This window comes from Athene cunicularia, assembly GCF_003259725.1.
Source record: "Athene cunicularia isolate RWA chromosome Z unlocalized genomic scaffold, athCun1 chrZ_part2, whole genome shotgun sequence".
In the NCBI taxonomy this organism is placed as follows: domain Eukaryota; kingdom Metazoa; phylum Chordata; class Aves; order Strigiformes; family Strigidae; genus Athene; species Athene cunicularia.
In genome coordinates this window covers 4,677,732-4,803,755 of record NW_020799143.1, presented here as the reverse complement: position 1 = coordinate 4,803,755, position 126,024 = coordinate 4,677,732, and the positions used below count along the sequence as shown (strand labels likewise).

At 42.4% G+C, this 126,024-nt stretch overlaps 3 protein-coding genes across 7 annotated transcripts; all 3 read right to left on the bottom strand.

Annotated features, from left to right (window-relative positions):
* Nucleotides 1-13,796: 13,796 nt before the first annotated feature.
* On the bottom strand, nucleotides 13,797-45,611 carry TAL2 (TAL bHLH transcription factor 2). 2 transcript variants are annotated; one of them, XM_026866320.1, is made up of 2 exons: nucleotides 45,570-45,611; nucleotides 13,797-17,187 (listed from the first exon to the last, which is right to left on the bottom strand). In XM_026866320.1, the coding sequence occupies exon 2, from the start codon at nucleotides 17,175-17,177 to the stop codon at nucleotides 16,824-16,826; it is 354 nt and encodes a 117-aa protein (XP_026722121.1). In that variant the 5' UTR covers nucleotides 17,178-17,187; nucleotides 45,570-45,611; the 3' UTR covers nucleotides 13,797-16,823. The 2 variants fall into 2 exon arrangements, with proteins under 2 accessions (XP_026722121.1, XP_026722119.1); XM_026866318.1 differs by lacking the exon at nucleotides 45,570-45,611 and adding an exon at nucleotides 25,647-25,766.
* Nucleotides 45,612-59,218: 13,607 nt separating this feature from the next.
* Nucleotides 59,219-78,163, bottom strand: FKTN (fukutin). 4 transcript variants are annotated; one of them, XM_026866295.1, is made up of 10 exons: nucleotides 78,036-78,163; nucleotides 76,789-76,848; nucleotides 75,497-75,700; nucleotides 72,696-72,973; nucleotides 70,385-70,517; nucleotides 68,597-68,726; nucleotides 67,354-67,487; nucleotides 66,338-66,465; nucleotides 61,213-61,468; nucleotides 59,219-61,116 (listed from the first exon to the last, which is right to left on the bottom strand). In XM_026866295.1, the coding sequence occupies exons 1-9, from the start codon at nucleotides 78,138-78,140 to the stop codon at nucleotides 61,255-61,257; spliced, it is 1,386 nt and encodes a 461-aa protein (XP_026722096.1). In that variant the 5' UTR covers nucleotides 78,141-78,163; the 3' UTR covers nucleotides 59,219-61,116; nucleotides 61,213-61,254. The 4 variants fall into 4 exon arrangements, with proteins under 4 accessions (XP_026722096.1, XP_026722095.1, XP_026722098.1 ...); XM_026866294.1 differs by having other exon boundaries at nucleotides 59,219-61,468; XM_026866297.1 differs by lacking the exon at nucleotides 61,213-61,468.
* An 8,255-nt stretch (nucleotides 78,164-86,418) lies between these two features.
* FSD1L (fibronectin type III and SPRY domain containing 1 like) lies at nucleotides 86,419-120,111 on the bottom strand. Its single transcript, XM_026866019.1, is given in 16 exon segments — nucleotides 86,419-86,456; nucleotides 86,459-86,512; nucleotides 86,515-86,533; nucleotides 88,254-88,341; nucleotides 88,642-88,924; nucleotides 91,307-91,359; nucleotides 94,748-94,780; nucleotides 97,655-97,775; nucleotides 100,612-100,733; nucleotides 101,701-101,794; nucleotides 101,797-101,853; nucleotides 101,856-101,895; nucleotides 116,800-116,901; nucleotides 117,595-117,726; nucleotides 118,649-118,739; nucleotides 120,020-120,111. Coding segments are annotated over 16 exon segments (1,419 nt in total).
* Nucleotides 120,112-126,024: the final 5,913 nt, after the last annotated feature.

Genomic DNA, 126,024 nt, shown 5'->3' with positions numbered 1-126,024 from the left:
CCGAATATTTCTTCAATTCATCAAGAGTAGTTAGGATTACTGACATGGATGCTCCAACATGTGGGTTTTTTTCCAGATTGATGTAATGTCTTTATCACCTGCTTAATAATTACTGAGGGTATTAATACATACCATACCAGATCCTGGTCAGACCTCAGCAGAAATCCTTTTAATACATCTTTACATCCATTTTGATAGTGAAGACCATTATTGACTGTTTTAACTTCGAAAGGTGGATCTCTAACCAGTTTTGCATCAGTCCTACAGTATTTTCAACAAAACTAGTTTGCTCATGAGCTTCCCAAGTCAAAGATCTACAATTCCAAGATAGACAACATCTGCATTTTCTTTGTCCAGCAGACTGACTAACTTGTGATAGAAGGAAATTACTGTGATGTTGACACTGTTCTTGAAGGACCCATGTTAGGGGTTGTTGGTCTCGGGTTTTATGCATGTTAACTTCTGGGTCTTTTCCCCCAAAGAAGTTAAGTTTACTTCTTTGTGAGTCTTTAGCTGTTTTTCCTACTAAAGAAGGGCACCATTTCTGCCTTTTCCATTAAATTTCCACAAGCTGATGAAAAGAACTGTTAATGGCTCCAAGACTTGCATGCTCTGTGCTGAAGTTAATCAAGCTAAGCAGTCTAAAACCATAAAATTTCGACAGTTGGTCTTAAATTTGTTCTTTGCCTACCAAGAACCAGTTTCAGGAAATAATTGGAATAACTGTAAGATAATTTCTGGATCCTACAGGTTTGTACAAGGATAACTGGGTTATATAAACTGGATCCAGGTTTATACAAGGAAAGATAGCAAACACCTGAACTTTTCCCAGAATAATTTTACCTTGCCATGAATAGTAAGTCATTCTTTTCATTGATTTTCATCTTATTGATACCATCTTCATGAAGTTCTTATTCTTGTAACAAACTATTGTAACTAATTTGCTAGGTTGAGCAGGGCAGGTACTATACACTTGAATGATATGTAAATGTTAAATAATAAAATGTAAAGTGTGCCATTCGGATTGGAACAATGTAACCATGTCTCAGAAACCCCACCTAGAGCTGACATTAACTGCTGTTTGAAGAAAAGCCCGCCAAAAGGATGAGATCATGAGGCTTTTAAAAGATCCAATAGGAGAAAAGTGCACCAAGAGACCAAAGCTTCGAGATTTTCAAAAGACCCCATAGGAGGAGGACACGCACCCCAGCAACCCAAATGACCCAATGGAAAATAGCAGGACACCTATCTGACAGGAGGAGATTGGTTAGAAATGATGGCACAAGGGTATAAAAAACAATGGATTTGGAACTCGGTGTGCATGTGGCAGAGTTACAGCTCTCCATGCACCCAGCGCTGCTTTGCCTATTGCTTCCCACCCTAAATCGATTGAACCCAAATAAAACTATATATATTTTTATAAAAATCGGCTTTGTCTGATTATAACATTCTAAACATATCTTCCTTTCATTTGTCCAGTGACATGTTTTCTCCTAATGTTTGTGCCTTATGCTTGTACCTGGTTTCTATTTTCTGGACATTTCCATCCTGTGTTTCATCTACATGAAGAGCTCAAGACTTAGGCAAAGACACTCTTACTAGTGTCATTATTAACATTTCTAATTCTTATTTTCTGTTGTGCTTATGTGCAGACATAGAAGCCACAGTTTGTTTTCTGGAGAATGTTGCTTTGCCACAGTTGATACATAATAAATTAGTAAGCTGTATTCTCAATACATGAAATACATTTCAATACAGAAATCAGTTCAGCATCATTTTGTTTCCCACTGAATAGTGATGTGTGTTTATGCAGCTGCAGCAATAGAGGAGTTGCTGACGAGTTTTATGCACTGTAGTGATCCTTTAGCCATAGGCTGTAGAAATAGTAGTTTCTACTCCTTGCAGTACTGTTTTATCCCACTGAGTGGCATCAGGTTCATTGCTAGAAAGTGAAAATTAATCAGACTGTCTTGTGTATGATCATAGAAGGAGAAGTAGAGAAATTAAAATGGCAATGGCCACAATAAATCTATAGTGACATGAAAGAAAACTGTAATTTGGGCCAGCAGTGTGTTGTACCTGATGGCAGTGTCTGCACTGCAGCTACCGCTATGTCTACAACTCTGGTAGATACACCCGAGTTCTCTAAAATGCCAGCAATTGTACTTCTACTGGTGCTGTCATGTAGCAGATTGGCAATACCTACCTGAATCTTTAGTCAGGTCCTCAGATACATACTCTTTTGGGGGTCTTCACTGCACCTGAAGCATTAGTTTTCAAAGCAGAGATAGTTATTGTGAAGGTAGATCTCAGCAAGCCATCTTTGCAGCAGTTAGGTGGGAAATGTGTGTTAACTGACACAGCTAAACTGCAAAGAAGTTCTGGTGGATCTTCTGCCTCCAGCACCAGCAGGAAATAAGAACAGCTGTTTCTCCAAGTTTGCTGATAACCAAGGAGAGATTCCTGAGAATTGTATGCATTCAGGGTAGTGTCTTCACAGAGTATAGGACAGAAGAACCCACCAAAGAGAAATAAGATCAAGGAACAGAGTCTGTGTAATAAAAGTAGAGTAACAAATAAGAAGATATAAAATTGGTCATTGATTTTCCAGCCGTTCCAGATATTTCAGGAATAATTTAAAGATAACAGAGGATAAGCACCTCTTAAATAACCCTTTTCATCCTTAGACCAAATATACTGATGCTGAGAAAACTGTGGCAGTAAGAGAGGATGGTATTAGTGTATAAGCTAGATACACATGTGTGTGTGTGTGTTGCACATTTTTTGTGCTTTGCTGATTTCAGACTGGAAGAACAAATGTACCTTTCTTCATTTCTTGAGGGTAGGCTAATAAAAAGAGCTGAGCATGCTATGCATCTAAGAAATTTAAAGGTGGACTGATTAGTATTCTGCTCTGTTGCATGAGTGTAACGCTCAATATGAAAACAAAGCACAAGCCTGAACTGACTCTCTTGCCCAAGGAATGTTAGCATGATTTTAAAAAGACCACTGTAGACACCTCCTGGTTAGCTACCCAACTCCCACATATGCCACAGTACTTTTTGTCAGGATTAGCTGTCCTTTCCAAGAGGACACTGATAAATTAATGCAGATATTTTCTGAATTTGCTTCAGAAAACATTCTAGCTGCTCATGAAGTCAACACATTTTTACTTCTGAAACAGCTATGAAAGTCTAGGATGTTACATTCCTGACAACTGCTTTGTTGCATATCATAACTGATCCTGGATAAATAGTTGCTCTTGGTCCATTCTAGGCAAAGCTGAAACCACCATATAACACCTGACAGTAACAAAGAGAGAAGTAATGAAGAGAGTTAGTTTTCAAAGTGAGTGCTTGTCTGCATCTTTAGTCTCCATGGAGCATGACATCAGCAACCCATTACTCCCTGGATCTTATAGGCGCTGTGGATAATGTGAACTAGAGCTGTCATATCTGATTCATTTGTCGTGTCCATTTCATATGGCAGTTATGCTAATTTAGTGTTTGAAAAGAAGGTCGGTGTACCTATCATGGAAGCATGGCTGGTGAAGTTGCTGCTAAATGTGGGATATGTTTATTTCGTGTTTTATTTCATAATGTCTGGGATCCTATAGACATCGACCTGGAATTCAAAAATGATGCCTTAGGAAGAAAAAGAAGGACTTTAGTCACCATTATGCCTCAAACTCATACATCTGTACTCTGCTTCCCCAAATTAAGAAATATTCCTATTGTGTGGATTATTAGATTAGATTTATTTCCCTTTCTTAGAAGATCTCTCAAACTTAAGTCTATGCATTAGAATCAAGTCAGATGAAAATAGTAATCTTTGCCAGATAGGAAAACCAACATTACTATTGTCTGTTCTCTTCCTGCCATGGTTGTGAATTATAGTCATCTGACACACTGTCTTCTTCCAGTCCAGTTCCCACTCTGTTCTGTAGTTTTTTGCCTCGTTCATGTTTCCCCATTTTCCAACAATCTGTCATCCTCAGGCTGCTTACTTTGATCTTCTAGTACATTTTCTTCTGTTTCTTCTCTCTATAGCACCATATATTTATTAACCTTGCCTATTTCTTTCAGTGTCACTCCTCACAGTTATTAACACATTCCCAGTTTCCCTGATATTTTTTTGCTTTTTCCATGCCATCCTCACCATCTTGTCACGGCATAGTACACCTCTCAGTCTCCTGTCTCTCACTCTGCCTATTCACCCCATCTTTATCACCTTACTCATGCATGCTTTCAACGAACACTCAGATATTCAGGCCTCACCTTTAACTCTGCATACCTTCCAGCTTTGTGTTTCACTACTGTTACCTTCCTTCTTTTCTGCAATATTCCTCCAGTAGGTCACCTTCTGTCTCCTTTCATTTTTTTCTCTGACCTTGTTTGCTAAGATGCTTTGAAAAAATTAGCTGAGAAAATAAATCATAGGAAGTTCACTTGACCATTTATCTCCTAACAACATTATTTTGGTTAATTTTCCTTCGGTGCTGGTTGACACCGATCTAGCTTGCAAAGTGGAGAAATAGACGTGTTTCTTGATCTGAGCAGTAGTATGGCTTAGACTTACATCTGCCTCAGATCCCTCCTCCCTCACATCAGTTTAGATTCTCATAAATATTTAAATTTTCTCTTCTCCTACAACCTTTAAAGCAGCAGTATTGTGCTGATTCGTAGGTAAAGCCTGGGACTGAGGACTGGAGCAGTTTGCAGCCAGTGCTGCTGGATCTATCCAGGAGCTCCTTACCGTACACGCTTAGGTTTTGTCCACACAATTAGGCAAAGCATGTGCTTCAGGCTCTTGAGTTACATACTTCATGTATTTTGTATTTTTATTGCAGCAGTAAACTCAGTCATGACTAGAGGTGCTAGAGTACAAAAGTTCTTTCTTGTACAAAAGATGATCTTGGCTGCAGGGATGTAGCTCTTCTAGAAATGGTCACTAGACTCCTGAGTGCTCAGTTCTTTTCTTCTCTGCTTAGGTTTCAGTGTTGGGTTAAGCCTCTTCTTAGCACATCTTCTTCCTTAAACAGTAAACTTTCTGAACAGAGCTGATTCACAGAGTGGGCTTGAACTCCTACCTTATCTCCCTATTGCATTTTTAGATGTATCACTAGATGCTTAGTTGACATGATTGAAATGGTTTTCAGCACTTTGTTGATTCAGTCAAGTTTCAAAGATGTCTTTCCTTACAGTTGTAGCTCACCGTCAGCAGACCCATTGGCTGAGGCAATGGCATGCGGGAGTGTTACAGTGTCACTCTCCTATAATGTTCCCTGGTTGAAATTTTAGCCATTGTATTGAGTTGTGGTTAAACAAGCACTGAGCAGCCCCTCTCTCCTCTCATTACATACATGATTCCTGAGCATGTGCTTAATACACCTTCTGTACCTTTCATCTCTACAGGACTGTCATCGTAGTTAATTGACCGGTCTCACTCTATCCAAATGAGAGTCTGTTCTGGGTTTGAAAGTTGTGGGCCTACTTCAACCAACTTCTCAGTATTTTTTCTGGAAAAATGTTATTAATAATCATTGCTAGCTAGTTTCAAAGGTATTGCCAATAATGGTTGGCAATACATTCCTTATATATTCCTGTTAGTATAACAGTTATTGTATTAGTACTATATTTAACAGTATTACTTAGGAGTTTCATATGAGGAGAAAGCCCGTTGTATTAAAATCCCTATATATACACAGCAAGAGAAACACCCTTGCTTAGTTTAACTCAATATCTCTATAAACAAAACATTAAGAAAAGTAGTGGTCTGGGCACAGTCAGGAGAAGGACAAAGTGACAGAGGCAAGACCTTCTCTAGATTATGCTGTTTACTCTGTTTACCTCCTTTGCCAAATCCTCGCCAGTCTGATCTCTCCTGAGACCTACTGTAAGAGGAAAGAAAAGGATGCAATAAGACCTGACACAGTACAAATCACCATGCCTCAAACTATGCCTGTGCACTAAGTCCTGCTGCATGCACTGACTTTTCTCTGATAGATGCATCAGTAGGGAAAAGGTCTTTAATGTTCATTAGATATCAGTGGCTTTTAGGTATTCCAGTACCTTCAAGAATCTGGCCTTCAGGGAGCATAGGATCTGGAATTACTGATCGTCTCCGATTTCAAGCTGTTTGTTTAATTAAATGTAATTTATGTATAATATAACACAGTTCATAAAAATACTGTTTGGTTTGGCTCACATCTGATAAGTTTCCCTGCTTCCCAGGAAAAAAAAGAAAATCAAGGGGCATTTCCATGCATATCATGAACATAGAGGCTCCAATCAGCATGTGGTAATTCCAAAGAGCATACTCTTTATATGTGAATTTAGCCTGTTAATCTTACATTTCTGATATTGCTTCTCTCCTTTGCTTAGTTACTTCACTCATGAAGTTATTTAGAGCTAGTTTTTTTTTAAATACTGACATACATTGTAATGCACTACACATTCAGCAAATGGGATTTCAGATATAGAAGATCAGTGCTGGCAAGATACTGCATATTTTCTACCATCTCAAATCAACTACATGTAATCCCCTCCCTGAAACACAATGCAAATGCAGCTGAACCGGAGACTGGACCTGAGATGACAGCTTCAAGACAGTCATTTTTCCTCCTCCATTTGCTTTCATAAAATGGTGTCCTAAATATTCTGCTTAGGGCTGCAGGACTGAACAGATAGTCGACTCTGCATGAGAAAGGGGAGCTCTTCTATAATAAGCTAGAGGGCAGAGCAAATGTTTTCCTTCCCTCTCCCCTTTTACCTCTCAATAGCAAATGATTTATCTTCACCAGAGGCAGGAATCGTCTCTCATAAACTAACCTGAATTTCTGCCTGAGAGGAGCACAAAACAAAAAAGACATTAAGAAAATAGCTAATATTCCCCATATGCCTTTGGGAAGAGTTCACCAGAGTTTTAGAGACAGCAGTTCAGTCCCATCTCTTTCTGGAAGTGTTGTAATGGCCCCTTCTCTCTATTGACATCTCTGCAGGTGTGCACATATAAATAGTGCTTTATTATGTGTGGAAACAAGGTGCCTCCCTCCCACGATTTCCAGTTTGAAAGACAAAATATACTTCTGGTTTGTGAGGCAGCAGAGGCAGCGGTAGAGTTGCTCACACCATCCTTGGAACCAACTAAAACCAACACTCAGTCTTGATCCTGCACCAATACCAGTACTGTGAGGAGCAATCAGGATCCTCCAAGTAGGTTAAGGGAGATATCTGTCCCTTGTCTTCAGCACTGGTGAGGCCTTATCTGGAGTGCTGTGTCCTGTCATGGACTTCCCAGTACAAGAGAGACATGGACTTAGTGGAGCAAGTCCACTGGAGGGTGTGAGGATGGTTGACAGACGGGAATATCTTTCATAGAAGGAGAGGCTGAGAGAGATGGAACTCTTCAGCCTGGAGAAGAGATGGTTGAAAGGAATCTTCTCAATCTGTGCCAGTATGTGTTGGGAGGGAATGACATATAGGGAGCCAGACTCTTCTCAATGGTGCCCACTGACTGGCCAAGATGCAGTAGACACAAAGCCCATGAAAATCCATCTCAACACAAGAAAAACCTTTTTTAATATGAGGGTGGTGAAACATGGGAATGAGTTCCCCAGTGAGGCTGTAGACTGTCAGTCGAGATATTCAAAATTTAACTGGGCAGCCAGCTCTAGGTGACGTGGCTTGAGCAGGGGTGTTGGAGCAGATGATCCCAGGAGGTCCCTGCCAATACAAACAATTCTGTGTTTGCCAAAACTCTACCACAGGATTGCTTTAATCTTGAAAACAATTTTTTCCATACCTTTTATATGTTTCCTCTCAGGACTGTTTCCTGATCAATTCCAGCTGTGGCAAAGGTAGTGTTGGTAAAACCAGACTGGGGACACTGACAACTCCTGTAGAAGGGGGGTTCCATATTTACAGTTGTGAGTGTGTGTCTGCAAAGTCACTGCCCATTATTCAATAAATTTCAAGTGCAGCGTCAGTCTAGTTGGATAGATGAGGTTGTAAGTGCTCAGAATCCACCTAGTGCCATAGCTTCCATCTAACGAACAATTTGTGGAACAAACTTCAACTAGATTTTGAAAAAGATTAGTCAAGGAGAAAGAAAAGCAACATTTAACAGGAAACAGACTTCTCATTGTGCCCCTTCATTGTATATTCTCCATGCTCCCTTTTCTGCTCAGTAGCACAGGCCAGTTTGGGACACTTTAAATTCAAGAGCAGCAAGGGGTTACCCGGAGTGTGCTTTGTTTGGCAATACAATTTTTTTGTTAACTGACTTGAACCCATTGTCTGTGCCTCCCACTCCCATACCCTCTCTCCTGTCCCAACCACCATCATCCCCAGCCCAGCTCACCCTCCACAGATCCCCTTGCAGTCTTTGGGTTCATGAAGTACAAATTAGCATAATCAGATTAGCTGCATGGGGTTGTTCAGCAGAGAGCTGAAAAGAAAGAAAAATAAAAAGTGTTTCACAAAGAGAACCCCTGAGGATGGCAGAAGGGGGTGGTATTGCTGTTGTGCTGTGGTGCTGAAAATTTGCACCTGCATAGCAAGCAGGTCCTCTTCTCACTATGGATTCTTAGATGGTATTCAAGCATAGGAATTAATTGGGGGGAGGTAAGAAGGCAGAGAGGGATGACAGGAGAGCTGGGATGGAGAGGAAAGGAGAGATTCTATTAATTGAATTATCTAGAGGGAGAATGTATGGTTTGCCAACAGTGGAAAACATTGTTTCCTATTCAACATGGAGAGGAGATCATTTTGGTAATCTGGCCTATCAAGATAAGAGTTTTAGAGTGTCTGCAGGAGACTGATAAGAAACATGGTAGGAGAAAAGCAAACTGCCTAGGGGCAGGGGGGGTGGGTTGTTTGGGTTTTTTCCTGGGCATTTTCTGTGGTGGGCTTGCACCATTGAAAGTAGTAAACAATCTGATTGCTTTAGTGCCTACCCTAATTTCTCCTTTCTGCCCTTGCAGAGCCCTTCCAGAACACTCAAGACTCAAATCCATCGCCATAGGTTTTAAAAGCATCTGGGGGCTTTATATGCTTATGTATTCAGGAACACAAGGTGAAATTACTTGAAGGTGCCTGTTTTTAACAAAATTTTCAGATACCTTCCAAGACAGCTTCCACTCTACCAGCTCTTCCAGCTGAATTCCCTGACCAGTCACCCTCATCCTTCTGAGGTATCTTAAAAGCATACATGGACAGAGATTACAAGAAAAGCACCCCAAAAGGCAGTCATGACAACCTTAAAATGTTTTAAGTTGAACCCTCAAGATCAAGAGTCTTACTGATAGCCTTAGCCCTAGACTTTTTCAGTACTTCACAGAGTCAAGATAAAAGCAACAAAATGTCAGGATAAGTCAAGCTTTGAGGAAGTATATATGACAAGCCCCTGGTTATCTTGAACCTGCAGTTTTCAAGAAGAAATACTGTCTTTGGTTTGATTTACATTAACAGCACATGGCAGAGAACTATTGGGAGTATCTAAATGATGAAGTTGTGCTAACACACAAAGAAACCTTTTTTACTGTAATTTTAACAGCATTTTAATTTATTTGACTTTAGAAATAAGCAATTAAAACTGTATTGTTAAGGGAAATATAAAATGTATATAGATAATAACATATAATCAATGCTTGTCCATATTGGTTCAAGCAGCCTATACTTTAGGGAATTGTCTGAAATAAATAGAAGCCACTATATCAGGGCTTTCAGAATTACGTAACTAGCAGTTTGACTTACCTGTTAGATGTAACAGAAACAAGGTGGTGTTCTGTTTTCTGTAGATGATATATAGAAAAGTAATATAGAACTACAAAAAAAGTAGTGTCCATCCAGGTAAATCAGACGTGGAAGAACCATCCTACACACGTTCTCCCACTTTCAGTGACAATTTGTTTTGTTTTCATTCTTGTCATTTTTATTTTTCCTTAGTCTGAAAGAAAAATAATTTTGATTTTAAAGGCAACATTTATGGGGTTTCCTTTGTGTGTGACCTTAAGTGAACTTCAGTATGGACTTCAAGAAGATGATAAGGGTAAGATAGACAGATAGAGAGAAAGACATACATACATATGCATATATGTTTTCTAATCTGCTCAGCCATTCAGTTCAAAAACAACAGGTAAAAATATTCTGCTGAAGTTACCTGCCATTAATTTCTCCCCTCACTTCCAAATGTGAGAGCTGGGGAACAGCCATTTTCATTCCACATGTCTATGCAGAAATGTGGCCTTTGAGACTGTGCTGTCCTGTGCCAAACACAGTGGGTGAGCATGTTCACCAGACAGCAGCTGGCTACTTCAGTGCCTGAAAATTTAGGGAGCTCAGGAGAAAGAACCAGAGCAGGCAGCCCCCTTCAACACTGAGTTCTTTCAGTTCCCATTCAAGTGGTTTCCCATCCGAGCAGATTGTGCCAGCATTGAATGCTTTTGGCAAGTCAAACCTGCTGGGCTCACTTGCTCTGACAGGAAGTCTCAGCTGATTTTTTTGCCATTCAGTCCCAAAAGATCACTGCAAAGCCTCTTGGCAAGGCCAGATACTTCATTCTGAAACACATTGTAACCTACAGGCAGCAAAACACTTCAGGTCACAGTCAACTGGACTGATCTTCCATGGTTAGCTAGGTCTAATAGCCTCTGCTCAAGGCGCTCTTAGGCATTGTAGTTTTGTCTTGAGAACTTTCCAGTAAGTGTGAATCTTTTTAAAGATTGAATGTAATACTGTGTAGGCTTGAGCTAGAAGGATCTCTAGGTTATGTTTTGGTTGGTTGTACATCCATGTATCAGAGCACAATAATTCTTCTGTGATTAGCTGCTCTTAGTCCTTCTTAGCTTCAGGACTGAGCACTGCTGTCTACCAGCATTTGCCTACACCCAGGGTTGGAGGCAGAACACCACCCTAGAGACTTACTGACTGTGGGTCATCATTCTTTAGTTTTCCATTAAGGTTTTATCTACCTAAGAAAGAATCTGTCTTTAAAGTGGAGAGTAGGGAATTTTATAGAAAGTCAACAATCTTCCCCAGGTCTGATGTATTCAGTGTTGTTTACTGTGCACCCAGTCATCTGTAATGGGATAGAAAGGCATGGGAAACTTCTCCTGCCTGTGCTTGTGAATGCTCTGCGTTGCTTGCCAGCATAAAGTTGGAGACTTTCAGGCCCAGTGAGTCCATCCTGATATTCACAGGAGTGTCACCAAGTTCTTTCTGCCCTTTATCCTGAGTGAGTTCTGTGCTATTTTGTGGCACTGATGGTCAGCAGGGGAGATGTACCCACAGAAAGCTTGGTTGCTCTTTGCCTCTCTTTTTGGCTGTCATTGCCAGAGAGGTCCCTTTTCCAAAGACAGTCCAAAAAGAATCTTATTGCAGGGTGCTCAGTAATGCATGGCAGCAAAACAAACTGTAGAGGGATGGGATGTGCCTTTGTCTGCACACAAGTGAAGGGGGTGGGAGGAAAATACAATAGGATGAGCCAAATTCTTTTTCTTATAGAGAAGAGCTGGACCAACTTGGAGTGCAATGAAAATGCTACCCGTGGCTTACGGCAGAACAACAATAAATAAATTCAACCAGATACATTTATTGGCCAGATACAGGGCAGTCTCTATCTTCTGTAACCCAAATACTTATTTGAGCTTCTTCCTCCACCCACCTTCTCCCCTGTTTCTCTCAGCACCTGCTGTGTTAAAAATACAGTTACACCCCTGAAAAGTGATGGATTTAAACTCTATCACTTTGTCAATAACCTTTAGATTTAAGATTGGCTCCCAAATGACCCCTGCCCCACAGGTCAGTAGTTAAGTCGCCCATTCTCTCCACCTCCTTTCATCACTCAGTCTTCAAAGAACAGAAGTCAGATCTGCCTTGCTTACACTACTTTAGCCATGGTCACTGCATATCATTCCCTAGCAGCAAAGAAATTTGGGGGAGCCAGTTAGATACTGGAAACTAAATTACTAAATGGTTCATGAATTGTATGCTTCTGAAACACATCAGTCCTGCAGCTTCTGCTTCTTGCTCAGAGCACTAGGATAGATCTTAGTATCCTAAAACAACTCTGTTTTAGAATTTGGCTGGGTCAGGAATCATGTGAGTCTCCCTCTCCTGTGCTCATTGTACCTTCCTCCTCTCTCATTTAGACTGAGTACAACTAACAAGGCTGCTGAGTACATGCCCCACCACAAAGTCTTCCTCAGCATGGGCAACACTCCAGAAAAAAACAAGGCACTATGCAGATCTAGTACTACGTTGTGCAGTGTCCAGTGTCAGGCCCAGTGTGTTCACATCAGCCGGCATTTGAATCCACTGCATCTCAGACCAAAACCCTGATTGTGGACCTGCCCTTCCCCTAACCACAGGCTGGACATCATTAGGATTCATGCATAAGACTAGAGAGTCCTTGCAAAATACAGTTGCAACATATTTCTTTCCTTACCCAACCCAAATATCCAACATCAATTATATCTATAGCCACAAAGGAGATGCTGAAAAAGTGGACATGATGAACAGCAGTCTGCACAGCAGGGTTGTTACTGCTGATGTGTGGGTTACTTTTAAGGACAGTGGACATTGCACATCTGGCATCAGTTCTCTCAGATTCTGTGATAGCTGAAGAGTGGCACTTGTGTCCTAGCACCCAGCCTCTGAAGAAAGCAATACTCATTTGACCTGAATTGTGGAGCTATATTCTTCTATAGATCCTGTTGGATATTGCAAGTAGGGGAATGTCTCACTGGGATTTCTGCATCACAAAGGCATGGGAGGACACCTCACACCCTCTGCACAGGTTAGGAGTACCATGGGTTGGAGGAAACTATGACTCTTTTTAACTTTGCATCATGCCTTTTTGTATCAGGAGATACCAAAGATGCTTCTAGAAGATACCACCTTAGCTGGTCTTCCTTGCAATATGGACATCCATATCCTCACCAGAAATTTATAAAAGGTGATCTTCACACAACTCTATTTAGCACTGCTAATTACAACTAGGAGACTCAGTAAGGGCCTTAAGACTAGGGACATTTTTGTCATTTATACTAAGGTTTTGCTGCTGCTGCAACATCTGTGAGACATTTTCAGCCAGCTCTAAATGACTTGGTACATCTACATGCCACAGGTCCCGTTATGTCACAGCACCACATTAACATGATTGTACACTGTTCACTTCTAGAAGAGGCATTGCTACATGATCCTCAGCATACTAATTTGGCATTACCTGCTGTAAGCAGAAGGTCCTCTCTAAGGTAGCATTGCCTTGCTTAGTATAAATACATATTTTGAACCTCACATTTGCTGATTTCATGGCTTTTATATATAATCTCTTGAGATGATACCTTTCTCAGCCACATATTGTGAAGAAATACATTTCTTGGTGTATCATAGAGCAATGTCAGGGTTGTGACACATCCAGTTAAGCATGAAACTGAAACTGGCCCTGTGTCCCAGCTATTTCCCATCCTTTCCTCCCCACTTCTACACCTGTCATCCTGGTTCTTCCTCTGCCTCTCCCAGTCTCATATTCAATTGAGGATAAGGTTGTTCCCACCAGAAAGAGCAGCTTTACATCCTAAGCTCCCGTCGATAAATTTTTAATTTTAAACATAGACTGCAATCAAAATCTGTAGGTTGTGCCTATCTGAACATCTCCAGATAACAAGAGACTCAAATCAGAGTCCAAACTAATACTTTAGGGTGACTTCTGCTTTTTAAAATGGAGTTGGTTAAAATCTTTTGAATTGTGAATATCTGAAAGACAAACACAATAGTGTTGCACAATGAAATTTTATTTATCTGTCCTTTTCAAGAGCTGGTTAAAATCTTCTTAACACATAGACTGAAATACAATTCAACCAAAAAGTAGAAGAAATCATAATAAACAAAGAATTCCCATCATTCTTCATCATCTGACAATGTTGTTTCTAACATCAAGACTCTGGTATAAGTGCTGAACAGTAGGGCGACACTCTACTGGAAATAACATTGTAATGTTTTTGGTACCCTCTACCAAGTGGTATGCAAATGTAAAGTAAAATTTTAGAGAAGTTTTAAAAAGACAAAGATTAGTTTCTTGAATAATTTATTTGGAATATATTAGAAGTTAAATAACATCATATAGCACAGAATGTGATCAGTTACACTGTACTTCATGATCATACAGATAAGAAATCCACAAAATTCAAAAGAAACTTGATCCCCACAAAAAACTCTTTGGTAGATAGATCTAGTAAAATACATGCTGAAAATGAGAGTAGGAAGCTCCTAAATGGAAAGGAGAACAAATAAATCATTGATATGAATCAAAGCAGTAACAGGAAGCGAAGATTTTTAAGATAGAAAACGTAACAAACAGGTTACAAAACTGCCAGTTTTCTTTCCCCTTCCCTGTACAATAACTCTGCTCACAAGATGTTTTGGCTTGCCTTGATGACATGTGTTCTCTAGAATAGCAAGTGACTGATAGACCAGATAGCACCACCATACCTTGCCCACAATTGCCCTGATTTACTTGGACTAATTTATCCTGCTGTAACTCCGCAAGTCAACAGAAAGATGGGAGGAGGACTTGGCTCTTCACCTTTGAGAAGCTGTCCAGAAGAGGCTGTGACTGCATTCAGTAACATTAAAGTGGGCAGAGACAAGGAGAAAGCAATACTGATTTCATGAACCATGCAAAAGATGCTTAGTGCATTTCCACTCAGCTGCTCTCCAGTGCAATCCTCAGCCCTGACAGCTCAGAAATGCAGGGATAAGCAAACTGAAGATTAGCAGTGTTCAGAAACAAAACTAAATCACCATGAATTCTTTCAGTTTTGGGGGTTTTTTTTTAATTTTTGTCAAAATCTATCCACTGGCACACCTGTACCTTACAGCACCAGCCCTGGACAGGGTCTGCTGTGTTCCTTGGTCTTTGTCAATGCACAGGACAGGTCAATACACACTTAGCAGAAGCCAGCCCTGGCTTCCTTGTGCACCTGGTGGTTGATGAGGCTTTAAAAGGCAGCTTAGCTTTGGATGCCAAATCCTCTCATGCCTGTACATGTTACATGCACAAACCCTATCTCTGCTTCCTGAAATAGCTCATTGCTACATGAATAAACAGAAACAGCCCAGGGACATGCCTTGGCACATGGGAGCTCCATTTCTTTAGCAGTGGTGAATAGCTGTCTTTTTTAAGCATTGACATGTACCTTGGTCCACATGGAAATCCAAAGTGGGAGGAGGATCTGACCAGAAAGCAGCTCTGCTTGAGCCTGGTGTAATTTCTGTTGCTCTAGGCAGCTTTAGAACTTGCATGAGCAGTCCAGACCTTTGCTGGCACAGATTATAACTCAGTCAGGAAATCAAACTGACAAGGGTCACCTTCATGAAACCTCTTTTCATCCTGCTTATAATCTAAACACCTACAGCATGGTGGTTGGCATTCCCTACAAAGAACCCAGTGAATCAAGCAGAAGGCATTTACACCCACTGCTTTGTCCTTGCTCTATCAGCCCATTTGGGATAGTGTCCAGATGGACGAACTTCAATGACAGCAAGTGAACGCAGGGACTTTAGAGGCAGTCAGCTGGATACACAGGCAGTGTGCCCCTAGTCTTGTTCATGGTCTTGGTACCCTATCTGGGGCAGACATCAATCCAATTTCAAGCAGCCCAGCATCACAGCACTAGGGTCTCACAGATGACAGCAAGTATGTGTGCAGCTCAGTTCTGCCTCCCACGGTAGCAAAAGCAGGGCTGGTTCAGGAACTCAATGCCTAAGACCAATGGCACACAGCCCTGTGCCAAAGGGGCACTGCAATGCACCAGTGGTGCATGTCCAGCACCTTCTGCCAGGATCAGACATGCTCCAGCTGCTTCTGCACATTGGCATGGGAAGGGGAACTGCTCACTAGTGTTTCCATGAAGGTTTTTACACTGCATCATTAAGGACTTTCTCTTGGGATCTCCCTCCCAAAACAAGACCTCCCCCACTGCTACAGCTACAGGAACAAAGATGTTTAGGGACCAACCTCTTTGATGGGCTTTTAAGGCGGCTGAAACCTGGCTGACCACCTTCATTCACATGCACACTGTCACTACTACAGAGGAGGTTTGTTCTGCATATTGAAACCACTGAAACTCATCTATGACTATGTCTTCTTTTATTTTAAAGTATTTTTGCTTTAGCCTAATGTTTAATTTTGCTTAATAGCATTTCATAATCCCTGGCACTAAGGATCCCTCCAGTCTGATGGAGAAAAGTGTAGCTAGGTTCAAAGGATAGGACCTGTATTTTCAAGAAAAAGAATCATGCTGGATATAAGATTCATAGGCTCAAGAGTGAGTGCAATTAGCTCCTGGAACCACTGGTGGAGGACTGTGGCAAATACCACTTCTCTCAAAATCTTGCACTACTGACATCTGTCTTGGACAAATTTTGTGGTGAGCTCAGTAGTGTTTCCTTTTCTTGAGCTCAGTAGTGTTTTCTTAAAATAACATGTGAGAATAATCTCTTTCCCTGCCAGAAACACTAGATGAATTTCGATGGCCTGATTTATGGAAGAGATGAGGGCAAAAGGCCCTTCTGGCTTTAACTCTACCATGGCAGCAGTGAGTTCTTCCCATTTCACAAGGACTGCAAGCTCTCTGTCTATTCTTCCAGGTTGTTAGCTGACAAAGAATTTCTTTTGTTGTTAATAAAAATGTATACCATATAAAACAATAATAAATATAAATAAATAATCACAATACATAGAGGAGCAACCCATAGATTCTGCAAAAAGAGGGGGATTATCAAACTAACACCAAGACCGCCTGTCTCATTATGACTCTGCTAGGGAGATGATGTCTCAGACCAACACTCTACTATATTGCTGCTCATGCCAGGAGAGGAAACACCACAGTTTTCGATCAGTGTCAGCTCCTCCATGCTTTGCAAGCTTGGGGCTTGCTGGAAGAACCCCAGGATGCTGCCCCGTGCTGCCACTGCTGTATGCTGCAGGCCTGGCTCTCCCAGGACCTTGACAAGGAAGTTGATATATCTCATAGCTAACCGGAGTGTCTCATTCTTGCTCAGTTTCTTGTCTGGTGGGTGCGTGGGAATGAGTTTTCTCAGCCTGGCAAAGGCACTGTTGACATTTTGCTGCCTCCATCGCTCCCTGGTGTTGGTGAAGATCTTCCTTGTCATTCTCAAGGTGCTGCAAAGCAAAGGAGATGGTGAGTGAATGCTAGACAGCCCTGGCTTTCACACAGGCTGCTGCTCTGGGGGCACTGTAACTTCTGGGCCAGCAACAAGCATGCAGTGGTGGTGCCAGGCATTTCTAATTTTTGCCCTTTGTGGCTGATGCCCTTGTCCTGCATGTCCTGTACAGATTCACCATAATCCCTAAAGTCATGTCCCCATTTTCAGCCATGATGATAAACACTGCAGCTGCAACCAGATGCCAGTAAGGACTTCACAAAGAAGTAAATGGAGTTTAATTTCCTCATATAACCATTTGATGCTCCTATGAGCCCAGCTTCTCCAGGCTCCTTAGAGTTCCCCTGCAGCAAAATTCCCAACAGACAAAGCATTAGACATCCCACCAGGCTGTGTGAGGGACACCTGGTCACTTTTAATAGGCAAAGGCAGGCAGGCCTAGGGTGGAACAAATCCATGCTTTCCCAGACCCAGTTCACACCTTCTTTGGGGCTGCTCCCAGCTGGCCCAAGCTTGGTGACCCACAGCTGGAAGCTGTGGTCACCTTCATCATGGGCCTTCAGTGAGCAGACAGGTGACACTAGAGACACATGTGATTATGGTTATTTCAGGAGATTTCTCCAGGGATGAAACAGTCTGGTTCCCTGCCCAGCCCACAGTGACTGCCCACTGCTGGTGGTGGAGACTCTTCAGTCTGATTCATTAAGGCTTCTGCTTTAGCCTCTGAGAGCTGCCAAGACTAGTCACAAAGTACCACGAGTGCAGGCTGCAGAGGGTAAGTGTGATTGTGCGATGCCTACAAAATGTGCAGGTATCCTAGCCACAATGTCTGCCTCACAGAGCTGAGCAGAAAAGGGAACCAAGTGCCCAGAGCAGACCTGACAACAGGAGAGGATTCTGCAAGGGGTGCACGGTAATTTTAAATGCCATTTGCCAGAAAGGTTGTCAGAAGCTCTTGGGATTTCCCTAATGCTTCTCTCACCACCACTGGAAAGTCTTCCCTTCTCTCCCACAGCCCTGCAGGAGACACTCATGTCTCTATTTCTGAAGCTGCTTTTTATGCCAGTGGCACACCAACAGTTGGATCAGGGAAAAACTATCCACAGCCAAGAGACTAAAGGACAAATATTTCCACTTAACCTCTTATGCATGTGAAAACCTCAGCTTTTTATATTCATTGGCAAGCTTATCTTTACAGCATTCCCACAGGGGACTGGGGAGCAAGGGGAACAGCACCCTTCAACTCCAGAAAGAGGAAACTTTAAGGTGACAGCCCAGCTATGATCCCGTGTCCATGTGAAGCAGCTTCATACTGTGCAAGACACTTGGGGTTCACCAAAGTACGTGGTAATAGTCTTGGTCAATAAATAAATGCCTCTGTGACTCAGGCTAATTGGGGTGCCCTGGCAGGGAGACCACACATGCATGGCAGGCAGGGAAGTTCCCTTCTAGCTCCTTCATGACCCAGTCCAGCACTGAGGACAAATCACCAGGGAAACACAGTTACAGCACTGTAAATTGTCAGAGCCGTGTTCAGAGACCTTGGTCAGAGAAACAGCTAATACAGATGTGCCCATGTATGCTATATATGGCTGTGCTCATGCTATCCATACCTTGCAGGCTCCTCTCAGCTGTAGCCCTTACAGAGCTAACACACTTATATTTTGGTAGAACTCTGAAAATACTGTTGTAATTTCTGTATTCTTGTAAAGATCCAGTTGTCTACCCTGCCTTTAGAGGACAAGAAAATTATCTCATCAAAATGTTCTTGCTTCATGAGAGGCTCGTTTAAAAAGCAAACCCTCATATTTCAGGTTACTGAGAATTTGTCATCATTTTTGTAGACTTATTTTGAGACCCATTGCTTGATCTGAATGGGGATTGTATTGCTCTTTTTTTTAAATTATTCTCCTACTCAATGTCTTCGTTTTGTTTTGTGCTATGGGAACAAATCTGCTTGGCACCTACTTGAAACAGCTCCCATGTAAATTTTTGGCAAGAACACTGTCGCATGAGTGATACAGACTTTAAACACTGAGTTCCAGAGCTCCTCTGTACTCCAGCATATTCACTCCCCAAGGCAAAACTTTTGCCTTTACAGTTTGATTCTTCCAAGAAGCTGCTTGGATCCATGTGAAATTCAGCGTGGCACCTGCTTCTCTCTCTCTCTCTCTCTCTCTCTCTCTTCTGTTTTTGGTGTTTGTGGGGGTTAAGACAAATTTAACAGTGTACAATAGGAGGGATTTTTCATAACATAGGGAAAGTTATTTGGGCTTCCTTGTTTCTTCTTGTTTCTTCTTGTTTCTTCTAATAGGTCAGGGGGATAGTATTTTGTCAGGCCTTTCAGTCTCTGCACTCTAATTCTGGTATGTGGGTTTGGGTTTGCTGGATGCCTGTCTACATCTCAACTACAAATAACCAACAGAGGGTCTCCTCCTTCTGTTCCTACTGCTGCAGACAGTCCCCAGTGCAGCACTCCCGGAAAGCAGGTTAGTATCCAGCCCGGGAGCTGTGAACACCTTGTCTTGTCCTGTTAGTGGTATTATTGGTGGAAAAATAACCCCAGCCTACTCCTTCACACCATGCTTTCTTTGTCCCTCTTCTCTCACCTCTGGAAAGGACAATAATACATTTGTGGCCACAAACCTTGTCAGCAAACAGATGCCTTTATGAAACCATCTTCTGCTTTATACTTCAAAAACATGTGTTTGTATTTCTGACATTTATTCAAGATCATCAAGCAACAGATAGTTTCTTCCCTCTCCCAGTGTCTCCTCTTGTGCTGATAGCTCTACTGGGAACATCATTTTAGGTGATTAAATTTCTCTCTCCTTTTCCCCTTTACTGGTCTGGGTTTCCTTTGTTGTGCTCAGTTTCAGCTCAAAACATAAAAATGAGCCTGGTCCAATCCTGCAGTAATGTTTCAGCACAGCTTCTTTTCTTGTATTGTCACCTACAGATCCCTCAAGTTCTCTGTAACCACAGCACCTTCCAGTTAAAATACAGCCAGTTTACTGACAGGAGATCTGATTTCCATTCCTTTTGTATCATTCTTTTCCTCCTCTTCCCTCCTTCTTTCCAACTCTCCCCAGCAAGCTTTGCTTTTGATATATTACTTGCAGCTTCAGGTCTTTGCTAATGTCGCACATCTGAGCAGTGTATTCTTCAGCTTTCTCTGGTGCACTGTATAAAATATGTATTGCCTAGTGCCAGTGTGCAGCTTATATCCTGATGGTCCATTTTAAATCTGTGCAGAAATCACCCGTTTGTACATATCATGAACAGTTAAATTGTATTAACCTGTACGCCTGAATTCTGTGCTGTCTGGTCACCTTCCCTACCCACAGATTTACAGTCTCACATTTAGCTGACAATAAAGAAGCCCAGGAAGACAGCAGCTTCAATTCAAGAGGATCACTTCTGGTCTCAGGAATGTAAATCTGGAGAGTTACACCATTTTCAATGGAAGAATTACTTTGAAGGGCAAAATGTTGCCACTGAAGACAGGATTTAGCTCACATCAACCAGAAGAACTAGGTAAGTGCAGTTTCATGAGCTAAGATCCACATCCACAGTGTGTGTGAGAAGAGTTGAGCAAAGAAATAACCCCAGCCCAGCAGTGAATCTGTTCCAACAGCCAGAAGAAGAAAAAACAAAATACCACCACCCACCAAACAGATAACTGAAGCTATAACTGAACTGCCTATCCCTTTGAAAAATAAAAAAAACAGGAGGTGGAAAATACTGGCTGTGGTTAATGCAGCCACAAGTGTCACCAGAGAAAAGACTAAACAATAGACAATACGAAGATCTGGTAGCAGCAGTTCTCACAGCCTCTCTATATAAGAGCTATTCAGGCAATGCAGGCAGCAGCAGCAGAGCAGTTTAGGCACAAAGCACCATCTGTGCTAGGACATTCCCCAGCAAAAGGCCCCTAAACCAGCGGTTAATGTGTGAGGGCTGGCAGGGGACTCACCAGGAGCCCAGCACTCAGTCATAATTAGCAGGTTGCTATTAAATAAAGATCTTGGATGAGAAAGTTCCTCCCTCAAGTTATACCTTTGACCTGGGTGAAGTTAAATCCATGCTGAAACTGGCCACTGGAGACCTACTTCTGCAAATCTTAATCAGAGAGCAGATGCCTGCTGCCAGCAAGAATTGGAGTGCTTCTAGTAAACCTGCAGTGCTCCACCGTTACTCTGTGGGGGAAACTCAGTGCCTGGTAAAACTGGTTATTTAACACACTGCATTGGATTTTGTGAGGTCCATTCAGCCCTTAAGTAAATGGCAACAGAAAAGCAGATGGTGACTGTTTTCTGTATCAGGCAGGTGCTGGTGAGCCTGATCTATCACAGGGAGCAAAGATTCCACATCTGTCGCTCCTTGCTGCTGTGTTTTGTTCACTTTGCATCAGTGTGATCTGGAAAAGAGGAGAAAGAGGAAGCTCATTGTTTACCTCTCTGGTTTCATGCGAGCCTCAGAGCACGGGACTCAGATCCATGCAAAGGGAAAGACTGAGCATGGAGCATGGATGTCACAAGACATTACGCTGCCTATCTATAACATGAATTCCCCCCGCCCCCCCCGAGGGAATAAACTCAATCTCTTTGCAGCTGAACCATGTGCTGTTTGCTGCATGGTTGCTTGGATTGCAAGGACTTCCTTTAGGTTGGGAGGATAAGGAACAGGAGAGGGGACAATGCATCCCAGCTTGACAGCCTGCAAAGAGAAGCAGCACACCTCTAGGCACAGGCTCTTACTTCCCAGCCTTCCTCAGCCCCCTTGCTCCATCCACACCTTCTTCTATCTTGGTGCTATACCCCTCCCCAAGTGCCTCCCAGCTGAAATCCCACAGGCTCACTGGTGGAAAAGGACACAGAGAGCAAGTGCAGTGCAGTGAGCTGAATGCTGGGCTGGCAATCAGAGAACTGAATTGTCCTCATTTCTGCTGTTTGTCTCAGGCAAATTTCTTTTCTGTTTTTTTTTTTTTGGGGGGGGGTTGTTTTTGGTTTTTTTTTCCCTCCATGTTCCTCCTGCCTGTAATTAGTTTGTCTCAGCTAAAAGGTTTGTGAAATGGAAAGCATTCTTGCGTGTATATGACAGAGCAGCCGCCAACACAGAATGGCCCAGCCTTGCATGACTTTTATAGGTGCCATGTTTGTGTAATGAAAGAGAAGAGCTTCTCCCAACACTTGCAGGGTAATTCCTAACACCAGCAGTGAACTTCATTTTATGTCTGATAAGATGTGGGGAGAGGAGCTGCTTCAGGAGTAAACAAGGGCTCCTTTCACTGCCTCATGCCTCTGCTAGGAGTGTTATCTGACAATCATACCACCGTACAAAGTACAGCAGAGCAGCAAAAGAGCTATAAAAAGCAGCCAGCACTGACAGACTGATTTACTTTTTTTTAGAATCTGTAAATCTGGGACAAAATGCACATAGTAGAATGTCTGCACTGGGAGCCCTCCTGTCTAAGGGCAGAATTTACAGAAACTCTCACAGCTATGCTGTGCTCTCATGGAACCTTTAGAAAAAGGAAATTGCTGGAGCCTTCAAAAGCAACTGTGTATAGGTCTCAAGCTCAAGTCAGCCTTCACGTTTAGCAATACTAGTCTATATGTGATGACAAGTTTTTCACTTGACCCAGTGTTGCCCCTGGGTTGCTTAGCTTTGTAATCTGGTTGCCCTCCTAGAGGGTGCAGATCTTTAGTGGGGAAGAGAGTGAGCTACTTTCTGAGAAATAAGCCAAGCCCACAGACTTCATATCCTGGACACCCTGGCATCATTGTCCCCCGAGGCTGCCTCAGGAAATGTAAGTCTGTAAAGCAATGGGCTGCCACCCAGCAGATATGTGGGAAAGCACAAAATGCATGTTTAAGAACTTAACAATAGTGATGACAAGGTTTACTCAAGGAAAGGTTTACTCTGCACATGGCAGGAGTTTTGTTGTTTTGTTTGTTTTTTTTTTCCCTGTGGCTCCCCTCGTCAATGCTTTTTATGTTCATTTGCAGTAAAGTTGAATAATACCACAACTCTGCACAAAACAAAGAACCCACTCAAGGGCTACAACAGCTTTTGCCAAATGGAGGTCCAGTTTATTGATATGGACGTGACAGCCTGCAAAGCTGGGAAAGGAACACTCTGCCAGGAGGTTTAGCCTTTATTCACTAAACTTGCACTAGTGTTATTTTCTGTTCAGGAAGATCTGAGAGTTTTTCTTGGAAAAGTGTTTCTCTGTCCTGGTCCTTCCTTCAGTAAGGCCTTCTTGTGTCAAAAGTCTGAACTACACTTCAGTGGGTTTCCTTTAAAAACAGTCTCTGACAAATTAACTTCCCAAATACTATATACAGACACTATTCTGGGGTTTCACGGTGGTCTTCCAGGCGTTCTTCAGGGACTCCTTTCTTCCAGACGCAGTGTGCAAAACCCTGTTCCACACAGATTCTTGCTCCCACCTCGTCAAAGCACTCATTCCTACATGCCTCCCTCTGCACCTGCCACTATGAGGCAGTAAGGTAGCTGTTAATAGCAGAAACGCGTCCATTTGCTTCAACTTCCGTGCCGTACCAGCATATGTAGCTGGAAATCTGTAAGGAGGCAGGAACAGACGCTGTCTTGCAACTCGGCAAAGACCGGTCTGCAGCAGCTCACACTGCTACAGGAGTTGTAGGGGGCAGAGAAGGGAAAATCTAGTACTTGCAGCATTTGTATCTGCATCAGAGGGAAGGGTAGATTTTGTATTATGTTTGAATATGACCCTCAGACAATACTTGCCTTTGCATTTTATCCAGGTCTGCTCTGAGGCTGATAGTAAATCTCCCAGTGACTTCAGGAAAAGCAAGACTGAAAGTCTGACAGTATCCTAATAGTGGCATGTAGTGCCCTGTCTTCCTACCAAACACAATTTAAAACTAGTCTACTGACCACAATGGCATCACCCCAGGAATTAATTGGGTCTGGTGTAAGACTAGAGGTCACCATAAGCATTGAGAAACATATCCACCACTCCACCACAGGAAACTGTAACTTCCAAAAGTGTGATACAAACCACTGCAAGACAAGGACCACAATCCTAAATTTCCCCTAAAAATGGCATGCCACTAAACCACCGTGGGGCTACACTTGATAGAAAGATCAGCAAGAAGATCATCCCTGCTTCAACCACAGTTTCTTGGGCACTTGCATGTCATCCCCAAGTCACCTGGCATACTGACTCTGTGAGCAATTCATTTCTTAGCTGCTCTGATCACAACTACTTTAATGATTTACGTAAGCAGGCAGTAATACCAAGCTGCATTTATTTTAGTTATTTTTTTTGTGAAACAATATAGAAATGCATGGTGGAAAAAGGTTCTAAAAATTAAATATTATCCTATACTGTTATATGGAAATCAGGAAGGATAGAGCTACTTCAGACAAATCCTTGTTTTATTGCTTAACTTTCTCAGGCAAATACAGCTTTATGCAGAAGGCATATATTATTGGAAATATAAACATGTTATAGATTGGCAGTTTCAAAAGTCTTTTTAAAAATCTAAGACTATTATTTCTTGACAGAACTGAAATTAATAGAATTGCTAAGCTTTTTCTTCTAAGTGAATTATGGAACTGAACAAAATTCAAATACCTATGTATTTTACATATGCATCAGATGTAAGACAGACCACCAGTAAAGTAGTGGGGATATTTTTATATATGTGAGGTTTGTAATTTAAAACTTTACATCTTTACCTGTTGACACTGTCACAGGATTTCCACACAGTCTAGTGCATAAGCATTCGGTAAAGTCTAACATACGCATAATTTTGCGTATTTTGTAAATAATTTGTTTTAAATATCAAACACCATTGAAGAATTCTGTTAAGTTTTAGTTCTAAACTCAGAAAGTTGATGATGCTCTGTGTAATCATTTTGCACCAGTGCAATAACTGATTTACTGCACTTTGGTGCAGTGGTATAAGTGAGTTTGACTAATGTGTAATTACACAGTTATGATGTAAGAAAATCTAGGAATAGCTGGAACAGTGCTTTTAAAATCACATTAGCTTGCTCCACATATAAGCATCAACATTTCTTTAAAAAGTAGTCGAACCAATGAATAATTTCTCCCAACATGAGGTCTGATTCAGTGAGTCTCTGCAGATGCTAGGGAATAAAGTCCAGGAACAAAAGTAGGGCAACGTGGTTACTTTGCTTGATTACACGCAGCCACCTGTAAGCAACCGTTTCTATAACTATTCTGTTTGTCAGATCAGGTGTCTTACTCTTTTTGATGACAAGATCCAGGAGTGCCATAGCAAGAAATAAAAATCCAGTGGATTGTTAAAGGCTATTGCAGAAATTCCTTCCTTTAAGGATATTCCCTGCTCCAAGAGGAAACTTTGGCATTCCTAAAACAGTTGCAGGATAAGCCCAAAAGAGGCAACGCTGTAAAGAGAAGAGGCCATTGTCACTTACTTTGCTGGTCACAAGTGCTTCTGTTTCTTGAAACCTCGTCAGCGAGCGAAGAGACAGCAAAATCAGATGATTGCTATTTTTCTTTCCTCGCTGTTTTTGCGGTGCCTGGCCACAGAGCTTGCTCTTGCTGGAGTCAGCCTAGCGCTGGTCCTGGCTGCTCATTTATAGAGTAGCAGGTCCTTTGTCTGGCGCGTGTCACCACTAGTCCTGGCAATCCAGGGAGCTTGTTTTGCATCTCCCAGGAGATTCTCTCTATCCTGCCTTTTCTTTTCTCACCACATGCCCTCTGCCCTTTGCTAAGGCTGGTATGGGGTGGTAGCTGAGACCATGCTTACTAGCCTTAGAGCTGCTCCAGCTAGGTGAGGTGCACTTTGCAGGAAAGCATGGAAGCGGCTCATGGCAAGAATCAATTTTTTTCTTTTTTTGGGAGGATTTTTTTTTAAATTTATTTAGTCAGCTCTGAGCTGGTAAATGTTTCCAGAGACAGAGATGCAGTGTTCATTCAAAAGTCAGTTTTAAATATGACTCAGTACTGATAAACAGTCTGTGTATTTATTGTTTCCCTAAGCAGGAGATACCCTCTTTGCTCTGACAGTAAGTGCAGCGTAGGTGTGGGGGTGACCTTGTGCAGGCAAATCGATCCTGCACTGCCTTTTTTAGTGAAAACTCCCTTTCACTTAGACTCACAGCTAGCAGCTTCTGCAGGCTGGAGGATAACTACAACTGCTGCAGTCCCAGCCCTGCCCCAAGCCTTGCACTGGCCCTTTGACTGAGTCCACGTGACAGTAAGAGGCTGCAGGTGTGAACTCACACATCTACCAGCTTGCCCTTCACTTCAGGGACCATGTAGTGCACTAAGGGTAAGTTTAATTCATGCTTCTACAGCAAAGATGAGTCAGCTCCCTACCCCTGTGGCTAGGATGCAGGGTTGGTGAAACAGACTTCTTTCTCTGCTGCTGGGGTGGCCCCAGAATTTCCTCTCAGCTCAGGAACAATGGGCAAGCAAGCTGACATCTGACTGTAAAACCAAAAACCTGCAGATTAACACCATCTCCACCACTGGAGCACACGCTTCTGTGTCCATGACAGAGATCAATCCACCCAGACTCACCCTGTCTCTGGGTAACAACTCCATAGGTGAAACACTGGAACAGGCTGCCCTGGGGTGGATGCCCCATACCTGGAACATTCAAGGTCAGGTTGAATAGGGCCCTGAGCAACCTGATCTAGTTGAATATGTCCCTGCTCATTGCAGGATGGTTGGACTAGATGATCTTTGGAGGTCCCTTCCAACACAAACTATTCTATGATTCTATGTTTTTATGAAAACAGTCACAAAATCACCCCAGGTGTAAGCCAACAGGGGCATAGCCTTGTTACAAACATATATGGCCTTTGGGACCCATACAACCTCATCTGCACCATCATCCACTTGTCCATTAGGTGCTGGGAATTTGCTTCGGGTGGAAGTAAGAGTAAATAAGGGAGAACAAGAGCAAGATACCTATTGATGCACTGAGAGTAACAGGATACTAAAGGGGAACAAGTGATGGAGAAGGAGAAGCCCCAGCTAATCGCTCTGCTACAGTCATGGTGCAGGAAAATGCTGGCATCCAGGATAAGGCAGCTTTCAGCACACTCCACCACTTTCCTCTGCAAACTCCAAGAAAGCCCAGTCCTTATGCAGACCCCCTCACCCAAATCAGCAAGCTGACTAGGTAGGGCTCAGCTACTTTTTTTTTTTTTTTTAAATTTTAAAAGCACTGCAAATGTTTCAGTTAACAGGATTGCCTCCATAAATATTAACAACCCAGCAGTGGAATGATGTAGTTGCTCTCCGGAGACAATGAGCGCCAGGTCCCGCCAGGGCAAATTGTTCCTCACACAGCTCGGTTCAGCCCTTTCACACGGTAAATTAACAGTGGCACTACAGCCTGAAAGATTTGTCAACTGCTTCATTTAGCACAAGTGTTATGTTAACTAAAGGCCCTATTCCAGAGGGGCCTTTGGCCTCACAGAAGCCTAATTTCCATGTAATTTACATTGGAAAGTTGCAAGGTTCCCCTCCTCCCTGTTACTTCCTCCAATCCATTATTTACCCAAAATCTTCTCTGAGATGCTCCAGTCAGTATGAAATGGTAAGGAAGGGGGCTTGCCAGGCCAGAAAGGGGAGGGAGCTGCTGCTCTTTATCTGTAACCGCGTGGATACTTCACTGCTTAGGGCTTTCAAAAGCTAGTTGGACAAAACACTATAAAATATACAGCCATTAAAGTGTCTGTCCTTGCAGGGAGAGGGGCTGTATGGGCTGCTATTCATTGTCCCTCATGTATCCATGCAAGAGAGCTGGATCCTGCTCCTGCTGCTGTTAGGTACAATGGCAAAAAACCTGCCTCACTGGGGAAACATAAGGAGAAAAAGAGACAATGTAGCTCCCTCCCATGTACTTCAGTAAAGCCACCACCACATCTGTTTAGTGTTTCAATCACATCTGTTGAGTGCTTCAGTCACATCCCATGGACTTCTCATCTTCCTCCTGTTGTAGAAACTCTGCGACAGCCTAGCTGAGTGTGCAACCCTAGCACCTGGGAGGTCCTCACCTTCCCCTTGCTGTCCTGCTCCCCACTGTACCCTGGCACCCTGTGGCCCTGACATCTTTCCTTCTCTGAGAGGCCACCACAGCAAAGCTCTGCATCTGCTGCAAGCACAGCAGCACTTTCTCCTGCACATCAGGCCGTGGGTAGGAGGTCCCAGGTGCTTAGCAATCACTGCTGTCAAGTCATTAGGAATGCTGATGAGATGACATAGGGATGCTGACTTTTCTACCAGCTTTAAGGCTCTTTTCCACCCTGTCAAACATGAGGGTCTGCTTCACTGTCTCTCTATTAAGCTTCCTATTGAACTGTGATTACTTGGCACCAATGAACCACACCACTCTCATTCAGCTTCCTCTTCACACTTGGCAGTGAGATGGCAGCAGGGGGAATACATTATCAATACTTCCCTGCAGTCCTGGGATTACTTCTCCCTAGAGCAATCCATAGCTGCCAGTATAGTATAGCTCAGCCAAGGGAACAAGAACAGTAAAAGCAATATTGCACCCTGGGCATGCTTGTCCTCACAAAATTTCTGTCAGGATCCATCCTGATAGTTTCCTTAGAGTCTGAGGCAATTCTTTATCTGCAACAGGTCTGGTTTTTAACAGCCACCTGTCATGAAAAGTCAAGGGGAAACAGAATACATTTTGTAATTTGCACTCTGCCTCCAGACTGCAGTTGATATTATTATCATGTTTGCTGATGTAATGGCGTATTTTCCCTCCTTAGATACTTCTCTCAGAAAATAGAATCTCAATGCCCTTACAGCACTCAGAAGAAGAGGAGGGTGGGAAATACTGCATGTGCAAACGGGGTTACTAGGGACATACAGCTGTTGTGTCTGCAGATGCAGAAACCACTGTTTTATTGCAGCAGTGTTGGCAGGCCCCTGCTGAAATGCAGACCCACTCTGCCAGGTAGATATTCATTCCTTCTAGCTGAAAGACATTCCTCAGCAAGTTTGATCCAACAAAAGCAGGGAGAGAAAAGAAAACATAGTCTCTGCCCTCTCATGTGTAAGAACCGAGGCTGAAGAGGAGAACAGGTACGGACCCCTTCCAGAGGACACTGTCCTTCTCCATTTCTGCTATCAAGCCCAGCATTTCATCCCACCAGAGGCAATGCTGAACTCACATTTAGTGCACCCACTTTCTGAAGAGCTACACTTCAGTCACCTCATCACTTTGTCTTAGTACCACAGGTATCAGTAACAGATCTGGATGAAGCAACAGACTGCCTACGTTATCAGTCATTTATGCAACAGCATTTACACATATGGCTCTGCAAAGCAGAAGATGTGAGAGTTGGCCACTTGGAAGAAGCCAAGAACATGTGGGTGGTTGCAAAGTGTGAACATCCTCAAAACCGGGTTTCTCATGTTCCTTTTGGAAATTCAGCATGCCAGCATTTAAATTCCAACTCCTGAAACATCCTAGGGGAGTAATCCTAGTAATTCCTCTTCCTAAAGGGAAGAAAAGCTGTTCCTGGCATATGTGAATGTGTCGTATGCAGGCTGGAGCAAAAAGCTTTATCCTGCTGCTATGCAGCTTCCAGGACCAAAAGAAGCCTCTCCAAGATAGAGTAATGGTCAGATGGGGAAAAAAAAAAAAAAAAAGTTTCTGTTCCATGCTGGCCAGACCTCAAAACCTGTCTTTCTCCAGCAAAAATCTTACTGCAGATGAGCAGGAAATCAAAGAGAATCCTGCCTAAATATGGGCAGAGATTTCAAAAGATGGATGTGGGTTGAAATTATCTTTCCCCTTTTGTGAGGTGACCCCTTTCAGTTGGATGAAAGCAGCACACAAAAAGTGATGGACAGAAAAAGGACAGCAAGAGGCTGAAAACACACAGCCACATTATCTCTAGGAGTTCAGAGCCACGCTCTATAGATGGCAACAGTAAGAAGCAATTATACACATCTGGGCTCCTGCCCTTTAAAATCAAAATTTAGATCAATACATTTTTAATATAGTGAGCTGGAGGAGGCTGCTTGAGGTTAAGAGCAGCAGCTGCATGCAGACTGCTGAAATATTAAATTTCCATCATCTGAAGCTTTTTGTAACATTCTGAATCTCTTATTAGTGTTAACAAAACACTCACATCAGGGGGTGCTTTAAATTCTGGCCACATTTTTCAGCTTAATTCCAGAAGCCAAAAATCTCCTCTTTTTTAATGCTGAAACTTGCTGATAGACTTCAAGAAAATGTTTAGCCACAGAAGAAAGAGACTGAAAACTTAATGTTTCTCTAAAACTTCCACTGGGAGCAAGAGAGAAAAGACAAACAGCTCATTGTCCCTTTGACACAGATGTACCTAGACTTTAAAAGTTCTGTGAAAATCATGTAAAATAGAGAAAAACAAGGCAGCTATCTCAGAGAATCATCAGCTGCTACTTTAATTAGCACACAATGCTGAGCTCAGCCAGGCTGCATGCAGCAATAAGGTCACCACATAAGCATCACTCAAAGCAGGGATTCAAAAAGATGTGGAGTTGGATATAAGAAAAACCTCCTGGTCAGATTATAAACCCTGAAAGGTCTTTGCCATAGATGTGTTCGTGTCTTCTACAGCAGTCTTTCAACTAATGACAAAAAGTAGAGACCAAGAGATTTAATTTCCAATATGACTTCAAGAAAAACACTCAAGCCATGTCTATTTGATGTGTTCGGAGCTGCCAGGCTTTTGCACTGTCTGGCAAGTTGTTTTTCTTCATGTGCAAGTCTTTGAAATTATGTGGCTTGCTCTTTGAGGTGAGCTCTTGCAAGGAACAAGGGAATTTGCTCTGAATATTCCTAACATCTGTTAGTGCAGGTTGCTGCTTGGGAATGGCTGAGGTTGAAATCCTTGAAAGAGAGATCTCATATTTGGGGCTTGAGGCTGCTCCTCTTGCAGGACCAGCAGTGCATGTGTGTGCAAAGGGAAACTCCAAGAAACCCAGTCTCCCAGGAGTTAATTATGATTATACAATCTGTTTCATATAATAAAACCAGACCTGCTCACTCCGCTGACTCTGAAAGGTAGCTTGCTTTCTTTGCTTTTAAAGTTTTGCTATCCTATTTTGTCTGAGTTATGAATGTATGCCCTTACTGCTGCCATGATGGAGAGATGGTCCATTTTCATATGTAATCTTCAATTGCTTTGTTTCCATTGTTTTTAAATACATCTCTATATTTCAGATGCTCAGCTGGTGTAAACGGATGTACTTTCATCAGTTAAAACAGCACTGACCCACAGCATGCAGGAATCACTCCATTACTCTTTCAATTCACCTGTATTCCATCAAATGACTGTGCTGCACATCTACTTTCCACTGGCTCTACAAAAGCCACCATCAGCCAGTGAAGGAGGACAAATGTTTAACAAAATTCCTCAAGGTGAGAACTGTCTAATCGGCATATCTGACCACCTGCATTTTCAAAATCATTTTGCAAGGCCAGCCAGAAGCTCCTAATAGCTTGGACCAGGGTGTCCATTCCCCACCTGATCATGAGTATCATTCCTGCAGAGCTGGCATCCCAGCCTCTCACATCACAGTGCAGTGAAGCAGTTCCATTAACACCAATAAAATCCTTCATGTACACATTAGCATGTTTTCACCCCAACTGTGACACCTGAGCCCATGAAACCAAGATGTGCCTGTGATTAGTTGGACACATCAAACCATCAGGGTCTAACTCCCTATGTGCAATATTTTTAATAGCCCATGAGTAGCCCTTCAGACAGCTTTGACTGTGAACCCACTGTGAACAACATGTAAGTATCAGGATGGGTGTTCAACAGTGTGGAGAAAGACTGGAGAACAAATTCTCTTGATATCTGTGAGTACCAAAAAGCCCAGTAGAAACCCCTGTCTGGGGTGGAAAACCTTGTCTCCAGTGCGTTGCATCTGCCATGAAAGAGGCAGCCTTATCTTTGTCACAAACAAAGGAATTGCTTTCAGCCAGGAGTATTATACAGCAAATGGAGGTCAGCTGAGCCTTCTGGGTGGCTTTCAGTGGTGGCACAAAGGATAAATAAACTCTCAGCTTCTCTGTTTTACTTGTAACTGACTTCTCTTGCCTGCTTCAAGCTTTCTACTCCAGTTTGTAAAAAGAACACCACCACTACTACCTGGATGAAAATGTGACAGTTTCAGACACAAAGTAAGTGCCATAAACCATGTTTTGAGTACTGATGAAACTTGAGTAAGATGCTGTTCTGATTGCCTGGGCTCCCAACAAGTGTTTCAGGAAGCCATAGTCCTATACGAAGCCCAGAGCCAGAGGATGTGATTGCCTTCCATGAACTAAACTGCAAGTGCAGGTTGTAGGTGATTACAGTGCCTGCATGTGCAGGCTTTGCAGACACAGGTTCAATGACCATTTTGATAATCTGTCCCTTTGTTCATTTTGGTTGCCATGTACCTAAATGACTAATTCCAGACTGTTGACAGTACCTCTCAACCCAAACCTTGTTTGAGGTGCTGGGCTTTACACTGTCAATGAACAAACCCATAAGACATCATGAATGCAAAAAAAAAAAAAAAAAAGGGCACAAGAAGTCATTTTGCTCCAAGGAGGTCAGGAATGCAGTGCACCAAAGTAACATCCCCGGGGCAAAGTGCTGGCCTCCATAAATGCACCGGCACTGCCCTCCTCAAGGCAGTACTGAGACACCCTTAATACACAGGCAGTGCCCACTCATGACCTTTGATTTGCTGGTGTTTGCCGCTGCTTTGCCAAGCAGGAACTCCCGTCTGCATGGAAACAAAGCCCTGCTTCACTGCTCCTTGTCTCAGCACCCTCTGCCCACCCCTTTCAGCAGCACAGCCTTTTTGCAGTTTAAATGTTTCTTTTTAGAGTGCCTTTTATTTCCATCTTGGAGAGCAGGGGGATGAGAGATGGGATAGGGATGCTGAAGTAGTAATTTACATAATCTGATTAACAGAGGATTATCCAATGGCTGCTGAACAGCCTTAGTGTGCTTGAGCTAAAAACCTTACTATTCATTGCTCTCACCACCCCGCAGGACAGCTGCACCTGCAGCACCAGCTAATTCTCTCCTGGGGACTTGAAGGAAGGAAAAAAGAGAGGGCAATATTTTTATTATTATCCAGGGGAGGGTTGAGGAGCTGTAGCTTCTTGTGTGCAATCCCTAATTGATCTGTCTGCATTACTCTTCAGGAAGCTGAAATGAAAGCTGAGCCAGTTGGCATTATCAGGAACAGCCATCACCTTTGAAAAGGGCCAGCTTGTGTGGCTCTTCCTGGTTTCTCCATGGGTAGTTCAGTGTGGCCTATCCAGACACACTGCAAAAAGGAGCTATGTAGAAGGGTCCTTCACACACAAGAACCAAAAGCATGGTTTCTCCTGTGCTCACCAGTACTCCACTCATCTAGGAGCAAACCCTTGCTCTAACATCACCAGAGAGCTTCTCAGGCTGTACCCCACACCTCTCCCCCCAGGAACAATGTATTGACATGGGGATAAGTATCCTCAGGGCTTGTGAAGCCTCACACCTAACATGTTATCTTTTTATCGCCCATGAGCTGCCACATGGTCCAGTTATAGAGGGACTGGCTGACGTGACAACTGTGGGAAGGGCAGCAGGATCCATCACAGCAACCCAGCTGTATGCTCAGGGAAGAAGGAATAAGCCTGCAAAACAGCTAGCCCATAGCACAGTCCAAGACCTCCTGTACAGGAGACCAGCTCACTCTCCTGTAGCAACAAAAAAAAAAAAAAAAAAAAAAAAAGAAGAAAAGAGAAGGTGAATACCACTGCTCCTTTGACATACTATAAAATTCAGCAGCACATAAGGGCATCAACTGGGGCTGAGTCAAGCTCTCCCTGAAGGAGGGGGGAGATGGATGAATTTCAGGTCCTGGCAAGACGAGTTCAGCTACTGGTTTCAACAGAACCAGGTCTGCACCCCAAATGTCCACCCACAATGAAGGGGTGAAGGTGAAACTCCAAGCTGAGAAACACGTTGACTGTAGAATTGAAGGAACTGGGGATACAGATCTCCAGATTAGGAGAAATTGCAGGTAACATGAGCTGGACCTTCCCACCATTCACATCAAAGCCAGAGAAAGAGGAAGAAGTTGGACATTTTTCTGTTGTACAGGGGGACATTTGTAAGGCCAGGCAACTGTAAGACTTTTTGAGCCTTTGAAGGAAGCAAAACCTGGACTTTCTTGAAGAAAAGAGACACAAATTTAATCCTCCAGTAGAAATGCTCCAATATAATCACACAAGACTAATTGTGAGTCTTTGTTTCCAAAAGCACACTCCATCCTCACATCTAGGTCTGGAAATGCTGGTTTTGCTTTACATACTCACTCATGCCTGCTGTATTTCTCTGGGGGTGTCTGAAGACCTGCATGACAGCTGCCATTCACAGATACCACCTAGACAGATTGGCGGTGCAATATGTCTTTCTTACTCCTACCAACAGCAGAATGCTACATAGTGGTCTATAGGTTAAATAGGGTGATTGCAGAGTATCATGATATAACCCTGCCCACTAGTTTCTCCAATTTCTCCTCTTCTGAAGCTAGAAGGGGAAACCACTTCTGACTTTTGGGATAAAAGCACAAGAACAAAAGCTGGGAAGCAGCCACCGGATAAGACTGTGTGCTGACAGCACATACACAGTCATCTCCACTGAGTGTTCTTTTTTGAGGAGTTGCGACAGAGAGAGCGCTGCCCTTTAGCTGCATGTTGCACAGAGACCAGGCATTAAAATTTAGTTCTATGTGGAAACAATATTTCCTCCCAGATGATGACTGATGTAATTTGGCTTGCATAATGTGCAACACTGGACAGCAATTCCACCTGTGCAATTGCAGCCTGTTGTGCCCCGTGTACCATATGATAGCAGTATCTCCATGCTGCACAGTAGAGGTATCGCCAAGCTATTTCCATGATTTTGTGTAATTTCATATTCCTGGATTTAGCAGTTGACTAGGATCAATACAAAGGGGTAAACTGCATCCCGAGGTACAAAAGCTCTCCTGCTTTGAGGAAATTAATCTCTGTTGCTAAACTAATCCTTCACACTGGCATCTACCCAGATACCAAGAGGAATAAGGAACTGACAGCAACTCCACTATAATTTCTCTGTGTCGCATGCTGTGTAAATCTGTTTCCTACAGAGCCTTAATTCTCTGTACAACTATAGCTTTGTGAAGTCCCCTTGCACCAAATGCTGAATCTAGACTCTTGCCTCTTGAGCAGAAAAATATTCAAAAGGAAAAGAGGCAAAATAAAGATGAGCAAACTTGCACATGTTGATGGATAAAAATCAGGCCCCTTCTTCACTAGGTCATGTCACTTTAGTAAAGGCCTTTTCTTGGAATTAAAGGACTAGGACCTAGTGCAGATCATCTCACATCGCCTGGTATCCCAAGAAGGGAAAACATTGCCACTGATCACAGACACACAGAGACAACAGCAGAATCAGTCTGCTCCATCGTGTGTTCCCTGAGATGGACTTTTTTTATATATTTCCCAGAACTCAGCAGCCAGAACAATCACAGCTGCTATTATTTTTTTCCATGCTTCTGTCCCTGGAAAAGGAAGCCAGGTTATTTAGCTGCCATCCATTCCTCAGCTACACAAACGACCCACAGGCGGGACAGGAGATACATAATACAGTATGAACAGAATGAAGAAAAAAACCCTTCTCCTGAGCAGTAGTGTTGTGGTTTAAATCTGGCTGTCAGTCAAGCACCACACAGCCGCTCACTCACCTACCACCCCTGGGGATGAGGGTTTGAATTGGAGGGGTAAAGGGACACTCAAAGGCTGAGATAAAAACAGTTTAGTAAGTGAAATGGAATAAAATTATAAGAATAATAGGAAGTACAAACAGGTAATACACAATACAACTGCTCACCACATGGTGATACCCAGCCCATTCCTGGCTAGTGATCCCAAAATACCAAGATCCTGCAGTCACAATCCCAGAAGTGAGAGAGAACCCACCACCTCCCCTCCTTTCTGGCCAACCCTCATTTGTATACTGAGCATGATGTTATGTGATATGGAATATTTCATTGGCCAGTTTGGGTCTGGTGCTCTGGCTGTGCTCCATCCCAGCTTTTTGTACACCTGCACTTGGGCAGATCATGAGGAGTTAGAAAGTACTTGATCTTTTATCAACAACTTAAAATATCAGTGTATTAACATTCTTCTTATACCAAAGCCCATAGTGGATCCAAAGCACAGCACTATTCTAGATACTGAGAAGAAATTATCCCAGCCAAAACCAGGACAAGCGGGTCTGTTCCTCACCATAAATTTTCAACCTACAAATAACAGCAGCTTCTTCCAAGCCCATAGTAGGCAAAGCTACTGAGAAAAAACATGGTAAGGAAACACATTCAGGTGTCAGGAGACAATGGTTTGAGGAAGGGATGCCTCTGTGTATGTGAGAAGACTGTGCTATCTCTAGCATTAGAAGTCATCTTAAACATAGACTGTTCTTCTCAGAAAGGTGCAACAAGCCAGGGACTTGTTCCTTTTTTCCTTTTCCAGCCCTGCCCCCATGCCCCTCCTAGCCAACTCAGGCTCCCTGCACAGCTGAACAACCGTTTCAAAACACATGACAGCTCAGCTCTCAAGCCCCTGCGTTATTTATGAGTTTGGAAATCAAAGCTGTTCGGTTCACTGCCAGTAAATGGCAATGATTGGAAGGAGGGAGGGGTAGGCTTCTGTGCTGCTCTTCATTCTCTATTCATTGTGAAAAGGGGATCACTCCAGCTAACTGGCCCATGGAGATAAGGATTTCAGACAATTTGCATTAGCCTGATAAGCCAGGTTTGCATTTCATAAAGATTATTTGGTAAGAACCTCAGTAAAGTAAAATACAGTCATAAGGCTTATCAGCACAACTCATTTCCACTCACACCCCTCTACTCACCCACACTAACACTTTTTTCCCGTATAAATAAAGCTCCCTGCTTATGTCCCAGCTCTCTGAGATGGTGTACAGACTGAGCATGAGAAGCAGTGGGGGAGGGCTGAGGAAGACAAGGAAGAATAGCATGAAACCTCCCAGCTGCGACTGGTCACTGTTAGAGCTGTGGTCCTGATCCACATTATGTGGGAGGGCAGCGATGCACACCTGGTGGGTGGTTTGAATCTGTCCCTTCTGGTGTAAACCAGAGCAGCTGGGCTGGCATCAGCAGGCTTCCCTCTTCGTACCAGCTAAGGTTCAGATCAGGAAGAAGGTGTTTATACATGTTTCCCTCTACTTCATGTTTTCCCCTTTCCTCACATACTAAAACAATGTCCCCTAATATGCAAACTTTCAAACCCCTAGCAGTCTTCTCTCTTCCCTCTACAATCTACACTTAGTCAGGAGTTTTGCTGTAAACTAGCCTTGCTGAATAAAGGAAAACTACTAGAACAACCCCCTGCGCTCCCTCTTTTCTCCTTTTCTTCTCATCATCTTCAGCATTAGCAGGGAATATACTAGACCCAAGATTGTTCTGTTCAGACAGTGCTGCCTTTCCAGGAGGTAGGTGACCATTTCTGCACAGACCCTGGGCATTACTCAAGTCTCACACAGCAATTCAGATTAAGTCCCTCTCCAGTCTACCTTGGAGTTCCACAGTAAAGGCAGCTGCACAAACACAAACTATTAACAACACAAGCTCTTCTGCGTTTTGATAGCCAGTTCAATTATGAAGTCTCTTAATGTGTGTAACCTTTTGTTTCCAGCTGCCATTTCTGCATGCTCTTTTATTAGGGCTTCTTGGCAGAAAGACCTTAGTAAGACAGAAAGTACTCTGGTAGCGCTTAGCATTCTACCTTAGTACTTGATAACATCGAAGAGTAAACACACCAATTAATACTATGAGTAGCGACAACTGTCTTAATCACACCTGCTGTTTAAGGACTTCAACCCTCTGTACGAGCACCAGTGACCATGCACAAAAGTTGCATTAGTCCCATTTCAGACACAGGTTCCTCCATTTCAGATGTGTATGTAAATGAAATCTGGGCTTGTGTGACCCCAGTGACAAAGCCTTGTATCTCTTGAGTGCAAGGTCTGCTGAAACCCTTAATTTCAATAAGTGAAATGGAAGATGTGACAGTCTGATCACGACTCTGGAAAACAAAAGCATCCAGCTCTGGGATTCAAACGGCTTCATGTCAGTCTGCCAGATAAGATATTAATAAGGACTGGTTAATACTCTGAGAACCTCAGAAGTGATACTAGAGAGGACTTGGAAGATGGGACAGTCAAAATAACATGTAATGCTATCTTCTGGGCCCTTCCTGGGCTTTCTCACAGGACATATCACAGAATCACAGAATCATCTAGGCTGGAAAAGACATTGGTGATCACCTAGTCCAACCTTTAAAATAACACTGACCATTCCCAACTACACCAGATCCCTCAGCACTATGTCAAACCAACTCTTAAATACCTCCAGGGATGGGGACTCCATCATTGCCCTGGGCAGCACATTCCAACACCTAACAACCCGTTCTGGAAAGAAATACTTCCTGAAATCTAGTCTAAACTTTCCCTGGTGCAACTTGAGGCCATTCCCTCTTGTCCTATTGCTTGTTACTTGGTTAAAGAGGCTCATCCCCAGCTCTCTGCAACCTCCTTTCAGGGAGCTGTAGAGGGCCATGAGGTCTCCCCTCAGCCTCCTCTTCTCCAGACTAAACACCCGCAGTTCCCTCAGTCGCTCCCCGTACAACCTGTGCTCCAGACCCTGCACCAGCTCCGTTGCCCTTCTCTAGACACGCTCGAGTCATTCAATGTCCTTTTTGTAGTGAGGGGCCCAAAACTGAACACAGGAATCGAGGTGCGGCCTCACCAGTGCCGAGTACAGGGGTAAGATCCCTTCCCTGTCCCTGCTGGCCATGCTATTGCTGACACAAGCTAGGATGCCATTGGCCTTCTTGGCCACCTGGGCACCCTGCTGGCTCCTGTTCATCGGGCTGTCAATCAGCACCCCCAGGTCCCTCTCTGACTGGCAGCTCTCCAGCCACTCCTCCCCAAGCCTGTAGCGCTGCTGGGGGTTGTTGTGGCCCAAGAGCAGCCCCCAGCATTTGGCCTTATTGAAACTCCCCCAGTTGGCCTCAGCCCATGGCTCCAGCCTGTCCAGGTCTCTCTGCAGAGCCTCCCTACCCTCGAGTAGATCAACACTCCTGCCCAACTTGGGGTCATCTGCAAACTGACTGAGGGTGCACTCGATCCCCTCGTCTAGATCATCAATAAAGATGTTAAACAGGAGTGGCCCCAAAACCCAGCCCTGGGGGACACCACTCATGACCGTCCGCCAGCTGGATTTAACACCGTTCACCACAACTCTCTGGGCCCAGTCGTCCAGACAGATTTTTACCCAGCAAAGCGTGTGCCCATCCAAGCCTTGAGCAGCCAGTTTCACCAGGAGAATCCTGTGGGAAACGGTGTCAAAGGCCTTACTGAAGTCAAGGTAAACAACATCCACAGCCATTCCCTCATACAATAAGCAGGTCGCCCTGTCGTAGAAGGAGATGAGGTTTGTCAGGCAGGACCTGCCTTTCATAAACCCATGCTGACTGGGCCTGAGTATCTTGTTGTCCCTCATGTTTTGTGTGATGGTACTCAGGATGAGCTGCTCCATCATCTTCCTGAGCACCAAAGTAAAGCTGACAGGCCTGTAATTTCCCAGATCATCCTTCCAACCCTTCTCATATTTGGGCATCACATTGGACACTTTCCAATCAGTTGGGACCTCCCCGGTCAGCCAGGACTGCTGGTAAATGATGGAAAGGGGCTTAGCGAGCACCCCAGCCAGCTCCTTCAGCACCCTCAGGTGTATCCCATCTGGTCCCACAGACTTGTGTGTGTCTGTGTGATGCAGCAGGTCACTGACTATCTCCTCCTGGATTGCAGGGGGGTCGTTGTCCTGGTCTCTGTCTTCTGGCTGAGAAGGCTGGATTCCCTCAGTACAACCAGTCTTGTTATTAAAGACTGAGGCAAAGAAGGCATTAAGCACCTCAGCCTTCTCCTCATCACTTGTTACCATGTTTCCTCCTGCATCTAGCAGGGGATGGAGGCTCTCCCTGGTCTTTCTTTTGCTGCTTACATACTTACAGAAACATTTATTTTGTCCTTGATTGCTGAGGCCAAATTAATTTCCAGTTGGGCTTTAGCCCTCCTGATTTCCACCCTGCATAGCCTCACAGCCTCTCTGTAATCACTGTGTGTGGCTAGCCCCTTCTTCCAAAGGCTGTAAACTCTCCTTTTCTCCCTGAGTTGCAGCCAAAGCTCCCTGTTCAGCCAGGGTGGTCTTCTCTGGCTCTGGCTTCTCTTACAGCACCTGGGGACTGCCTGCTCCTGAGCCATTAACACTTCCTTCTTAAAGAGTGCCCTGCCTTCCTGGACCCCTACACCCTTCAGGACCATCTCCCAAGGGATTCTGTCAAGCAGTTGCCTAAACAAGTCAAAGTCAGCCCTTTGGAAGTCCAGGATATCAGTTCTACTGCCTCCTCTCCTGGCCTCTCTAAGAATTGAGAACTCTTATTATTTCATGATCTCTGTGCCCTAGTCGGCCTCCAATTGCCACATCATCCACCAGCCCTTCTCTGTTCACAAAGAGGAGATCCAGCAGAGCACCTTCTGTGCTCAGTTCACTCACCAGCTGTGTCAGGAAGTTGTCTCCCACACATTCCTGGTTCTGCTCTTGTATTTCCAGCAGATGTCTGGGACATTAAAGTCTCCTACAAGAACAAGGGCAAGCGAGCGTGAGATTTTTCCTAGCTGCCTATAGAATATTTGTTCCACCTCTCTGTCCTGCTTGGGTGGCCTGTAGTAGAATCCCACTACTAGACTCCTATTGTGGACTTTACTCCTAGGTTAGAACAGCTTTACTGTACAACAGGGAAAGGCAGGTCTGAGGAGGACTGAGGGGCAGCAGATTGATTGGGTAACTTCATTAGCTGCTTGTTATGAAGTGGCTGTAAAAGACCAGTAATGAACAGGCTAACAATGGTCTCAGCACATTTTCCTTAGCAAAAGTTTGATCTCAGCAGGAAAAAACAGGTACTTTTTCTGAACAAACAATGGGTGAATTGTAGAGACGTTGTTAACCCAGAGAAGTTGCCACAGCTGCAGGGTGCTAAAAGCATGAGCAGTGCAGGTTAAGTCATCACAGATGACTACAGAAAAGCACATGCCAAGGTCTCTGCTGGAGGTGGGCCCCAGGCTCCTTCACTGGTGGTGTTCCTGTGCTTTCAGGTATGCTATATGTCTTTATTAGTCTCACAGAGCAAAATGCCAACACCACAAAGAACACCGCAAAGTCACCTCCAACTCCCAGTCAAAAGCCCTGATTGACATCCTTCTCCCTGCCTGTGCTAGGACTATGAATCACAGAAATGTGCCTTTTCTTTCCAAGTGTGGAGCAGGAAGCCAGGTCCTTTGGCTGTAGAGAAGTAGAGGCTACAGTACACTGTTGCAAGTCAGCTCCTGGACTGAGAAGGTATGCACCAAGAAAAATGCTTCCTTTTCTTCCAAGTAATGCACCAGAACCCATTGCATCCCTTTAACTGGGGGGATACAGGTGTATAATCTGTACTGGTATAACTCCTCCTTTGTGGGCCAGAATGCAAATTGTGACTGCAGGTATGTGCTCAGCTTACTCCCTCTCCTGATGAAGTGTATCTGCTCTGGAACAAATGCCTGCATGTCAGTATAACTACAGTCATAAAGGGTGCCCTTGGGAATACTCTTGCTTATTTCAAGCAGTGTCTTTTCATGCATAGACAAGCCCTTGAGATTTCTGTGCATTTCCTCTGGGAATATGGCTGGAAAGGAACTTGTAAAAATATGTCTGTGAGGCCTCCATATGTATAAATAAAGAAAAAAAGTTTCCCCAGGGCATAAGGCACCATATATGTGGTCAGCCATGGAGGGCCCCCTCCCCCATGACACAAATGTATCTTGGTTTCCCAAAATAAAATAATTAATCTTAAAAACCAGCTCTGGCCTGGTTCCTGTCTTTACTGGCTGTCACCTATTTAAACTTCTCTTCCTTTCCATGTTTGTTCAGAAAATTGTCGTTCAGTGCAGCTGAAAAGGTTGTTACTAACTGGCGACCAAGCTGACAATGTGAGATGATCATAAGCACCCAAAGAGCAAACATGTAGATTTGTCGACAGAAGATGGTCCTGCTGCCCCAATGGGCTTCTGAGATACCACTCTGGACAGTGGTGGTGATAAACAATGGCTAGTGTCATCTTAGTAGGAGGGCCACAAAGTTTTACAGTAGTTCTATGTGGAAGATGCTATACTCAACAGTTTTAACTTTTCTGACAGGAGGTGACTGGTTAAAAGGTGCCATAATTAGTTGCTTTATATCAAGGAGGGCCACTTAGTTTATCATGGTTCTGAAGTGGTACGAACAGAGATGGCTGAGCCAGTGAAAAGCAAAGAGACTGAAGCACCGCAACTGTTCAAAGGGTGTAATTTCGGCACTCCAGTTTTGAGTCCACTCTGAGGGTCTAAACCAAATTGCAACAAAGTCATCATAAAACTTCCTTGAACTGATTTTGGAACAGGATGAAAACCCATGGGACATGCCCTGCCAAGTGGGAGTGTTGCCATCTGGAGGGACCTGAGCAGGCTGGAGAAATGGGCTGACAGTAACCTCATGAAATTCAACAAGGAGACGTGCAGAGTCTGGCACCTGGGGAGGAACAACCCCAGACACCAGCACATCCTGGGCACTGCCTGGCTGGAAAGCACATTAACAGAAAAGGACCTGGGAATCCTGGTGGACACCAAATACTAGTCCTGTGAGAAAGTCCCCAAGAGCTGCCTGTAATCCCTATGGGAGGAAGCAAGTGAGCCCCGAGGGCTGGCCAGCAGTGCTGGGCTGTGGGGAGCGCCGGTGGGACTTTGTCCTGCGGCCTCCCAGGGAGGCACTGTGGTGTTACCTAGTGAACCCTCTCGCAATATGTGCCTGGTGACGTCTGCCAGGGCCAGAGCGAGCTGGTGGGGTCCTGGGAAGACATGGCTGAGACCTTGGTGATGGGTGTGAAACACTGATGCTAAACACAAGACAAGATGAGGGGATGGAGTGGGCAGTGGCACTGCAGTAACACCAGACACATGTGAGCGCCATGGGCGAGGACAGCCTGTTGTGACGTCTCTGAGTGATGGACAGTGACATCACTGAGCAGTGGGTTCTGGTGTCACTGAGGGATGGGCATCTTAAGGTGATAGACTGTGATGTCCCTGTGTGATGGAATGTGACTACGCATCCCTTGCTGACAGGCACCAAGTCTCACCCAGGCAGCTCATGCCTACACTCCAGCTGAGAAAGTCTGCAAGGTTTGGAGTGTCATGCAAGGCTGTTGTCGGTGCTGGTAGTGTGCTCAGGGAGTTGTTCACTGCAGCTCTTGGTGCCTGACCACAGAGCCATTGGGGGATTTTTCCCAGGCCCTGCCAGGTTCTGGCAGTCAGGTGTCATGGTTTAACCCCACAACTAAGCACCACGCAGCTGCTCCCTCACTCTTCCCCCCTTGCAGTGGGATGGGGAACAAAATTGTAAAGGGGGACAAAAAAGTAAAACTCATGTGTTGAGATAAGAATGATGTAATAGAGAAAATAGAATCATAATTTAAAAACTGTAATTAAAAATACATTTTAAAAAACTGAAATCCAAGAAAAGGCAAGTGATACACAATGCAATTGCTCAACACCCACTGATGCCCATGCAGCAATATGTCCCCCAGCCAACTCCGCCCAGTTTATTATACTGAGCATGATACCCTATGGTATAGAATATCCTTTTGGCTTGATTCAGTTGTCCTGGCCATGCTCCCTCCCAGCTTCTTGTGCACCTCCTTGCTGGTAGAGCATGGGAAACTGAAAACTCTTTAAATTAAGTGCTACTTAGCAACAACAAAAACATCAGTGTGTTATCAACACTGTTTTTACACTAAATCCAAAACACAGCACTGTACCAGCTACTGGGAAGAAAATCATCCCAGACAACACCAGAACACCCAGGAGGCACACTTGCAGCAACAGAGATGAGCTGGAATGGGAAACCTCAAAGTGGCATGGGGAGCTGGAAGGGTTTCCTTCTTGAAAGACCTTGGTATTTTTCTCACCCTGCCCTGTGACAGCCAATGACTGGCCTCCCTTCATTTTCTGGTGTGACACCAGCTGCTGCAGCACTGTTGAGAGGGAAAAACTCAACATCCCCAGCTCCCCCCAGCCCACTGCAGCATGTGACGTGTGGCCATGGAGCTGGACAGCCGCTGCCCCATCTGCCTGGACAACTGCAAGAAGCCCAGCTAGCTGATGCATGCCTCCACTAATACTGTTACAACTGCATCCTGCAGTGGGCTGAGACCAAGCCTGAGTGCTCCTTCTGCAAGAGAAGTGTGACCTCCATCTTGCGGTTGGTGCAGGATAACAACAATGTCGAGGGACATGTTACCACAACACGTGCAGCACTATCAGTTGTCATCCATCCAGCAAGAGGAGACCCTGGCCATGCAGCTGCCTATGATCTCCACCACCCTGCAGCATCCCAGCCATTAGCTGTGGGGCTGGTGCCCAGAGGTCCTGTGAGCGGCCTCTGTAGTGACATCTGGGCATTCCTCTTCTGAGAGAGCCCAGCTCTGCTCCAGCCTGTGGTGCTCTGGCTGCAGCACCAGCTGGAGCTGATCCGCGAGGATACCCCGGAAGCAGCAGAGCTGGTGCTGAGGGTCATCCTACCCAGCCTGCAAGTCTTTGGCCTGCACAAGGAAGCCATATTCCAGGTGATGCTGTACATCCTGGACCAGCACACAAGGAGCTTTCTCTGGCAGCAGACTGACACCATCGCACTCCGGTGCAGCGAGGAGCCCCGACGTCTGACGAGCCTGCAGGATGCCCGTGCTGCCCAGGAGCAGGAGAGCAGCCACGCAGCTGCCTCCGGGCTCGCTGCCTCCCGCAGTGGCTCTCCTGCCCCCAGGTCAGCCCTTCGTGGTGGTCCCTCTGCCCCTGTTCCTGGCCATGGGGAGCAGGAAGAGCCACAGGAGCATCCGGAGGAGGCTGTGCCTGGGCCCTCCATCCCGGCCGGGGCAGCCAGCACTCCTCTGGGGAGCCCCGGCGAGCCCCAAAGAGGAGGGCAGGCAGCCCTGAGGACCCCTCCCAGCGCCCCAGGAAGCCACCCTGCCATCAGTGAGAGTGGGGGTGCCTCGGCAGCCCGCCAAAGCACATCCGGGCCGGGAGCAAGTACTCATGCTGGTCCCCAAGAGATCCCGCCCCCCTAAATTATTATGAAGTAAAAGAAAATAAAGACATGCTAACTGCAGTAAATGTCTCACGATTACTACCAACCTCGGCGGCGCTGCTCTCCCCACCCGTGCTGCTTTCTCCGCCTTCTCCTGGTGCCCGCTGGGTCCTAATACCGCCTCTGCCCAGAAGCCTTGAAAACTTGGTACTACTGAGCCTACGGTCTGGTACTGTTATAAACTGACTTCTTAAATTTGGCTGAGTCAGAGTTTTATTTAGCAAGCGGCAACAAGCAAAACAGCGCTGGGCGGCCGGGGAGTCTCCTGCTCCAACAACGGCCCGCACCTCTCAAGGAATTTTTTCTTAATTTTATACTACAAAGTATTGCATATTCATTAAACGCCTATACATACACATTACCTAATCCCGCCTACTCCCGCTTCGTATGGTAATTAGCTTATCAGTCTTTTACGCTTGCGAAGAAGCTGCCAAAAATACGGGTAAGGGTCTCTAAATTATGGGCGGTGGTCGTCTGGGATGAAGGCCGCAGGTCCTCCTCACAGTGTACATTCACCCTTGGCCTGGAATGTGATGAACCACTAAGTCTGCAGTGTCCTTATCAGCCTAGGCCCAGCAGTCTCCCTGAATAAGGAGATTTATGGTCGTGAATACTCCCTTGTTGGCTTAATTGGGCGTCTGCAACTCTTCACACCTCTTTGTGCAGATGCTTCTTCTCTTGTTGTTCACCCCTCTTTCTTCCTGTCACCATATACACTTATAATGTTTAATTCAATTAAACATTTGCTGTTAGTATTACACAATATACAATAGTTCGTATGACCGTTTGCTTTTCTATTGTCTTCCTACTGGATTTGATGAACAGACGGTTTGCTACCCATTACAGTACCAGTGACGGCCATGCTGTCGGGGCTGTGGGGCTCAAAAGACGGGGTGCACCCACTGTGGGTCCTGTTACACCACGGGGCAGAGGAACAGGGTCACGAGTCTTTCAAAGTGTGTGTGGGGGAGGGGGGTGGCCTTTCCTGGGAAATAATACGCGGTTTGTTCTTGTCTGTTGTTTAGAAAACCAATGCCTGCAGCCATAAAACACGTGCTGGGGTGCTCGTTCTGACCTGGCAGGGAAAAGCTGTACAGTTCACAGCCAGCAAGGAGATCAGTAGGGTCTCAGTAGCAGTCTAGGTCTAATTCTTAGACACTACAAGAAAAAGGATTGAAGACTAGGAGAAAAAAGTCCTCGGCTTTACTAACCGGTGACTTGGTGGTGGTTTCTACTTGCACACTTTAGGATGCATCTTGGTATGGTTTGTTAACATATGTTCAGTTCTTGCCCTTTTCCCTTTGATCTGTTACTCCCCAGTTCCTCTGAACAATACTGCATGTCTCTTCTGCATATGCCAGGTACTATTTCCACATTCCTTTTGTTCTCTCTCAAAAGTATGTTTTGCCCAGCTGCAGGCCATTATCTCTGCTGCTGTTTCTATCTTTGGGATTGAGGACATGGCAAAAATCTGAGGATGCACATGCATTTGCAGAGGTGTGTAGGTGTGACTCAATTCATCTCAATGGGCTTAAACCCAGGGATGTACTCCACTAAGGAATTTGAACAAGCTTCCAATTACTTTCACCTGAGAAATACCTTACCTTGCACTGCTGCTTTGACATTTTCACAGCAGGCTTCATTAAGAAAAAGTTTCTGATTACCATATTTATCATACAACACCACTCAGCTGACATACATGCCACCCACACATTTTCTCTTTCAACGCTTCCAGTTGGACCTAAGGTTTTAGTGCCAATTTATTAATAGGAGAAAAGATTAATTACCTTTTTTCTTCAGGATTGAGAGTAAATTCAATTAGCACTCATGCAACTTAATTTCTGTGATATTTTTGCACATTTTTCAGCATGCTGCATGCCTCAGGAGCCTGGACTGTCTTTGCTGCACAGTAACATCTCTGCTTGTGCAAGATGACAGTGCACAGTGACAAGGCCATACCGCTCACCCAAGTATAGTAGTATGACATTGCTGACATATGCTCCAGGCCCTTTTACTGGAAATTTGCAGTGCATCCTTTCAGTTCTGGCATCCCAGCTGCTGCACATAGAGGGCTGCTGCCTGGAGGGCTATATGGAGATGTCATCTGTCCCTTCCCGGTGTTTACCAATTTGCCCCAAAGCTGGGCAGGATCTGCTCTTCCCAAGGCATGAAAATTCGTTTACAGGCTGTTGCTCTAAACAGTACTCCACCAGCCTTCCCAATTTTCCCTAATGCAACACTGGCTCCTCTTCACTGCATTTTAAACCTATTGCTTATTTACCACAACAAGGCTTCAGCTTTCTTTGAAACCTCTGGAAACCTCTGGCTTTTCTTCTGGCTCCAAACAGACCAATTGTTTATCTTCAGAGGTCTTTCAACAAATATCCATGTCCCTGTCCTAGACACATTACAGGCATGTTCATTTACACATCATTTATTCCTGCAAGTTCAGGAATAACTGATTTTTCCCAGTTGCTCCCTAACAGTTCACACTGACAGTGACAAACAGCAGGTAGCCAGCTTTCATATAAAAGATAGGAGGACTGTAGAAAAGGGTGGCTGAAGGCTAAGCATGGAAATTAGAGGCTGCTGGTGGACTTGGGGCCCTGACTTCGATGTTCAAGGAGTCTACAGCCTAGTCCTCAGGACAGTGCTGTAGTGTCAAATATCCAAGAGCAGAATAAAATGTCCTGGAAGGGGTTATAGCCAAGGCTAAGGGACCTATGCATTAGTTAAAGAGTGTATAGATGTAGAAGAACACTGATTATTTAAGGGGATCCCAGCTGTATCTGCTGCCTCTTCCCTCCAGCTGCTGGAGCAAATGTTTAACACAGAGACAAAGACCATGTAAAGTGATGTGTAAAGCAATGGCCAACACTTGAGTTTGACATCATCTAGTTCAGAGTGCCTTGATACCCACTGCAAGCCTCCATCATGCAAAATGTTTTGTGGTTGTGGGGCTTTTTTATCAATGCCAGCTAAAACTCAAGTCCACTTATAAAGCTTTTCTCAGCTGTGTGCGTCAACACAAAACATGGCGCAAGGAGTATACAGCAAATAGCACTAATCCTATGACAATCAAGTAGTCCTCCAGGAATGAAAAATTTAAAGTTGATTTCATACAGATTATACAGTAAAATCTCATATGCAATATTTCTATCAGCTTTATTTCTTACTGGAAGAAGGAAATGTTTGGGAACAAAAAAAAAGAAAACTCTAAAGAAACCCTAAAACAAAAAGTGAGCTTCAAGAGTATCCCATTAGAATTCATTTCACCTTGCCCTGCTCTAAGATGACAGCTGTCTTACTCAGTAAAGCCATCTTAAGTGGTCTATTTTCTTCATACGTGCCAGCCCAGGAAGCCAAATTTTCCTTCATGCCAAATCCTGTTTCACTCTGGCAGTACTCCAAGGGATCAGTACCAAATACCTCTTAAGTATGTTGTCCTCCTGTAGTACCTTATTGCTAAGGCCAACAAAATCGTTGTATTAACTGTGCTTTCTTCTTTACCTGCAAGGCTCAGCTTACTTTCAGTCTGACCTGCAAGGTCTGGCAGTGACTTCTACAGAGTCTGCCAAAAGTCACTGCTGTCAGCTATATTCCAGTTGTAAAGTTTTTGATGAGATCCATCACCATAGAAAACCTGCTTCAGAACCTTAGCATTTGGCTGCTAGGAAGACACTGGTGCCAGCAAAATCCCTTTCCTTCTATTCTCTTATGTCCAGGATCACTCCAAGAGACTTGGGCAGACTCTGATACAGCATTCATAAAACCACAACATCACAGAATCACAGAATCACAGAACCATAGAACAAGGTTTGGTTGGAAGGGACCTCTAGTTCCAAACCCCTCCCATGGGCAGGGACCTCTTTTACTAGATCAGGTTGCTCAAAGCCTCATCCAACCTGGCCTTGAACACTTCCAGGGATGAGGCATCCACAACTTCTCTGGGTATCTCACCACCCTCAACGTAAAGAATTTCCTTACAGCTAATCTAAATCTGTACTCTCTTACTTTAATTACAGACACCCAGTCTGTATTGATATTGGGGATTGCTCCCACTCAGGTGCATAACCTTGTACTTGGCCTTGTTGAACTTCATAAGGTTCACTTTGGCTCACTTCTCAAACCTGTCAATGTCCCTCTAGATGGCATCCCTTCCCTCAAGCATATCATCTGCACCACTCATTTTAGTGTCATCTGCAGACTTGCTGAGGGCGCACTCAATCCCACTGTCAAAGTCCTTAATTAAGATACTGAAGAGTACCAGTCCCAATACAGACCCCTGAGGGACACTAACTGATCTCTGTTTGGACATTGAGCTGTTGACTGCAGCAATCTGGATGTGGCTATCCAGTCAATTCTTCACCATTCTCACAGTCCACCCATCAAACACATAGCTCTCCAATTCAGTGACAAGCACGTTGTGGATAACCCGTATCAAAGACCTTACAGAAGTCCAGATGCCGTCAGTTACTCTTCTCTCATCCATCAAAGCAGTCACTGCAGCGTAGAAGACCACCAGGTTAGTCAGACACGATTTGCTCTTGATGAAGCCACATTGGCTCTCTCTAATCTCCTCCTTGTCTTCCATATGCCTTAATGTAGCACCTAGGAGGATCTGCTCCATGATCTTACCAGGCACAGAGGTGAGGCTGACTGGTCAGTAGTTTCCGGAATCCTTTTTTTTACCCTTTTTAAAAATGAGCATGATGATTCCCTTTTTCCAGTCACTGGGGACTTTGCCTGACTGCTGTGACTTTTCAGATGTGATGGAGAGCAGCTTAGAGACTACATCTGTGAGTTCTCTCAGGACCCTGGGATCTATCTTTCAGATCCCATGGTCTTGTGTATATTCACATTTCTCAGATAGTCTCAGACCTGGTCTTTTCCTACGATTAAGGAACTTTGTTCCCCCAGCACCTGCTTTGAGGTTCAGGGACTCAAGAGATGTGGAGAGATTACCATTGAAAACTGAGGCCAAAAAGTTCTTGAATACCTCATCCTTCTCCATGTCAGTTATCACCAGGTCCTGTTTTATTTATTATTCTGTGAGAGGCAGCCTCCTGATGAAACAAAATGGTGCCCACCTGCTGCAACTACATAGCTGTACCTGAAACCCTGTAGTGATAAAATCCCCCTATGTGGACATCTATACCCAGACTGCCCTCCCCAAAACTGAGAGCTGCCCAGACCAAAAGTTGCATGGAACTCCAGAACCTGAAAGTCCTCTTAGGTTCCAAAACCAGAGGTGGATGTCATGGGTAAAAGTGTGCCCAGCTGGATGAACTCTTTAAGCAATTAGTCATGTCACAAGAGGAGCTTAACAAGCAGTGCAGTGTCTGGGAGTCTGAGCGAGAAGTTGATGCATGGTATTATGTGCTGTCACAAGATGAGGAACAGCCTTGCCTTAAGTTTTTGCAAAGGGAAGGTAAGATTCCTTCCAACCCTGAGCTGACAGAGTCAACTCACTCACAAGACAGAGACTGGGCTCTTGTCTCTGCTGAAGGCAGGAGGAGGAATCTTTCCCCTCTCCCTGAAGTGGCCTGTGTAACAGATATGATGCCCTGGGGATGGAGAATGAAGAGAGCATGAGTAAGATGCAAGACCCAGGAAAGGCCAACCATGCAAAGTTGGTCCAACCACCCACTTGCGTTAGAACCAGTGCCATCAGAAAAACAGAGTGTTAGTAATTGGATACTCCTTGCTGAGAGGCACATAAGCACATTCATTCCAACAATGCCTCTAGAGAAGTTTGCTCCCTGCAGGGAACTCATATCTGTGATGTCACAGAGAGGCTGCCAAGCCTCTGGTAAAGCCTGTGGACTATCACCTGTTCCTACTGTTCCAAGTAGGGTAGAATGATGCTGCAATGAAGTAACGGGAGACCTTATCTTCCTCAGAACAATGTTAAAGGGATCAGGAGCACGGGTGGTGTTCTCCTCTACCCACCCCACTGGAGGACATTCAAGAAAAAGAAGATGAATTTAACAGATGAATGAGTGGCTGCCTAGCTGGTACCATGCTCAAGGTCTCAGCTTCTACAGTCTTGGGCATACCTTTGAGAAACCAAGCCTGTTGACAGCTGACAGGGCTCAACTGACCAAGTGGGGCAAGAATGTCCTGGGCAACAAGCTGGCTGGAGTTATAAATGGAGCTTTAAAATAGATTTAGTGGGGAAAGGTGATGGAGTTCTAAGTACTAGAGAAGAGCAAGGGGCTACTAAGACATTAGGAAGCAACAGGGAAACACCTGTGAATTGCCTCAAGGGAATTAGGACAAACTCGTCTAGAAAGATGATGTGGCCAATAGCCCAGCTGAGGTGCTGCTATACAAATGCATGCAGCATGGGAAACAAACAGTAGGAGCTGGTAGCCACTGCCTAGATGAAAAACTATGACCTGATTGCTACCATAGAAACTTCGTGAGAAACACATGTACATGAAGTCATGAATCACATGATTGGAGTGCTGTAATTGACAGCTATAAACTATTCAGAAAGAACAGGCAAGGAGGGAGAGGTGGAGGTGTTGCCCTCTATGCCAAAACCAGATTGATTGCACACAACTGTCTTTGAAGGACAGCAATGCTGAGGTTGAGAGCTTATAGGAGAACAATTGAGACCAAGCCAACAAAGGAAACTTTTTGGTTGGTGTCTACTACAGGCCACCTGATCAGGGAGAGAAGGTCAATGAAGAGTTCTTTGTTCAACTGCAGGAAGCAACACGCTTGCAGGCCCTGATCCTGACAGGGGGCCTCAACCATCCAGTCATATGTTGGAAAAGTTGCACAGCGAAAAGCAGTCCAGAAAACTACTGGAGTGTGCTGAGGACAACTTCCTGCTAGAGCTGATGGAGAGCCTGACTTGAGGAGAGGCACTGCTGGTCCTGTTGCTCACTAATGCAGAACTTGGAGAAGTCAAAATTGGAGGTACTCTGGGCTGCGGCTATCATGCCCTGGTAGAATTCTCAATCTTGAGGGGTACAGGATGGGTAAAAAGTAGAGTCAGGACCCTAAACCTCAGAAAGGCAAACTTTCAGCTGTTTAGGCCTCGTATTCCTTGGGAAGATGCTGTCAGATATTAGGGAGTAAATGAGAGCCGGGAGATATTTAAAGACACTTTTCTTAGTGCACAAGCTATTAATCCCAACATGCAAGATGCTGTGAAGGGAGACAGGAGGCTAGTTTGTCTAAGTCAAGACTTCTTAGGCAAGCTAAAATACAAAACCAAGATGCATAGGCAGTAGAGGCAGGGATACACATCATGGGGAGATTGTAGGGATATGGCCTGGGAGTACAGGCAGGGGATCAGAAAAGCCAAGGCACAGCTGGAGCTGAACTTGGCTAGAGACATTTCTTCAGGTACACAGGAAAACAAAGGAAGATTAAAGAAACTATGCCTCCACCTTGATGAGCAAAACAGGAGACCTGGCTACAACCAACAAGGAGAAGGCTGAGGTATTCAATAAATTTTTCGCCTGTCTTCACTGGCAAATGCTCCAGCCACAGCACCCAAGACACAGAAGGCTAAGGCAGGGACTGGGAGAATGAAGAATGACCCACCATAGGAGATGAGGTTCAAGACAATCTAAGGAATCTGAAGGAGCACAAGTCCATGGGACCTGATGAGATACATCCAAGGGTCCTGGGGGAACCGGCAGATGAAGGTGCTAACCAATCATATTTGAGAAATCATGACAGCCCAGTGAAGTTCCCCTTGATTGCAAAAGGGGAAACATAACCACAGTTTTTTAAAAGGTAAAAAGGAAGACCTGGAGAACTACAGGCCAGTCAGTCTCACCCCTATGCCCAGCAAGATCATGGAGCAGATCCTCCTGGAAACTATGCTAGGGCACAAGGAAAATAAGGAGGTGATTGGTGACAGCCAACATGGTTTCACTAAGGGAAAATCATGCCTGAGAAATTTGGTGGCCTTCTACGATGGTGTTACAGCATTACTGGATAAGAGAAGAGTGACTGACATCATGTACCTGAGCAAAACATTTGATATGGTTCCACACATCCTTGTCTCTAAATTGGAGAGACTTGGATCTGACAGATGGACCACTTGGTGGATAAGGAATTGGCTGGATGGTTGCACTCAAAGAGTTGCAGTCAAGGGCTCGAAGTCCAAGAGGAGAGCAGTGACGAGTGGTGTCCTTCAGGGGTCTGTACTGGGACCAATAATATTTAACATCTTTGTTAATATGTTAAACACATTAACATCTTTGTTAATAAACATTGTTAATATGTTAAACATATTAACATCTTTGACGGGGACATGGACAGTGGGATTGAGCACGCCCTCAGCAAGTTTGCCAATGACACCCAGCTGAGTGGTGTGGTTGATACACTGGAGGGAAGAAATGGTGCCATCCAGAGGGACCTGAACAGGCTTGAGAGGTGGGACTGTGCAAACCTCATGAAATTCAACAAGGGCCTGCACATGGGTCAAGGTGATCCCAAGCACAAATACAGGCTGGGTGATGACTGGATTGAGAGCAGCCCTGCAGAGGAGGACTTGGGGGAATTAGTGGATGGAAAACTGACTATGAGCCAGCAATGTGCACTTGCAGTCCAGAAAGCCAGCCGTATCCTGGGCTGCATCGAAAGAAGTGTGGCCAGCAGGTCAAGGAAGGTGATTCTACCCCTCTACTCTACTCTCATGAGACCCCACCTGGACTACTGTGTTCAGCTCTGGTGTCCCCAACATAAGAAGGATGTGCACCTGCTCGAGACAGTCCAGAGGAGGGCCATGAAGATGATGAGGGTGCTGGAGCACCTCTCTTATGAGGACAGGCTGAGAGGGCTGGGGCTTTTCAGCCTGGAAAAGAGAAGGCTCCAGGGAGACCTTATAGCGGTTACAGTACTTAAGGGGGACTACAGGAAAGATGGAGAGGAAGTCTTTATCCAAAAGTGTAGTTATAAGCTTAGGGGTAACAGTTTTACACTGAAAGAATGTAGATTTAAGGAAGAAATTCTTTACGGTGGGGGTGGTGAGACACTGGCACAGGTTGCCCAGAGAAGCTGTGGCTGTCCCCTCCCTGGCAGTGTTCAAGGCCAGGTTGGATGGGCCTTTGAGCAACCTGGGCTAGTGGAAGGTGTCCCTGCCCATAGCAGGGCGATTTTTAAGGTCCATTCCAACACAAACCATTCTGTGGTGCTATGATTATATGTTTTATTGGGTGGGTACATTTTCTTTAACTTTCCTCTTCTGATCAAAGGCTCAGGGGGGATCTCATCAATATATATATACATACTTGAAGGGAGAGTGCAAAGAGGAAGGAGCCAGGCTCTTTCCCGTGGTGCCCACTGAAAGGACAAGAGGCAGTGGGCAAAAGCTGAAACACAGGAAATTCCTCCTGAACATCAGGAAACACTTTTTCATTGTGAGGGTGACAGAGCATTGGGACAGGTATCCCAGAGAAGCTATGGAGTCTCCATCCTAGGAAATATTCAGAAGGCATCTGGACACAGTCTGGCACAACCAGCTACATGTCGGGGGTGGACTAGATGATGTTCATAGATCCCATCCAACCTACACCACTCTGTGACTCTGGGATTTTGTCTCAAGTTAAGACATCCATACCTATATATAACTTTTTACCTCAGTACTACCTGGTAAACCTGGAATTCTTAAAATAAGCACTATTAATCACTCAGGACAGCAAACTAAACTTCTGAGAATAGCACCCCTAGCCTGCTAAGACTACCCATATCTCATGAGATAAAGAAGTTCCACCGAGTCTTTCAGGAAGCTGAATTGTGCAGGTCAAATATTGTTTAGATGCCACAAAAGACCACCAAAAAGTAAGAAAGAAATCAAAAGAAAACAAAAAATAAGAATATCCTAAACCCAGCTGGCCCTCTTACAGGTAATGGCAAGAAGACATGCAATCACATTGTTCCTTCCAGACACTTATCAACCAATCACATTCCTGAAGGCGGCCAGGGGTAGAGATATTACACCCTTCCCCAAACTACTACCCTCTCCTTAAATTCCAAAAACTTTTCCTACAGTCCAGTCCGATCTTCCTTGGTAAAATTTAAGCTTCCTCATTCTTGCATTATCAACAAAGTAAACAGGATGGAGTACCTTCCACATCCTTCTCAGCCTAAACAACTGCAGTTCTTTCAATATTTCCTTGTAGGTGGTTTCCTATAGCCTACTACCTTCTTCTCAACAGTCACCAACTGGTCCACCACCTTAGCAGGTGAGGGCCTGCACTGATCTCTATACACTAGCTGAAGGGCTGAACATAGCAAGTGAAATTTCATTCACTGTTCCTGCAGATGCTAGCACCTCTTCTACATCCCACTCGATTTTCTTTGGTCACATCACCCTATGTTACTATGGATTCATCTTGTTATCAGCCACAGCTCTAAATTGCTTTGTTTCAGAACTAACCTGAGTATCTTTGCACAGTGTAGTACTGTGTCAGACATTACTGCCCTGAGTGATACCAATGTTCTATGCAGTCTGAAATACAGGTACATTGTACCCACTAACATTAGAGCTAACTGATGATACAAGAAGTATTCAGAAGTTTTAGGGCTGGAAGAGGAATGTTATGAGAATGCAGTATGATCTGCAAAGCACCTGGCATGACATTTCACCTGGTAAATTCTGGACAAAATATGTGACTTCTCTTTTTAAGCTGCAGTAAAGATTTATTTCAGAAAAAGAGGCACAACCAAAACTGTGTTAGTTTCCCTTCTTTAAGAACAACTTTCATTGTCCCTTCCTTTTTTCAAGGGTAAAGCTCTCACACATGCCCTTTAATTACAGCAGTGACTTGAATTTGGTAAAGACTTATTCAGCTCACAAACTCATGTGCTTTGCCGCAGTCTCAGTCAGTAGGACATCTATAAAACTAGCCTCAGTAGAGAACTCACCATGAAGCAATCTACTGCTGTTAAGCAAGATTATCAGATGATGTAAATCAGCTGATGATGCCTATTTATAAAAACAGAGAATGCAGATCATGAAATACAAGTGCTAGATAAGTCTTTTATGTGCTTGCATGCAGTTTCCCAACTTCTCACGTTTTGTTCTGCAATACATAAAGAGAATGCATGAAGAAAAAGAGAAGTCTAAACAGAGAGGTAGCTGTCCCTGAATTTCATGAACTACTGTGTGAACTCAGAGAACGTCTCCAATAAATAATAATGGACAGAGTTCCTGAAAGTTACTGCACCATGAGTCCTTGGAAGGAAGTATCTGTATTGCTACACAGATGTTACTTTTTTAACATTCATCTGTGCAAAACAAACAATTCCAACTGACAGCTGAAAGCAGAGATTGTTTTTCTCTTGAGTTTACAGACTTTAAGGCTTATGACGAGGGGAGAGAATTCTAAAGGAGCAAAGGATGCAAACTGTTTAACACCAGAAACCAGCAGCTCCCAGACTCTGTTTCAAGGGAAAGGGCATAACAAAAACAGCTACTTCTTCATCTGGATAGCAGAGAAAGTGTCAACCATATTTTTATGGCTCTCTCCTATCTATATCATTACACTGCTATTTCTGACTAAAAGAAGAGTGGGGTGGAACACAGACAGGCCCTCCTTCTATCAGAAGATTCCTTCCATACAGATCAGAAGCACTGGCGTCTCCCTCAGATGCTCACTGCTCTGTGCAGTCAAGCATCGCCCGTTCTACCCAGGACTTACAAGATTGTTCTACAGTCTGAGTCTGGCTCAGACAGATCCTTCGGAAGAGCTGCATTGCACTTGTGAGAGCCGAGCAACCAGGCCTGTGAAAAACTAAGACAAACAGCCTGGGAAAGCAAAAGTTGAGGCTGACTGAAGATTTGCCTCAAACACTCCCAAGACAAAACCATGATTCACAGGGTGCTTTCTGTGGAGGCCGAAGCTGATAAGGCTGCCCGATGTATCTGAGGGAGAGAGCCCTGTGGAGACAGGACGGTTCTGCCCTGGGGCACCTGGGCAGTTTTCAAGGGCCATGTGTCCGGTGAATGAACTTTGCTTCATTATCCACGAAATGTCTATTAAAGTTGACACCCCTCAATATGCTAACGAGGGCTGTCATGATCATGCTAGTGACATCATCCCATGAAACACCTTACCCCTCCCTGTACATGGGATACGTAGGTCTGTGGGTTGACCTAGGGGACGGACCCAAGGAAAGTGGGCATAAATCAAAGGGGAGAAGAAAGGGTTCTCTCTCTCTCTCTCTGCCCCTCTTCCTGTCCCCCCCCCTGCTGTCCGGAGAGAGCAGTGAAGCAAAGACGACGGATGCCAGCGAAGAAGATAGCTGCCTCCTGGAATCCTCGCCGGCAGGAGCAGCGCAGGAACCCAGACCGGTGATCTGTACTCCCCCATTCCCTCTATCTCCCTCTTTTCCTTTTTTCTGTTAAGAAATGTAAAGCATATTATATTGCTTGCCACAGCTTGCTCTGTACTTAGCCAGTATATCATGTGTTCAATTAGTGCATTGTAGGTAGTTAATAAATGCTTGAACTTGGAGACTTGTTGTCCGCTCCAATTGGGGATTTGCGAATCTGAGTCACTTGTCCCCCTCGCTGGAGCGGGACGTGACAGCACTCTTGTGAACAATCACATTTTTCAAGCACTCAAGATGCTGTGGTTTCTTATCATTTCCACAGTGGAAGCGATTCACCATCACTCCTAGTATGAGCTCTAGTGTCTGATTCTAGAAATAAAACCTTTCTTAAGCTCATATACAAATGATTTTTGTATTTTGTAGAAGCAGAAAGTTATTGAAAACTGCTACAGAATACTGGAAAATAGGAACAGCTTCCAACTGGATGAGAGGATTAACTACAGTCAACGCTTAACTACAGTCTTGGCTGACATTTGTCCAATGTGTTCTCAGAGACCCTCAAAGTCAAAGGCTTCACACATTTCCACATGTAAAATACTCCAGTATTCCACTCAAGACATTCCTCCCATTCACTTCTATTTCCTAACAATCATTGAAAGGTAGCACATACATTCCTTTTTGTAACCATCTTTTACAGCTTTTGAAAATGGAGCTCTGAACATCTTGCTACCTTCTTCTCAGCTCATGGGCATTCCTTGAGTAGGCTCTGCTATCTTTAACGGTTACACACATGTAACATGCTTTGTTTGCTACATGAGAGTCAAGTTACTTTGCATATTGTTGCTTAAGACCTTAAATGTGTGTCATTAAGAGACTGTAGAAATTGTTTTCCTCTCCAGAGCACTTTCAAAGTGAAAGTAGTAAGTTAGGGAGGTAACACAGAATTAAGAATCCATTTCAGATGAAGCAATTCAGGAGAACCTAACAGGAAATAAATGCCTACACCTGTGTGTTTCTAGGGGGAACAGTAAGGCTTCAGTCTCACAGTGTACCTTTGAAGAGCACCAGTTCTACAATGTTTACACTGCTCCTTGGGACACAATCCTACAAGCAGGAAATCTGCAGTCAGGGCACTGCACAAAGCATGACAGGAGACATGTCAAATTGTGATGTGTTTGTTCAGTTGAAGGATCCTTTTTTCTACACATGGGCACCGCTTTATTCCAAGTATCTTTGTTGTGTCCAAGTATCTTTACTAAAAATAAAAGCTCAAGCTAGACAGTCAATAAGCAGTGTAAGAAACAGTTCAAAATTTTTCTGTGTGTTATGGTAACTACAATGAAGTGTGTTAAATACTGCCCAAGAGGACAAAACAAAGGATGAAACAACATCCTGAGTTGCAAATTACTCTTATTCTTTTAATCAGTGTTAAATATACACTTGTATCTTCTGAAGAGAAAATATTTTCACCTGAAGAATAACTTAAAGGTATAATCAACTAAAGACATCCTCCCTTTCATTAGTCTTTGCATCTACAAAGTAAAAAATTTGACAGGTAATTTTCTGAGAGTATCTTTTCTTTCACTCTTAAACACCTATCACATTTGAAAAACAGGCTTATAGAAGGAAAAAATATAAATAATTCTACCTGAGAAACTCTCCCTTATGATGTAGTGTTTATGACGTAATGGCAGTAGCAGGATTTTACATCTCTCCTTAATTAGACAAAGCTAACAAAGGTACCATACCAACTGAAGAGCCAGTGTGACAAGTTGTTGCCAGAAGCTGAGTAATTTACTTCAGTGCTTCAGTGGCAAGAGACCACTGAAACTAAGAGGATTGGCAGGAAAAAGCATACAGCGCCCCCCAGGATGAAAACAGCAGGGAAGCCCCAGAGTGCACCTGAAATGATGCAGTAGTAAAACCACCACAAAGCAGTAGCTACTTCATCTCTCCAGAACTGTACACACTTGAATACACAGCTGAAAACCACCGATCAACAGAATGCAAACCACAGAGTTAATTTACCTCTACCCAGTGAAAGGTGGAAAAGCTGCGACCTGTAGATAGCCTTTCTGCATTAGCAAAGAAAGAATGGATACAGGTTTGTTGCAAGTAAAACATGAGCTTCATTCAGTAACAACACTGGTTCACAAGTACTCCTGTCTGTAGCATGTATTACAGTCATAACTCACTAGCAGCTCTAGTGCCCTTGCCTTCCTTGCACAGCAACACTAGATCAAATTTGGACACACATGCTTATACGAAAGCTATTATCCCTCTCCAAAATACTGAAGAAAGCTTATTTCACTGATCAAAAGCACCAGCAAAAGCAGGAGAGAGTTGCGAGTCTTCCACTGTCTCCCCAGCCAAAGCCTAATGTTACACTACCACTTCACTTACAATCATCATACTGCAAATCTGAACGTTGGTATTTGTACACACTTCTGCTTACGCTTAGAGAAAAGATATATGATTCTGAGATCTCTGTTCTGTGAGCCCACGTTAAAAAGAAACTATCAATACCCCCTTTTCTATTTACTTATAAGAAAGCAGGGATAGTTCTATTTTTCTAAGATCTAGTCAAAACTTTTTGTGTGTGTGTGGAGAACACATTGAGACATCAAAACCATAATATTTATTTTTTCATGGGAAAGACATCCCTGTGGCATACACCTTCATGTTCTTTAAAAGGAAAAGAAAGAAAGACAAAAAAAAAGGTAACATTCCCTGTCGTAACTGCCTGTAGTGGTTGGTTCACAAAAACCCCCAACTGTTATTGGAAGATGTAGGATGTATAGTTTCTCCTTCCATTCATTCCACATTACACCGTTATCCAATACCTCCTACATGTAAAGCATGTGCTGTGTAATAGAAACTACATGTGGGTTGCATGCGTTCTGTGTAATAGAAACATTCCACTCCCAGGAGCAACCTGTTGCATCTTGTAGGGATATAGCAGTCTCAAATCAAGCACGTTTGAGGTACTCATAACTCTGGTGTTTAAAAGTTATTCACAGGATCTCCTGAAAAAAAGAGGAACTTCTCTGGGATTCTTCCATCCTATACCTCTGTTAAGCCTGAGAAGTAAACAGTCCCAAAGTTTTGATGATCCCAGGAAAGCCTAAGCTACCTGGTCCCTGTTTACATTTAAATAGTCAACCACCCATAAGTTTACTGCAATATTTCTTCTCTCTTCCCTTTGTGCAGCTTTTCTTTCAGCTTCCTTTCTCTTCAGCTGCCTTTAATCTTTTCCTTTAACTCCCTGGAAAATGCATGACAAAATACCTGTTAAGCAAAAAAAGATAAACATCTCCTTACTAAACAGAAGTTAACAAAAGGAACAGATCTTGATGCCTTTGGAAAATAGGAAATCACAAACTGACTTTCAAGGACAGCAGGCACACTCTATTAGTAGTCAGGTGGTCAGTAGATTTGAATAACATCATCCCATTCATCAACAGGCCAGACACCATTGTATTGCACATTGGATGGTGAGCTCTTCCAGTCCCAGATCTTCACAGGAACCTTCCAGCCTGGACCATAGTTGGCTTCAACATACTGAAGTGATTCACAGGGCACGTGTACTTTGAGTTCTACAAACTCAGTCCAACAGAGAGTAAACTTTGGAAAGAGATACCTGTGTCACATAACAAAAGAACACAGTCACTGGCAGAAGACTGAAATACACCTCTAAATAATAAATTCTTGGAGAAAGCAAGCAACTGTAGCAAGTGGCCATGTTATATTTACAGTGATTTTTTTTATTTTCTAATAACTTCCTATCTATGAAATATTATTTACATACTTGACAGGAGGGGTATTACTAGCAGTAACTGGTCAATATTTATCACACATTCTTATGAAGGCCTAATTCTAATAATTTTGCTGCTTATTCCTGTATCACTCTGCTACCTATAGAAAATCACTTAGTCCCTGTCTCTACTTTCTTACTTACAAACTGAATTTAACAGCTACCTCATTTAGAATGGTGTCAAGAGGATGATACATGTTATTTGGTAGGGGAGATTTTGATCAAAGTAGCATTAAATACTTTATTATGAGTCAGGCCTTTTTTAAAAACAAGTGTTTACCTTTCTTCAATCTTATCAAACAAAGCATGCAATTCTCCCTCAGTTATCCATTTTAAACATGGTGCCAGACTTGGAGCAGCTGTGAAGAATTAAGATACAGCTGCCACCCTGTACTTTCTGAATCTTCTTGGCCCATTCAAATTTAAAAATTAATTTATTCTACCAAACTGACCTTGTTCTGCACCTGTTGTTTTCTGTAGAAGGACCAACATAAGCTGCACCTATAAATATGTTTATACCAGTGGAAGTTCACAGATGAATTTCAGTTTGATCAGAATGACATCCCATAGGAACACAGTGTCAAGTCGATGTGTTAAACAAGGAAATACCAAAGCCTATGCACTATTCCTGCAGAGGGCCACACCCACTTCAGACACTGCAAAGTCTTCCACAGAAGACAGTAATCTTAAAATTCCTTTTCATACATTAAAATGAAATGATAAGCACTTAGATCTTTTGAGAAAGAATGTTAAAAGATTCATCCATTTGCATGAATTAAAAACCCCAAGGGTTCCTCTAAGCATAAAGTTAATTTCATTTCTAAGTGCTGAGCAAACTATTAGAAAATAAAACAACCTTGCTTTTTTATGCCTTAAATGAAGGGAGAGAAGAAAGTGATCAAGGACTTTTGGATGTATATCCAGAGACTACTCATTAACTCTAAATGAAAAAGCAAAAAGATGCCAGCTACCAAAGGGAAAACAAGGTAAACAAGCTTTATTAGTGGATCTATAATCATCAAACAGCTATTTAGCTGTTAACCCAGGAAATCATTCACCTCAGAATTGCAGTGGGCTTGCATATGCAAAATCTAACAGCAAACCACTGAAATAATATATATTCCAGTGTGAACTCTGAATAATAATTATAAGGAGAACAATTTAAATAAATTTAAATTGTAATTTAAATAGAATAATCTGCAAATTGAAACGCTGATTGGAAATTTTACCAAAATAATTATTTAACTGTTATTAAAATCAAATGTTGACATTCATTGATGAAAAAATGTAGCTTTCAGTGATGCTTCACACTACTGGAATCCTTCCTCATTGTTTGCTCATTTCAAGTGGCTGGGATAAGCCTACATACTCATGTGCATATAGACTGCTCATCATTTTTTTCTTTCAATTTCAGTCCCATCAATCTTCAGACATAAAAGTACTGAGAAGATTTTACGTTTACACAAAGTCCTCTATAAGACCTACAGAATTAACTCATTTTAAGAATTAAAGCATAACAGTACAGATTTGATTCCCAGATTCAGCTTTTGTAAATCCTTATTAGCTGAAGAATGGAACAGTCCAGAATGAACTTTGTAAACAAATAGGACTCAATTGCTTTAACTCCAAGATAAGGAGGATGTACATGCTTGCTTATGTCCGCAATGTTGAGGAAGTGTTTGTGTACATGAAAATGTAAAACATACAACCAGACTTGTAAGGTTTAGAAACCAGCTCTCCAAGTAAACAAGAGACTAAAAATGACTAATCAAAAATATTTTAGAGACGATATGAGAAATACTTCCATTCTTCATACTTTTATTTACCAAGATGTATAGAAAGTATGCCTGTGCAAATATTTAGCTTTCTGAAGAAAATGTCTTTTAACCTTCATTTTCAAAAACAGAGTATCTTGGAATAGAACTCTCCACCTTATTTGTGACAATCTATTAGCAAACAATATCTCTTCTTATACTACATAAACAGCTGGTGAGATTCCTTTAAAAGTGTGAAGTGGATTTAGGATTCAGCATGATCTAACCATCTTTTGACTGACCTCCTCACTTTCCCTTCCCCCAAAATTTGTAAGGGCTGAAGACTAAGCAAAATTGAGGGTCATTCTGGTGTTGCAGGCAATCAGATCAAGCATGCTAAAACATCACATCTCACTGCTGAAAAGATGTGATCTTTTTTCTCTTTCTGAAAACATATTTTGAATAATGTTTATCTGGAATTACTCAGCTAAGCATTCTGAACAGCCATGTTCTATCAAGGGCTCAGGGCCTTTATAATGGTAAACAAGCAGTTTTCTTGCTCCTTTTCTGTATGGATTAAGTACAATAAACTGACTAAGAAACACTAGTTCAGAATGAGAGGTCTCCTTACACTACCATGTCTAAGCAAATTAAGTTCTTATTGAACTAGAAAGCCATGTTTGTAAACTTTGAAAAAAATTACCATCAAACTAAGTACTAGGCTACAAGAAAAGTAAAAATGTTTTATGGAAGCTGGAGTTCCAAAAGAGCTGTAATATTCTAGGATACAGTGGCTGGACCATAGCACAGGTTCACATCTACCTTCTGTTCTCATGCACTGGACCAGTCATATCAAAGGTAGAAAAAACCCAGCTCTCAAGTACCCAAGGTCTGATGCTACAATGGAATTCTGAAAGACCACATCAACTCCACTGGCATGGGAACAGTTATTGCAATTTAGATACAAAAGAAGCACAAAGAAAAGCAAAGGAAACTAATTTACTGGTCAGCTTCCTCCTCATAATGTATCACACGCAATCCTCCAAAATGGAAAAAACAGACATTAAGCCCGCTTTGGGAAACTATGACATTGTTGCTGTGCTGTAAGAAAAATACTCTGCAACACAGCACATTTTCTGTGGGAATATTCCAAGAGCTCTTCCTTTAGCCTATTTGTTGTGTGCCTTTTGACTCTGGTCATCAAAGTATCTTCCCCAATCTTTGCTTATCATTTCAGAACAAAGATAACTAAGACAAGGACTCAGACATTACCACGATTCCAAGACTCCAGTCATAGGAGTCATCCCACCACATCTCCACGATGCCAATAAGATCGAAGACCTGCAGGCATGTGCACGTTTCTAACTTGTCTTGTTTATTCCCCATGCTACAGGCATTTGCATTTAATTTGGGCCCTGGCTGCAGTTCCTTTGTACTGCTCTTCAGGTGCTCTCCTGTTGACCTGTAATCCCCCTCCTGGCTCTGAGCATCAAGCTTGTAGGAGGGGGATGGATTGAGGTTCTTCTCCCCCAGTAACTTCAGTTTAAAGCCCTCTTCCCCAGCTTGGCAGGCCTACGACCTATCACCTTCTCTGATAGAAGGATCTCACCAGCCCTCACTAGACCAGGTTTCTCAAAGGGAGTCCATGGTCTAAGTAGCCAAACCCCTGGCTGTGGCACCAGTCCTGTAATAAATTGTTGATTTGCCAAATGCTACTGGCCCTTTCAAACTGCTTCCCTTTGACCGGGAAGACTGATGAAAAAACTCTCTGCACTCCAGAGTCCCTTACTGTTGCTCCCAGGGCTCTGTAACCCTGCTTGATAGTCCTCAGGGTGCTCCTGGCTCTATCATTGGCACCCACATGAAATAATAGCAGTAGATAATAGTCAGTGGACTGTACGAGGTTCAGTAGTCTCCTGGTGACATCCCTGGTAGAGCCCTCAGTAAGCAACACACTTCTCTGAGAGTGTGTCAGGTTGGCAGATGGGTGCCTCCATACCTCTCAAAAGAGTCACCTACTACTACCACCCCGTTGCCTTTTCTTAGCTGTGCTGGTGGTTATACAGGGAGCAGACCAGGCTGCTTTACTCAGCTCCAGTGCCTCTCCTGATGTGACAGGTCTTTCCTCTTCAGACTGCAGAGCAGTGAAGTGGTTCTGCAGGGGCACCTTACGCTTTGGGAGAAGTCTCTTCCTCCTGCAGGTCCTTGTCATCGCAGCTTCCATTCTGCATTACTGGCCCCCTCCCTCCTGTGTGCCTGTGGGGGAGTTTTTGGCTGTTTGGCTGTGGGTCCAACACAGACTGCACTTGGAACCAGCTATCTAACTCCTCCTCACCCTCCCTGATGCTACAGCCTTCTCTCTGCCTCCTACAGCTCAACCACCTGCTGTGAGGCCCTCCACCTGGGTGCACCTTCTGTGGACAGGCCTGCTGCCTGTCCCTGTCCCAGGAGGTCTAGGCACTGCTGCAGTCTGAGGCCTTCGATGCAGCCTCTCCCTTCAGCAGCTCCATCTGGGTGGAGGCTGGGGTAGATGTGCAGACCCCCAGCCAGAGCTTCAGCCTTTGCTCTCAGATGAGTGCCCCCATTCTGCCTGTTGTGCAAACACAGTTTTAAAGACTTCCTTCTCATCTTAGCTTTTTATTTAACTCAGAGCTTGTCACAGTCCAGATAAGATCTGCTTGATATATTATATGTCAGCATTGCTTTTCATTTCATGAGAGAAGTTGCATTTAACAAGCCCAGCACCTCTCTAGTAAGGCATACTACTGTTCTGTTTCTACTTCTCTGGTCTCAAAGTGCAAAATACCCACCGATTCTCCTCCGATAACTGCCTTTCCCACAAAGAGCACAAACTTTGCCAGGCAACAACACAAAAAATGACCACACTAAACACTAGCTTGTTAGATTTCTTTCCTATTAGAGGTACAAATCCAGTTCATACTTAAATTTCTTCCCCGACTTGGCCTGAGTTCCTCCATTCCATATGTGGTTACCCTCTTCATAAAAGAAAAAAATATCAAGTTTCACATCATCATCTCCCTGGAAAGAGAGTTCCAAGCTGTCTTCTACCTGCAAGGCAAAAAATACCTACTGTATATACTCATAAAAATACAAGGCTACTTATGTCATCAGGTTTTGGAAGACAAATTTATTTTGGTCAGGTATGCAGAGTGACTCCTATTCTAGCTGAAGAAAATACACTAACTGTGCAATTTCTTTTTTTTTTTTTTTTTTTCTTGATAACACTGGAGATTTTCTGCACCTCAGTGGGACTACCTTCTCTTTCCTTCTTTTAGTCACAAAAGCTTCAGCATCTCCTTGTCCTCTGTCATAAGCAAAATAATCTCAGTGAATAAACACGATTAGTAGGCACCTTCGTTTAACATACTTTTTCTATGATAAAACACTCACTAACACCCGTCATGATATATACTTGAACTGTGGCTGAACCCTCGTATTCCTGTAATCTTTATTTTTTTTCTCTACCATTCTGTAGTGTGCACTCTGAAAAAGCTAATAATGAATAAGCTCAGGGACCATCTCAAGCCATCCTTCCTGTTCTACTAGTTTTACATACGGGGCTACAGATAATCTCAGAGCTATCACCAGTCCTCCCATATGACGTGTCTCATCCAGTTTCAGACTAAATTCTGCCTTGATCCTTAAATTTCCATAGCACCACTGACACAGATTAGGCCCCTTTAAAACTTATTAAAAACTTCTGAGGTGGAATTCAAGACTCCCAACAGGGCTGAAGCTATTTGGAAGGGTATTTTCTCACACACTGTCCAAGAGAACAAGTAAAAATAAACAAGATTATATGTTTAGGTAAAACCCTACTGAATAAATGTCTGCCAAGGAGACTTCACATACCTACTTATATGTAAATGATCTGCAGCTGTACTCAAATTTATGAACCCACAGACTCACGAAGCAAACTGTTCATTATCTAGGTACCTTGCCAAATTTGTGCTTCAGCCATAACCCTGCTTTCTGAAAAGCTGGAATGATATCTGCTTTGTAGTCCCTTATAAAGATTCCCAAATCCACATCTTTGCTGTGAGGAATAACACTGCACTGTCTATACCAGCCTGAAGGAAAAAAACAAAAAGGAATAAAACCAGTTAAGTCAGGAACATGAGAAATGTTTCAGTATAACAAAAGCAACATAAAAATGAACTGCTATAAGGTCACCAGGCAGAAATCTTTGAACAAGGCCATAAAGAAGACTTCTGCCTTTCTCTAGTATGAAATGAACGACATTGAAGAAAAAATTACTGCACATATAGCCAGCTCTTTTCTCCAAAGTCAAGCATGAGAGAGAAAACACTAACTCTTTTAAAGATACAATATCTTCAGTTTTCTAATCTAAATGGCTTTAAAGAAAAATATTCTTATCTGGGCCCAAATCTAATCAGCAATGAACAGTTACATAGCTACAGCTGTGCTTTTTATTTGAAATAATTATTTTAAATAGTATCCAATACATTAATCATCTTTCAATCACCACTGCAAAACAGTAAGACAAGAAGCAGGACATCATTTTTTTTCTGCTTCATAAGCAGCTGTTAGTAACTGTCCATTCAGAAAGTTGTGTTTCCTAGGTCTAAACAAATAGAAGTCACGTGCACACATGAGTTTTCACCATCTATTTAAATAATAAAAGAATCTTCACCAGTGACAAGATACTACTTCCATCTTCAGAACTGAAAACTTGCAGTACCTACTCTAATAGGCTGACATTTTATTAAAAGGATGTGGTTTAAAGTAAATAAATGTAAATCATATTTTAAAAGTCAGTGATAAGGACCAAATTGCACAGGACAAAAAATCAGGTGAGAGTCTATATGGACAGCAGAAATATGGGCCCATCACTGTTTTCCAACTAGCGTTTCAGTAAATTCCAAGTCACGCAATTTAGGGAACTGCTGATTACTTTCTAAGGAGTGATGAACACAACACAGGTAATTGCTAATATCATTAAATACTTCACTGGAAATTTGCTCAGCATCTTCAAGCTCAGGTTTCTAAAGAAAAAGCATTTTGTCACAAGCAAAAAGGCCTATTTCAATATAACCAACGCCACATATTACCTTCCAACCTGGTATATTTAAACTCAGCTGACATCATGAGCAATAGAGAATGAAACGTTTAAAATTTCAGATGATTTTAAAAATACAACATAACACAAATATTTTACCAAGACATGTTCCACTGCTCAGCCAGAACTTTACTCCTAAGTTATTCAATGTCAGGGCAGCCAGATGGAGCAATGATTTTGCTTTTTTTCTGAACTCCACTGCATCAAGAGAGGCATCATCAGGATACAGCTGGAAAGCAAAGGAAGAGTAAGCAAGCTATTGTCAGGGAGCAAACTTGTCCCTGCATTTTTCAGTGTTCTAAGAAAAAATTACCTCAATAAATTTAATTAACTGATCTCCAGGAAGTATGAGTTTTTGCATATACAGCCCAGTTTGAGAACATGCACTAGAATGACAAATCAAAATTTAAACTCCGAAACATCAATCTTCAGTTTTTTCCAAACTAGCAGAATGTAAAGTCACAGTAAAGGAGAGTGAGAATAACCGTGTTAGACACTAATTCTCAGCACCTGGCAACAACACAGATGAACCCTAGTTCTGCACACTGGTCAATACCCAGAGTCCACTGGGAAAGTAAGGCCAAAAAAGTTACTTCACGCACATTAGTTTACTTGGCGCCACCAAGTGTTACAACTGGATGTTGGCAACTTCTGCCACAGAAGTTGAACAAGATTTCTGTGAACAGAAAATCATGCCCACCTTCCAGCTACAATGTGTGTCAAGATCTTCTGTTAATGCAAAACCGAAAACAATAGGTCAGTCTGGGCAAACGTTACCAAATCAAACACAGGAACAATGCACCACCAGTCAGCTTCACGACTGATTTCATTAAGAGTTCCTGGTCAACAAACAGTTGAAACAAATACTTACTTTTCAAAACAGATGCCAGCTATTCATTTCAATATTAAATCTCCAAAGTTCAATATACCTTCTGAAGCACATAGTGTCTGCCTGTGGCAATTACTGCCTGGAGGTTTTGGAGCTGTACTGGAGCATGCTTACAATTTCTGTCCTTTACAGGTGAAGCAAAAACACACAGGTAGCCTTGGGTATAGTAACCCTCCTGCTAAATCTATGGGGAGCTATGGCCTACTAGACAGAATAAGGATGGCCTTCCCTCCCCTGAGAAGTCCCTTCCCCAAGACCTCAAACATCTGAAGAATAGTTCAAACTTCTAGTATCCTATTTTTTTCCCCTTCCAAGAAATCAGAGATGGCTCAAATTCAGTGATTCTGACTCCACAGTCCTAACTGTGGTAATTCTTGAGCAACTCTTGACTCTTTAATCTCAGTCCTTTTCAAGTTAGGACAAAATGCTCCCCATACTGCAGCAGAAAGTTTTCTACTGCCTGCTAAATCAGGTAGCAACATTCTAAAAAGAATGCTCTAAATAGTCGTGAAAACATTAGCTTATATAGTCAAAATCCAATGTAATAAGTCATTTTGGAATGAATATACCACTTGAAATAAACTGAATGGAACTGCATGGAACTGCAACATACAGTTCAAAAGAATTTATAAAATGAAATATTACTCAGAATTTTAATAATTGCCATATGAAAAATTTTCAATCACAAAGATACACAAGATCTTTATGTTTGAAAGATGTTATGAAATCTATTTAGTAAGAACAATGCATGAGAACTATAAACATGTTGATTACCATTTCTTTTCAAAGTTTCACAAATAAAAAGACCATGAATTTCTGTTAAACTTTTCATTTTATCACCACTTACTAAACTCTGTGGATTGAGTCTCACAGGCTGTATTTAGCTTTATGTATGCAAACAGTCCCATCTAGGTAAAAAAAGTGAACTGTTTGTAGTTTTGAGTCTATCAGTTAAAACACACATTACTTCTCAGAAACATTACCTGATTACCACTAACCTGAAAGAATGCCCGGGCTTCTCTGTACCTACATTCGAGAAATCTAGAGTGTGACATCTCCTCTAGAAAACTGGATGGATTTTTTGGAATTTGAACTTTTAAGTCATCAATGGAAACAAGCACAAGTTCTGGCCTGCAGGGAAAGAAAGTTGATAGTTACCCCAGTGGTTCTCAACCTGTGGGTCGCGGACCCCTGAGGGGCCACGATGTCATCACAGGGGATCAGTGAAGGCTTTAAGTGGGGGTGGGGACCATCCAGCCCAGAAACATTTGATCTGGCCTACACCTCCTTTTCCCACAGCCCCTTCTCCTCAATGCTCCTCTCGTACTCAAGCCCTGCCCCACCTGCCCTGAGACACTAGTATATTCAGTGCCAGTATGGTTGGTGGGACCCACTTTAAGCAATTTTTCTCTTACAGACATTTTCTTAGTGGCGCTTTTTAGGACCACAACGGGGCTGAAGTCTGTTCCCCCAAGTGGTGGCCCTGGACCCATAAACAAAAATGCATGGTGACTGAACACTGACAAACAAGGGGGCAGGTGAGAACTGTAAATACTTTTCATCAAATTTTAATGTAAAAGTTGGAATCAAATTTGGAATTAGCACATTAAAATACCAAAAATGGGCCATCTGAGCAAGAATGCTGTTGATGCTATTATTTTAAATTCATATGGAATCATTGCAATAGAGATGTTATAATATGAGCATGTGCATTAATAGATTAACTTACTTCCCCTTCTGTCCAAATTTGAAGACCCTTCATGAGAAAACTGAAATAAATATTTGATGCAGTCTAGTGCTTTAAATCTTGAATTAAGTCTTGGTGGGCCATGGTCACAAGAGGTATTTAAAGGGGGTTCATGGTGAAGGAAAGGTTGAGAACCCCTGCATTACTCCATTTAATTCCTTTACAAACCACAAGCCACTTTTTCCTCTAGCTCAGGTTAAAATCTTAATGCATACTACTAGCAGTGATTCCCCTGTCCAAATACCCACACAATTGATTATAAAAGAGTAACAAGAGCTTCAACAAATGCCCCACACACTTCAGAATTTTGTTTTAAAAGAAGCTCTATGCCTGTAAGCCCACAGTTAGTTTGCCAGATCACCGATTCCTTTACTGACTCACAACTTGCACTGAATTCAAAGCTGTTGTTCAGTGCATTTGAAAATTCAGACTATTTATTTAGTTGTCAAAGTATGGAATGCACTTCAGAACCAAATTTTACCCTGTACCTTAAGGCTATTTGTATTTAAAAATCCAAAACTGTTCAGCCTTCACAATGAATGAAATGTGATACTTAACAGCTTATACAGTTGACTTCCAGTGTTTAGGTACATAACTGGCACAGACTCCATGTTTTAAGAGGAAGACAGAATGGTGTCAATTTTAAGGAAAAAATTAAACAGATTTATTTTGACCTGGCAAACGTTTGGCTGGTTTTCCCTGATTTATGATATATACACATACCTTACAGGAACACTGTTCTCAAAGCCTACTGGTATGTGCTTGGCTTTGAAAATAGCAACGAGATTTGCCACAATACATTATTTCCTGAAATACTGCTATTGAAAGAATTGTAGGAAAAGGCGGACATTTACAGCAACTTTACCAATGCAATGCAAAGTTTAAGCATAAGACTATGGACAAAAACCCACCACCAACTCAAATATTTATGCAAGAAAGGAGTTGTCTCAGCACTCAAGAGCATGGGTGAGATGGAGTGGTTGACACATCTTTGTGGTACAAATGTCACCTCTCTTTATTCATGCTCTTTAACATTGATTATTTGTACTCTTACTGAAAGGATTTCTGTTGCTTCCCCTTTTCATTTAATGTTCCATATCTGTATTCAACTTTTGGATACATGTTGTTACCAGAAAAACATGTATTGGGTAGTACTAAATTTCTTGCCACTTCTAATTTACACCTGTGTTAATAGCACAGATGGCTATCAACAGATTTCAAACTTTTAAATATATTAAAGGTAAACCACTGACTCTATCAGAAGATCCTCTGGTATTCAACCTCAGTCATAACTTCTTTGACTTATCTTTCTATGTGCTTCAACATGGCTACACAGCAACTTCCCCTAAAATGTAGTTCTTCGTTTATGAATTGCAGGAAGCTCTTGTATCCAATTCCACTTGAAAACATCTTCATACCTTAATTTACCTGCACTTTGATGGCTGAACAACACATGAGCTGAAGTTTACAACCTGAATTTAGGAAATCATTTTATATACAGGAGAAAAAAAGATATTTGCAAGTGCCATTATGGCTTTTTATGTCCTCTGTTTTGAACTCACTTTTCATATGCTCCGGGGTAGCGACCAAAGTGGAGTTTCCGGAAAGGCACAAATTTTCTGTCCATATATTGCTTGAGTCTCAGGGGACCATGCCAGAGATAATTGCCACTCCTCTCATAGAAGACCACCAGGTGAATGGCATGAGATGCCAGTTTAAATATGTAGTGCAAGGGAATTTCAATACCAGACAGGTCATCCATCCCATCCAAGCGGGGGTCCTTATTTATAATCTTTAGCCATTGGAACCCCATTTTCTCAGCAGTTCTAAAAAGGCCCACCTAAAAAAGACAGAGAAGGAGACACAAAAAGAGAGAGAGAGAAAAGCTGAAGATTAACGAAGCCAAAATTCAATGCTAAATGCTTATCATTACTGCCCATTTTCATTTCCTAACCTGACTTCAGCACAAAATACTCAAAAATTTCTAAGACCTCAAAGATCAGCAACCACAAGCAATTCCAACCACTATTTCCTTGTCTGAAATTTTGTCCCTCAAACTATGCAATATGACAGTATTCTCCTGGCTAAAATGGCTGATCATGGCTTGGATGAGCACACATTTCACTGGGTAAAAAACTGGATGGTCAGGCCCAAAGAGTTGTGGTAAACAGTTAAATCTGTTTGGCAGCCAGTCATGAGTGGTGTCCCCCAGGGCTAGGTTTTGGGGCCACTCCTGTTTAACATCTTTATTGATGATCCAAGGGGATCAAGTGCACCCTCAGTCAATTTGCAGATGACATCAGGTTGGGTGGGAGTGTTGATCTGCTCGAGGGTAGGGAGGCTCTGCAGAGAGAGATCTGGACAGGCGGGAGCGATGGGCTGAGGCCAACTGGAGGAGCTTCAATAAGGCCAAGTGCCGGGGGCTGCCCTTGGGCCACAACAACCCCCAGCAGCGCTACAGGCTTGGGGAGGAGTGGCTGGAGAGCTGCCAGTCAGAGAGGGACCTGGGAGTGCTGATTGACAGCCCGATGAACAGGAGCCAGCAGTGTGCCCAGGGGGCCAAGAAGGCCAATGGCATCCTAGCTTGTGTCAGCAATAGCGTGGCCAGCAGGGACAGGGAAGGGATCTTACCCCTGTACTCGGCACTGCTGAGGCCGCACCTCGATTCCTGTGTTCAGTTTTGGGCCCCTCACTACAACAAGGACATAGAATGACTTGAGCGTGTGCAGAGAAGGGCAACGGAGCTGGTGCAGGGTCTGAAGCACAGGTCGTATGGGGAGCGGCTGAGGGAACTGGGGGTGTTTAGTCTGGAGAAGAGGAGGCTGAGGGGAGACCTCATCGCCCTCTACAGCTCCCTGAAAGGAGGTTGCAAAGAGCTGGGGATGAGCCTCTTTAACCAAGTAATAAGCAATAGGACAAGAGGTTATGGCCTCAAGTCATACCAGGGAAAGTTTACACTGGATATTAGGAAGCATTTTTTACAGAAAGGGTTGTTGGGCATTGGAATGGGCTGCCCAGGGCAGTGGTGTTTAAACATCCCTGGAGGTGTTTAAAAGTCAGGTTGACATAGCGCTGAGAGATATGGTGTTGTATGGAACAGTTGGATTAGATGATCTTCAAGGTTTTTTCCAACCTTGATGATTCTGTGATTCAGTGACAACAAATAAATGTTTTAAGCCATGCTTAGGCTTGGTTTGTTCCTTGCCATAGCACCCTTCTCTGCATCCTTAAACTGTTCTCTAAAGTTATTCTTGTGCTGAACTTGGCATTCATAAGTCCTTGAACAACAATACCACTAATACAAAAATGATTACTGTAAAGTATTCTTTTATGATGTACATAAATATTTGTCTAAATCTCACCAAACACTGAATGTTGCACTAGGTAACAAGCTTTCATATTTCCATAGAAAAAGGGAATGAAGTTCTGGCTGATAAGAAGAGAACCAATCAGCATCTGAAGACCCTTTCAGTTCAGTGCCCTTGAACTGTTCTATACAGGCATATTAGCTTCTCCACTGTATGCTACAGATATCATCAGTGAGCCACAAGTGAATGGGCAGATGGATTTATATTAAGTGTGCTACCACACAATCTTATTCTCCGTTTTTTTAATTCCTTTACAGCTATAGGTAAAAACAACTGCTGGGTCAGATCCAGCATGCCACCACTCTTCACTTGAGTAAGACTCCTTCAGTAAAATAGTCTCAGTCCATTTTAATGTCTCCCGCTTTATAAAGAAAAAAAAAGAAGAAAAAAAGCTGTCTGTTACGGGTATCTCTAGTGTGTATAAATTAATAAATATTTACAAATGACAATTGATTAAATAATCTTGGATTCCATTTTGTCCTTCATCACTTGCTACACCTCTACTTTTAACACATCCACTTACAAATCTCAGAACACCAAAGAAAACTGACAAAATAAAATTTTGTTAAGTAAAAGGATGTACTAAAAGAAATATAAACCAGCATACTATGATAATCTTTCCAGCCTTGTCACACCAATAGCTGCATTTCCTCCTCGACAAATTCCCAGTCTTGAGACTTATTACAGCTGTGTACCTACATTACAGGCTTAAGGTTTTCCTTCTTAATTTCTAACAGAATACCTTCTTTTTTCTTTTTGGCATGGTCTCTTCCTACAAGTGTTTATGAATATTGCAGACAGCTGCTAAAAGATTCTAGTTATCTGTAAACGACTCTTACTTCTAAAAAGTTTCCTCTACCAATACCCTTACGAGATTTCTACACAATTAATTCAGAGGCCTTAATACAAACATGAAAACATTATGTCACAAAAAAATCACAGATGAGTTGAAGGTATTACAATACACAAATGTGAACTGAAGAACAGGCACTTACTTCATGTTTCCAAGTTTTGTCCAGTAGAGCAAATGTAGTAAAGTCTCTTGGAGCACAAAAGTACTTGCATTCTGGACTAGGGCCATCAGGAGAACTTCTGATCTGTTCAATGTCTTTATTAACCAGTCCCAGAATCAAAGGATCGATCAAATACACTGGTATATTGTGACTGGATATTAAGCCTAGAAACTTCCTAACTACGTGCTGTTTGACAGAGGATAAAATTATGTTAGAAAAGCCATCTTTAAGTGTACAAAGGTTAATACATGAAAACTCTCTGACAGAACAAAAAAAAAAAACCAACAAAACAACCCACTGACAGAAGGAAATCTTATCTCCTAATACATTTTCTGCCTGCTATATACAAAGTGTGATTCGGTGAGCCTATCCAGTCTTTGGATACCAGTGTACCCAGGGCACTCAACCATGACAATGTTGCATAGGAGGTTAAAAGCTGTAGCAAGATGGCCCAGTGCCTGATGAGAGGATTTATTAACTTGACTCAGTGGAGAATTTTAATCAAGTACATTTAGAGGTCCATGGCATACAGAAGATTTACAGGAATCATAGCCACCCCACTATTAAAAATGTAGCTGATGTATTTAACTAGAACAGTTAAATTTACTAGCTTAAAGTACCATTCTAATCAGGAAAAAGTATTTGCTTAGAACAGCACTTTCAGGCTTTATGTTTGTTACATCTCAACGTTTCTAGAAGAGCTGTGGTAAGGGAAAACAGCGGCCTACTGCCCAAGCTACCTGTCCAGCAAGCTGATCCTCACTTTCTAACTGAAGCTCTAACCTTCCTCCTTTCTAGCTGCCGAGTTTGCTCAATCACACTCCGCAGGCCAAACTCCAATTCTGGCACAGGGCTTTGATTTCAGAGAGATGTAAAAACTTTAAAACAAAATGCAGATCAATGAACAGAATTACAAAACAGCACTATAGGCAGAAGCGATGCCACCTCTTAGTGATCTCAGCTACATGGAGCTGAGTAAGGGATAGGCTAGCATTATTTCGTAGCTAAAACTAGCTGATCAGATTGATGAACAAGAAGCAAATCTGTGGAAAAATACCTACTTTCCTGCTATCCCTATCACAGCTGTAACCATTTCTCATTTCCATTTTAAACTGATGTTTTGAAACACTTCATAACTCAGTGAAGAAAGTAACTCCTAGTCCTTTAATACTAGAAAATCCCCAGTGAACAGGAAAGAGAACTGCACTCTCCATTCCATGTGAGTCCTCTGAGACTTGTAGAAGAACTGTATGAACCAATGACACTGTACATACCCATCTAGTGCTGTCCTGGCCTGACTGGCTTCCTCTGACTTTGGAAAAAACCACTCCATTCTGTCAAAACCAAACAAGGGGATGGGGAGGGAGGGGGGAAAAAAAAAAAAGTTTCCGTTAAATTCCTGCTTAGGGTCTCTTAACAGGACAGTCAAGGACATTTATCCAGTTAGAACATCATAATTACAGCTGTGGTTATGCCTCTGGTCACTCAACCACAGTACTGAATGTGAAATCATAAACAACTGCTCTAGCTTTGTGCATTTAGAAGGACAATGCAAGCCTTGGGACTTTACAGATATGCAAGGATTACGCAATCTGGCCTCAGGTTTCTCAATCAATATGCCAGTAAATGTTAAAATAAGGTGACAAAACACAAACACCGTTAGGCAGATACCACTGGGGTAAAGACAGCAGGGCTGTGCCTCAGTCTTTCCAGATGTAACCCTAGATAATTAATTTAAATAGTCAAAGGTTTCAGTACCACCTGGCATTTATGAACCATCTGCATTTATTTTATTAAAGAATGACCTCACCAAAGAAAACAAACTCGGGAAACAATACCTATGCAGCTGTTCTGTAAAAAAAAAAAAAAAAAGTTAGTTCCTTTGTTAAATCTGCATTGAAACTGTAAACTATGAAGCCATTAAAAAACCCAGAGTATCTCATTCATAGTAACATTTACCTCTTTTCCATTACAGAACATCACACTCAGCTAAACATTGGACGAGTAATATAAAAGTAGGATTTTATCATTAACATCTCATAAATTATGAACACTGAATCACAAAGTGCTAAGACAACTGCAGAAAAAGTTGGGTTTTCTTCTAAGAGCACTACTCTTGAAAAACCTGCAACCAGTAAACGCTGCCTTACTTGTTCCTTTAGAAGAGCCCTAAAATAGCACTTAGTTTGATTTCACTTTCTCTAACAGTCACAGTAAGAGTAGACAGGCTCGTGAAGATTAAGTCTTGGAGGCTCAAACGTGCAGCTAAAAACACCGAATGGCATCCTATTTTAGAATTAACAGGATGCCTCTGGCTGACATAATGACTTGAATATCAGACTGACAACCGAAATCTGATTGTACCCCTGCACCAGAAACTCGCCAGGACTACCCAGCCGCTTCACGTCAACACTATAGAAATTGTTAGCCGTAGGAGGGAAGTTTGGGAGCGGCAGGGACGCTGCTAAAGGGCTCTGACGAGAGTAGACATTATCCTGAGCGCAGGACAGCTCTCCCTTACCTTCTGCGATAGGTAGAACTTGTAATAGTACAACTGGAAAAGGAGGAAAACCAGGCTGGTCAGAGAAAGGAGCGCCAGGACCACGTTCTTATTGATTTTCTGCATTAGTCTTCGGGGCGCTTTCCCCCCCCCCCCTCCCCCCACGCCGCCACGTGGGAAGACAAAACAAGGACAACTTTGGCACATCAGGTTACTGTATTGATAAAACCGCTTGCGTCACACGCAAATCAAAGACATCAAAATACTCCGCAGATTTTAAGGCACCCTGCCACTCGGTGTGGAGGTGAGAGGCCTCCTCCTTCTTCGGGGGGCTCTCTGTGGGGCGAGGGCTGAAGCACTGCTGGAGAATACCTGAAGGACAGCCAAGGAGTGGTTGGGTAAGCCCCGCACCGGCTGCCTGATAGCCCCATGGGCATGCACAACACCAAAGGCATACTCAGTCCCTCTACATGTTAACTCTCCAATTCTCTCCTATTTCAGGGGCTCTGGTCTCACACAATTATCTCTGCTTTCTGTGCAGAAATAGTCTGGGGCAGGGATTTAGCCTCCATTTCATCCCATAAAGTTACCATGGCATATCCTACTTTTCTTTTTCCATTGTGCATAAAGCTACTTCCCTCAATGTATAATCCCAAATCTGCGTTTTCCAGTGGTTCATCTTTCAAATCTGGTCTACCAGCATGGACTCATTCAATTGCAGTTAAGCCATCAGTTGCAAGGGTTTCTGTTCAGCTAAAGGCATCAAAAGGGTTGGGTTCAGCGTAGATACCATATTCAGAGTTACATCTTCTGGATCTGTTAAAATGGCCTGGTGTTTTGTCAACCAACTTGAAGAAATCCAATGATGTCCTTTATTTCTTTAGAACAGCTAACACTGCATGAGGTACCAATACTGTAATGGGTTGTTCTGGGATGAGCTTTCACGATTCCGATTCCGGAATCAGCAGAGCAGTAGCTGCTACAGCTTGAGGCCAAGCAGTGCAGCTGCACAGACAGGCACTGCAGAACGATGCAAGACAGCATCTACCATGGGTGCACCAGGCAATGGAGGATCCCCCCTGTTCGGCCTTGTGCCAAGACAGTGAGGGAAAACCACATCCAGGCTTTCCCTTCTAACAGGGCATTCAGACCATCTGAGTTCCAGTGAGGCTGGTCGGGATAATGATCAGAACTTGTTGCCATTGTCTTATCAAACTATGCACCACATTCATAACCTGTGATCCATATCAGACTAAAATATTCTTAAATTAGATGATTTTCCTGAGGGAACCAGTTAATTTCCCCAATCTTAATATGAAACAGCAGTAACATGGGAGAGTGCAAGGGGAGAGGAAACAGGATTTGTACAACGGCCTCTACTTTTTCATCTAAAGAAATAAACCTGTCACCTCTGGCATCCATATTTGGTATTTTCAGAAGCACCTACCACCTGGACACTTTTAAATTAGCCTTTCTGAAATCAACATCCCTTGCTGCAGTTCATACAGATTTCCATAGAAAGAATGAAAGCTACCATTTTCTGATTTATTAAGTTATTCTGAAATTATTTTAACTCTAAAAGATTACCGATAATCATTATTTAAAAAAAAATAATTTAAAACCTCCTAATTTGGTCATACAGAAGACCACTCCTATCTAGCCACTGAACAGCATCAAGTCCAGAGCAGAGAGGCTCTGGGCATATTATACTTAGTGTTAACTACAGGGCAAAATCACAGACCTTCAACAGGTCTAATCCATTGCCAAAGAATAACCCCTCCAATGATGTGGACTGCCCTAGAAAAAAGTAATTTCACAGGTGGTGTGCATCCCCCTCTAGCTGCAGGTACACACAGTGCATCAACTGCAACATATAAAACCAGTATATTGGTACTTGACTGACACCAGTTCAGAAGAGTCTAAAAAAAAAATCTGAAGTGCTTAAGGCAATTCTTCATACCCCCATTTACTAAAAACAACTGGACTAGCTGTTAGCAGCAAAAATTTGACATCTGTGCAAACTATTGTATAATAAATTTGTCCTTTAAGGGTAGAGTCTCCATTCTGAGGGGTGTCGAAGGCCCAATATGCAGACCAGACTTTCTTCATAGGGAAGTCTGTGGCCTCCCTGGAGCCCAGGTGAAGGCCCTCATTGCAAAACTCCCTGCCCAAATGAGACCCAAGGACTACTACCCTCTCTTGGTTTTTCAGGTAGGTAGTGATGATATTACCAGAAGAAGTCCTAAATCAATGAAGAGAGATTTCAGGGCCTTGGGAAAACTGTTTAAGGGGTCAGGGGCACAAATTGCGTGCCACCACTCAGCCTGGTGGCGGAACTCAAAGAAGAGGTTGAGAGATTAAGAAGTATTAGGGAATGTGAATGGACAATTGACTGGTGGAGTAACACCCTCAAACCCCTGAAGCAACAGGAGCTAATGGAAGCTCCAAATGAGGCAGGTAATTCCTCACCCTCTTGCTATCAGGCAGAATGAGGGGCCCTAGGAGACGAGGGAGGCTAGAAACAGGTCCCTGCTTGGGGAGGCAGGAAAATCCTCTCCCCACCTCCTCCACCCTCCATGGTGCCCCTTCACAATAGACTCGGGGCCCTGGAACTTTTGAACAAAGAAGAGAAGGAGGAAGAAAATGAGACAAATGAAGAAGACCAAGGTTCACCAAGGCCAGGTCACTTCAGACCGGGTATTAAAACCAGCTCTGAAAAGAACCCCAGAAGAGTCATTGTAGTGGGTGACTCCAATCTAACGGGTGTCAAAGGCCCCATATGCAGACCAGACCTGCTTCATAGGGAAGTCTGCTGCCCCCCTGGGGCCCGCATCAAGGACCTCACAGCAACACTCCCTACCCTAGTGAGTCCGAAGGATTACTACCCTCTCCTGGTTTTTCAAGTAGATAGTGCTGACATCACCAGGAGAAGGCCTAAAGCAATGAAGAGAGACTTCTGGTCCTTGGGAAAACTGCTTGAGGGGTTGCGGGCACAAATTGTGTTCTCGTCCATCCCTTTGTTTGGGGGGATGGATGAGGAAGATTACAGGAGAATTCAGCAGATGAATGGGTGGCTCCAAGACTGGTGTTACCATCAGGGCTTTGGATTTTTAATCATGGGTTGGTATACAGGGCACCTGATCTTTTGACATTAGATGGGATACACCTGTCCCCGAAAGGGAAGGGGATTTTGGGGCAGGAGTTAGCTGGGCTCATTGACAGAGCTTTAAACTAGATTGGAAGGGGGAAAGGGGCAAAATAGCCCATCTGAAGTGCATGTATACCAATGCACACAGCATGGGTAACAAACAGGAGGAGCTTGTAGCCGTGATGAAACAGGAAAATTATGATGTTGTTGCTATTACAGAAACATGGTGGGATGTCTCCCATGACTGGAGTGTGCCAATTGATGGGTACAAGCTCTTTAGGAGGGACAGACAGGGAAGGAAAGGTGGTAGGGTGGCCCTGTGTTTTAAGGACTGTTATGATTGCTTCGAGCCCAGGTGTAGTGAAGACAAGGTTGAGTGTCTTTGCATTAGAATCAGGGGGAAGGCCAAACAGGGCAGATGCTGTAGTAGGAGTCTACTATAGGCCACCCAACCAGGACAGACAGATGGATGAGATATTTTATAGGCACTTAGGTGAAATTTCATGATTGCTTGCCCTTGTTCTTGTAGGAGACTTTAATGTCCCAGACATCTGCTGGAAATACAAGAGCAGAACCAGTCCCAGAGATTCCTGGAATGTGTGGGAGACAACTTCCTGACACAGCTGGTGAGTGAACTGAGCAGAGAAGGTGCTCTGCTGGATCTCCTCTTTGTGAGCAGAGAAGGGCTGGTGGATGATGTGGCAATTGGAGGCCGACTAGGGCACAGAGATCATGAAATAATAAGAGTTCTCAATTCTTAGAGAGGCCAGGAGAGGAGGCAGCAGAACTGATATCCTGGACTTCCAAAGGGCTGACTTTGACTTGTTTAGGCAACTGCTTGACAGAATCCCTTGGGAGATGGTCCTGAAGGGTGTAGGGGCCCAGGAAGGCAGGGCACTCTTTAAGAAGGAAGTGTTAATGGCTCAGGAGCAGGCGGTCCCCAGGTGCTGTAAGAGAAGCCAGAGCCAGAGAAGACCACCCTGGCTGAACAGGGAGCTTTGGCTGCAACTCAGGGAGAAAAGGAGAGTTTACAGCCTTTGGAAGAAGGGGCTAGCCACACACAGTGATTACAGAGAGGCTGTGAGGCTATGCAGGGTGGAAATCAGGAGGGCTAAAGCCCAACTGGAAATTAATTTGGCCTCTGCAATCAAGGATAACAAGAAAAGTTTCTGTAAGTATGTCAGTAACAAAAAAAAGACCAGGGAGAGTCTCCATCCCCTGCTAGATGCAGGAGGAAAATTGGTAACAAGTGATGAGGAGAAGGCTGAGGTGCTTAATGCCTTCTTTGCCTCAGTCTTTAATAGCAAGGTTAGTTGTATTGATGAAATCCAGCCTCCACAGCCAGAAGACAGAGACTGGGAGAATGACCCCCCTGCAATCCAGGAGATAGTCAGTGACCTGCTGCATCACATAGACATACACAAGTCTATGGGACCAGATGGGATCCCCCCTAGAGTGCTGAAGAGGCTGGATGGGGTGCTCACCAGGCCACTTTCTATCATTTACGAGCAGTCCTGGCTGACCGTGGAGGTTCCGACAGATTGGAAATTGGCCAATGTGACACCCAGATATAAGAAGGGTCGGAAGGATGATGTGGGAAATGACAGGCATGTCAGCTTGGCTTGGGTGCCCAGGAAGCTGATGGAGCAGCTCATCCTAAACACCATCATGCAACACATGAGGGACAACCAGATGCTCAGGCCCAGTCAGCATGGGTTTATGAAAGGCAGGTCCTGCTTGACAAACCTGATCTCCTTCTATGACAGGGTGAGCTACTTATTGGATGAGGGAAAGGCTGTGGATGTAATTTACCTTGACTTTAGCAAGGCTTTTGACACCATTTCCCACAGCATTCTCCTGGCAAAAATGACTGCTTGAGGTTTGGACAATTGCACACTTTGCTGGGTAAAATTCTGTCTAGATGACCGGGCCCAGAGAGTTGTGGTAAATGGAGTTAAATCCAGTTGGTGACCGGTCACAAGTGGTGTCTCCCAGGGCTCGGTTTTGGGGCCACTCCTGTTTAACATCTTTATTGATCTAGATGAGGGGATCAAGTGCACCTTCAGTGAGTTTGCAGATGACACGAGGTTGGGTGGGAGTGTTGATCTGCTCGAGGGTAGGGAGGCTTTGCAGAGAGACCTGGACAGGCTGGAGCCATGGGCTGAGGCCAACTGGAGGAGTTTCAATAAGACCAAGTTCCAGGGGCTGCCCTTGGGCCACAACAACCCCCAGCAGCGCTACAGGCTTGAGGAGGAGTGGCTGGAGAGCTGCCAGTCAGAGAGGGACCTGGGAGTGCTGATTGACAGCCCGATGAACAGGAGCCAGTAGTGTGCCCAGGTGGCCAAGAAGGCCAATGGCATCCTAGCTTGTGTCAGCAATAGCGTGGCCAGCAGGGACAGGGAAGGGATCTTGCCCCTGTACTTGGCGCTGGTGAGGCTGCACCTCGATTTCTGTGTTCAGTTTTGGGCCCCTCACTACAACAAGGACATAGAGTTACTCGAACATGTCCAGAGACAGGCTACAAATCTGGTTAAGGGTCTTGAACACAGGTCGTACGAGGAGCGGCTGAGGGAACTGGGGGTGTTTAGTCTGGAGAAGAGGAGGCTGAGGGGAGACCTCATCGCCCTCTACAGCTCCCTGAAAGGAGGGTGCAGAGAGCTGGGTTCGAGCCTCTTTAGCCTAGTAGAAAGCGACAGGACAAGAGGGAATGTCCTCAAGTTGCTCCAGGGAAAGTTCAGACTAGATATTAGGAAGCATTTCTTTACAGATGAGGTTGTTGGGCATTGGAATGGGCTGCCCAGGGAGGCAGTGGAGTCCCCATCCCTGGCGGTGTTCAAGAGTAGGGTTGATTTAGAGCTTAAGTATATGCTGTAGGTGGGAACTGTGCTAGGCGAATGGTTGGACTAGATGATCTCCAGGGTCCTTTCCCACCTAGATGATTCTGTGATACTGTGTGAAACAGGTTCAGATACTGTTTATTTACGACCCATGTCACCTTCCAGAATATCTCTGTGTCAAGACACAAAACATTAATCTGGCAGGCAAAGGTACAGTTAAACAGGGAATTGTTTTGCACTTTCCTCTGCAAAAGATTGTACAGCTAACTTTGTTCACAGTGCCAATATTTAGAGATGCTGAAGCTCCAGATATGAAGTTAACATTAAGGTCTCAACTGTCCTCTCAACTGTCAACTTCATGATTTTGAGAGGAACAAAGCTTTCTAGAGCAGGTATTGAACTTCAGAGAATTCAAGTTTTCCGCTGAACATCACAACTAGTTTGTTATGAGTTGTTTCAAGTAATTTCTTCTCCTCTTGAGAAATCTTGATGGACACAAAGGACCCATTGATACAAACAAGATTTAATACAATTAGGTGGCCATGTTTTTACAGCCTAAAAGATACACAGAAGGAGAAACACTTTGGACTGATAAAAAAAGGAACCAGTTCACTGTGGACGCTATCAGCATGAGCTTGAAACACTTTTCAGGTGACATTAGGGAAAATCTTCAGTTAGGAAACAGCTGATTCCAGTGTGTACCTGCAAATTATTTCTAGGCTCCTGGAATTGATTAGAGGGAAGAAAGCACATTTAAACAGTCTATAATACAGAAGTATTTCTCACTGAAAAGTTTGAGATTTTCCACAAAGAATATAACATGATTTTTTTTGAGCTCCCCCACTATCATGAATCATTTGACTATTGTTGCTAAGCTTCCAACTAGGAGTTGAGATGATGGTACACCCAGCACCCAGGCTCAACATTTCATTTCCTTTGTGAACAAAAATGTATGACCACAGACTCAGAAGCAGATTTTATGTTAGCTGGTAAAGCATTTGCTCACATCCCACTTCTTCCTTCCCCTTAAAGAAGGAGAAGGTGTTACGTTGGAGGCTATAAAGTAATCCTTTAGAATATGATCCTCTGAAAGTCAGTCTCATAGCCACATATACATGGCATATGGTATAAGCTAGCACATTAAGAGTGGGATGCTATATATATAAGCTACATTTCTGCTGGATAAAGAAATAATACAATTTTTGGACTTCTCTGGTTATCTAGAAAGTTCCAGGAATCCTCACTAGGCTAGTCAAAACAGGTAGCAAATATGTGTGCCTGGGCTCAGAGGGTACTGCCCTATCACCAGGAATTTAGTGCCACTTCTGCTTAAAGCCAGCTTTGATATTTACACAGCAGTTTAAGAAGTCTTAGTCAGCCTTGAATCTGGCTTGAGAAAAAGCTGAAAGAAGTTTTAGCAATAGACCCCCTGGCCCCCATCTTCACCAAGGAGATGCATTTAAACTGAAGCTCTCACAGTCTTGTTCCCAGCCTCAGCTGCATTGCAGCTTTGGTATCAGCAGAAAAAAGATTCAATCTGTCATTCACATCTGATGAACAATGGGAATTGATTATTATCAGAATCCAATTAAAATAATGCCACAATACTGGAAAACCAAGAGATGACCCAAAATTAAAAGCTTCTGAGAGCACATCAGCATGCTGTAGTTTTTAGAAAGCCCTGGATTTTTGGTTCTGAACCTCTTACCTGAAATAATTCCTAGCTCAATGGCTGGTTATCATAATGCATCTTTTCAGTAAGGACACAAGAATGTTTTTAAATACCTTTACATTTTTATATTTTCTGTAATTTGTGATAAATGGGAGCTGAACTCCAAACATTCCATTTAAATGAGTTACTCATGGGAAACAGCATTTTGTATCAGAAAAAAATCACAGACTGGCCTTACTGTTTCTTCATATCAGGTCTACAAATTATTCTTTTGAAATCATACTGCTGTGATATTTTGCCAGGCTAGGCTAGAAAACCAGTATTCTTTTGAAATTCATGTATGATATTAGAAGTTTTAATGGGAAGTCCAGTAATAATAAAGTATGTAATCGAGTAATTCATGTTAGGAGAACTAAGAACATGGCTTTTATTTTACTTTTAATAGAAAATTAGTAACAGAATTATTATTAAAGTCCATAAATACAATATTAGAAAAGTGCATAGTTACAGCTCTTGATTTCTCCACTTATTTTTCAAATAGGCAAGAAATTCATTTTCTGTCTGACATTTCTGTCTGGAGTCACAGTAGGTTCCTAACACTTTAGCCACAAACTTTTGCACTATCAGTACTGAGGACTTAAACAGCAGTACATGGCAAACGCAGAGTAATCCAATGCTCACAAGCTTCTGTGAGTAGCAGCTACATAGAAGAAAAAAAACAGCAATAGATGTGTTTAATGAATATTATTAAGCAATACTCTTCAGACTCCTTGTTGAAGCACTCAATTTTCACTTTTCTGGGCCATTTCCACAGAGCTTGGCACCTGCAATCCAGTATTCCTGTAAGCCTACCACATCATACCTAAGGGAGGGGGGAAAAAAAAAAAAAAAAAAATCATCAGTATCCTGAGCATTATGAAGCATCTACATCTCTCTTCTCCTGTCCCACAGTGGAACTAACACAAAACATAACCTGCAGCTGCATTTGTCTTCTCTCTTGCTTTCTGGTCACAGCACTCTGTAAAACACTCTGATCACACTAGGAAGCTAATTTTTATGACCATAAAGTCTAAGATGCTACACATAACTGTGCTTAAGTTTATAACCAAGAGAGATCTAATACTAAAAGACTTGCTCCTATTAGGAAAAGTTCTTTGAAGCCTGATGTTCTAGCAGCAAGTACTTAGAATGACAGTGAAAAGCAATACTCTCACTATGCTCCAGCATTTAAAAGCAGAGCTTAGTTTTAGTATGACATGACAGAATTAGGTCAGTGTAAACATAGCAGAAGAAAATAAAGTCTTGAGAAGCTTCAGAATCAGAGGTGCCAGTGACCTCTGTTCTACAACTGTGTTACATAAAAGAATGTATCTTCATGTTTCTGATGACATTTGAGAGTTGTAATTAAGTAACTTGTCATTTTTATTTTAACTATTGAGGCTAACCCAAATGATGTCTGTAATACTGCTGTCACTAAGTACTAGAGGCTGTCTGAGATGAGATATAAGCAGATGTTTCCTCAGATGCCTTAGGAACTAACTTAATGGGTCAGCCTTAGAAATGCTAGAGGGATGACTTACACATATACCCCAACAGTTCTGAAGCTATTCTGTTTCCCATATATTGAAAAAGATCAGTAAGGCAACTTGCTTAGTCACCTCCAAATAAATATCTATTAAAAAAATCTAGACTCCTGTTGTCAGTACATCTAGCCAACACTAGAAATTGTGGTAGGAATTCTGTCTGATACAAGTGAAAAATCAGGAGTTTGGCAATGCTAGACATAAGGCTGGCTAAGCAAGTTACTACTTTTCCATTCCAACTCCATGTCCAAAGTAAGAGCAACTTTATTAATTGGTCTAATCACACATTATAATTACCAGGCTGTGTTTGCTATGGGCCAAATCACAAGAGGCTAGAAATCAGTGCCTAGGCAGCTAAGTTGTTAGTATGAATAGCTTCCTCCAGATTCCTAAGTTTTCCCAGACCTATACTCTGCTCCCAAAGTATGATGCACTTGATGGCACCTTATAACACAGTTGAGGTCTTCAAATTTAGTTACTTAAGGAAATTACTTAAATCATTAGAGGAAAACCAATACGGAGTAACAAATCCTTTTCCTGTGCATTTTCTGCAAGGTTTGACTCTTTAGAATTGCAGCAGGTTTTCACTTATTGGTTTAGAGCCATGAAAAAGTGGACCATTGAAATGACTGGCAAGAAAATCCCACTGAGATTTTAAAGATTCAAAAGCTGGTCTTGTATCTTTTAAGGAAGCATCTGGTTTGCTCTGTCTCATGACAGCTCTGACAGCTCACAGCATCTTGGTCTACTATCTGCATTAGTTCAGGTCAGTTATTGTAGCAGCCTTGTCAGCTTCTGAAATGTGCTATTAATTTACCCTACAAAAATTTAATTAATTTACTGAGTCATCCAGGTGCAGAGTTCTCATATTGGAGTTCTATTATAAGTGGCAAATGAAATAAAAAAGAAAGCAGTTCATTTTTAAAAATTACTAGTAATTAAGTCTTCAGTAAGCTGAATGCAATGCTAGAACAGGAACAAAATTTTATAGATACTGACCATGAAGCCTGGTAATAATGGTTGGGTAAACTTTGCTCTGAATGTGTGTAACAGTTGCTTTAAGTCTGCATTATAAAATGTGAGGTGACTTAAGAGAGGCAGAAAACAAGTTGAAATACATGTTTACATGCCACTGGTGTTTAACTTTTAGTAAAATTGATTCTTTTAAGGGAGAGGCTTCCAGAACACACTAAATACAATCCACATGACTGAAAAATTCTCAATAGCTCTGTCACATAGTTGAACCCAGGTCATTTGATACTACAAGCTCTAGGCCTTATTTTCATAAAGGACTCTATCAGTCTGGAAGTAATATAATATTTTAGCCTTGTACTGCTTCAACTTGAAACAGATAGCTAACTAAGCTTTTAGTTAAATCTCATAAGACTGTAATTTACCTTGATCAGAATCACACTATGCTTCTATTCTGTCTGGAGCAGGGATACCTAGAATCTTGGTTTTATCATTATGTTTTGCTGATAATGTGGTTTGTAGCCAGTTATTGATACAGATGCACCAGCTTGACTTAGTCTTTCCTAGATGATCAAATTTCCCCAGTTTTCCATATGTTACTCCCACGTGATAGCTTTTGCAGTCCTGGGCTCTCACTTCACAGTAAAGCTGTCCACTTCAAACAGCAGGGTCTCCTACCAGAAAAATATATGTAGTTGCTACAACAATGCTTGCTTACTTATAGGCAACAGTGATGCCTTCTGTTTTATTTTAAAGTGAAGTCTTCAAAATGCAAACATCTGAGCTATAAGGAAAAAAATAATTAATGTATAGGAAAATAGAACATAAATATAAAATAGAATACTGAGTTTTTACTTACACTCATTGAGACAAGATACACTTAACAGTAACTCACATTTAATAGCAGTGAATGTTAGTCACTAAGAGCTTTGTAATAAAGAGCTTCAACACACTTGAGGACTGAAGTGCTGAGTCTTGGACAACCGGCCCAAGCCCGAGTTGACATATAGATGAATCCTGTATATTTTATAACTGAAACCATTGTGCTAATATGTATTGTACTAAGTTATAACAACCCACTTGTGCTGATGTAAAAAGTGCTAAAGCATTGAAGTACTGAAGCCTGAACAACAGGCCCCAAGCCGAAGCTGCTAACTTAGTCTGGAATCATTAACAAAGTATGTAAGCTCGCTAGTGAGAGATGTGGCCTAGAATATAATCAGTAGTGAGGACGAAATGCTGAGAGAATTGTCCTGGTTCAGCCAAAGTTACTACTTTACTACTACTACTACTACTTTACTAAAACTTTACTACAGAGTAAAGTTTTCCCCAGCAGAGAGAGAGGGGGAAGGGATCTCCAGCCGGGTTATTCATACCATGCTGACGTCAGGTCCAGAGGCGGAACCTTTTTACTTTCGCTTCTGGTTTTGGTTTTTGCCATACACGTGGCGGGTTTGCTCCGTGATCATTGAGCGGTATTTCTCTGTATATCTTTTGTCTTGTTCACTGTTATTGCTGTCTATTGTTGTTACCATTGATACTGTTGTTCAGATTGTTCTATCACTCTGTTGTATTAAATTTCTTGTTATTTTAGCCGGGGTCTGTGTCTAACTTCCAGCCCGACCGGCGCGGGTAGGGGAGGGGCAACGGCAACGTGCTCTCTCATCCCGGAAAGAATTAAACCTTGCACAAGAATGTATCCAGCTTCCCATGTTCAGCCTTGTTCCAGGCTGAGAACCCACGTATCTGGCCTTGTTAGAAACTCCCTTGGTCTCCCCTCACCGAGCCCTGGCCAGGCTTTGGGTGGAATCCAACAGGAGAATGAAACCAGAAATTTTCCACTCAAAACAAAAGTGCCAGCTATTCTGGCCTGTTGATCTCTGGTATATAAGGCTGGACGCGCTCACAGCGACTTTGGAAGCCTCACCCATGGGTGGACGCACCCCGTAGGATTTCTCCCTTGCCGGGACAGGCTCTGCGGGTCTGGGTGATGGGAACATGTACAAGGGGTGAGGGATCATTCTTCATCACTACTCTCTCTCTCAGGTAGCAATGATTTGATGCATTACCCTGTATTTTCCTGTTTGCTGCTTTAAGTGCACTATTCTGCCTTTTCTTACTGCCTGTTTTCTGTATTACACTGCTACATTGGTTATCACCAGTAAAATACACCTGCTATTTTCTCTCTGGTGTCCAAGTTTAATTGGTATCCTTAATCAGCAAAACAAGGACATTTGCTGCAGCATGAAATTCTGGTGTTACATAGGCAAAACCACCACTGTGAAGGAAGTGTTGGAAGTGTGGGAAGAGCAAAACAGTGAAAAATCTGCAAAAAACCCACACATTTCCTTAACACATGGTGCCCAGAACAAACACAGGACAGGATGGAGATCCAGTGATTTGTGTTGTCGTGGCACCAAGGAGGAATGCAAAGAGGGATGGAGGCTGCAGGATCCAGTTCTTCCACTTTTCTCAAGGAACATTTGACACGACTATTCAGATTTATCTCCTGCTCTTCCCCTTTTCTCAAGGACTGTTTTGCAGTACTCTGCAGACCTTGTCTCTCATTCTTCCTCTTTTCCCGTAAAAACAGCACACACCTTGCACCAAGGAATGTGTTGTGTTGTTACTCAAGAAACAATGGCTTGAGCACAGTCCCACCCACTCACACATACATACATACTTAGATAAATACTACCCTGAGTTTATATCTAACTCAGAGGGATGATAATCTGATACCAAATTGGAGGGACAGATGGATGGGTTTGTGCTCCTCGCTCCCTCACCCCCAAGAAGGGATGCCTTTTGGTAACATTTGGGCCCTTGGCTACACCAAGTGATTACCTGGGAATTAAGTGTGTGTGATTGCAATTGGGGTTTTGTGTGTGTAATGCTATATAGCCAACCTGCAGTTTGTGCATTTATTGTAGGCAATCTCAAAGAATCTGTAGATGTTATATAAGAATAAACTGTACTCTTCATCAACCTGAGTGCTTCCCTTGAATGCAACCGGACCTACAACATATGGGCAGTTTGCACATCTGGTGTCAGGCCTATAGTTACAGCCATAATTGGCATACCTATTAAGAGATAAGTCCAGCCACCCCTAGCCCCTTTAATCTCTGAGGACTGGCTAGAATGCAAGGGGATTAATCTCTTACCAATTAATTCATCACCTTAAATGCAACAGAAAGACAGCATCAAGTACACAGCCTTGAACAATCACAAATTTTCCCTCAAATTCTTACTTAAATCTGCCCTTCCACAGCATTGCACCTCTAACAGAAGTAAGAAGTTCACCTTACTCAACACTGTATGATTCATCAATAAAAGATCTCCTGTCCCTCAGTGAGAATTTTGTGCTGAGAGATGTCTTCTCTGGAGACTGCACCACTCCTAAGAAATGAACTGTTTGAGATTTGGACACAAGTACAGAAATGCACACTCAGACAAGTTTTCCCAAGTCAGCTAGGGGCTAGGGTGCAATAAACATACATAAGCTATTGAAATGACACGTTAGCTCAGTCACTTAATACCTCTAACAGTATGCACCCACGAGAACTGAGAGAGAAGAGATAACCAGAAAAAAATACAAGATATTGCAACAAACAAGTTCAGAGGTAGTGAGAATGAAAGAGGAGAAGCAGCACATGTGTGGCACATGGTTTGAATGAATGCCTGTATAAAACAGTTTCACCTGTACTACACAGAACCTTAGAGAATTCATATTTCTGGTCTTCTGCAGAAAATTTCTGGTAAGTCTGGTAGATCAGATACAACATTCAGAGAAGTATGAATACACCGCTGATATTCAATGCCAAAATGCCTAATTTTCACCGGAATTTAAACATCAGTGAATGGGAAAATAATATCAGTTGTGTTAAAGGTAAGTTTTTCAGCACATTTGCCTTGTACAAGCAATGGTTGAAATCCCAGGAAAAAGCATAATGAATGAAAGGAATCAAACTGTGATTTTATTTCAAAATGCACACACTGAAAATGATACAAAACCCAAGAGTGTCAAATCTAAACACAGTTTATATTAAAAAAGATGAAGTGAGACTTTCTGAGTTTAATGCATGCATCACAATGTTTCCCCCCCCCGAAAAAAATCAAACACCAGAAGTATACTGAAGAGTGGTGATTATTTGAAAATACTAACTCTATCAAAGACTACAGAAAAGAAAATTGTGTAAACACATTGTGCTGAGAAGCACACAGCAACTCCTTAAGAGTAACTATAAATTTTAAGAGTCTAATCCCAATCAAGAAAGACTTAAAATTTTCTAAATATATTTTCAAAAGCATTCTCAGGAAGCAATGGCAAAATAAATGAAGACACACTTCTCTCTGGAGAATATTCTAATGAACAATCAGTTGCATAAAATAAATTGAAAACCTAAGGAGGTTTTCATACATTTTATTTTACCTTGGTGATGCCCTCAAAATGATTCTCAAGAATTTAAGCATTAAACAAAATGAGGGCTATTTGCAAATTACAGTGAATATTAAACCTCAGTAGCCAGGGAGTCACGTCTGGTTATTTTAAAAGCAATCAGTAGCAAAGAATTTTAACTTCTCAGAAATAGCTATAAAGCTCACAGTTTAATTTCACTGACAAAATAAAAATTTGAAAAGTACAAATGTCTCTGGAATACACACGTACATAGTCATTTTCCAATCCTCATTCTCAGTAGTCTATCACACATTAGCCTTAAAAGAGTTATCACATACAAAAGAAAGTTTTCTCTCCCACTTTTCCTTCAGCTACAATTTAGTAAAGCTAATTGCTATTTAAATGTCCACAGTGAAGTTCAGTTTGTTTCCAATCCATTCAACACTGATTTCAAGTTTTCTGAAATTGTTCTCAAATACTACTTCATAAAGGGGTAGAATATGTCCCTTTTGCCCAATACCTTCATTAAAATAAATGGTAATCAAAAGCAAAGTGGTATAAGCTGTCATACATAATTATGCTAGAATCTCTGGTTCATCTTCATGACTAAATTTGTTTTATTCCAGTTACAGAGGTCTACAAGAAATCATTAATGAAAAGGTTGTCTACTTTAGCATCACTATTTAGCATATAAGTGTGCCAGTACTGATCAGAAGACAGCTAAGCTTCTAAATTGCTTGCAATAGTTACGTGAAGGGGGTAAGTGCATATTGTACAGGTGCACCACAGCTGCTTTTGAATTTTGTTAACATGGAGAAAGCTGTAGTTTACTTACCAAAGCAAAATGCAACAAGTGATTGCAAAGTCAAAAAGCATAATTTGAGGGGAATCCATCTCTCTTTGCAGATTCCATCCTAGTTCAAACACATCAGAGATCATTCACTCACGCTTCCAAAAAAAGCTGCTGAAATTTTTCTGTTAGATTCAGTATTTTTGCAGAAAGCAATCTGGCCATTTAGAGAATTTCCATAAGAAAAATGCAGGTGCTTTGCTAGTATATTCTCCAAGTTAGGAATACATTAAAAGGTCCTCAGTATCATTTATTTTGTTCAAGTCTTCTGTAAGTGGCTGCTGCATGTGCTTTGTCCACTCAAAATCTAACAGCCTTTAACAGTTCAGGCAATGATATCAAACATTTGGCATTACACTTTGAAAAAAGTTTTTGGGTTTTTTTTCTCCAGTGCTCAAATCTCCCTTCCAATAGGAAAAGGTGGGAAATTTTATAGCAGAAAGTCAGTTTGATTCCCATTTTGCAGTGCAGCACAATCTTCATTAGCTAGCACTGTAACTGATGCATTTCTTCCACTATTCAGTGGTCAGATATTCCTGTCTTATGATTAGGGTTGTTGCATACAGCACTGCAGTTAGTCTCAGTTTTCTTATCCATTTCAGCAAATAAAAAATATTCTCAGCAATATGTATTCCCTTTTGCCCAAGGAGTAGGAGGATATTTTAGCTGTCTTTACATATGAAAAAAGAGGCTCTCTCATTTGAACAATTGATTCTGCAAGTAGAACTGCCATGAAGCTTTTTTACACATGCCACCAGGCTAAACCTCATCCTCTCTGAAAGTGCAAAAATACTAATTTATTTTTCTCTGAAGTCTACTGACAGCTATAGCACAAGTTGAGAGCAAAAAGGTTTTCAGATTCCAAAATAAGAACTAAAAAAAATATTTTAAAGTTCTCAGAAGGGAGCTCTTCACTGCATTTGTAAATCTAGTCTGCCATCATGTGCCAGAAGGTTAAGTAAGCATCAATGTATCTGTAAATAACAGGGATCTTTGTATCAACACTAAAATACACAATGCTCTTCAACCATTGCAAATCAGGTCTCCTGCACACTAAGACATCCTTCAAGGAAGACTGTTTTCCAGTCAGTGGAAAATATATGTATAATCTCTATGAATCCAAATTAAAGTTCAAAAGAATTTTTAAAAGCATATGTGTAATGTTACTGATAAAGGCTATTAGATATATTTCTCACTACATCAAGCAAAGGAATGTAGCACACACTCCCCAAAAAACTAGGTGCTAGATCTTAGGAATAAGAGGTATATTATTACCTTTTCTTGCTCTTCAGCAGAGGATTCTGGTCACTGTCAACAGAAATAAATAGTCATTAAATAACTGTTCTATTACTCCAGTAAATTACCTACATTCTTAAGATGCCATTAAAATCTGCTCTACCATGCTTCTGGCAGTATATGCCTATAGGGAAGGTATTTTTCATAAATTATCCCAAGCAGTGATCTTTATACCAAAAAGCCCATGTTGAAAGTCAATTGATTGCCTCTGAGGAAGAAGTAGCCAGTTCTGTGGACAAGCCAAAACCAATGGACACTGTTCACACCTTGATTTAGCAAGGCTTTTGATCCATTCCTACTTCAAGAGATACAGACGGGGTAGTAAGTCATAAGCTGTGTACAGAACCAGTTGAAAATCAGGCTCACAACTGTGGATAGTGTTCTTCAGATGAGAGAACAATGAAGAGAATGAATATGAAAGAAGAATTAACATGAATGAAGAGAAAGAACATGAGAGAGCAGTGTTCTCCAGATGAAAGAACACACAATAGGACAGACTGGGGGATAGATGAGTGAAGAGCAATTCTGCAGAAAAGCAGCTGGTGGATCACAGGAGATGACAACACTGTGGTGTGCCCTTGTAGCAGAGGTCACCAACCGTATCCTGTGCTGTAGCAGCAAGACAGCAACAAGGATGCCAAGGCAAATAGCTGTTCTCTCTTGATTTGGCACTTGTCAGACTGAGCCTGACGTCCTGCGTCCAGGTCTGAGCTCCTCAGGATTACACACTGACATACCAGAGCAAGTGCAGTGGAGGGCCAACAACGCAATTGAGACTGGAGCACAGAATGACAATGGGTTTGCTCAGCCTCAGGAAGAGAGGAGCCAATTGCTCTCCTTAATGACGTAACAGGGAGGTACAGAGAAGATCAAGCCAGGCTTGGCTCAGAGGGGTGCACACCAATAGCTGACAGGCACTTGGGACTCATTGCACCACAGGAAATTCCAGTCAGATAGCAGGATATTCCTCCCCTCCTATGAAAGTGGTTTGGAGTAAAGGCCCAGCAAGTTAACACAGTCTTCATCCGTGCCTGGTTTTGGCTAGGATAGAGTTAATTTTCTTGAGCCAGAGCACCCTACTCAGATTTCAGCCAGGATGGAGTTAACTTTCTTTCAGCTGGGCGGGGGCACAGCCAGAGTGCCGGGTCCGGATTGGCCACTGGAGTGTTCCATATCATGTGACGCTAAAGAAGGTGGGTTTTCTCTCTGCTTCTGGTTGGTGTGGCAGGATCTACATTCTGTTGGGATAACTGTCGGGGGTGGGGTGGGTATCAGTTGGCGGTAGTGAGCGACCGCATTGTGTGTTACCCGTTTGGATTTTCCATTATTGTTCTGCTACATTACAATCCCTAAACTGTGTTTTATTTCAACCTATGAAGCTTTTTTTTTTCTTTTTATCCCCCCTCTGTTTTCCCAGGTAGGTAAAAGGGCAAGTGACTGGCAGTGTGGTTTTGGCAGCCAGCTGAGTTCAAATCATGGCAGATACATTCAAGGCCCAGACAGAGCAGAGTGATCTAGTGATGTTCTTCCAACCATATTTATTCAGTGATTCCAAATAACATACATCTAAGTGCCTAACATTCATCAATCTACCAAGAATTCTGCTGAAGTTACTTAAGTACTTTTTCCTAGATGAAAACTGTTGCTAAATATATTCAGGGCTGCCACTTTTGTAAGTTATGTTCCTTATCCATTATATTTTGCTATCTGGTTTATTTTATTAGTACCTTTTCCTCATCAGTGAACATTATGAGACAACAAATTCAAACAAAACCTATAGTACCAATTTAACCTTCCCTTTTAAATAAGGTCAAAGCCAGTTTTTCCTATTTCTTACAGTAGAAAACTGTCTATTCACCAGTACTGAACTGCAGCACTACTAAACAGAATTACACTGGTTGCTTGCTGACTTTTACCTCATCTACTGTATTGGGTTTATGTGGCAAGGTTTTGGTAGCAGGGGGGCTGCAGGGTTGGTTTCTGTGAGAAGATGCCAGAAGCTGCCCTGATGTCAGACAGGGCCAGTGCTAGCCAGTTCCACAATGCACCACTGCCAGCCAAAGCTAAGCCAATCAGTGATGGTGATTAAGAAAGGGTAAAAACTGCTGTGCAAAAGCAGTTGGGAGAGACAAGTGAGGATATAGCCACCCTGCAGCCCACACTGGAGCAGTCTGTGAAGGGCTGAAGGGTCTGGGAAGGGCCCATATTGAAGCAGTTCATGAAGGACCCTTTGGTGGGACTCCACACTGGAGCACAGGAAGCCTGTGAGGAGAAAGGAGCAGCAGAGACAATGGAGCTTGGTGAGAAAGTGAAATGGAGCTTGGTAAGAAAGGAGGGGTGGGGTAAAGGTATTTTAAGATTTGTTCTTATTTCTCATTATCCTACTCTGACTTTTGATGGGCAATAAATTAATTTACGTTTCCTCAACTCATCTGTTTACCTGTGACAGTAATTGCAGAGTGATCTCCCTGTCCTTATGTTGACCCGTGAGTCTTTCATCATATTTTCTCTCCCACTGTCCAGTTGAGGAGGGGAAGCAATAGAGCATCTTGGTGGGCACTTGGTGGCTAGCCAAGGCCAACCCACCACATCTACAAGTTATTTCAGAATCTTGAATGATACCCTAACAAACATATTTTTTTAAAAAATTAAATCCTTTTTAATGGTTAAGACATATTTTTAATAGCTTCCATAAAAAGCCTCTGCAGCTGTGTGGCAGCAGAAGGGAAATAAAAAATTAAAATTTCTTCCAGGGAAAGATTTCTGAATGAAAATTCTTTGATGTTCCACTGTACTCAAGTGCTTTAATTTCCCTCTGTCCTCTTCCCTTACCTGCCAGATGAGACATACCAGACAACATAAACATTTACAAAACAGAGTTCTTACCTGATTTTATTTTCCTCCCCTTTCATTTTTTCTTGGCCTCTGCCTCCAGTAGGATCCCATTCAACACAGGTACCTTCAACTTTCAAATTTGCATGAGCTGAAGTAGGGTCCAAACTGAACACTTGACAATGCTCGTCAAAGCAAAATGCAAACCAGTTAAACGGTATAATGCTCTCTCCCAACAGTGCCTAATCATAGAAAATTATAGAACCAATAGCAAAATTGTATCAGAGCACTGTTCAGCTTAATAGAAACATCAGCTTTTTAGTCTGATGCCCTTTAAATAAAGCCCAGCTACCTACCTTCAGTACATAGGTTACATCAAAGTACATTTTTTCATCTTTATAATGCTGCAGTATCAGCAATTAAATTCAGCTAGTACCTTCTGATGGTTACAGCCGACTCCCTAGATTCTTAAAATCATGAATGATTTTTAAATGTGTGCTTATTTTCCATGCTCTGCAGCACTGATTCTCCAACAAGGTGTTTATGACTAATAAGGACTGCATCTTGGAGAATACTAAATTGACAGGATAGCACATACAGGCAGAGTTGAACTGTGAAGTCAGCTGCAGATACAAGAACAGTAGAGGATGCATGCAACTAGAAGAGGCTTGGGATTTGTTGCAGCCAAGTCTGTCATACAAGAAAACAAAACTAATGCAACATGCCAAGTTCCCTAAAGATGTTTTTTTACAGATTATTCTGTAACTGTCCTAACATCATCAGATGTTAGAGTCTGATTCTGAAAGAAAGTATACATGAGATTAAGAGTTTAGAGCTCAACAGTACACAAATCTGAAATACAGTAAGGTAAGCATGTAGACAAGGATACTGAGTTTCTGTGGGTTGATTATTAAAGAAAGTGAACTAAATGTCCACCCAGAAATAACAAAAGTAATATGGGAAGAATGATAACTGTCCAAACAATCAAAATCAGAATTATTTTTTCTGGCACTGGAATAAGGAATGTAAATGGATACTATATATCTGACAATGACTGTTGCTTAAGAGTATCAAAATTGTTTTAGAGAAGTTACCAGAATGCCCATCAACTCGTTTAAATTGCATATAGCTTTGTTTTTATGAGGTAAATTACACAAGTAACAAAATACATATTTTAATTATCCAGTCCATATAATTTTGCCCTTTACACTACAAACCTGGCTACAATTAAAGCCTTAGGATCATTATCATGATAGTTAAGATTTGTGTTCTGCCCCAAAATATCACTTTCAAGAAATTTTTCTTCTAATTTATTTACAAAACAATGTTAGGAAGCTATCTTCAGACCAACCGGTCTCTAACACAATGAATTAATAAATTCAGCAATTTGGAGCTGCCTGTTTTTTGAATATTGACAGTGGTTAGGACCTACAGCTACAAAGTAAAAAAAGTCCTTCTCAGCATCTTCTTTTTCCAGAAAGCCATTACCTGCCACATGCCAAGTACCAATAACCAGCCAGCTACACCATTTAGATGCCCTAAGAGTCCTATCAGTGCTCAGCTGCAATGTCCATCTTCTCTTGCATCTCTGTACTGGGTCTGGCTGAGCCGGAATTGGTTTTCCCCTACAGCAGCCCTCATGGGCTGTGTTTTATGCTGGGAGCTGGCAGGGTGTTGGCAGCACCCTGGTGTTGTGGCTACTGCTGAGCAGTGCTTACACAGCACCAAGGCTCTTTCTGACATTTCCCCCAGTGGGACGGGGTGGGCAAGATCTTGGGAGGGGACACAGCCAGGACAGGTGACCCGAACCCAAACCTGCTTCCTGAGAAGGCCCGACAGCACCTGTCCATGGGAAGGAGAGAATAACTCTGTTTGCTTTTGCTTCCATGTGTGGATCTTTGCTTCACTTTGCTTATATTAAAACTGCTTTTATTTTACCCACAAGGGTTGGTCTGTCTTATTTTCTTTCCCCTCTTTGCCCTGTTGAGAAATCAAAGGGAAAAGGAGGGGAGGGGGGGAAGTGATAGAGTGACTTGGTGGATACCTGGCATTTAGCCAAAGTCAAACCATCACAATGATGTAGCAGCACATAACACTGTCAATCACAGTTCAAAACAACCAATATCAAGCTCTGTTGGAGAAAGTTACCATCACTATCTCATTTTCAGTGTCTGAATGCTAAAAGGCCAGCTTTGTGTCAATAAGCTTCTTAATCCTTTACAGAAATGGTTGTTTTCATTTTCACTTAGGACACAGTTTTCAGCAGTGCTCATTCAGAAGCAGACTGAACATACAAGTTCATATAGGAAGGCAGAACAGTTGTAAGCCAAAACATCTTGCTAACATTTTTTTTTTCCCTCTTCATCTTGCTTTTTGTCTTGCTAAATATTTTTTTTGAGAATGAAGTAGGTCAATGTCAATGTAGTTTCTGGAACGTGCAGCTGAAAGTTAGTGATTTTGTGAAGAAAAAAGAGGTTTGAAGATAAGACAGTAATAATTAAGACAGTTGGGGCCCATTCTTGAAGATAACAGGAACAAGGTTGGGACAAATTACAACAAACCAGCTCAAGACACAACACAGCTGCACACCACCTCCTAAACAAACCTTTGTGAGCATGCATGAGCACTAAGGTCAATCAGCAGACACAGTGAGGGAAGACTACCAATGACCACCAGGGACCCCTCGAGACCACCACCCAGCAGGAAAACACATGTGTAATTAGGATGCAGATATTGCAATTAGTTCCAGGAAATCTAATACATATGTAATTCATTTATCAGAAAAATTACTAATATGTATAATCCCACTGTATATTAGCTGCCACTGATAGATAGGGAGGCATGCTCACCTTGGTGAAGCTATTAGTGTGTGCGCCCATCACTGCAATAAAGAATGTCTGCCTTCTAAAACTCCAAAATGAGTCTTAGAGAATTCCTCTGCCAGCCTTTATGGTAAAACAGTGAGTGCAGGGTTTTTACTACCTCTAAGGTTAGAGTCTTTCATATTTTACCTTTGATTTCTAGAGTCATGGGATCAGAGTAATCCCCTGTTGCAGCTTTGTTGCAAGCTCATACTCTAAAGTTGAAGTAGTTTGAATCAAACTTCAGACCTAAAAAGGGAATGTTTAGAAAACTTGAACTGATGTTAATTACTGACTGAAATGCTGGGGTTTCAACCCCAAGCCCCATATTAAGGTTGACATATGGGTGATTCCCACAGCCCTCCACAAAGGTGGGGTGAGTTTGCCTTTAGGCTTCCCTCCAGGGTGCAGCTGGACTTGCACAGAGAGCCATTGGGTAAATGAGCCCCAGGTGTCTGCATTAAGTAAACAGAGGTCAGGTGTCCCACTTAGGGATAAAAGCTGGGACCACTTGCAGGAAGGGGCAGTGTCTGTCTGTGAGGTGGATGCACTTTGTGGAGTTTCCTGTTGGGGAAAGACCTCCTGCCTCCCTGGGACTGGGCTCCAGTCAGGTCTGGCTTTTGTAAACGTGGGCTGTGTGGAGATTCAGTGTGTGGCTTCCTTGGTCTTATGTATTTGGCTTGTTGACTCGGTTGTCTCCTGCCCTTTCTATGGGAGACTGCATTTCACCATTTGTTCCACCCATTGTTGGTCATGTGGTGGTGTTGTTGGGGTCAGTGGGATTGATGTCAATTATGTATAATCTGACTGATTTGTTTGTACCCCCAGCGCTCACCCATGGACTGACCCTTTTGTATCAAATACAATTTGGTTATTGGTTCATCTTTATGCTGGCTGTGTCCTTTATGCTAGGCTTAATAATTGGAAAACCACTGACTTTTAATTTTTACAAGACTAATATCTGTTCCACATAGCTGTCTTCCATTTATCTTAATCTGCAAAAAATAAGCTTAAATATCAGTCTCACTTCACTTAACACATGATTTTTTTTTTATTACGAAACTTGAAAGTCAAAATAAAAGGCAGAGCCATTATTGTACAAAGCATCCCAAGACTAATGTGAAACAACGGAAGCTTTGTTACATACAGGAAAATGGGTATATGGCAAAACTTTCAAGCATAAAGAGTCATATCAATATTCTTGGGTATGGAGTACAAAAAACCTTTACCTGACAGTACATCTCAGTAGTTTCAATAGAGTCTCTCAGTTCCCAACTATGTTAATCTCTTACTCGAGGAAGATGTTCAAAGTTGTTTTTTCTATACTCCAGTAAAAGTGATCAATTCTGCTGTCACCTTCAGGCATTCTCCACGATACTCTTATGTAGTTAGAGCAACCAGACATGCTCTGACATCTATCTCTGGAGCTGTAGGGAACGTAGAAAGACAAATACACAGATCAGTTTAAAGAAGAGAATGAACTTAATATCAATCTGTTCTTCTTGGATTCTAAATCCAGAAGATCAGAAGTTGCCCTTGGCCCAATAACACTGATTCCTTTTAGAGGATCTAGCCCATTAGAAAAGCACAACTGAAGACTAGGCGTATCACTTTCACTTAATATGTGTGGGAATATAACACAAGATTGACAAAGAGGACTATAAACATGCTCAAGTGATTTGCAGCTGGGGTGTCAAAAAACCCACATGTATCATACTAATTGTTTAGTTTTGTGTGCTTGACAGATAGCACATCCACATTTAGATAACACAGGCCTGTGATAGACTCAGAGGCATTGTATTGAACATGCTTGAGGTTCCTGCCCTGCTGTTGGCAAGATCAAAGCACAGTGGAAAACTATGCCTTTGAAAAATCCCTGATACACAGGCCAAAGCAGCAGGTTCAAGATATTTTTTTCTTCTCTTTTCTGGCTAGCAAGGACTACACTCCATGGTGCCTAGGTCCCCACTCGCATGCCTCTGCCTTGATGCTGCTGTGGAGATGGCCTGGGGTCACAAGGTAATGAGAATAAATTTACTCCTTGCATTTTGTCTGTGGTTGTTCCTTCAGCCTGCCTGTTTTGGCTCACACAACATGTGTTTTACAAAACAAGAAATCTGCATTAGCTCTAGAATAAACACTTGCATCACATTTTCCAGATGTTTGTGTTGTCAGTAAGGTGGGATGATCCCCTTCTGTAAGCAGTAAGAAGGAATGCTAGAGGAGAGTTGACTTACAATTATGAACCTACAATTTAGAATATACTACACAGGAAGAATATTAAGCACCAAGCTTTTATTTGAGTCTCTGGAAGGTAAGTACAGCTGCAACCCTCAAACAGTATCACTTGTTTACTTCAACAACTACAGACGACTGACAGTGTAATTTCCACTAGCCAGTCAGCAGTTACCTAGTTCTCTTCCCTTTTCATCCTTTGTCTTGAAGGGGAAAGGATTCCTAGGATTTACTAAAGAAAAGACTGAAGTTTTGTTTATAGACAACAGAAGTCTATCTCCATGAAATCAAAGAGCACTTAAGTCATTGGAAAATGTTTTTCAAAAGAAGACATTTACATAGTGCTTTCATAGTGTCCAAAGTACATTCAGGGAAGACTTTTGCTGGAGGGAGAGAAAAAGATGTTTTATTGTCTGCAGGTTTTGGAGGAAGGATCAGCAAAAGCCTCTTTGTTTCAACCTTTACAATAGCTTGAAATAGATATAAAAGAGGCCTGCAAGTCACAGAATCACAGAATCAACTAGGTTGGAAAGGACCTTGAAGATCATCTAGTGCAACTGTTAACTTAGCTCTGACAGTTCCCAACTACACCAGATCCCTCAGCACTAAGTCGACCCAACTCTTAAACACCTCCAGGGATGGAGACTCCACCACCTCCCTGGGCAGCCCATTTCAAAGCCTAACAACCCCTTCTGGAAAGAAATGCTTCCTAATATCTAGCCTAAACTTTCCCTGGTGCAACTTGAGGCCATTCCCTCTTGTCCTGTCACTTTCTACTAGGCTAAAGAGGCTCATCCCCAGCTCTCTGCACCCTCCTTTCAGGGAGCTGTAGAGGGTGATGAGGTCTCCCCTCAGCCTCCTCTTCTCCAGACTAAACACCCCCAGTTCCCTTAGCTGCTCCCCGTACGACCTGTGTTCCAGACCGTTGACCAGCTTTGTAGCCCTTCTCTGGACACACTTGAGTCATTCAATGTCCTTTTTGTAGTGAGAGGCCCAAAACTGCCAAACTTTAGCCAAAATACTGATCAAAGACCAGAACATTTTTCTAATAGATAACTGTTTACCATTTAGCACAGACTCCAAAGTAGAAAGTTTTGAAAATGTGACTGTCTCAAAGAGAATATGGTGCAAGCTTCCAATTGTTCCATATTACTAGGCAAATAAATAGAAGTGACTAGAGAAGAGCTTAAAACTTATTTTACTAGTCAAAAAAATTGGATGAGACAAAACAAAAGTTGTATCACTTTAAACAAAATCAGGAAGTATGAAAAATCTAAAGCACTGTAGAATCAGGATCATGGTTTTTTATACTTAGAAATTTGAAACTTAAACCTTTAATTTAAAAGGTCCAAAAACTTTTCTGCTTGACAAGATCCACTCATTTCCTCCAAAGTGCATTTTCACATGTTAAATATTGCTCAGAAGGCATTTCCAAATAGCAGTGAACAAGCTCAATGTTCTGATTTCATATCTACCTCCAATCTTATCAAGGGATGAAGAAGTGTTTAAATTGCAGACACCATATTGCTTTGGAACATGCAAGTATCAGATCATGCTTACCAGATACACTGAAGCACAGCTCTCATTTCCACTCCTGAAATCTTAGTTCAGTCCTTATTCTGAATACTAAAACACTCCTGTACTAAAAAAAAAAAAAAAAAAAAAAGAAAAAAAAAAGAAAAAAAAAAGAAAAAAAAAAGTACAAATCTCTTATATAGTTCTAACTCTAAAGACATCAGGTCATGCTTGAGAATTTGAGTAACTCTGCTTCGGACAGCACACAGGTCCTAATTCCTGCTTTAAAAAAAAAAAGAGATTCTTAACTAGAAAGTAATATACACACCACAAAACAAAGTTAACTGCAAATACTTGTATCCAATTTACACCCACATACCTGTGGCACCTTTAGAACATCTCATAGCTCACAGGAAGTGATACCCATTAAGTACTTCACTAGTATGTAAGAGAGATTGTGTGCTAACTAACAGAACATTAAAGAATTGTGGAAAAAAAAAAAGTCGTGTAGTGAAGAAGAGGGAGGAAATAGGAACTTGAGTATTAAAAATGTAAGCATGTTGAGAGTCACAAGCATTACAAATTTGGGATAGAATACAATTCTGATACTGAACTGAACATTGTAATAGAGATGGCTCAGTTGATTTCCCAAGACAGAGTTGACATTCTGAAATTCAGTGTGAGCTAGCAGATTCCACTGATTGGCCAGACAGATAGAGTAAATCTCTCCTTATGAAAGAATAATCTTCTCATGAGCAGGAAGAGAATGCCAAGTAGTCAGCTTCAGACTGCATTTTAACTTTTATTTAGTCACCAATCTTAGACAGAGAACCAGCAACAGCTGGTTTAGATCACACAGCATTTCAAGAATCTAGAGGAGTAAGAGGATGCTTATTACAGATAGTAAGTATTAAGATTCCTATCATTGCCACTATCCCACTGATTTGTTAAGGACAGTATATCTTTACCCTTAGAAAAGAAAAATTAATTTCTATAGTAATTTATCATTCTACACAAAACTTCAGAGAATTTAGACAATCAGACCCTTCATTGAAAACCTGTAAATTGAAAGCTGGACTATTTGGTCCATAAGAGCAACATATGCTGGAAACATGCTGTGACCTGTCTTTCAAAATACTATGCATATCACAGCAACTTTTCTGAACCAGGTCAGACTCTCAGAACATAGTTATAATTCTTCCAAGTGAAGAAAAATGGCATTTAGCATTTATTTTGAAAGATTAAAGTTTTATTTCTAAACAATAGTTTGAAGGCACAGTTCAAAGAAAAGCTACCAGAAATAGAAATTTCACTAACATTAGTCTGAGTGATGCCAACAGAAATATTCCAACAGATACAAGACTTTTTATACTCAAAAGGAAAATTAGATAACAAAAGTCTGTAAAGTACTTAAAAAACCCCAAACAACAAGATTGTCTTACAATTTAAAGGGACCAAGTCAGCTTGAAACATTATTAAATTTCAGCCATCAGGTATTAATAATAAACCAGAAGTTTATTATTAATAATAATAAGATAATGTATTTTATATATATACACTTAAAGAAATATTAATAACTATAATAACAATAATAATAGCCACTGCAGAGCTCTACTTCCCTGCACTAAAAATATCTTTCTCTTTATTAAGGTAAGAAAGGCCAACATTCAGCAAAAAAAAACCCTATATGAGAAACATAGAAGTTTCTAGTTCTCCCTCAAAAGTTGTCATGTCTGTCCTGGTTTGAGTGAGTGGCAGGTGTTTCTGGTAGCAGGGGAGGAGGCTACGGTGGTGGCCCCCTGTGAGAAGCTTCTTGAAGTTCCCCAGCTCCAAGTTGGACCCACCTTTGTGCCAAGGCCAGGCCAATTAGCTGCACCTCTGCAATAATGTCTTTAAGAAGGGAAACCTGGGAGGAGGAGTTGGAGTTGTGAGGAGAATGTCTGTGTGAACACTAAGGTCAGTGGAAGAAAGCAGGAGAAGTGAAAGAAGTGCACCAGAGCAGAGATTCCCCTGTATCCTGTGGTGAGACAGTAGTGCTGCCCCCCTGCCACCAATGGAGGTCCATGGTGGAGCAGAGGCCAACTTGCAGCCTGTGGAGGACTGCACACTGGAGCTGGTGACTGCTCCCAAAGGAGGCTGGGACTCTGTGGGAAGGAGGCCTTGCTATAGTAGTAGTTCCATGCTGGGAGGGCTGCAACATGTGGGGATGACCCATGCCAGAGCAGCTAGGGAAACACTGCAGCCCATGGGAGGAACCCATGTGGGAGAGAGATTGCAGAGGACTGTCTCCTGTGAGGGGGAAGCTGCACTGGAGCAGTGGGAGAATCCCAGAAGTTGTGTCCTCCCTCGATGAGGTGGAAGAAGTGGCAGGACTGACTGTATCTCTCATTTCTTGCCCACTGGGGAGGAAGGAGGTAGAGATATCAGGAGTAAAGCTGAGCATGGGAAGAAGGAAGGGATGGGGGAAGGTGTTTACAAGGTGTGGTAATGCTTCTCACAGTGACTGTTAAGTACTGTTGTTGTTAGTGTCTGTATTAAATTTCTGTTCTTTTTTACTTCCCCTAGTAAGTCTGTCTTTTGCCCACAGCCTAATGGATAAGTCATCCCTCCCTATCCTTACCTCAGTTCTTGAGCCTTTTGCTTTACTTTTTCCTTCAAGTGTGGGGCGGAAGGGGGGAGTGAGTGACAGCATGGTGCTCAGTTGGTCTCTGATCTCAAACCAGGACATGTTTCAACAATCACTTAGGAAAGAGTCAACCAATTTAATTATTTAAGATGACTATGACCCTTTCAAAATAAATACATTTTCAAGAATAAGATTAAATCAAAGACAAAAAAACCAGACTTTGTACTGTACCTCTCTGTGAGGTGTCTGGTAGCCTTGAAGCATTTCACGGAGAAGAAAGAGAAAGTAGTTAGTATTTCTAGGCAAATATCAATGGTGGTAACATGCAAGAAGGCTGAGAACAATCTCAGCTGTATTGCTCAGATTTGAAGATCAAAATGACAACATTCACAAAATAAATTTTCCCATAAAGCATGTGAATAGTATTGGTTAGAGCTGCAACAACGTATCACCTGGGGAAAAGCTGATCTAAAGAACCACACCAAACCAATTCCAAATGACTCAGCTTCCTGGTTGTGACTTTGCTGCTTCAAATTTCTCTTAATTAGTCTTGTTACTCTTCATCCCATTTTCAAAGAGCTACACCATCAAGTCAGTATAACTTATTTCCCATAGTATTTTCTGTGAAGTGCTTATTAGTGGCATGTAACCATACCTGACTTGTCTGGCTATACATCATACAGGATGTATACTCTGACAAACAAGAAAGGACTTGCTTCAACTTTCTCTGAAAGTTATTGTCCTATTCCAACAATACTTCCCAAAAGGCTCTCTCCATATGTCACTATCCAAAGCCACAAAACATAGTTTTTCCCAGCATTTACATGATACTGCTGAAGCAGATACTGAAGCCATGATGAAATATTTCAAAGGTAACTATTAACTGGCATTTGGAAAGAAAAAAAATCCATCTTTCACCAAGAACTGCTAACTTAAGACAAAATATTATTGTGGAAGTAGTGATGGCTTAGTTAGGTCTGTTGAATCCATGGTGGAGTTAACATTGTTACTTGTTCTAGTTCCCATTCAGCTGAAATACTTTTGTAACTGATTTGTTACTTATTTGAGATGATTTTAATGATTTCTAGTGATTTGGATTTAAATAAGGAATGATTTAGAATAACCATACAACCAGTTATGCTGCTACAAAGTTCTTTGTAAAGTCCCAGGCTAAGGCCACGTAGGCTGTTAATAATCATTAACCTGATTTCTATTCAAAGAAAAAGACTCATGATGAGGTACCATTGTTAGACTGTTCAGTAGGGACAATTTATAGCCCTGTAGACCAGGTGTTCTAAAAGTTGTATTGTGAAAGGGCCTCGAAGCATATTAAAATCACAATGTGAGCCAAAGTCCTTGAGTCAGGGATATTGGAGGGTCTTTCTTTTAGGTCAGTAGTCTGTAGTGGTCCCAAAAGCAGTGTCTCCAACTCATTTCAGGACTCAAGTGTGCATAACTGGAAAGACATGGGAATAAGAAAATGAGTTACAGGAGTTAGCATGTTTATATATGAGAACTTGATTAATATGTATTACTGTATCCTATATAATCAGCATGCTACATAAGTCAGGTGTGTGTTGGTGGTGAGACAACTCCCCACGCACCCGGCCATTAATAAAGGAGTGTCTGCTTATCTACATCCCATTGGTGTAGGTAAGTGCTTTTATCCCATTTTGGTGATATTTTCCCTTCCAAACAGGAGACGAGAAACATCAGGTAGCTTCCCAGTTTAAAGTCAAACAAAACTGGAGGACTCCCACATTTTTCAGTACATACAAAGCACACACAATGTAAAAAAAAAAAATAAATAAAAAATCAGTTGACTGTTATAAAGCCAACTTTATATTCTTAAAGTGAAAGTGGAGAAAAACAAGGTATAGAAATAATTCATCTTAAGAGGTAGCTTTATTTTACCTCAAACCATGGTTATTGTAGAAACTTGACTGATTTTCCTACATGACAGCTGTAGACAAAACAGAGCTACTTAAAAGCCTTCTTCATAGCCTTTACACTTTCTGGAATATGTGGTACCCTGGACTAAAAGAACAGTCTTCTGCAAGACAGTTAAAATTAAAAAAAAAAATGACTCAACAATAGAGGGTTTTTTTACTATTAAGCAGGTATTCTTTATTAGCAGTGCTGGGGTCGCCCTGGGGATTCTCAACCGTAAGGGCTCCCAAGAACCAGCAAGTGACATCAGTTTACATACACACAAATCATACATATTCATTAGATTTCCTGGAAAGAGGTGTCTTATGAGATCCTGGAATTCACTTACATAGTCCGAGCATGCATAGTGAAAATAGGGTGAGGGTCTTTGGTGGTCGAGGGAAGAAGTAAGTAGTCTTCTTCACAGTGTTCACTAGTTAAGCCTCTTTCCAGAGCATGTGCTGTGAAGTAAAGTCCAGGTGTCTTCTTCCTAAATTTGCGAGATCATCCTCCCTAGATAGGGTCTTTGTGTCCTTTTGTTTAAGTCCCCCTTACTTTAGTTTGCCCATTCTAGGAGTTGCCCAAGTGCCCACTGAGGGCTTTGAGTCTGCGATCAGTGGTTATATAAGGGAGCGTTTTACTCTTGTCTAAACAGACAAAGAGGCCTAGGGAAACAGTTAAGGAGTCCTTGGCAAATAAACACAAGCAAACCACAAGCAAAGTGTTCATGCATCACAGTTTAGTCTTAAATGATGATTGTCAGAAATTCATTTGTTTGAGCCCTTTCATTCCCCCCTTTTCTTTTGAGGGTATAGTGCTTATAGTTATCTCCCTCATTTAAATCAATTTATTATATTGTGAATAGCAGTTACAACACTGAATTGTCAAACAAGCCGCTACAATCATCACAGCTATCCCTATAATCGATACAAATAATTCTTTAACCATCTGAAGTTTAGCAACCATGAAGTAAGCTTGTTCCATATTTCTTCAAAGCCTAAGGAAGTATCGTTCTTTTGTATCTCCTGCAAAATACCTAATTGTTGCAATTTTATTCCTAAAACTACATTTATTTTCCTGTTTCATCTATGCATATACAACAGCTAGAATTCACAACTGTGCACACTTCCCCATGTGAGGCCAACATTATGTCTCACTATCAGCACTCCAAATCAGGAAATAATTTAATTCAGTAACACTTCAGTAACCTCTCTTGCCTTATTAGTTCTGCATGGGAATGCCTCTGGCCAACCTGACAAGGTATCCATTAACACCAATAAGTACCAATACCCCCTTTTCTTGGGCATTCAGAAAAAGCGATTTGTTAAAGTTGTCCCAGACTATTACCTTTCCCTATAACTCCAGTTTGAATTTTACTTGACCTATTTGGGTTGTTTTTTAAACAGATTTCACATCTTCAGGTTACTTGTTTCACAGTAGTGTATAAATTTCATCTTACTATTTTTTTGATTTAGCTGCTTGTATAGAGCATCTGTTCCCCAATATGTTTTCTTATGTTCGTCCAAAACTAGCTTCCATAGTATGTTAGAAGGCACTATTGGTCGCTCATCTGGAACAGAAAACCATCTCTTTTTTTATTACTCTTTAGATCATTAATCAATTTTTATCCTCCTTTGAATATTCAGGTTTCAAATCTGAGTTTAGGATTGAAAGTTTACTGTCTGAGATCAAAGCTAATGCTATGGTTTCAGTCATTTCTGCTGCCTGTCTGGCCTCCCAACCTGCCAAATTATTTCCAACTTCCTGTTCAGTGTTACCTTCTTGATGCCCTCAGCAATGCATGATGGCTATGTTTTCAGGGAGTTTTATGGCTTCTAGCAGCCTTAAAATTTCCTCCTAATGTTTTGTTTGTTTTCCTTGTGCATGAGTAATCCTTGTTCTTTCCATACGGCACCATGAGCATGTACTACTCCAAAAGCATATTTCAAGTCTGTCCATATATTAATCTTTTTCCCTTTTGACAGCTCTAAAGCTCTGATCAAGGCAATTATTTTAGCCTTCTGAGGTAGAAGTCCCTACTGGCAATGGTTTAACTTCAATTACTTCAGAAGTGGTGGTCACAGAGTATCCGGCCTTACAGTTTCCTTGTTTTATGAAGCTGCTTCCATCTGTGAACCAGGTGTCCTCAGCATCCTCAAGTGTTGTTCTTTTAAGTCACGTCTACCGGAATAAACAGCTTCCATGGTCTCCAGTCATGGGTTACAGGCTCTGGTCCCGCTGAGAAAAGAGGCTGGATTGTTTGGTATTTTAAAATTGTTTGGTATTTCTAAAATACCAAACCCGGATGGTTTGGTATTTTAGAAATCTGGAAGAAAAGCCAGTGGCCTCCCTTTTTTTCCAGGATGGCCAAGACAGTGTGGGACACCAATACCATCATCTTTGGGCCCATAGTAAACTTCTGGGCTTCTTGAATGTTGAGAACAACTGCTGCAACTGCTCTCAAACATCAGGGCCATCCTTGGCTCACTTCATCCAGTAGCTTAGAAAAGTGAGTAACTGATTGCTTATAGGGTCCCAGCTGTTGGGCCAGCACTCCCAGTGCTGTGCCTTGTCTCTCATGTGAGAACAACCAAAAGGGTTCAGAAACATCAGGGACGCCCAAGGCAGGAGCTCTCATCAATTTCTTCTTCAATTGTTCAAACATCTTTCTAGCCTCTCCGGTCCACATTAATCTTTATGGGTTTACCTTTAGCAAGCTATACAACGGTTTTACCAAAAGTCCATAATTATTTATCCACAGTTGGCACCAACCTGTCATCCCAAGAAGAGTTTAGAGTTCTTTTACACTCTTAGGTTCGGGCGTGCGACAGATGGCCTCTTTTCTCTCCGATCCCAGTTCTCATTGTCCTCCCAAAATCCTGAATCCTAAATAGGTCACTTGCTGATGGACCAATCGAGCTTTCTGCTGAGAATCAATATCCACTAAATCCCAGAAAATTAAACAAACTGACAGTCCGTTGTACACAATCTTCCTTCGTCCTTGTAGCTATGAAAAGGTCATCTACATATTGTAGTAAAGTTCCTTCTGGTGAGGGAGGGGTCCAGGTTTCACGTTCCTGAGCCAATTGATTCCCAAAGATAGTGGGACTCTTTTTAAAACCCTGTGGTGACACTGTCCAGGTTAACTGTGTTTTTCTCCCTGTTATCAGGGTTTTCCCATTCAAAAGTAAATAATTTTTGGCTTTCTGTTGCTAAGGCCAGGCAGACTTTACATCCAATACTGTAAACCATACTTGATCTTTCAATTTAGTTAATAAAGTATAAGGATTTTTCAGCACAAGATAAAGGTCAAATCATTAATTGATTTTGTTTATTGAACTTAAATCCCAAATTATTCTACAGCTCTTGCCATTGGATTTCTTTACATATAAGATAGGGGTATTATACTCTGATTCGTATTCAATTAACAGTCCGAGTTGCAAAAATTCATCAATAATTTTTTATCCCTATTCGATCTTCTGCACACAAAGGATATTGTTTAATCCTCACCAGAGAAGCTCCTACTTTTAATTTGAGTTCTATTAATTTGGTATTCTGAGTCTTACCTGGTATTCCAGAAGCCCACACTCCTGGATATACCTGGTCCAAAATTTCACACACAGAATCATCTAGGTTGGAAAGGACCCTGGAGATCATCTAGTCCAACCATTCGCCTAGCACAGTTCCCACCTACAGCATATACTTAAGCTCTAAATTGACCCTACTCTTGAACACCTCCAGGGATAGGGACTCCACCACCTCCCTGGGCAGCCCATTCCAACGCCCAAAAACCCATTCTGTAAAAAAATACTCCCTAATATCTAGTCTGAACTTTCCCTGGAGCAACTTGAGGCCATTCCCTCTTGTCCTGTCACTTTCTACTAGGCTAAAGAGGCTCATCCCCAGCTCTCGGCAGCTTCCTTTCAGGTAGCTGTAGAGGGCCATGAGGTCTCCCCTCAGCCTCCTCTTCTCCAGACTAAACACCCCCAGTTCCCTTAGCTGCTCCTCGTACGACCTGTGTTCCAGACCCTTGACCAGCTTTGTAGCCCTTCTCTGGACATGTTCAAGTAACTCTATGTCCTTTTTGTAGTGAGGGGCCCAAAACTGAACACAGGAATTGAGGTGCGGCCTCACCAGTGCCGAGTACAGGGGCAAGATCCCTTCCCTGTCCCTGCTGGCCACGCTATTGCTGACACAAGCCAGGATGCCATTGGCCTTCTTGGCCACCTGGGCACACTGCTGGCTCCTGTTCAGCCGGCTGTCAATTAGCACTCCCAGGTCCCTCTCTGACTGGCAGCTCTCCAGCCACTCCTCCCCAAGCCTGTAGTGCTGCTGGGGGTTGTTGTGGCTCAAGGGCAGCCCCCGGCACTTGGTCTTATTGAAACTCCTCCAGTTGGCCTCAGCCCATGGCTCCAGCCTGTCCAGGTCTCTCTGCAGAGCCTCCCTACCCTCGAGCAGATCAACACTCCCACCCAACCTCGTGTCATCTGCAAACTGACTGAGGGTGCACTCGATCCCCTCATCTAGATCATCAATAAAGATGTTAAACAGAAGTGGCCCCAAAACCCAGCCCTGGGAGACACCACTTGTGACCGGTCGCCAACTGGATTCAACTCCATTCACCACAACTCTCTGGGCCCGGTCATCCAGACAGATTTTTACCCAGCAAACTGTGTGCAATTGTCCAAGCCTCGAGCAGCCATTTTTCCCAGGAGAATCCTGTGGGAAACGGTGTCAAAAGCCTTGCTAAAGTCAAGGTAAATTACATCCACAGCCTTTCCCTCATCTAATAAGCAGGTCGCCCTGTTGTAAAAGGAGATCAGGTTTGTCAAGCAGGACCTGCCTTTCATAAACCCATGCTGACTGGGCCAGAGCATCTGGTTGTCCCTCATGTTTTGTGTGATGGTACTCAGGATGAGCTGCTCCATCATTTTCCCGGGTACCGAAGTCAAGCTGAGAGGCCTGTCATTTCCCAGATCATCCTTCTGACCCTTCTTATATCTGGGTGTCACACTGGCCAATTTCCAATCTTTTGGGACCTCCCCGGTCAGCCAGGGGAGGTAAATGATAGAAAGTGGCCTGGTGAGCACCCCAGCCAGCTCCTTCAGGTATTCTGCTCTCCTTTTCAGTCTATAACAAAGACAAACTTAAAAATTCGATTACTTGGGCTTCCTTTATTTTGAACTCAATTCCGTCGACACAAAACCCCAATCTTTGCTCCTGGTTGTTCTAACAGGTCTCTCCCTAATAATGGTTTAGGGAATCCAGGCAAATAAAGAAACTTATTTATACCTATTTGTTTTCCTAATTTCTTCTTTATAGGTTGCATAAAGAAAGCCTTTTCAGTCTGGCCAGTTGCTCCATCCACATTACAAAATCTCTGTCCATTAGGTATTAAATGTTGGCTCAGAACAGAGTAAGAGGCTCTCCTTATCCCTGTTCCCTAGCATTATTGTAACCAGTGGATCTGCTCGGGTAGATTTCTCAGGTCCCCGTCATTATATTTCAGCAATCACTTCAGGCTTTATTTTTCTTAGTTTAGGACATTCCTTTCTCCAATGTCCTTGCACTCCACAATAAGCACACTGATCTGACTGCAGCGCTGTTCGGAAACTTCCTCAAGCTCCCACAAGAGGTCCTCCTCTACCTCTGTCTCCAGGGAGCCTCTGAGGTCCCGCTCTTTGTTCTAATGCTGTAACTCTTGCCGTAGCTATAGTTCTACTTATTTTCTTCATCTCTCCGGTCCTTCACTTTTACACATCTTCCTCCAATACTACATGCTGAACAATATCGCTTCAACTTTCCTTGTTACCTCTTTATCCTTTTCTAAAGCCAAGACAAGAGGATCCTGGGGGCCAAATTTATACTGCACTTTTTGCCATTCAGGATGATTTCTTGAGGTGAAAAACATATCTGCATGCATCACCTCATCCCACTTTTCTTCTCATCTTAGGAACAACATCAATTGCAGCAAAATATCATATTTTAAAGTATCATTCCTGAGCCATTTTTCTTCATCCTCTAATTTATACAATGGCCACCACAGATTACAATACTTTATCAAAGTCTTTCCATTAGTTACATGACCTGTGACCATTATATATTCTTCCAATGTTTATTTCTATTCCTCCAACCACAAACCACCTTTACCACGTACAAACAACATTCTCTGTTTTCCCAGGAAGTCTAGACCTGACACTTGGGGCAGTCAATATCCTGCCCAAACTTGACCCAAAGCTTTTGCTCACACCACATTTAAAACAAACAAACGTTTACAATAATTTTCCGGGTGTAACAGACACCACTTGCATTCCCACATTCATTCAAAATTATGTATTAAGATCACAACAGTTATTTATCAATTGCTTCATCCTTCTCTGGCTGTGTCCCTCATGGGATAACAGAACCGAGGATCCAGAACCCGCATTCACATCATACTTATTTTTATGTCTCTCTCACACAAAATCATGCAAATTCAGAATACAAAGCAAGTCAGTAGCTGTTAAACTTTAAAATTTTAAACCATTTATTTCACAAACTTCTGTTTGCTTTTCAGGCAAACAGAGGTATATAGCATATAAAGTTACCAAATACAAACACTTGTTTTACCAAACATTTATTCACTACAAATTCTGAGGAGATGAACAGAGGCACTCAGGGAACTCATCATCATAAGCCACCCCTTTCTAGGAAATCTAATGAATATGTATGATTTGTGTATATGTAAACCGATGTCCCTTGCTAGTTCTTGGAAGCCTTTATGGTGAAGAATCCCCAGGGTGACCCCAGCACTGCTAATGAATACCTGCTTAACAGTAAAAAAACCTTTACTGTTGAGTCAACTTCTCTGTTTCAACAGCTTTGTCTTGATCCGGGGGGGGGGGGGTTCAATATGATCCCAAGAGCAAGATTAAGACATAAATGAGGTCAAATGCTGTACACCCAAAATAGTTTTTATTAATAAAAGTGAAGAGTAGTAGTGATAGGACAGAATGGAAGGAAAAGACAGAAATCAAGCAAGCACCCAGAACAGAGTTGCAAGAATAGTCACCACCATGGATCCAGCAGTGCCCCTTTGGTCCTCAGTCTTCAGTGCTTTGGTGGTGGGCACACACAGAGCAAAGTTTTCTGTTGCATTGTATCAGCTGATTAGCATTATCTGCCCACCTTTATTTTTTCCTCTGGTCCCAATAGGTTTTTGCTGACTTAATGCTTCTTGAGCAATCATTGTCTTCTGGGGTGGAAATGTTCACCTCTTATCAGTTCATTAGCAATGCATGCATGGTGTCTGGTGTACACAACAGAGCCACAAATGGCTACACCATGGACCCAGTGATAAACATTTGGTTTCACTCAGTCCATGTCTCCCCCTCTGAGGCTTATCTAAGGAGTCTGACAGTGCAACTGCAAGGGAGTGGGCAGTGCATCCTTTGATACACTCCTGCTTCCTTAGACTAATCCAAATGCCACAGCTTGTCCTTGAGGTTTGCACAGACAGCTTTGAGACAGTCATTTGACATTTCAGTCTTTCACAAGCTTGCATGAAGTTCTGCAAAACAACCCTCCATGGATGGCTGCAGCTAGAATACAGAGACTATGTAAGTGTCATGTAAGAGCCCTGGGCAACTGACAGATCACTTGCTGCAGCTTTGAATGCTGGCCACCACACATTTTTTAAGTCTTGGCTCAGGTTTATAGAGAATTATTTCACCCTCACCTTCTGGGTTCACTTACTTATATCAGTGCAAGTTTGCTTAGCACTAACAGTTGTCCAGGAGAAGGCATTCCTTTCCCTCCCCCCTCACTCTAAATAAGAAAAGAACTTATTTTATTAGACATTGTGTAAAAAATCAAGACTATAGTGCTTGATTTGGCCTCCTCAACAAAACATTACATGTATTTTTACATGCATCTTTACCCTGAGTTTTGGTATTCTGGGTAAGTTGGCAGGGTCCAGTACAATAATGCAAATGATATTTCAAATTAAGACAAGTATCAACATCTGTCTTACGCACATCTGTTCAATATTCTGCCATTAAGAATTTTGCAGGCTCCTTCAGGTTCAGTGACTGCATAGCAAGTTTCAGCAGATCCTCAGAACTCTCTAGAGCATTAATACACTGGTCAACCTGATTCTGAAGAAAAAGCAAAAAGTACAGATAATTGATGTATTCACATTTTAAAAGTGGTTTATAAACTACCAGTGTTAGAATTCTCTCCATGACTTTACTATGCATTTGTAACAACTTACTACCTTATCAAGGCTATTACTTCTGACACATTGTGTTAACTAGAACTTCACTGTGCTTTGACAAGTGCACAGTGATACATGGCACATCCTCTAATTCAAAGGGGAAAAAGTTGAATAGGTGATTAAGTCTGACTTAAAAGCCAGTTTTCATTTTATGGCCTGTTTCTCTCAACATCAGAATTTCAGAAGCAACGAATGCTTACACCTGTGTGCACTATAATTTCTACATAAAGAACTGCACTTCATCAATGAACTAATACTGTTTAATGTAGCAGTAGCCTTGAAAAAGGAAATTATCTCCAACCAGCTAAGTCTGCTTCTATGTAGCCACTCTCCACCTGTAACCTCTACAGGTAATACCACTTCCTTTCTACCTAATGTTGAGAACATATGTATGCTAGAGACCATGAAGTAGCCTAGAAGAAAGGACCAGAGAAGTACTTACATCACAGACAACATTTACCTTACATTTACTGCATTTCTTGCAACACTACTAAAATCTCACTTTCAGTTGAGATTTAAGATAGCAGCTTAAAACTGCTTCTACTCAGCTGCAGAAATTTACAGATATAGTTACCTGCAGAGTATGAAGTTTCTAAGCCTCTTCTTATCGAATACTGTTGGTCATACACCACTTCATCTTATCCAACACAAAACACAGACCATCAAATTCCTTCTCCAAATCAGTGACTGCATTAGAAGAGCTCACCTGAGAAGGGAATTGAAACTGCTGCAATTTATATTGGAAACAATGCAGACTAGTCTTTCACACTGAAGATCACTGTTTGCCCAAGCATATTTTGCCATGACCACTGCTCCTCACCTTGTCAAAAGGGAAAAAACATTAGGGATGATAGACACTTAAGAAGACTTTACATCATGACACTTAAGACCAAAATCCATGAAAATTCTGATACTCAAACTTGCACAGAACCAACATACTTGGAAACTTTGTTCCATGCCAAAAGGCCTTGATTTCCCTCTCACAATTATATATGGACTGCTAGATGTTTGTAAGGAGGTAGTTAACTAGTTTCATATAAAATGCTTTCATGTGACACCAAAAAACTGCCCTCAAGAAGCCAGCCTAAAGATCAGTTGAATGATATCTATTTCTGCAGTTTACTTGGCTCAGCTTAAACACGAAGCACTTTATGGTTTATTGATAGCTGAAAGGAACCTAAACCTTATCCTAGTGTAGATGCTCTAAAAATTAGCTCTGACTTAAGCCCAACAATTTGCAATTACTGAAAAGAGAAAGAGCAAGAAATTTTGTCTCGATCATCAGGATGGTCTCATTTTTCAGTCTGCAAGCACAGTAGAGGTCTAAAAAAGATACAGACTACTTCCAACTAACAGGAGTTTGAGATCTTGCATCACAATCCAGATTCTCTCTTCCACACAAATCAAATCCTACAATAGCTTTTCACATGAAAACCAAAACTACCATACCTTTCAACTAGAGACAGACAAAAAATAAAATGTTTTTCTATCTGGTTCCAACATGAAGATATATTTTAAATTTGATTCTTATAGCCTATCGCTTACACACTACCAAAACAGTTTCAGACTGACAAAACTAGAAATTTGCTCCCCTCTCAGCTACAACCAATGAGCCTTAATATATATACCTGAACATTTTTCACTGTCTGTTTCAGCACATCAATGAAGTTGTGAATTTCAGTATTTTTCTTCACTAGAAACAATCCTTTGCAGAGACTCCTAGTATTACAAAAACAAATGAGAGAAGTTATAAAAGAACCCTGCAATTTTTTTAACCATCACCATTTCAACTTATATGGAAATTCATCATACACATTTTGGTTGTGGTGAATTCAACTCTTATTCTGATGGGATCAAGAAATACATTTTGTTAGAAAAGAGTATCTAAGGTCTAAAAAGCATTCCACCAAACTAAGCATCTCTAGCTGTTAGTTTAAGATAAATCAAGAGTCTGTTTTATGATACACCACTGTTTCACATGCTCTGCCACACATCATACTGCAACTCCCAAATCTAACCAGATTACCTACTGGCACCACAATCTGCCATCTACAGTTTCTCCAGATGAGAAAGCTAGCATTTGCACACCTAAATAAAGAACCAAGAAAGAAAAAAAAAAAAAAAAAGTAAAAGTTAACCCAAAAGAAAAAATAGCATTTTCTACTGTCAAAAGAATCTAGTGTAAAATAACTAACCTGACAGTTTATTCTATATACAGAATAAAACTGTAACAGTGATTTGTAAATTTATGCCACAGGATGTAATTATTTTGGCAAATAATTTATATCTTCCAATTAAAAGTGACCTCAAAGAGGAAAGTTTACTGCTAGTGGAGAAAGAGAATCAAGGTTATTTCTGTGGTCTACTACTCCAGCTACAAAAAAGCAGGCAAAATCATTAAGCACATCAAAATGAACTTTTAATTAGACTACCAAGCCTAATTTTACTGAATAGCCAGACACATATTCTAAGAATGACAAACACACATCAACGCTTGCTACTTAAAACTAAGTCAAGTATAACTACAGTGCAAAGCGTATCAGCATAAGTAAGTAAAAATAAAGGACAGGGTGAGGAGGTAACTAAGAATCTTCTGTTATTTAATTCATTGATAATAAGTTCAAGAAACAACTGAGTCTAAAATGCTAGATTTGGTTCTTTAAAAAAAAGTAAAACCTGTCTCAATTATAATTAAGACATTATTTATCAGCTGGACTCAAGAGTTTCAAGTTGCTCAGCTTAACATTGTTATTTGACAACATTTAGGAAAACAAAGCATGGGGAGCTAATAAGCACAACTTGAAAACAGCCAGATCACCAAAAATATGTTGCAGAAGTCCCTCACATAAGCAATTTCTTAATAACCACTTACTACTTAGATCACATTTATTTGCTAAAAAGCAAGAAAAATATTTTATCCTTTCACAACATCCACAGCAAACCTCAACACTACGTCCTCCATAAGGAACCTCTCCACTAGTCCTAAGCCATGCTCATACCTGTTTCTTCTGATGCCTTCCTTGGCAGTTTTTAATGAATCTTCAATCACGTATTTATTGGTATGCTGGCCCGTTGCCCATTTGCATTGCATTGTGCTCACAAAGTTAAACCTCTAGCAAAGGAAAGTGAAATTTTACTGCTTTTACCACAGGCCTTGTGATCATAAAGATATAATGGACCAGCTAGCAATGACTGAAATTGGGACTCTGAGGAAGATAAACAAGACCAAATTGGCTTCTTTCAGACACAAAGAGTACAGCAAGTCTTGACCACTTTGTTAAAGAATCTTTTAATTGTTTGGTTAAAACTGAGCATGTTTAAAGACAATTTTGTATACTTCAGAATGGCAGATGAAACACCATTGTCCAACCAGCTATTTCTGCATTCACTACTGACCAGAAACAATTGCTTTTGCATGTCAGACAGCCAACAGTTAAGCCTTAGATCCTATAAACATAACTCAATTTGGATGAACAAGAAAATGCCTAATCCTCTTTCAGCTAGGATTTTAGGGTTTGTTCAGCTGTACCACAGAGGGGAAAAAAAAAAAATCTTCTTGTACATAGTAATGAACAATGGGTTTTGGTTTTATAGCTACATACGGTTAAAGGAAAATATCTACATGTGAGGAATGCTTAGAAAGCCTTTATGCAGCCAAATACATGGCAGCAACTGGAAGACAGAGCTGTCAAATAAGGTTTTCCACTACATCTAAAGTTAAAGTCAGCTGACCAAACAGGGATCACTATGGCTTTAAAAAGTAAGCTACCCATTTCCAAACAGAAATTCCACCAGGTTTGGTCAAATGCAAACAAGATTAGACACCTTCTACAAACAGGTGCAAGAGGCGTAACAATATCCACCAGCAGTAGATAGAATTTTTCTTAAACACCAATGCACAAGCCACCAGAACAGAAAGCGAGTTTTTAGAAATCACTAACATACAATGTTTTCAAATGTAATTTCCCAGTCACTCAATATGTACTAAATTTTTTTTTTCAAACATACAAAGACACATGCCAAAGTCAAAACACTGCATTGTTGCCATGTCTTCCTTTAATGGGAATTTCTCAAAAGTCACTACAACTACATGTAACAAAAAGGGTGTGCTGGAAAAATTACCAATACAAGTAGCAGTTGAGGCTTATATTTTAAGTTACTTCATAAAAGAATTACAACAGCACTCATGCTCACTCATGAATGTATTTCTTAGTATCCTGTTACAAATAATTTAGTTTTCTCTCTGGCTAGCATGTGTTGTGAGGTTAGTGTTAAATTCATTTTCAAAATACCATGGCGTGTTTATTACAGAAGTCATTTTTGCTGCTATCAGTGAGCTTCCTACTGCTTTTATGTCCTATTCTTATTCTCTGAATCTAATACACTCTTTGTATAAAAAATGCATGGCATTCGTAAAGCAACAGTGTGGATGCACAAGGGATGAAGAACATAACAGTTTATCTGTGTTGGGTTTGTGTGTGTGTGTGTGTGTGTGTGTGTTGGTTTAGGCCCTGCCGGGACCGGAGACCATGTTGCTGTTGTCCCTCCCCCACTCTCGGAAAAAGTAGGGCACAAACCCCGGCTTAAAATAAGTCATTTAATACAACAGTGTGATAAACAATCTGAACAACAACAGTAGCAATAACAACAATAAACAGTAATAACAGTAAACAAGACAAAAGATACACAAATACCGCAATGGTTACAGACAGCCCACGCGCCTGCTTCCCGTGACCAAAGCCACAAAGGAAAAACTTCCCGAGCTGCCGAGCTGGACCTGACATCAGCATGGTATGAATAACCCGGCTGGAGATCCCTTCCCTCTCTCTGCTGAGGAAACTTAACCCTATTCTAGCTGAACTAGGACAGTGTGACAGGGTTTTCATAGTGGGGAAGGGGGTCCAGGATTGGGTCCCTGTGAGAAGCTTCTTGAAGGTCCCCTGGCTCTAAGTCAGATCTGCCTCTAGCCAAGGCCAAACCAATTAGGGACAGTGGCTGTGCCTCTGCGATAACATATTTAAGAAGGGGAACCTGAGAAGAGGAGTTGGAGTTGCAAAGGAGATACCTATGCAAACACTGAGGTCAGTAGAAGAAAGGTGTATAGGGAGAGCTATGCCAGAGCAGATAGAGCAGACAGAGCAGAGCAGGTGCAGCCCATGGTGAGAGGGCAGGCGGTCCCCCCTGCAGCCCGTGGAGGTCACCAGTGGAGCAGATGCCCACCTGCAGCCCATGGAGGACCCCACACCAGAGCAGGTGGCTGCACCCAAAGAAGACTGAGAAGCATGTGCTGGAACGGACTGTTACTGGGAGGACCGGAGCTGCAGCACAGATCCATGCTAGAGCAGTTCATGAAGAGCTGCAGCCCATGGGAGGGACTCACATTGGAGAAGGTCATGGAGGATAGTATCCCATGGAAGGGACCTCATGCTGGAGCAGGGGAAGAGTATGAGGGGTCCTCCCCCTGAGAAGGAAGATGCAGCAGAGACATGGGTGATGAACTGACCACAATCCCCATTTCCCAGTACCACAGACTGGGGAGGAGATAGAGAAATCAGGAGAAAAGCTGAGCCTGGAAAGAAGGGAGGGGTAGGGGGAAGGTATTTTTTAAGACGTGGTTGTATTTCTCTCTCACTGTCCTACTTTATTTTGATTGGTAAATTAGTGGTGGTGGTGGTGTTCAAATCACAATGATGTTCTTTTTTTTTTTCTTCCCCAATCATTTATGTCTTTTGCCCCTGACCTTAATGGGTGAGTCATCCCTCCCTATCCTTATACCATTTCCTGAGTCTGTTGTTACATATTCTCCTCCCCATCCCTAAGGGGCAAGGAGTGAGTGAGCAGCTCTGTGGTGCTCAGTTACCCTCTGAGATTAAACCACAACAAATGAAAAAGGATAGGAAGCCCTGAAACATGTGGTGGCTTGTAGTCTTGCCAGAACATGAAAGTAAATAATACACCCTTCTTTGAATAGCTGGTAACTAACATCACATAGCACCTGTTGAAGCAGAAGGGCACCTCATAAAAGTTAAACTTTGATAAAATTAAACAATTATACCAGTTCTATTTAAGAAGAAAGTTATGAACCTGCTCAAGGTCATACTGAAGTCATATGACAGGACTGGATGCAAAACAGTTTCTGAAGCAGCCTTGGGCCTAGAACAAAATCCTCTGTCATACTAACTTTCATATGCAGATTAAATTAATCTTCTGCACATGTCCACACACTGAAGTTGCAAAAGAGTTTGAAGGAGTATTTAAGACAATACAGGCAACAACAACAAATTAGCAGGCAAAGTACTGTAAAATACAGTATCAACTGCAATTTTACTACTGTATTCAGAACCTCTGAAATTCAAATATGATCAAAGACAGCACTTGGGAACATCTACTCAGAGCACCCACAACAGCTGCAGCCCTCATTTACTCCTTCTCTTCGAGACTAATCTCACAAAAAGCAGGCAAAGGCAATCTCAAATTCACATAGTATCTACCAAAGCACACTTTTTAGGCATTTCACAAGTAACAAGTGGTAGCACAATGAATAGTTAACTAAAAAAGCAAACATCTGTTACTTGTAAATTGCAAGCCATTAGTATTTCTAGTTATCCAGATCCTACTGACAAACCAGCTTCTAAGCTAAGGAAAGCAGAGTCTTCACAGCAACAGAAGTCCTCTTGACTGGCAGACTAAAAGCCAAAAGGCTGAGTTTGTAGAAGCTATAATTTTAAGAAAGTCCAGCCCTTAGCCAGGCACATCTCTGCTCCTTCAGTGATTTACCTGAGGGAGCAGATGGCAAGTAAGGGAAGGAGGGAATCAGAGGTCAGCAGCCATAGGAACAAAAAAACCCTAAGAACACTTTTACTAACTAGTGAGGTTTTAGTACCAGTGCTGCTTAGCATCTTTGTTGGAGACATGGACAGTGGGATTAAGTGCACCCTCAGAAAGTTCATGGATGACACCAAGCTGTGTGATGTGGTTGACACACTGAAGGGAAGGGATGTGCCATCCAGAGGAACCTTGACAGGCTGGAGAGGTGGGCCCGTGCAAACCTCATGAAGTTCACACGGGTCAAGGTGATCCCAAGCACAAATACAGGCTGGCAATGAGTGAACTGAAAGCAGCCCTGCAGAAGAGGACTTTGGGGCATTAGTGGATGGAAAACTGACTGTGAGCCAGGAATGTGTGGTCACAACCCAGAAAGTCAACTGTATCCTTGGCTGCATCAACGGAAGTGTAGCTTGCAGGTTAATGGAGGTGATTCTGTCCCTTTACTTCCCTCTTGTGAGACTCCACATGCAGTACTGTGCCCAGCTCCAACGTAAGGAAGACATGGACCTGCTCAAGTGAGTCCAGAGGAGGGCCATGAAGATGATCAGAGGGCTGGAGCACCTCCCCTATCAGAATAGGCTGAGAAAGTTGGGGTTGATGAGCTTGGAGAAAAGAAGGCTCTGGGAGACCTTCTGGTGGTCTTCCAGTACTTAAAGGGGTCCTACAGGAAAGATGGGGAGGGACTCGTTATCGGGGGTATAGTGGTAGGATGAGAGGCAACAGTTTTAAATTGAAAGAAGGTAGATTTAGATTAGATGTAAGGAAGAAATTCTTCACTGTGAGTGTGATGAGACACTGGAACACATTGCCCAGAGAAGTTGTGGCTGCCCCCTCCCTGGCAGTGTTCAGGGCCAGGTTGGACGGGGCTTTGAGTAACCTGATGTAGTGGAAGTGAAATGAGGAGCTAGGAAATTATAATAGGATACAGAAATTAAGCACTCAAGAAATGAAGGTATAACTTCATTTAGAGATAAAGATGGAAGACTTAAGAGATCAGGCTAGGGACTAGACACCTATTAGTTAAAAGATAACTAAGATTAAAATAGGATAATAGATAATAGTTGACGGGCCAGACGGCAGAACAATATGAAAACCTTGATTAATGGAAGCTGTGAGAGAATGCTTCCTGATGGAATAGGAAGACAGCCCTAAAAACTGGTCAAAACCAACCCTATGGTTCAGCCTGAGTCCAGGCTACACAGGCTGTGCAATAAACCGAGATAAAAAGTTCAACAGTGAGGAAGAGGAGCTACTTCACCTCTGCGACCCCAGCCCACGGCCACTGGGACACCCTGCGCAGATGCAACTAGGAGGAGACTGGGGCGGAACACATGCAAAAGACTTTCAAGCTCATTATAATACAAAGCGAGGATAGGTTATGCATATGTATAGGTGTCTTATGAATATGTAATGCTTTCTAGCATAAAGCCAAGACAAGGTGCCACGAGAGGTGCGCACGTTTCTGGTGGAATGATCCCTCGTGTGCCTCAGCACTGAATAAACACACCTACTTTATAACCTTAGAGGTTGTGGAGTCGTGTTTCCGCACGTAAGGTGTCCCTGCCCGTGACAGTGGGGTTGGAACTAGATGATCTTTAAGCTCCTATTCAACCCAAACCATTCTATAATTCCCTTCAAGACGGGATTCCATCAACAGGAAACAGAACGGACTGTGTACACTCCCTGATTTCTTACAACAGGAATACACAATGTCAAAGAGCTCTCTACCCAGGGCCGTACTTAAAAGATGCAGCCCCTGCAGCGGTATCGCCAAACCCGAAGCAAGTAGATACGGAGAAGCCGGGCGCCACCACCCCGCCTCTCCGCGGGAGGGGGCTTCCCTCAACTCCTACAGCAACCGAGGGGTGACAACACCTTCCCCGAGTTTCTGCCCTCCCACAACGCGGCGTGGAACGTTAACTTCCTCAGGCACCGCCCCTCTCCTCAGGGAGTGGGGCCGAGCACCGACGCCACGCCAGTGAAACGACCAGGCGCTCGCCGCAGCCCCCGCGCAGAAGCCCAGCTGCACAACCAGCGGAGGGAGGGCAGGCCCGCCTTCCTCCCCGATGAGCCCAGCCGGACCAGGGCCGACCGCGGGCAGGCCGGCTCCGCCCGGCGGCACCCCCCTTCTGCTCACCCAGGAGGAGGCGGGCCTGCAGGCAGCCCCGCGTTATGG

Coding starts and splice junctions, on each gene's coding strand:
- TAL2 (XM_026866320.1), bottom strand. CDS start 17,177: ATGACAAGGAAGATCTTCACCAACACCAGGGAGCGATGGAGGCAGCAA.
- FKTN (XM_026866294.1), bottom strand. CDS start 78,140: ATGCAGAAAATCAATAAGAACGTGGTCCTGGCGCTCCTTTCTCTGACC. Junction 76,849..78,035: donor AGTTCTACCTATCGCAGAAG/GTAAGGGAGAGC, acceptor TGGTTTTGACAG/AATGGAGTGGTTTTTTCCAA. Junction 70,518..72,695: donor TACCCCGGAGCATATGAAAA/GTGAGTTCAAAA, acceptor CTTTCCCTGCAG/GCCAGAACTTGTGCTTGTTT.